A 144,179-nucleotide genomic window follows, 5' to 3' on the forward strand; every position below is an offset into this window, starting at 1 on the left:
AGTCAAATATCTAACCTTGACTCTAAGTGCTTAGAGAGTAGGGCCATGCTTGGGTTTGTATAATGACCTCCCACCAAGCTGTAATAGCCCAGCCATGTGTAAGCAGAATAGGAGCAAGGCAACTGTTGGATTTCCTCAACTTCTTTGAAGCTATAGCACGTCCAGCCATTGTGGACACAAGTATCACTAACAGTAACCAGGATATTGCTTTTGCTGTGCTTCATATTCAAACTAATTGTGTAGAAGTATCCCAGCCAGAATCATTAGTCTGACATGCAGAGTGCTGTATCCACCAAACTACAGAGAAAATAAGCTACAATCCTGAAGTTGTGTAGTTTTTATAATCTTTTATGGAGAAGCCCTGAGAGACAAAGGTGCAAGAGAAGGAATGTAGGAAAGCTGTTGCGAGGAGAGTCACGATTGCCTCCCTTCGGTACAACATAGACGCAAGAAAAAACCTTCCCTTTTTGTAACAAAACCCTCCTCCAGCCTTCCCTTGACAAAGTTGGATATGGTGCTGTTTCAGGGACTGCAGCTACCCTGGCAAATAATTGCTCCACAGCCCAAAAGCATGGGCCACTTGTCCCATGGACCCCGTCATTTCTTATCATGCCCCCCAGAGGCAGCTGGAGGGTAGAGCTCTGAAATGCTAATTGGACTGACAGCTGCCTCCACTCTTACTGCTTGCTGCAAAAAGATGAATAATGCATGCAGCACATTTAAATGTAGTGTTACAAAGTGCTTTAAGGGAGAAACCCTTCGATTATTAACCCTGCCTACATGGGAGGAATATCCTTATTCTGTCACTGCAGAGAAAGCCTGAAATGAGGGACTGAACCCTTATCTCCACACCAGAAGGGTCTGGTATGCAGCATGTCTTCACCTCTCTGCATGTGCGGTGCACTCCAGACTGAGGGTCCCTCCTGAGGCTAAGGCAGTCTCAGTGCGGAGTCCTGCTTTTGGCATTTTGGCTGAAGCTGGAAAGCTTCCTTAACTTCTATAACATGTACGGATATTACATGGACTGCCCATTTTAAGTGATTCCTGCCTGATGTCACCTCAGGTGAGTGGATGAGACAGCACTGGAGAGAAGTGGATGCTGTATATCAGATGGAATATTTACACCAGATGTTTCACAACAAATAACTCTTTTTCCCACTTTCTGCACCTGCCTAGTCCCACCCAGGGAGTGTGAGATTCAAACCACTGTAATCCTCCTTCATGCTCCCCTGAAGCTGCAACATGTCTATAACAGAGACCTGAGGTTTCTTCCCTTCCTTCTGTGGCCTTATGTGCGAGGTGAAGCTGTTTGGTCTGACCTCCAGTCCCTTAACCAGCTGCACCTATGTGTGTCTCTGGAAAGTGCTTGCTCGATCCAGAAGAAACACTAATAAATGTACAACCCAAATCCTTCTTCAGACCCTGCTGCAGAGCCACAGGACTGGAGAGACTGACCTCTGAGACACTGATTTCTTGAACAAAATCTTGGAGTGGGCCATTCATGTAGTAGGTTTTCCCCTGCTGCCACGTTGGCTGAGTCCAGAGGCTTTTCTTCCTCACTTGAAGTCCTAAAATACAGCAGTCAGGTTGTTAATCTCACTTGCCATCACATTTAGCTAAGCCTGAACCAGGGTCAGAGCCAGTGTGCGCATCTGAGCTTGGATGTGGCTGCAGAGAAAAGCTCCATAGTGAGGCTGCCGACACCGTCCCATCAGAAAGGGTGACCTACCCATCCACATTGACTCATTTTTCATTACTGGATTTTTTTTTCCCCCGTATCTTCATGCCATGTTGACCTGAAAACTTGCCTGGTGATCTGGGCCCTCCTCTCATTTTACAAGGGTACCCAAAGACTTAGCCCGCAGCCTTCAGCTGGCCTTGGTGTTTGTCTGTAAAACAGAAGCACTTATTTCCTTTACAGTGGTTTTTAAGGTTCCTCAGCCCTTTGATACAGTTACGAGAAGAGCTTATTTCTTCTAAGGCACAATAAGGGTTATTGGAGGTAACTTCAGGGGAAAATAAACACTAGTTTATTTTCAGCAACACTTTGTTGCTGAAACTCCTCAGGTGCTCATTGTACGTTATAGTATAGGAGGATTACATTTAGCAGCTTTTAACAAAAATGAAATTATGATCCATCCCTAGCAATCTATTTTGCTTTCCTGTTGATCTAAACATTTTTATTAATTAAAAGCAATGATTCTTTTCCCTGTAATTATTGCACCATTTTTTTCTAATTTCAAAGACTATTTTGGTTTCAAGGAGAGGAAATTTACCTCCAATACTTATTTTTGCTTGAACTTTTCCTTCATCTATGTAATACTTCTCCTAATTATCCTTTTTAATTGAGATGATAATGCAGAAGGCAGCCAACATTATTTTGTTGACTTGTTTGAACTAGATTCTAAAAATAGATTATTGTATTGGCTCCCTTTTGAAATTCTGATTTCTACATTGTGCATAGCAAAATACTAACATGCATTTTTCTGAAACTTGCAGAAAAAAAAAGCCTCAACTCTTTAGAAACAAATAGGTAACAAGGAGAGATGATGAGTATTTCTAGCTCTGGAGTTGGGTCCCATTTTCAGATCTTACAATCTTTCCCCTAGTATTCATGAAAAATCATGCACAAATTAAATGATAGAGAAGCTAGGACTTGAGCACCTGGGGAAATAGTAAAAAGCTCTCTTTTTTCTCCTTTTCCCTTTTTTATTACGTGATGTCTGAAAGAACATTAACATAATGTCTACAGAGAATCTCCACCAGCTATCTACAGACACCTGATGGTTGGATTAACTGGACACTATGTGGCCTTTGATTTCGGCATCTTTGAATATTCGAGTGCTTTTCCAATGGACTGTAAAGTGTACAGTTAAAAGGCGACTTTTAGAAACATACAGAGGACCCCTTGTGTGAATTCTAGTCATATTTTTCAAAGAACTAAAAAGGCTTTCTTTTTCTTGAAGAACAGATGAATTTAAAAGATTCATTATAAGCCCAGCTTTGAGAGACCATCAGAGTTATCAAGGCCCATTGTCATACAGAATTTGGCATCAGATCTGAGAGATGAAAGTATTTACCTTGTGAGCATTTCCACTCACATGAACTTATTACCTTCTTTACAACCTGATCCTGAGTGCTTGAACCCAGGATGGAAAAACTGTAGGAATAAACTCACTACTCAGGTACTGCATGATGTTGGCATACAGGCATGTGCAGAAAGAAAGGAGGGAAGGGGCGTCCAGGGAAAGAGACCATCCTGGGAGCTACCTTTCCCTCCTGTAGCTTCCACAGGAATCCCTTTCTTCATCATCTTGCCAGGTCTTGCTCTCACGCAATGGCCTGAGATGGCAGGGAACCTGATGGAGTGGTTCATGTGGTCCCTTCCCATCCTATACCCCTATGCTATCTTCTCCAGCCTCCTTTGTCACGGGTATTGTAGCTGAACAATTCTCAGCCGGGAGAGGGACAGAAGGGAGGGAATGGAGAGACGTGGTGAGGGTAGAGAGTTTCGTATCAGAGTTGTATTTCTGTGTGAACCTTTTCAGCATTCCTCCAGCCTCAGTGTAGGCAGCTGCGTCAATGGGTAGCTTTGGGAAGGACCGATGCCATTTTAGGTAACCATTGCATTGAAGCAAACCCTCAGCTCAGGTAACGTGGTGAAGGCAGTGAATCGTACAGAGAACAACACCAAGTCCAGCTGAGGAAGTTCAGCTGAAATGGTTCTCAGGAAAGCTCCTTTAGCCTGGAAGACTCAGAGGTGCGCTCCCTGTTAGAAGTGCTGCTTGGAGCTGCTTGGAACCCCATGTTCACCTACCAGAAACCCTATCAGCTAATAAATCGTGTCACTAATTTCTCACACTGCTACAAATTTTCCTCCACAAAGCTGTTCCCAAAGGCTCCTGCCCAGAAGACTCCTCCCCTGTTTTCCCAAGCTGACCTTCATTTATTGCCACCCTTTGCTGATTAATTGCTAAGACAGCAACACTGAAGAGTGTTATGCAAAACCCTCTCAGCGTACGTTGGAGATGATACCTCATTGCTATGTTTTTAAGACCAGATATCTTCTTTTTTCAAAAATGAAGTGACATTGGAGAAAACTAAACAAAGCCCAAAACAATGTCACAGTCGTATTACTATTTTATTAAGAAAACAGAAACTGTATCTTTTTTTTTGTAGTAAAACTGTTCCCATTTTTGTTTTTTCTAAGACAGCATCTTAAACCCTTTTAGAAGACACTTACAACAAAAAGGAAAAATAAAAGCCCAGTCCCTTTATTAGAAGATTTTACTGATAAAGATTGCCAGACTGCCTCCCCTTCTGAATCTTGTTCAATCCTAAAACACCATTAAAAGTTTGAAGATCTTGAGGTAAGTAATGCAGCCTCCAGTTCCTCCAGGAAAAAAACTCTTTGAACACTGAGGGTGATTCTTAGCAATTTTTTTGTTTCTTTGATTAGGGTTCTCAGTTGTTGCAACTGTGGTCATGATTATCATATTAATCAGCAGACACAGTAATTACCAAAAGACAAACCTGCAGGTTACTACTGGACTGAAGTTAGTAAAGAATCCCATTCTTAATTAAATTCACTAGAATATTTCCTTAGCCTGAAGACTCATAAGTAGATCTTGTTTTTACAATCCCTTTCAGCCAAATAACCACTTAACTAATTTCAAATTAAATATCTTAGGATATTTCTCAGGGAATTACATTTGAATATTATTATAATTTTATCTAGGGAAATGGCTTCTCAGCTATGAAAAGAAAAAAAAGTAAATAAAACATTCTTTTCAATGGGATTTTTATTTATTTTTCTAAGAGTGAATTCAGCACTTGGCCACCTTGGAAACCAGCATCCTTCATTTACCCACAGACTGTAAGCACTAAACCCTGTTCACATCCTTACGTCAACGTACCCAGCTCGTAATTAGCAACACCTATATCTTTACTTTTCACAAATGCTCTGTTACTGCTGGGAGACCAAACTGGTGTTATCTCTTTCAATGAATAGTGTATTTTTCAAAGATGTTTTGGGAGAAAAGAAACCACACTGTACACTCATTTGAGGGAAATTCTGCCAGGTGTTTTCTTCTTTCTCCCCCCCCCCCTCCTCCAGTTTTTAGTTTAGTTTTGAATATGTTGGTTTCACCAGGATGGAATATCTCCATTTCTCCTCACTGAGCTTTTTTATTCACCAGAGCAGAACGACAGTGAAAAATGCATCTATTTCTATTGCTGAGGTTTTCATAGCAGCCAGCAGTGTTTGGTACAGAGGGCCCAGCAGAGCTCACGAGAGTCTGACTGGACCGTTCCTGGCTACTCTGAAGTGCAGCAAAGACAGTTTAGCTCTCAGTCTGAGACCTTTTCCAAAATAATGAACCATAAGAGGAATCTTCTGGAACGCAGTGCTGCAGGCGCTAGGCTTGGAAAGCCCCTCCGGACGAGCCCGTGCAGCCCTGCGGATGCAGTACTCTGCTGCGGGATGCGCTGGGGTCAGGTCTGCATCAATGTGCTGACACAGGCCCGGCGAGTGTCGTGGTTTAACCCCATCCCAGCTGAAACCAGGACAGCGAGGAGCCAAAGTTCCCTTTCCCAGGTAGGTTCCCACAGTTTTGTTTTTCCCTTGTATGGATGCTCCGTTTTCCCCAGTTCTTCCATCTCCTATTGTGGTTATACCACAAGACATCATCCAGAAAGGATGGTCCAGGATTGTTTCAAGAAAGGCCTTTTTGTAAAGATGCTCCTATGGCAAGTGGACTTTGTAGGCAATCTAGGCTCATCCTGATTCAGACTTATCCACCAGGGCAGTCAGGGCATGAGGTAGGAGCTCTTGAAGTTATCCCCTTTCTCAGCCTGCTCCTGCTTCCAGCCAGCAAAAACAGAGTGAATATCGACTGTCTTGAGCACTAAAAAACCACAAACCAGAAAATTTCAGTCCAGTTCCTGCTTTGAGCTTAGTGATGTCTAGCTGACCTGGGAGATTTCCTTTAGAAAGACATCTGTTCTTAATTAAAGCACTCGTGTCTTCTTGGTATAAGATTCACTTTCAGAAGAAAGTGAATTATGCGAGAAAATAAAAAGTATTCTACAGGGTTCTGTGGAGCTTTCTCATGTCAGAAACCTCATTCAGTAACTTGATAATGAACAAGAGCATGGCGCTCCCCTTTTCTCTACCACTGCAGCTATGCAGGAAAGATGAGTCCCCGGAGGAGGTCTGGAAGCCACCAGGACTTGTCTGAGTTTGAACACAAATGGTAATGACATAACATTTTTTTCCATTTAGTCTAATGACAGGGAAGTGGGGGTTGGGGAGTGGAAACCAGTGGAAGAGCAATTTGGAAGCTAAACTTTAGGTATTCACATCCAGAAGGAATCTATCAGTGTGAATTCACCTGCTTCTAGGGTTGGGCTTTTCTTAAATGTCCTGGATTTGTAAAAAATAAAAATAAAAATTAAGATATAGGCTGGAAAAAATGGGCTTTTGCTTATGAAGGCCATTTGCCTGCTTTTTAAGCAATGTCATGTCATCTTTTGTGAGCAGGACATTGGGAAGGAAAAGTCTACAATAATCACTACAAATTCTGCATCCTCAGGCAGACTGCCTACTGATAGGTCGTTCCACAAATTAGCCATAGAAATCCTTCCTTCTGGGAGGTGACAGTGCACTAAGCAGTATGAGAAAAGCACTGCATAAGTAACAGGATCTGAGCACTGATGGTCCTACTTGTATCTCCACAGTGGCTTTTCAACCCTTTTTCATGCCTATACGTCATGCTCACTCTGGCAAGTATCTGCTCATCAGAACAGCATAGTTCAGCTCCCAGCACAAAGCACTTTATTTACCTATCTCTGAACTGCTCTGAGGGCAAAGCACTGCTTTATAGCACTTTTCATGGTATATATTGTGCTCTTCTAGATCAGAATTGCTGTGCTTTTTTTTTTTTTAATTCTTTAATCAAGTCATCTGGAAGAAATTTCAGCAAGCTGAAGAGAGAAAACAGAATGGCTCCATTATGAAATGAGGACAGACCTCACCCTGCCAAATTTTCAGCACACCAGGCCTTTGCCCTTGCTTTGGAGGAAGCTGAGAGGGTTGTGGTGATATGTGCAGGCAAACAAGAAGTCCCTGGGGTGATATTGCTTTAATCACTTCAGCAAGTAAGAAAATCAGGCTGCGGCAAGTTGTCATGAATAAAAACCAGTGAAGCAAAACCTGCTACATGCGGAGATGCTGTTCCTTTCTAGAAGTCCTTTTACACTTAATGCCGGAGGTTTTAGCTGAGTTTGTATATAATTATACTATTTAGTCATGAAACAAGAAGAAAGGTAAAAGAGTCATTGGGCCCAGAACTGCAGAGTCACATACATCCCATAGGAAAGAGATCTTCAGCCGTGACTGGGTGTGTCTGTGGTGGGCTGACCCTGGCTGGACACCAGGTGCCCACCAAAGCTGCTCTATCACTCCACTTCTCAGCTGGACGGGGGAGAGGAAATCTAATGAAAGGCTTGTGGGTCGAGGTAAGGACAGGGAGAGGTCGCTCAACCAATTACCAGGCAGAACAGACTCAACTTGGGGAATATTAATTTAATTTATTACCAATCAAATCAGACCAGGATAATGAGAAATAAAACCAAATCTTAAAACACCTTGCCCCCACCCCTCCCTTCTTCCGAGGCTCAACTCTACTCCCCATTTTCTCTACCTCCTCTCCTCCAGCAGCGCAGGGGCACAGGGAATAGGGGTTGGGGTCAGTTCATCACACCTTGTCTCTGCTGCTCCTTCCTCCTCAGGGAGAGGACTCCTCACTCGTCCCCTGCTCCAGCGTGGGGTCCCTCCCACAGGAGACAGTCCTCCACAAACTTCTCTAATGTGGGTCCTTCCCACAGGCTGCAGTTCTTCACAAACTGCTCCAGCGTGGGTCCCTTCCACGGTGTGCAGTCCTTCAGGAGCACACTGCTCCAGCGTGGGTCCCCCACGGGGTCACAAGTCCTGCCAGAAAACCTGCTCCAGCATGGGCTCCTCTCTCCAGGGGTCCGCAGATCCTGCCAGGAGCCTGCTCCAGTGCGGGCTTCCCACAGGGTCACAGCCTCCTTCGGGCACCCACCTGCTCCGGCATGGGGTCCTCCCCGGGCTGCAGGTGGAGATCTGCTCCCCCGTGGACCTCCCTGGGCTGCAGGGGGACAGCCTGCCTCACCATGGTCTTCCCCACGGGCTGCAGGAGAATCTCTGCTCCAGTGCCTGGAGCATCTCCTCCCCTCCTTCTGCACTGACCTGGGGGTCTGCAGGGCTGTTTCCCTCTCACTCCTCTCTCTGGCTGCAATTGGTGTTATGCAGTAACTTTTTCCCCTTTTAAAATATGTTAGCCCAGAGGCGCTACCTCTATCACTGATGGGCTCAGCCTTGACCAGCAGTGGGTCCATCTTGGAGCCGGCTGGCATTGGCCCTGTCGGACACAGGGGAAGCTTCTAGCAGCTTCTCACAGAAGCCACCCCTGTAGCCCCCCCGTCTACCAAAACCTGGCCGTGCAAACCCAATGTAGTGTCTTACCATCTGAGGGAAGACCAAGCAATTTCTGGTCTTCCAGATAAAGAAACTTTTTTGTAAGACCTCAGTTCAACAAGGTCTTTTCAGTAGGACATGAGTGTCTGCTTGTCACATTCATGTGGTTCCTAATTGCTTCTGCTCCAACAGACAGACCGTGGATAAGCCTCCTCACTCAGGAAAGTGAGAGGATCTGCTAATTATAGCCTGGGTGTTAATGTAACCTTTGGCCTAACTCAGAAGTGCTTTAATTAGGTTGCTTTCAGACCTTCTGCATTTGTATTTTCAGTACGAAGTGCTGATCCTTCTCTGTTGCTGTCTGAAGTGATAGGCTGTGGTGCAGCCACAGGGCCTGGTGAGGTATGGCTACAGCAATGTGCTAATAAGCAAGTGTGTCATGAACAGGAATGGGACCGAGGGCTGGGAAAAAGCGAGGAACAGGCAAAAACCCTGCTTCTGTGGCTGTCATTGGGAGATTGCCAGGATTTTGTTCTCATTCATCACCCATATCATCATTTAGAGGGCATCTAATGACTGCTCAGACAGGATATTTTAGCTGTCCACACATTGCAATTGACCTAGAAAAGGTCAATTGATGTCCTACTGAAATCAGCAGGAACTGATTAAACATGCAGCAATTGTGGTGAATGGTATTGGGTGCGAAAAACCAATGTCATTCCACTGACAACTTCAATAGAAATCTGATGATTTTCACCAGAAATCATCCAAATGCTCTTGAAGTGCACTGGAGTTATGCCATTACCTTCAACAAGCTTCTAATCAGAGCACACATCTGGATAAGGCATAAAATGAGTGTGTTATTCTTTAAACATGGAAAAAAAAATTATATTGGAAATTAATTTTGTTTTACTTAGGCAGATGTGATTCCTCACTACCACTGCCCTTCCCTTCATTTGTCCTCATGCCTTTCATTATCAGAATGCCAATGCAATAAAGTTCACTCTCTTTGTTGTAGTACAAAAATTACAACTGAATCCTTGGAAGCTTAACAAAGGTAGAAATTAAAATAAAACAAAAACTAAATCCCAGAAAATTAAGACAAAGGACTCAGCTTAAGCACACAAAAAATATTGATAGAAGACCTTTAAGCATTACCTTAACAGTTGCAACTAATAATTTCAGCAGCAGCAGCAAAACCAAAATATTAAATCGTGCTTTGCTGTGTGTTTGCAAGGCTGGATGTGAGGTGAAAGGCAAAATAATGCTATGAAATGCCCTAATATTCTTGATTTAGATGAATACACCCAGAATACTTGGAGTGATGAATATAACCAAGAGATGGCAGCAGTTCACGCACTATTCATTTACTTTACTTAGTTTGCAAAATTATTTTCTTCCTATAAGGTACAAGGAAATTAAGTTGTGTTTAGGTTATGATGCAAATTGTTTCCATTATTATTAAAGGAAAAGGAGGGGCTGAGACAAAAGAGAGAGGGAGGAACAGTCAGATGAAGGGATTTGGAAATTTGTTTTAGGCATGCATCCAAGGACTCTCTTTGGAAAGAAATGATAACCGTTTGCTGTATAAAAGAGCTAAAAACCAACTCCAGCTGGAAATCTCTTATGGGTATATGTACTGTACAGCTACACTACTAACTGGTGAAACACATTTTCTGTGATCTTCTATGGTTCTAGGACCATAAATCCACATCCTATTTTCACAGGCAAGGATAACTGCTACCATCTGGAGAACCTTACATTTGCTTTGAAGGCAGGATGCTCTAAATGATGTTCTAGTGAGTAGCTTCAACCTTGCTTCTATGATGAGGGAAACTGCTTCAAGTACAGAAGTGGTGTGCTAATGAGAGAACCACAAGGCTCATGTTTAGTTACAAATGTGCATTTAAAAAGAAACCCTCCTATACACTGAATCACCAATTTTGTCTTACTCATGAATAGTCAAAGACATCTCTTTCTTCAGGGGCTAGACACTTTCCAGTGGCTTCCATCTTTTTTACTGATGAAAATGTGACACCTGTAAAATCTAGCAATTCTTTTGGATAAGCAATAGAATTTAAAAAGACAAGCTGAAACAACCTCATTTGTGAGGGTGGATTATTTCAAAGAGAATGTGGAGTGCATGAGACATTGTTACAACAGTCAAAGGAAAATACTGCAATTATTAGTCATATCTTATAAAGGACTGAACAGAGGGACTAAGACACATTCCAACTCACTGATTATTTCAAGGAGGAGAATTTTGCATTAAGAAACTGAGTTAAAACATCTTGAGGGATTCAGAAAATGTTAGGTGACTTGGGAAAAGGTGATTGCATCAATAGAAAACTTAGATCATAGCTCAGTAGTTCAAACAAATACAGATAATCATAGACTTGCTTATCTGACAGGCAGATAGCTAGATAAATATACAAAACCCCCTAAGTTATCACTGCTAGACTAAATGCCTTTGTATTGTGATCAACCATCACTGTCTTTCACAGCGTCAGCAAATTATACTTTGCTCCCTTCACTGCATCAGAGACAAAGGAATAGTCACGACAAAATCCAGAATGCAGCTATTCTATCTGAAGCGGCTTTAGGTGTGGTTTAACCCCAGTCTGCAGTCCACATGGGAGATTGCTAAGTATTGTCCAAGCACCTCAGAGCTTACAGACTGCTGCCCTGGACAACCTGAAAAAAAAAAAAGAGTTCTTTGTATACGCATATGTTTAAGCACTGCATATATACAGGAGCACATTCATTTGGCCTGTAGATGTTGCCAGCAAGGTCTGGACTGAAGCAGAATGGCTTAGCGCTGCCTAAATGCTGCCAAAGTCCTGGAGAAAGATGCCGATCCAGGAAGACCTGAGAAAGTCTTGCAAATGCTGATCCAAACAAAAACCCAACTTCTCTGAGTACAGTCTACTCTTTGCCTTGATGATTAGTGCATGCATGAAGGATGTGGAGGATCTGTTTTCTAGTTTCCCTCCTTTATGATTTTGTTAGATAGGGATGAAAATATCTGAATTCCTGATGTCCTAGCTGTGCGCATTATGCACTGCCCTTCATAGTCAGGTTTCCTCCTATTTGCCCCCACCACAAATTCTACATTTCAGGATGCAGAGTGGTCCTGTTTCAAAAAGAAGAGGGTAGCGCATACCCCATTTCCAGAGTACTCCAGGCCATAATTCAGGATCAAGATTTTGAATCTTCCTAGGCCAGAGCCCAAATTCCCCATCTTCAGAGTAATCACTTTAAAATCAGAAGTAATTCAAAAGAAAGGATACAGCAATAGTAGATTTCTTTCTAGAAGCCCTGAGTAGTGCCTTGTGATTATTATTGGTTAACTCTAAGTGGCTGTTCTTTCAGCATAGAGAACATTCCTGACTATTTTCAGAAATGACTATTTCTTCCACTCACACCATTCACTGTCAAGGTAAGCTGATGCAAACACTATGGATTTTTGCCCTAAAGATGGCAAGATGATACAGTTAAATAGTTTCAAGGACTTCATCCACATGCTTTTATAAAATGACATAGCATGACATGAAACACTCATCTCTTCACTTGCAACTAACTAAAGTAGTAAAGTATGGTGATTCTAATTATAGTATATTTATATAGAGTACATTTCTCAAACAAATTCCAATGCCTTTTAAACTTTTAAAAATCTGAACATGTCAAAATTTATATCATGAATTAATGTGCATTAAAAAATGGTGCCAAATTAACACTTCAAAATTAATTTAATGAGAAAGGCTCTGCCAGATCTTTTGAGAAACTTTCGTGCCATCATGAATTTGCTTCATAAGCAATGTGGTATCCATGGATGCTCATTTACAGGCAATAGCTATTGTCAAGCTACAGTTATTTTCAAAATTATCACGGGGCATAAATTCTTAACTTATGATAGAGATCCTATTCTTTTTTTTTTTTTTTCAGTCTTCCACTGCTTTGATTTTATGCTAATGCAATGCTATTGATTCTGTTTGTTAGGGTCAAAAGGATGTAAAACTGTAGTAACTTCTTGTTGGAGGGAGACTGAAAAGGAATTGATAGAACAGGTCAGTCAACTACTGGAATAAGACTCCTAAATGTAGAAGCGGCAGCTTTGCTTGCTGTAGTCCAAAGTCCGTCTGGGGATCCAGTCCTGAAGCCATCAGCTCATCAAGCCAAGGATGGCGTCTTACTGTGTCAGTAGCACCAGGAGCATGGCGGGCCACTGGTCCTGTCTATGGTTTTACTGATATCTCTAGAGCCATGAAAGATCTAGAAAAGACTTAGGACACTAGGACTGACACACTTTCTGTCTACATTGCTGGCTTCAGCTCAGGAAGAGCCTGGCCATAACATTTTCATGCTTGTACAAAGTCCTTACAAAGCTCTTAGTACATATGCAGGAAGTGTCCCATGGACCTTTATTGCAGCAATGAGCCTTCTAGGGACGGCTTCTAAGGTTTCTGCGACATCTGTTGAAGGACTGAGCATTATCACCTTAAAGTCTTCTCAGTCCATCTAGGCAGTGAAAGGATGCTGAGAAATCCTGGACATGAGCAAAGCATTCCTGTGAAGACCTCGGATGAAATTTATGTGAAAAGTGCAAAGCATGACGGTAACAGTAGGGTAAAAATGAAGATAACATGGGAAAAAAAAGTAGGCAGGAAGAGATGAAATTTTTGAGTAGGTCTTTTCATATAGTTAAGTCTGTGTTAGTGTCAGCAATGTAGGAAGTCAGTGGGTGTCTGATTATCATCTCCTGAAGACAGAAAAATTGCCATTGTAACAGTTTTTTTTAAATCAGATGAATTTTTAAATTATAATTGAATGTATATATAGCAGTATTGTTTGCTTTTCTTTTTTTCATTTCTCTCCACCTGGCTTTCCCATACAAAAGCTTCTCCTTCGCATACCATTGGCAGCTTGGAATATGAACAATGTGTTTTGTCTTCAGCTTAAGTTCAGCATGTGCTTCTGAACTACTTGGCGGGGGGGTGGAGGGAATCCCTTTGTAATGGCTTCTAAATAAATTCAGTATCAATTTAAACTATTAGAGGAAGTTAAATCAAAATAATTAGGATATTAAAATACTTTGTGCATTTCCAATCACTGGTTTATTGCAAATCTGGATCTTTTCCAAGGAACAATAATAGAATGAATACATTAGAATGTTTCCTTCCCCTTAATATGAAACCATTTGCTCATGAAAAGATGATTGATAACTTACATTAAACACAAAACCAGATTGATTTGCAGACATGCTTGAGGAGGGGCTGGAAGGAAAGGAGAATAAATGCCACATTAACAAAACATTTACACAGACGCATATTCACACACACTAAGTGTATTGACCAAATAAAAAAGAAAACAACATAAAAGCTTTCATAGCACCTCTTCTCATTAGAAAAATATAGTAACCTTGTGCAATGTAATTGCTAAATACACCTAGGCAGGGAGAAAGAGACATATTTGGAGATTCTGATTGCAAGTGCTCTGAACCAGTTCAGAAAAAAGCTAGAGCAGGGTACAGAGGGAGATAAATGTAAGCTGATCTCAGTGTCAGCTAAGTTTTTGGCTCTGTCTTGTTTCTGATCCTTCTACGATCCTTCTTCACAAAGTGAAGAATTATGTCTTCCAAACTGTGCAGCCTCCTGGGTCTAGGGAGCATGAATAAGCTTGCACTGTGCAAGTCCTTGGTCTGCGGGAGTTGCCATGCTCGTCTTTCTGTCACTGCCACAGAAACTGTCTGTCTCTGATAGTTGCCACATGTAGTCTTAGGGCAGACTCAAGTTTCCAGCCTTACAGATCTTTGTTTCGAGCCCTGGTGTAGTGTCCAGGGTGGGAAGTGTTATGCACAGATACATATACATCCATGGGCAGGCTTCTGCCAGCTGGAGAGAGCAGGGCTGCAATCAAAGCCCAGTCTTGGGCAAAATAAAGGAGAGTGAGCATTATCACTTGCAGAGATCTCTGTGTATTTCTGTGACTCCTCAACATCTTTGTCGGTTGTAGGTTTTTTTTTGTTCTGCTTAAGTCTGTCACAGGATTGTAATTTACCATATCCTATTATCTTTCCTGTTCTTTCTTTTCCTCCCCCCCCCGAAGAAGAAGATAAGAATTGCTGTACTGGATCAGATTAATGCCTGTCTATCTCAGATGGTATCCATTTACAGATTCTTAGGGAAGAATATAAGAAACAACATAAATATTCAGTCATCTGTGGTACATTCCTCCACCTTTTTGAAGAGAAAGCAAACAAAGAGTTTACCTCTTTTCTGTTCACTTGAATGTATTTAGAGTCACTTCTTGGGCCATCAGGCATTCACAAAGTTGCGGAGTCACCCAATGTGTCTGATGTATGTGCTACATAGGAGTCTAGTTCCTGCTGCAAAGGTCCTTGCACCTTAGCCTCCTAAGGAAACCAATCTGGATGTAACTACTGTATCCCAACAGAGACAGAAGGGGAATGAAGAGTGCTAGACATAGCTACAGCCTACAAAAATACAGAAGACAAGGATTCTGCTGTAGTGAATTTGAAACAAGGATAAGCATTCTTGAATCAAGTGAACATGATGCTGCCAACAAAAGACTCTGGTGGAAAATGTGTATTATGGTATAAACGAGCGAATTCTGAGTAGAGATCAAGATGCTGTATTTCCTTGGCATTTGATAATGCTGTAATCGCTGCAGGAATATTATGTTCAGGTCTGGTTTCTGCAGTTCAGGAAGGATATTGCCAATTGTTTTGAAAAGAGGAATGAGTGAAGTACTGAAAAACATCCCCAAAAGACAAATATTTAAAGAATTCAACCTATTAGTTTATAAAAGGGATGGAGTAGCTTCATCCCATTGCATATAGATTTCAGTGGGGAGGACAAGTTTACTATTGAAACTCAAGCCGATAAAGCTACAGTAAACCCAGGGATTAGAATCCAAAGTTGAACAAACAATCTGTGTGATAAGATACATATTTTTTAATAGGGAAGATATTAATCATTAGAATAATGCAACAAGAACTTTCACAGTATCACTGGGCAATTTTAGATTACCATCAAATGCTTATAGATTTTGCTTGATTTTGTTTTCTTTCCTAAAAATATTCTTTAAAAAAAAGCTTAAACAGGATGTAGTTCAAGCATGTTGGAAAATTCACATTATACAAGTAATCCCTTAGAGGTTCACTTCAGGTCCCTTCTGGATTTTATAATGTAGAAGCTCATGATGCCTGAAATACCTAAGGATGTTCAGCTGTACCTAGCAGAGCACAACTCTATCTCTGCAAACATATATCAGTGCCAAGGCAAAGCAAAACCATACCTGATGCAATGGGCCATTGATATTTGAAAGTAAATCCCTTGGTTTTTAATTTGTATGTCCTAAGATCCCTGTTTAAAAATGTGTTTCCTTTCTCATAAGTCACTGCATAACTCCCTGCTAATCCCCCTCATTTACATTGAATATTAGCTTTGTGGAGAATGGTACTAATTAATCCTGCATAACTATAATTTAGTGGCTGGGCCGCACAACAGCATGAGAATTAGCATGGTACTGGGCGCCAGGTTATCAGATTCATTTTCTGGGTAAGTCCTATTATGTTCTGCAGGATGGGCACAGCACACAACAAATTTAATTACACAGGCTTTCAATCAGCTTTCTTGTAAGCCAGAAAACTATCTTCTAGCCTTTTCACTTTACAGACAGCAATGCTTTCTCTGAAGCCACTCTTGCATTGTACTTGACCAGCTAATTGCTCTACCTGGACACTAATTATTAGTAGTAGCTAATGACTAATGACCTTTTCTGCAACGTCATATCCCAAGATGACACCGGAGTCTATAAACATTCTCCTAAATTGGTAATGACCGGTAGTAAAGATTATGATTAACAACAAACAGCTCACTTTCTGAATAAAATATAAATGAACATATCACAATAAAAACAGTATTACACTGATTAAAAGCATAAATAAATAAGTAATTAAATAAATATCATCCCAATTTCATGATGAAGTGTGATGTTGTCATACAACATTCTCTCCAAAGAGGCATCACCCCATAGATGTTGTCCATTAAAAGACCTGGGTTATATTGCTGGGGCTGGCAGTGTCTTGCCTCAATGAATCACTCAGGCTCTCTCTGCCTGAGCCCCCTACAGCTCTTTTTTACTTTTTTCAATGTTGATGATAGTAAAGTAGTTTTGTTCAGTATCCTGACACCAACACCCCCACAGGGACCCGTCCCATGAAGGTGACGCTCAGATTGTTTCTGTGCCGTCTGTAGCTACAGAGAGCATTTTGAGGGGGTACCTCAGATCTACAGTAGAATGAAGCATCCTGTGGAAGTTCTTCTCCAGGTCACAGAGTAAGCAGGCTCCTAGTTCTGGTGATTTGGTTAAGTACTTCCAATTCATTAAAAGATCCTGGCTTATGCATGCTTATTTCTCTTCTCCACCGCCTAAGAAAAAAGGGATGGCAGAGTAAGGGAGACTTTTAGACTTTCTTACTGCTAAAATGTTTGGATTATAGAGGTACATGACTATATTTCACTAAGAAAGGAGAAAGCAAGCCCAACCAAGGGAAAACATTCAGAAGTGAGAAAAGCAGCATGGGACTACAAAGAGGTTGCTGGAGATTCTCCTTGTTTCATTATTTATATTTCCCCACAGTGGCAAAAAACCACATTCCTATATTCCATATAAAATATAATGCACTTAATTGATCTAAGTAATTTCAAGGCTGCTGAATAGCAGAAGCCTCCAGAGTGGAATATTCTGACTTAATGATCACATAAAATTACTCGAAGTGTTTTTAATGTCATTGTAATTTCTGAGTTTATTTAATAGTTGAGGGGGAGAGAGGATAACATTAACAGTCATCTGCGTGGCTTGCATGACTGTATATAACAAATGAGACATGCGTATGCCACAAGAGCCATCATTTTAAAATGGCTGCAGTAAAAATGCAGTTATACTGAGCATTTGCTTTAGGCCATGACACAGTTTAATGAGGATGATATTGCATCAGGATTCAGGACACCACAGATTTGTTTCCAAGTGTTTGACCTTTTAAGGAGTCAGATTACTTCTTGATTCCACTGATTCCTTCCTCTTTCTTTCTCAGCCTCATCCATTCAGTTCATAAAAACTTCAGCCAAGAGATGTCCAGCTCAGATGTCCACCACAGTACAGTTGTAATCCACATTACACCTGCAGAGTATATGCTAAAGAGATCTCTGTATTTATTTTTTTATTTAGTATGTTGTAAACAGCTGCCTTTCATCCCTAATAATCAAAACCTTGGTTATTTTCAGATTTTTTGCTCTCACTGGCCTAAGCCCAGAGTCACTCACAGATGAGGGTCAACACATTCACAGGCCAAAAGTGCAAAGCCACTATGGGCCTATTTTGAAGCACAAATGTGTATTATGTATGCAGTCTGCATGGACGCTTTTTTCAGTGCAGGCGGCCTCACTGATTTCAGAACAGTGATAGGTGAAGTAACAGCATGTGTTGCTCTGTTGTGTACCTTTATTCTTCCCAGCCCGGTGTTTTCCTCCAGTTGAAGTCTTTTCCTAAATTTCTACCACTGCTGTTCAGAATTATTTTGCAATATTAAAGCAAGAATTAAGATTTTAAAGCTAATTCCATATTCTTCTCTACTTTTTCTACCCCTCAGCTCTGTTTGAAGTTATTTTAATCTCCTCTCAACCTTGCCATTTTTTTTCCTATTGGACTTGTCTAATTTGCCTCATTTCTAAGTCATGATGATATCCTCAAGACACCAATTCATAACTTCCTCATGTTGAAATTGTTCATTAAAATCTAATTTTTACCATCTAATTCTGGCTTTTTAGCTAATGAAATCAGAGTAATTATAAATACCCATCTTGCAACATTGCATATTGACATTTGAATATAAAGACTCGGAATGGAAGAAAAGCACCACTGGAGAACTTATTTTCTTTCCTCTAGCTGCAGAGGAAATCAGCTAAATCATAAAAATATAGATTAAAATACTCTCATCTAAGTTCATTTCAATATTAACTTTATATTGCCATTAAGGTTTGCCTGAACATGAACCATAAGGGACCATATCTAATTTCAACATTCTCACATGAGAGATGTTTGGTTTGCTCAGATCCATTATTTAACAAAGAGAACTGAAATGCTCAGAAAGAAAGGTACAGCCCATGCTGTATTTGATCCAGAGTTCAACAAGAGCTTTATCATCTTCCAAAAATATTAGAATATATTGATGGAAGGAAAGAATGACTCAGGAAAAGTTCTAGTACTTTTTTCTAGTCTTATTTTAGCTGATGACTCAACTAGATTCATGGCTGAATTTTATGGGATCACATTGTATTAAGACTCCCTGTGATACCAAATAGCTACCCCAGAATCTTATAAGGTTATAAGAAGAATTTCTTCATATTTTTAAATTTTTGGCAACCCTCTCTAGCAGTTATAGACACTGATGGATATTAATATACTGATGCAGCAGTCTGAAAAATGTATGGATAAGGGAAAGACAATCAGCCTTGTAATAAGTTAATATATTATCACCACAGGATGGGGATCTGATCCTGTTACAGATCCTTTTGAAATAGTGCAGTTTGGAGAGCTGGATGTCAGTTCTGCAGATACACCACTTTAAAAAAGAGTTCAGAAAACCATAGGTAAGGTATTGCAAGGATGATCAAGTAGGTACATTGTTATCAGAAAAAAATGATTTGTTGAAACCAAAATGATTTACCTAGTGGGATCCATTTTTATAAACTTCCTGTAGATCCCTGCCCAGTTTCTTGCCAAACTGCTTTGTGAAATGTGGAGATGCTCATTTATTGTTTGCGCTCCAGTGAGGCAGCCAAACTTCAGATTGCCTTGCAAACGGGCCCTGCTGAGCTTCCAGGTCCTGTGCCACAGAGCCAAGAGTCTGGATGAGCCGAAAGCCCCAGCCCGAGGCAAAGTTCATGTCCTGACTGTAATCTGCCACCTGAGAAGCAAGGAGGTTTCGACTCCTCTGCAACAGGGAACTGACTTAAAGATGGTGATAAGTGGAGAAGTTTAACTGCTTTTTGGGGATCTAAGAGCTTAGACTCCTAGATTTGTCTTTTTTCTAATTTTTCGACATTATATGAAGAAATACCTTGACGTTCTGTACACTTTTTTTTTTTTAAAATGAAGCAGTAAATGAAGTCACTGAAGAGACAACTGCTGGGAAGAGCAGACACTAGACAAAGTTTTCACTGAGTGCCTCAGCCACAACAGAAATGTTCTCTCACTCCGTATTTTACACAACAGCTCAGAAGAGAAGTTTGTCTACTGAAGGCAGATAAAGTCATCATTGCCAGTCTCCACAATGTACGATTACATTGATTCATGCAATCTGCCTCTGTGATGAGATATCTCACAGTAAAGACTTAATAACCACTAAAGTAACTATTTAATTATTATGGCTAGATGATTCTAAGTTTATTTTAATCAAAAGCTTCAGTATCAGCTGGTTAGATATCTGTTGGCAAAAATACTCTTCTTGGCAATGGACCAATGGATTAACAGAGCAGACACAAAGGAGACTTGTTTCAGGCCCAACATCAGTTAAAGGAAAGTATTCTTCATGGGCATTATGTCACTGCAGAGAGAGTGGAGAATGGTGTGATTCAGTGGCAGAGACGAAAGATTCCTGCATGTAAGAGCATGTTCACGCAAGCATTCCCTGGGGATGAGTATAGGTTGATCCTCCAGAAATTTGCTGCTGCAGCTTTTTATGCTGCGGTTGTGAGCAGGGGTCTGCAGCTTTTGAGTAATAGGTTCTGATGAGATAACTGGTGAGCCGCTGACATTGATTGGCATCCAAGAATGCAATGACTCCAGGGTTATCATTCATTAGCTCTTGTCAATACAACTTAAGGATTTAATCTTGTGGCAGTCAAAAAAGAAAGAACCTAACACCTCATACCACACAAATGTTTGTTCTATTTCAAAACAGGGAATGTTGAACCTCTATTGCAGCCTGCTGGCTCTGATTTTACTTGGAATAATGTAGAAGGGTTATTCTGGAAGTCAGCTTTCTTTTGGAAGTAAAAAGGATCTGGCAATTACTGCAATTGAGTATTAACATGAACAGAAAAAGGATCAAACAAAGCAATTTTACAACAGCTATCATTTATTTCTATTGCCAATTTAGTGGCATTAATGCACTGCATACATGCATTGCAGAGGGGTCAGTGGTAGGCGGCACATGACTTTTTCAGAAGATGTAAACAACAGAATAAATATTTTGAAATCATTGATCTTGGAGAATGGCAGTTACTATATCATGGGAATAAAGCTAATAAAGAGAGGATATGGAAAATAACCTGGAGCTTGGAACACCTTTGTTGTCAACCCAGTGGTCAGTGAAGGGGCTTTTGTACCAGCAAGGCCCAAATATAAGGATTACCAGGGCAATTAAGTCAAATCAGGACCACACTGCAACCTAGAGCTAAACAAAGAGCTGGTATAATTGTCTGTTGTCTTCCTTTAGGCACCAAGATGCACAACCAAAACGAGCAAATGTCAGTATGTTGGTTTGTCTGTCCCACTGCAAAACCCTAAAGAAGGGTTAATATTCTTGACAGGATCAAAAAGGCAGCAGAACTAAGGGTGATTGATTCTTTAGGGCACTCAGACCTATTTTCTTGTTTTCCTTTGTATGATTATCTGAGCCACTGTCTTTTCATATCATTGGTGGAGGGCCCAGATATCTATGCCAGTAGCCTGAGTGCTATTGACAGCAAGTTCCATAATTCATCAAGGAACCATGACGGGGTTTATGTATTTCATCCTTCTCTTCCATGACCTGTGATGCAACTATCTATATAATACTATAAATAAACTGTCCCTGCTCACCAGCCTTTTCCCCAGCCTTAGATACCAGATGCATATGAGAAAAAGACCATGAAACAAAAGAATATAAATGCACTTTTTTAGAAGACCTTGGTTTGGTTTAATCCCACCTAGGTGTAGGCACTTAAGCAGAAAGACTGATTAGGGAGTCTGGTCATCTTCAGCACCTTATGTCTTCAGTGAACAAACACACATTGATCTGAAAAGATATTTTGATCTCAGGTGCAGGTCCTCTTGTCATGGCTTTTTTTCTCTGTTTCTTGCAGTGGAAGTGCATGACATCTGGGCACCTGACTTACTTAGAAACCTCAGTTCTTATCTAAAAGCAGGTGGGAACTGATAGTCTGTATTTTTTGCTTAATTCCCATTCTCTAGCATATTATCCCTATTTGTCTCCCTGTGAATCTTCAAATTCTTCTACTTAACTTTTTCCCATCTCCCATTTTCTCTGTATACAGTATTTGTTCCCTTTGATTCTCCCTTTCTTACTCATTACACCCTCAGCGGTTCAGCTCCTTCTTCTCTCCGATTGTGTATTATGTATTTAATTGGACATTGAATCAACAGTCAATTTTCCCAAAACTGGTCTTGAAGAAACTAAAAACTGGTTTGAAACTTGGCTACTAATATCAGATTTGGTTAATACTGCCAACGGAAAAGAAGAAGAAATTTTGAAAATATATATATATATAAGAAAAAATATTACAAATTGTGGCTTTGAAGTGCCATTTTTGTTGAAGAATGAAAAAAGGGGTTTTTAAAGCTAAAAAATATTTTCCCTTGAAAAGAGATTTTTAAATTATTACATGACAATAAAACAAAACAAATCAAAAAAGAGAAAAATTTCAAGACTTTTAATTTCAAGTTAAACAAAATACCTCAGTGAAATTGAAAATCAGTATAGTATTGGGTTTTAGATTTTATGTTTGTGTTTTTAAAAGTTTGTTACCATTGAGCCGTGAACAATTTTTTAAATCTTTTTTAGTCTACCACAGAAATGAAAGATCTGTTATTCACCAAATTCCATCTCGTGTTCCTCCTTTCCCTTCTATTTTTGAATCGTCAATTTTCTCTTTGTCTGGCTGCCATCAATACTGTATTGTCTCTACATGGTCTAGTCCAACCTCTCACACAATAGCACTCGCTGGTCTATAAACACTAACAAATTAATTCTATATTCAATGGAATGAAGCAGTACTGTTGCAAGAGATTGAGGGCTAGCAATAGAGAAATCATAGATGAATTTGCAATGTGATACAGCAGCAAAAGGAAGGGCAATGCAATCTTAGGCTACGGTCAGAGAGACATTACATTATGGAGAAAAAAAAAGCCAATAACTTTCCTCTGTACTGGCTGTGACTGCACCTGGAATATTGTATTCAGTCCGGGCACCAGAGAGATATCGACAAATGAGCATTCAGAGAGAAGTGCTGTAGCAGTTGATTTACTGGAGAAAGTTTAAATGAGCTAAATAAGGCAGCTGTGCTCCTCTGGGCAGCACAGGACAGAGAGCGGCATAGCTGGGAGCAAAGCACGCGCTGCCATGGGGACCTGGGGCTGAAGCTGTCTTCCAAGGAAGGTCAGAGCACCGCCCGCCTGCTTCTACATCCTACCTTTTCCTTCGTCTATTCCCTCAGGATAAACCCTTCTGAAACGAAATTTTCTGACAACCAAGCCACAAAAGCAAATTCCTCCTTGTCTGCAGGCAGAATGTTTACCCTCAGAACAACAAAGATCCAGCCCATCTGCCAGAGGTTAGTAATCTCTGCCCAGCTGCACAGGCTGGACCTTTGGGGACAGTTCAGTCCGCTCCTTTGCCTGTCACAGCTGGGAGAGGCAAACACCACAAATGGGTTACGCAAAAGGGCTATCTTATTTCCATTTCCCACTTTCACATCAGAATTTGGCACAAGATAATCAAAGAATGGCCTACAACAAACAAGATTAATAATGGAATTAAATCAACTGTGCGAGACCCAGCCAAGATCAGGGTCCAGATATTCTTTGGTCATGCAAATATGTACTGTGGAAAGCCCTGAAATATCACGAATTTAAGCAAACATCCTGTGACAGCATTTGATATGTTTGTATCGGATTACACGGAACATTTGCTTTTCATGATGCTTTGAGAACATCTGCTATACATTGTACTTCTGCAAGCAACCTGCCCTCAAAAGACACATCACACTTCATCAGAAAAACAGCAGGCTGCTGCCCTAGCCCCAGGAGTTTCTCTACTGGTTTCTGTGACACATCTTAGGAAGAGCAACTTTTTTTTGAAGGTGGCTGTAAGGAGCTGTGAGTTGAGATGAGGTACAGGAACTGAAATTTCCAAGTTGATGGTGAAGCTAGAGAAGTGTGGTGCAGTGGAAGGCAGGTTCTGGAGGCCAAAGGCTACAACCTCATTACGACATCTCCAGGGAGAGCCCGTCTGAGAGGTCTGAGCGTAGTCCTGTCATCTGCAGGCCCATAGAAGAAACTAGCATTGAGGATTTGCTCAGACCTAACTGACTTGAAAGCAGCCGGCACTCAGCTGATGTCCTCGAAAGAGGTGTGTGGTGACAGCAAGGGGTACTGACTTAAGCGCGGCAGAAAGGAAATAAAATTGTTGTCATTTTATAGGGAGGAGATTTATGCAGGACATTTTATTAAGAGAAATAGGAAAAATCGAAGTCTAATATATACACCCAGGAGTTATTTGAAGCTAAGAATTAGTTGCGCAGTAAGAAGTAGAACTTGCTAACTGGCTCAACTATCATTTAGGAATCTACAGTGAAATGTCTAATTTATTATACAAATTAGACCAAGGCAGAATAAGGCATTCTGTTTAATCATAAAGATTTGGGGTGTGGAAGTCTTCTATTTTTGAGCAAGACTGAATATTCTATAAAGCCAAATCTCCTCACTTAAATGAAGGTATTAAGCTGAAGTGAAGAAAGTGAAAGAGGTCATGCTGTTTCATCAGGATTACTTTCAAGTAGTTAGTCACTAACTCATAGGGGTTTTCATGAGAAAAATGGCTCAAGCTTCTCTTGCAGATAACTTAACTGCTATATGGTGCAAGAATTGGCTAGATAAATGACTTATATAAACCAAGAAAGGTCAGGATTTCTTGTCAATATTTCTGTCTGGGGGATAAGTATGCTTCCTTTTTCTCTGCTCCCAGAATGGATTATCTGTATGTGCTCTTAGTGACATTAGCAATAAGTTGAATAAATGCTTGATTTGCCAATCGGTTCACAAGTGGAGGTAATTCTTATCTCGAGGGAGGAGAAGTGTCTGCTAGAAGGAAAAACTTCATTTCAAGTGTTAATCACAAGAAGCATGTGCGATACTATTCCCCTCAAGGAACCTTATGTGCTAATTATGGTCAGTGGCTGAATTTCTGAGGATTATGTTAGAACTGTAGTCCTCTAGTCAGCAAGATGCCTAAATCTCTCTACATCCTAACCCTTTCTTGTTTTACCTGGCCTGTGATTGCTTTCTCAACTCAATTATGCTGTGGGAAGGATGCAAAGAAATGTGATTCCTTGAACTTCTCAGGTCATCCTGACCTCCATTGCTTCACTAGAAATAGATGGAGTGAGAGAAGTACCAGCCACCTGAGTTTTCTTCCTATTCCAAGCCGTTTGAGAGGAAAAGCTATAGAGCAGACAAAACCAGAAAGATGAACACTCCTTTGCTACTGGTAAGGCAGCCTGTGAAGCTGGCTCCAGACTTTTTTTTCTTTTTTGCCAGTGAAGTTCAGTGTGTGAAGTACTGCACAAGACCTGGTCATGCTTTGTCTTCTAAAGGCCTGGTCCAAAATTCTATGAAGTCAAGGCAAACCGTCCATTGAGTTCATAGGCTTGGGATTAGGCTTTAAAACTTCTGGCTTAAAGCTCTTATTTCAAGATCCAGACTCTCATCCAAAAGTTCCTGAATTTTAGAGATGCCTCTTTGAAGAATACCTTGGGGAAGTGTCATTATTTTTAATCATTTTTGGGGATTCACAGGGTAAGCTGTTGTTGATTACATGATTTATACATGCTCTCTATAGACTTGGAGGGGCTGCATGCATTATTTTACAGTGTTTATTGCTTATTATGGAAACTACATGATAATAGTGGTTTCAATTATAAGCCTATTAGGCAGGTAATTGACAACACAAGTATACTATAAAGTTACACTCTGCTTGCTTTAATACAAGAGCTGTGCTGTGTTTTTAGGCAGGCAGTGCTGGTAATCAGTGCATAAATGATTTCTTAATTAACTGCTTCTGTCAGAATCCCAGTTTCACTCAACAAGCGAGTTGGCCAAGAGTTCATTTATCTCTTCCCTTTCCCCCTCAGCTGTATCATCTCCCGTGATGAGAAACTGTTCATCTCAACAGGAGTCTTGCCCAGACCATGGCAGCAAATACATACTGTCAGTTGTACTGTCAGCGATTACATCTCTTTCAAGTTCACAGCTGCAAAAAGTCACTGAAAACAAGAGGGTGACAATACTTGAAAGTGGATTCCGATTCTTACCCTTGAGAGATGCTTCTAAGGGAGTCATGGGTATTCAGTTCAGCCTAATAACAACTTCTCAGAACAGTTGCAAATGATACCTAAGATCTCAAATGCCTTACAAGTTTTAACTCATATTCCTAATGCATCGAAAAAGTCAGTAGTGCTTTATGGAATTATAGTGAGGAGAGATCAAATCCTGTGTGAAAGGATACACACCAAAAAAAAAAAAAAGTGAGGAAAATACTGGGAACAGAATCCAGGTGTTCTGGATGCTTGTTCTTCTCTTTGAAATAAGACAGGTGATAGTTAAAAAAAATATTGGTCTGGGTGATTTTGCAGGTAATTAGCAAAGGTCTGAAGTATGCCCCCAAAAAACCTGTGGTTAAAGGTTGACCAGTAAGGAGCAACACATTCCTCCTTTTTCCCAACTGAGGTGCCAAGATGTCTGAATGTGGATTCTGCTTATATCAATCAGAAAGACGTACAAGTTTTACAAGCGCTTTCCTCTGTATGGAAGACTGAACACAAAAGAAAAACAAGCATTGTCCTCTTTGAAAACTTTTAACCAGGCACCTGCATACAGCCTATTAAGAAACTGCTCTATGTTATCTCTGAAACTTTCATTATACTCCAGCTATGTTGGAGACAATAAATAAGATTCTCATCTTGCTTATTTATTCTTAAAACTTTAGGCTTTCCTAGAGAGCTACATGAGATAGAAGCTGAACTTGTGTTTCTCAAAGAAATTCTTACAGGTGCTTTCCATCAAATCTCATCTTAATTTACTCATGACCAACTCCGGGTGACCTTATGAGCTCTTGTTTAGAGTTGAATTTCTGATCTCCCATGGTGAGATAGCATAGATATATTTTGCATTCAAATATCTGAATTGTCTGCTGTGCAGTTGGAAATGCTGTCATACCAGTTCAGAGAATTAGCAAATCATAATTTTTGCCTGGCTGCCACTGATCTTGTTGCTTTCATCATCATAGATCACTGCAAATCTCCAACATGTAGCATGTTCTGTGTCATTTCACTCCATTTTACTCACTTAGGTGTGCCCTCCAGCTTTTCTGGAAAGGGGAGATGCATGAAAAGTCTCCTTTCGCAGTCACAATTTCTCTTTAATCTCTGAGCGTAAGCTGATTTATAATTAGCGGTTTGATCCATTCTATTCAGAGAGGTTCTAGTAAGACAAATAAGGAAATGAAATCTGTTTCATCTTTGTCTTCAAAATGTTGCTTTTCTTGTAGCATCTCAAAGGGAGAAGGAAAGAAATACTACTTTGATATTGCCAGGGTCCAGAGAATAGGAGAATTAGTGTTTGTTCAATAACAGGCACAGTAAAGATGACAAAAGGCCCTGTAGTCCTTATTCACCTATTAAAAGAAATAGCATCACTGATGGCAAACATGTTTCCTGACTATATGCAAGTGAATCGCATTGCCTATTTTCCTACCCTCCAACACCACTCTTTTTGGCCTGGAGAAGAGATCGGACCTTCTCACCCAGCATCTGCTGCTCTGTAAGGGACTCCCAAAGGGTGGAAGGGTAAAAGGAGAGAATACTCTAGTTAGCAGCTAATTAAGAGATCTGCTTTTAGTGGCCAGAAAACAGGTCTAACTCACAGGAGGTAATTCTGATGGTCAGATTATTTTCTGCATTAACCACATTTTAAAGTTGTCTGTTTTCACTATTCAACGTTTCTAGGTGCAGTCATCATTACTAGTGAGGCAAAATAATGTGGCATTATAAAATGCAAGTTTACCTGCAATCCCAGCTGTGCTGCTGATCCTAAGGCCACCAATCCTGTTATGGCATTTGATTGACAACCAGAAATCAGCTGAATGTCGGATTTCCTAAAGTTCACTAGAGTGCCAAGAACCTGGTTTCAACTTTTTCATGAAAAAAACCCACCAGTTCCAGTTATGAATCCCTCCTCAAGATTTCAGTCTTTCAGGGGATATGTATGCAACAGTCTGTCTGTAAGCATTTCTGACTGAAAAAGTCCTTGAACAAGGAATTCATTTTCTCAGGTTTTTTAAACATTCCCAGCACACTGGAGATCTTACTGTAAATAATTTTATTATTTATTATTTGTTCTTATTCTTAGTATATGCAGGTGATGGAGGGACAGCATACGCCTGCTCTCCCTGAGTTGTTTATTTAAGCTTAAATTTCAAGCCTCAAGCTTCAGGTTTATAATTCAGTTTAATATTTAATTCTCAGATGCTGAAATAATGTTTTTTTTACTTCAGTTCACAAGATTAGGCCTACAGTCCATTTTCAGATATTTCTGTCTGGAAGAAAAAATTTGGCACCAGTGAATGGGGGGAGATGATACTCAGTACTAGACTGATAAATATATATAGCAAAATAGGAGGTTCAGGAAGAAAGGCTTAGGAAATGAAGCCTGGTCGTTTCATGCCATCAATTTAGAATGGCAATGTTACTGTTTATATGAGAACTGAAATTAAAATTTCAATTGCTTCTAAATTAGGAACCGCACATGCACGCGCACACACACAGAAATTAATAAAACCCAGAAATAGGGAGGACAACAACAATGGGATGCAGAGGGGTTTTGATTATTTCAGCATGTGGTCTAAAACGCGGCAGATTCAGCAAGATGCAGATTTGCATAATGTAATGAGACTGGAATCAAAGTATCAGGAAGACAGACCGAGTGCTAATTAACTAGACTCTGCAGTAAAAACACCAGGATGGCAGGACAGTACAATGCTGAAAAACATTCCAGGGACAAATGGATAGCTGTGTTAATTGCATTAGAAAAAAAACTCTTGGCTAGAATACTCTGGAGCCATTGCTGCAAACTTTAGCAGACCATTCAAAAAGATTAATGTCAGCTTGAAGTTGTTTGGAGCTACAGGTTCCTGACAATTGCTAGACTGGCAAAGAACCTGATCAGGCCTTCTCTGAATGGAGCCAGCCCAAATCTATAGCTTAGTGCCGCAGCACTGAGATGGACAGCAAGAAGTACATCCTCTGTTCCCTCTGGAAATGTCTGCTCTTTGTAGCTTGCCTCATTTTTAATCTGTGTATGCAAGCCACTGAAGATACTCTGTAAAGGACCCCATATCCTCTCTGTTTGGTGTTCTGGCAGCATGCCATGGCTGGAAAGGAAGAATTTGGCCCTCTTCCCTTATTCTGAGGATTGAGATTTGAGACTAGGATTATTGTCTCTTGTGTCTAGCATCACTGATCACCCAGAAAATCCTAACAGTTTCGTACTCTTTTTTCCTGCCTACAGGATTCTATAACCAGAGCTAAAGTGATAAAAAGCTTTTTTAATAAAAAAATCATTAATATTTAACAGCTGAAATAAAACTTAAAAATGTATGTGTGTCTATTTTACATAAAGGTCTGCAATCCCCTATCAATAATTTAGGCACATGAGTTTCTTTAGACAACTCCAGCAGTTATATTAAGCCGGTCCTTTCTTTCTTTATAAGGATTGAGTGGGTGGTTGTGGGTGTGTGGGTAGCTGAACAAGGGGAGAGTAAGTTCTGGAGGACCTCTATGCCCCCCATGTACCACGCTCATGGAAAGGAAGAGGAGCAGAAGAACACGTTTCCCAAGTCTGAGGCCAGCTGCAGCAGCTTCTCTTGAACTCAAGCAGCAGTAGTTTATGCTTTTAGCTCTGACACAGTCCTCTACAGCCTGCCAGCTAAAGCGTAACCATCACAGCGGTGTAGTCTTCTTTTCTCTAGGGGAAACCTAGTCCTCCCCTCAACAGCCTGTTCAGAGGGAACAAAGATCACTTAGAAGCTGCAAGATGAGGCCATTTTCTGGGAAGAGCTCCAGGAAAACTTTAAGACACTTTTTGCTTTCATTAGATAAGTGGTTCTTCAATGAGTGTATTAGGTGAGCAGAAGAGGCTTCTGAATCCTGCTTAGCAGCTAGAAATAATGATGAGTTCATTAGCTGTGTTATACTGTTGTTGCAGCTTGTCGTGGTTTACCCCCAGCCAGCAACTAAGCACCACGCAGCCGCTCACTCACTCCCCCCTCATCCAGTGGGATGGGGGAGAAAATCAGGAAAAGAAGTAAAACTCCTGGGTTGAGATAAGAACGATTTAATAGAACAGAAAAGAAGAAACTAATAATGATAATGATAACACTAATAAAATGACAACAGTAGTTATAAAAAGATTGAAATGTACAAATGATGCGCAGGGCAATTGCTCACCACCCGCCGACCGACACCCAGCCAGTCCCCGAGCGGCGATTTCCTGCCCCCCCCTTCCCAGTTCCTAAACTAGATGGGACATCCCATGGTATGGAATACACCGTTGGCCAGTTTGGGTCAGGTGCCCTGGCTGGGCATGAGAAGCTGAAAAATCCTTGACTATAGTCTAAACACTACTGAGCAACAACTGAAAACATCAGTGTTATCAACATTCTTCACACACTGAACTCAAAACATAGCACTGGACCAGCTACTAGGAAGACAGTTAACTCTATCCCAGCTGAAACCAGGACAAGCTACTGCCACTTGACCGCGGAACTATTCAAGCAGTGAAAAAAGGTTATTTACAAATGAAATTCTGAAATCTAAAGATGGAAAATCATAGGTAATAGATGCGATGAAAACATTTTGACCATCTTATTGAATAAAAGGGAAAAATTAGACCCAAATAATTTATGCAGTAGGTGATAGGCATATGAATTGAGCAGGCTAGCCAGAATCTTTTGCTAGCTGTTGTGAATGACCACACTCGACAGACGTTAACTCCATGTGAGGATATTCCTTTTTCATAATTTTCCATGGAATACCTTGCCTTGTTGTGACAGGCTTTTATACATGGAGTTTACACACCCTTTAAATATCATTTAGAGGAGAACTAGAACAGGTGTTTCTCAATCAGATAAGAGAAGAAATTAAGCCCAGTCTGAAAGTTTTAACTAAGTCAAAAGAGAAAGCAAAAAGGATTGTTCTGTTTGATCATTAAAAAACCCCCAAAACTCAACAATGAAAACACTCAGACACTTAACTTTTCAGAAGTTTCTGAAATAGTCTTTTCTGTCCCTTAGCTGTGGTGAGGCAACCAGGACCATGGGAAATAAAAAAATATTAAGCTATCGACTCCCTCCTGGAATACTGTTTGTTAGAGACCCAGGTTCATCTGTAGGCAGACAAATAGGGACACAGATGAAAAAGCCATAAAAGGAAATCATGTTGAGATGGGAAGAGGTAGGGTAAGGGAACCTATTTTTCCTTCCTCTTCTTTCCCTTCCTTTGAAGCTTATTAATATTAATATACCTTGATACATCCCACCAGAATTAAAGCTGCTTGCTTTGTATAATGTGATCCACTGCATCCCTAGTCACTGCCCCTAGGGAAATAGGGAAGGTCAGAAGTATCTGTAGACCTGATAAAAATCAAAGCTGAGAAACTCGTCAGCTCCATTTGCATTTGATATCAGTGACAGGTTGAATCTGGCGTTTCTTCTTCCTATTCTAATTTTACATCTGTATTTGCAATCAGAAGATATATAGCCTTCCCTGTTCCCGTTCTTCCTTAGTACTGCCACATTCCAGGTACATCTTCCTTCTGGAAGCTGACAATGGCTTTTTCAGAGGTGAAAGCTGGTGTGTAGGGAGTTTCTACTCATAAACAGTATCCACCTCCTTTGAGATGGGTTCACCTAGTTAGCCAGAATGAACTGTTCCCCTGAACTATATCAGCAGGCATGGGGGAAAAATAAATGTCTTCTGAGTACACAGATGAATGCATGTAATGCTCTTAAATTATTTTGAAGGTTTCCTCTGGGCTTGGCTTTCTACTTCAACTTACCAGGCCCTTCACTAGCTAGTAGATATCCTTCAGGTAGTGAAGTATTGCCCATAGCCATACATTATCTGCAGTATTTATCATATATACTTGAATTCATCCCTGCAAATCTCAGGACTAATGCAATAGTCAATCATGCAGGCAACACATACAGAAAATAGGAAACAGCATGGGGCTGCCTTCTTAGGAAAAATCTCGATATATCAGTGTATAGTTATTAAATTCATTTGTTAAAGAATATATCATGATCACAGCCACACTGTAAGGCTTGCAGCATCCATTGATCTCCCAAGGAAACTCAGCAAATAATTGATTTTAACTATCAGATGCCAGACCCCCCCCCAACTATATATTTGGATTTAATCCCCAATTATTATTATTTTAATGTTATGCAGTGAGAGAAAAAGGACCTGAAAAATGTCAGTTAAGTGACAGCTTTAACCACCTCTAGAGAAATAGTTGTCTGTTCTCTGCTTTGTGGGGATGTATCTTTAACCCATTTCTTACCCCTCCTTTGAATTACATTCCCGGCAATTTTCAATGTAAGATATAATCTAAAAATTTTTGAAGATTTATTTGTTTGCTTGAAAATGTCTGGCTAAACTGTTTTGATTTTTCAGGTTTTATTATTTTTTTTTTCTCTTATTATCTGAAAGATTTCGCTTGTTATCACTCGGTGTCACCAATTCAACCAGCCTAAACCTGCAGTTTAAAAGGGAATATCTTCTGGAAAAAAACAATAAGAAAAATTTCCACCTCAATGCAACATATTCTCTCTCAGTCAAGGAAACTACATAATGTCAGTTAGTTTGGTCCCATATTTGTACAAAACATATTAGCAATCTTCCTCTCCCACTATCCAAGTAAATTCTACATTCACATGGCAACATATTGTTAGATTATACAGTATATTAGATCAACACCCTAAAAAAGTACAAATCCTAGCAGGGAACTAGCCCTTTCTGCTAGAAGAAGATCATTCCGGTTTGCTCCCAAGCATTTCTCACCTAGCAAGAAATTCTAGCAAAATGTCAGTAAAGTTTGGTATTTTGAAATGTAGCTGACAGGAGAATTCTGGCCTGTCAGGTTGTGGTGGGTTTTAAAATATTTTCTGTATTGCTATTAATTGTTAAAAAAAAAAAAGTAAAAAATAAAAAGTGCCGTCAGTCAAAGTTTTAATATGATAAGAATAATTATGCTCCTGATCCATCAGACTTGTGACATATACTCTATAAATGCTGCAGGGAATAAGATGCAATATTGTGATGGTAAATCCTGTATCTGTTGAAGGGAAGAGTGCCACTAAAATAAAGGGAAGCATTGCAAAGAAATGGAGTTTTTATGAGGTAAGGTATGACAGGTAAGCATGATGAAATGCTAATTTATAGCCTTCACAGTACAGCCCTTGCTGCTACAACAGGAACTAATCTTCCTTCAGTGGAGAAGAGCAAATGTTGGAGACAGACAGCAGCAGGTACCACATCAGTGATGAAGATACCTCTTTTGGAAGTGGTCTGATCAGCCCAGTGCCTCTCCCTCAGGAAGTCCTTAGCTGCTCTCTCCCACAGGACTTATCCTGATGTGGTGCAACGGTCTCCACAGAGCTGACATTTCTTCCTAGTTCCCTGCAAGATCAGACCAGCAGTGAGAGAGAAAAAGTGCAAAAGCATAGAGCAGCAGAATCCTGTTTCGAAGCTGTTGGAGAATGGACGCAAGGAGCTTTGAGAAGTCCTAGGACACTCTGAGGCAGGGCAGGCAAGCTGGGCAGGACAGGGACAGATTCCCTGCAAGGGGAAGGGGACTGCGGGGTCCCTTCCTCCAGCTCTCCTTCATCAGCATCGTGGTTGCACCCGGCCCTGCTGGAGCTGGGTGATGGTTTTATTTTTAATTTTTAGGCAGCTGGTTGATTCACTAACCCTACCGTGATTTTGTGTTGAGGACCAGCCCATATACTTTGTGTATATTCACACCCAGACATTCAGATTTGGTAAAGCTAGGCCATCTCGTACCAGTGCTTTCTAAATGAAGCATTCGGACTCTTTCTTTCAAAATGGCATGTTTAATTTCAGCATATGTCTCTTCTGAGAAAGGAGACTTTTCCTTCATAGCAGTAGTTTTTCAGTCTGGCAATGAACCAACTCCCCTCATTATTCACCCAACTCCAGCCTTTTGCAAACACACTGGAATCACACAGAATAGAATCTAGGACATATTCTTTCTACCCACACTGATATGGTTTCTGGGCATTTTCAATCTCTATTATTTCTTCTTCGGTCTAGTAAGAACTTTTCTACCCTTCACGCTTGAGCAAAGTGAGAGGGCAGTTGTTTCCAGTGTGTGGTTAACAAGAGGAAAAAAATGGGAGCTTGGCTGCATTATGGAACAACAGGATTCTGTCTTTCCTCACTTCCTTCTTTTTATTAATTCTGTTGGCAACTTAAAATCCATGAGGTACAAAACCTGGGCAGTTTGGAACAAGATGAGAGTGACAAGATTAAAAATAGAGCCTTAAATGCTGTTCAGCAGTTTGGGAGCATGCTTCATTATAACCTGTGGAGGAATTCAAATAGAAAAGCACAGCTGCTTTGGATTCCTGTCCAGAGAAACCACACAAGCACAGCTTGCATAAAAATAAATGCTTTGCATATTAAGGAAATGGTCGGTTATTTGCCATAGAAACATTCTAATCTTATTCTTCCTTTTTTAAAATCACCTATTATAAAGCCTCAGAGTTGTCCATTCACATTCTTGTTGGAATAATTTTCATGCCTTTGACCAATGAATGACTGTAATTACTAGCCGGGACACAGATATAAGCACATCAGCCACATGGGTTATTGCTTCTTGTCATCCACTAACTAATCCCAGAGGGCCAATAACACATCAGTTTCTCCTCCCATGAGCCCAGAGCAACCCCTGACTCCTCCTATTCCTAATGCTATAAAATGATAGATTGCTATTATAAAAAAAAGAAAAAGACAACCTCCACCAGTATTGGGCATCACATGAGATCTCAAAGGCACAACCAATGCTTTAGGCCTGCAGGATGAAGACATTTGTTAGGAGCAAATATCCAGATGTAGATGCAAAATGCAGTATTTTCCACATTAAAAATACAAGGTAAAACCTCCAATGGCCTCTGCTAATCTGCCTAAGGAATTAATTTCTTCCTGACTGTAGCTCTGGAGCTTGTTTTCATCATGCCAGTGTGAGCAAATCACATCAGTCTGGCCAGGAAAAAGCTACTTCTTTCCATAAGTGGTTGTGAGAGCATCTTCCCTCCTGTGTTCATGTCAGAGAAAGGACAGTCCAGCCAATGGAGGAATGGCATATTGAGCAAGCGTTCTGGCATGAGCAGGTGTACAGTCCTGTATTATCTGTAAAAGTGTGTAAGAGCTGTAAAAAGTGTGCTAGAGAACATATAAATGACCCCAAGTGGATCCTAGACTGAGGAAAGAGAAACCATCAACATAAGCAACATATTCCACCCTGCAAAGGTCTCCAGGTGCTGACGAATCTCCACAACATCCCACCAGCACCAATGCCAGAATGAAACCACTGATCCTGGCACCCTGAGGAGCAGGGGAAGGGGAAGCATAACACCAGGAAAAGGGTAGAAACTGGCAAGTGTGTGTATAATAATTCTGACTATATTGTTATTCTTTCTTTTTTGGTAATAGTTAGATCTAGACTACTAATGATAAGACTGTTAACCTTCTATTATATTAATAATAAACTCTGGGCTTTATATATATATAAGGTGTGCTTTGTCTTTGCCCATAAAACAAGATTTTTGAGTGCAACACTTCTTGTAATGCAGATCCTTTGTACTTAAAAGTCCTCTTTGCAAGTAGAAGAAAAGGTCTCAAAGTTCCCAAGCACGGACATTCGTATGGTATTCTCAGTCCAAGCATAAGAAACATATAAAAATCCCTTGAAAAAGACTATTCCCTTAGTAACAATTAATCTAAGTGTTTCTCTACCAATTTCACTATCTACTATATCACAAGAAAACTTTGTTGGATGTGCACCAAGAATATCTTGTGTCAGTCTGGGGTGTTTAAAATTTATCATACTACATGATGCTTAACAGTATATGTTGTATTTTTAAGGAGGTTGTATGAAGCATAACATTTTCAAAGTGAAATGAGACGTTTAATAAGATGCTGTTAAGTGTTACCACTTTTGGTCAAAACCTGAATATTGGGGAAAATATTACAATTCTTCAGCAATTCAGATCTTTACATCACAATGACACATTCTTGACATGTATTGTTCTAGGCCAAGTGTAAGGTTTGATGCAAGAATTATCAGGTGACGTTCTTCTGGTTGTGCAACTTAAGAGATCAACAAGAACAGACTTAAAATCTGTGCTTCTACAGATCACATACTGAACTAGCAACATCTACAGAGGGTGAACAATTCTTGTGTTTCAGTGAAAGAAAATTGCTTGAAACTTGAGAAACACTTGACAGGCTTAAAAAACTGGGCAGTATGTCGATGCAAACAAACGCTAATGAATACGAAACCCAGTAGTGACATATTACAAATTCTGCCTCCACAACATTGAACCCTAGAGGACCCTAGCTGTTCCTTGCTGCGAACACCACGTTCCTCAGCACAAACCTTAGCATCTCTATTTCAATCTCCTGTCTCAGCCAAAAAGGCAAACATCACAATTGCAGAGTACAAGGAATTACTTCTACACATTACTGAGTTTTAATTTCACTGCAAAGAAAAGTGAAACAAAATAATGATTTAGCACCACATGGATACAGAATACTAGATGTGCTCCTAAAATTCTGGGATCCAGATGCATGCTGTATTAATTTATGTAGATGAAAGCATGAAAATTAGCAAGGTGCCCCTGCAGACTGTGGGATGTGACACAAGCTCTCTTCATAAAACCTTCCCAAGATTTTCTTTCCTGGGCCTTTTTCCTCCTTTCCAGGCATATTCTATGTGTGCTACTCTTATTCCCCCACATCTCCCCACTTGGGAAACTGCTCTTGGAGACTTTTAGGAGGGGAGAACATGTGTGGATGAAGCTGGGAAGGGATGGCATCACAGGCTGAATCAAAACTGGACTGCCCACACTTAATATTTTCAGGGCTGCTCTGTGCTCAGACCAGTGGCTTGCAGCCACTGACTGACATCCTCTGCTCCACTCTCAGTGGCTCTGAAGCCAGGACTGTTGGATATGATATACCCTCCAGTTGAATAACTACTTCTGATATCTCCATTTTGGTGTTGATGGAGCCAAAAGGACAAAGCAGAGAACAAGTGGGGCACTTGAAGAACACCTCATCTTGGGGAGACAGAAGGTACAACTTTCAGAAATTCATGTAATATCTCCTTCTTTGTCAGGAGTGGAGAGTTACAGAGAGTGGCAGGAGAAAGAAGTTAGACAGCATGTTGAATCTAAATTTGATTGTTCTCTAGACATAAATTAAGTTGTAAACTCACCAGCCAGATAAATTACTTGAGGGAAATGTTGGCATTTCCACACTGGAAAAGAAAACTGACATCCCCTCGCATATGCATGTCATGTTTCAGTTAAGCAGCTCCCCATTAATTGTCAAAGCTGTGAGGAAGTAGGTATCCAGCTTGCCAGTAAAAAATGACAAATGTGTTTGCTTCACACTGGGATGTGATTTCAGCTGGGGTTTGCATTCAAAATTTCAAATACTATTTCCACCTTCATTGAATCCCAGAGCCACCAGAAACATGTATTTCTTCAGCTGCATATGTAAAACCTAAGCAGTGGTACAATGAAAGGCAAACCCTTAAGCACTGCATACTGGTGGCCTGTTGATGATTCCTTGAGCTCTTTCCTCTCAGAAACCAGCACCTGCCTCAGACACAAATAAATCATCTGCATGGATGGTGATCACCCTTTGTGGGAAGGAAAAAGTCTTCAGACTTTGTCTTTGTCTTGGTCACAGTTATAGACTCAAAAACTCTGCTGGTTTTAAAGTACTGTTGGAGAAACAGGAACATCTCCTACATATGTTGATTGGTTGTATTTTATCCACCTAAACCCTTGCTTTTCAGATTGAGAAATTCTCACACAAATCCCAGGAGTTTTCAAGTGCTGGAGCATCCCATCCTGGAGGACACTAACATAATCAATTAGCAAAGCTCCAAACAAACACAGGTCCCCAAAGAGGGGGAGAGACAGGGACAGAGACTCAAGACACCTTGCAGAAAACTGCAGATGACTAATAACTTCAAAACAGGGGAAATGAGATTATATTTAAAAGCTCCCTGAACAGCAAATATAGTTCAGAGGAAGATACAGTTCCAAGATCATTTGTGATCAGCCCCTTCCACAAACAAATATCATATCAGCACATATAAACACGAAGTCCACCATTTATGAAGGCATTCTCCTTCATTCAACACAGCAGGAATGCTTCTCAGCAGGAATACTTTGAGCAATTTTCAGCTATGAATGAAAAAAACGTTTATCATCTGACAAGGACCCATATAAAAACCACAAGGCACAACCCTAAAACATGGTTCTAAAGGAAAAAGCACGTTTGAGAATTCTGAGGAGGAAATAGAGTAGTAGTCTCTACAAGGCTGTTGGAAAAAAAAGGAAGAGTATATTCTCCATGTTGAAGGTTAACATGGGTAAACTGAGTGAGATTCATGTTACCTCTAGTGAGGAACTTTCTAACAGAAAGGAAGATGAAGGATTGGGATGGACATCCTGGGAAGGTGACAACGGTGAAAGTCTTTTAGGGCAGACTGGACAACTCTTCATTAGGATTAACACTAGGACAGATGGATGAATTAAATTACCACTTGAAATTTTTCCCAACCACGTGACTTTATGAAATAAAATGTATTTGTGGGAACTGAGCATTTCACTTTGGCATGTGCCTGACTAGTAACGGATATAAGATGAATTAAAGGCTGATATTGTGACGAAGGAAAGAGAGACATGTTTAATTCCTAGCTTCCTAGAAAAATAGCCATTCACCTTTCAAACTTGGGTAATTTAGGCAGACACAAGATGTATGATACAATGCTCTGGAACAGGTAAATGGCAGAGGAGCTTTAAAACACATTTATTTCTAAAAGTCATCCTTTCAGCTCTTCTGTAAAGAACAGACTGTTTGCAGATCAATCTTTAAGTAGTCATTGATGTGAGCAACACTTTCTTACCTTCACAACACTGCCACTGAGAGTACCTCAACAGAAGATGTTTATTTTCCTCTGTATCTACCTCCGCCACAAGCCCTCTTAGTATCACACATCTCTCCATCACACTGAGTGTAGTACTGACGCCTCAAAAATGATGCATCTCTAGCACGGGGCACGACAGAACATAGCTGATGTAGCTGGGCTGAAACTGCTCCAACGGAGGTTTTAGCTTTGGGGTCACAGAGAAACTGAACCTCCCCTGTGTGCACAGTAGCCTTTCTTACCTCTCTGTTTAAATGATAAAGTTAATTGAGACAATCAAAACTTGTAATTATGACTGTTTACTCAAAAGAACTTTTGCCATTTCCTAAAGTCTTCCAATCACACTTCAGAAACAGGACCTAGCACCCTCAGTATTTTCACTACTTTGTTGTCCTTGCTCCAGAGAGTTAAGCAGATCATTATGCTGGCAGGGCCTCTGAAGACCTCATGGACATATACAACATGCCAGGCATATGTGATGTGCAAATGCTAGAACTAGAAATAACCCACACCATACAACAACCTAACATTGCTCAGAGATACAGACTTCATCCTAAAGTAGTACAGGGGCACTTGCATGATGCCGTCTCCAAAATACTCTGTTCTGTTTCTGCAGAAGGCTAATTAGTCCTGCTTTCCTAACCCGACTGTATGATCTCCTGTGTCACTGTTACCCTAGATCATGTCTCATTGCCTGGAGCATACATGGCCTAATTCAGGTAAGACAATGTCATCTCAAAGGAGAAAGGGCTAATGCAAAGCCTTTTAATGTCTGTTCACTTCAATGAACCTTGTGTCCTAATAACTAACAGAAATCCAGCTGAGGGAAGATCTGAAAAAGAAATGGAGTGATTCAAACAGAAAAGGATGCATTTTTTATAAGAGTTATTTGGAATGTATGTGAATATTACTCCAAGCCTTTAGGAGAAAGACTTGTGAAGTATGTGTGAAAGCAGAATATCTCTGAAAACATCTCCAGGAGGTTGGTGGAGGAGGGGATTCATTAGATGGGGTTTCATTGTAGGAAAATAATTAAAAACTTGAAAACAGTTCAACACCAAGTCTGGCAACATACCTGTAACTTTTTGCCACTCAGCCATAAGCTGGTCACAGAGCATCATAATTTACTGGAGAGATTTTTCAAAGCAGGAATTACTACTACATGATTTGGAGGAGCAAGATTGAACGGTGTGACAGACACTTACCATTGTACAAGTCTGACAGTGCAGTCTTATCTCAGCTTAAATGCAGTCTTTATGGGCTATTTAAGAATACCATAGCATTTTAAAATATACTGTATCTACCCAGTAAAATGTGTGAAAAAACCACAATTGTTTGTTTATACACTTTTGTATTATTAAAGCCTATGAACTACCATAACCACCCTGCATTGCAGACAAAGTCTGAGGGAAGCAATTGATCAAGAGCACTAAAAATATGTTGATGCCTGTAGTTACCAATTTATCATATCTACCCCCTGCACTCTTTTGTAGTGAAATGAATGATGAACCTATTCCAAATCATCAATTCCCATAAAATGCATACCTCCAAGTAAGAACATGCTAAAGGATTTATAAAGATCACAGTGGGCCTGGATACATTGTCTTGTTTGACATTGCTTATACAAGAAACCTTAAATACACAAATTGATTCATTTGTGTATTTCATCAAAGCTTGATTTAATTTATCAAGGGGACAATGCCAATTTGCATCCATCAGCAGATAAAGTCAGGTTAGAGTCGAGCTGCTGGCTCAAACCCTGTTTTCATATTGCCTTGATTGTACTCCCTATTCTATTTGGTGAGTTTTAAAGGCACTGGTGTGAGACCCTTCTCTTCCTTTTTAAATGTTTTCTGAAATACTTAAGTGAAAAAGACAGTAATGCCACTTACTCTGTGTCTGTACAGGACTTGCACAACTGGTGAAGTTGCAGGTTGGTTAGTTTTTCAGTCTCACTACTATAGTAGTGATCTTTTCACAGCCCTGGAGAAGTCTGCCTAATCTCTCTGCAAGATGAATTAAGGTAGAATTGGAGGATTTTTTTACAGCAGATGTGAGACCTAATGCCTGTGCCATCTCCCAGTCATGCATATAGCCTAAGATATGCAGCCCATGACACAAACAAGAGTTGTGCATCTAAATTCCATAGTAAGCTTTAAAAGTTTGTGTCATTTTTATTCCTGTCCCTTCTTTCGGCTGACATTTCTTTCCTCCATTTGACCTCTAAATCCCTCTGTTCTTTAGGGCAGTAACTCTTCCTACCAGCAGCCATGAAATCCTTCCTAATTCTGCCCTTACTCCCCTGAATTGAGCCTGAGCCTTTGTCAGCTCCGGATCAGTTCAGGAAATCCTTCCTAGGGGAAGGGACCCAGTCCTTAATCATCTCCCTAACTATCAGATATCGGTGATATTTCAACAGGCATCTCTCAGATGAAAGCCTCATGCAGCTCATGAGGCTTCTTCTCTGAGCTGGCTTCTACTCGCTGCACAGAGACAGGTCAGCAGTCATCTTACTTGTATGCCTGCAAAATAAGATGTCCAAACTCAAATACAAGTCTCCAAGTCAACCTAGTTTTCAGCACCTGTGTTTTCCACTGATTTTAATGAAATTTCATAAGAGCTATGCTCTTATGAACTTCATTCCACTTGCCATGAAGTGTCTCCATAAGTGAGAAGTTGCATAATTCTGAGCCTAATTTCAGACTGATTTAAAAATGCAGTTCTGCTCTTTTTTGCAGCTTTATTGGCAAAACACCTTTCTGAGCTGTGTTTTTCTTCCTTTTTCATATACAATTAATTACAAGGGAGGCTTGTTATTTAGAGGATAAGATACTCTAATGTAAAGATGTCACATCTGTTAGATAAGGGGACAGTGAAATCAGAAGCATTACCTTTAAGTGAGCTGAATGCCAATATTCAGTGGCTCTGATGTAATGAAACAGTACATTACTCAATCTAGTCAGGAACATAGGAATAGAGAAACACTATTTAGAAGAGACTGGATTGTTATTACAGAGCCTGATTCAACAAAGCACTTGAGCGTGAGCTTCAGATTAAGCACACATTTAATTCTTCCTTCTACTGCACATGTTACAGTGAGCATATGCATACTTGTCTTGCATAATATGTTAATTATATTCAGGGAAGAAACTTGCAGGGCCCACTTCAGAGAGCATCTGATAATCTTTAATGTATCTACCTTCACAGTCCTTCTGTGACAGAAAAACCTGCTATTATCTTCATTTTTAAAAATCCAAACAGTGAGTTGAGGAACAGGATCAAAAAGACTAAGCTTATGAAATTATTTAGCCCTTCAGTACCCAACTGATTTTGATAATGTGAAGACACCTAATATGCTTGAACAATTTTGTGAGTGTCATTAGGAGCAAGGCACACTGAATTATTTTAGCAGATATGGACCAAAGGTCCTAATCCTGAAATGTGCTTTGTAATGCCTTGGGATCCCAGTGATCCCAATAGTAGACGCATGGCAGAGCAACTGAGCTTTCCTCTTCAAACAAAGCTGAAGTGAAACTTAAATTCACATTTCCTGACGCAGAGCAGGACACCTTAACCATGCATCTAATGTATCCATGTTTACCAAGGTTATGGTAAACAAAATACTTAACATCTGAACTTTCAGTTTTGACTGTCGCGAAGGTGTCCTTCACAGACTGTCAGGTGCTTAGATGTCACTCTGAATTCGGTCCAGAAAAATACACCAGGTAAAATTATACACAGATTAAGTCACGACATCATTGCCAAAGTATTTCAAACTCCACTTAAATTGATATAATAAGATGCAGTTGGCTTGTGTCATTGAAAGAAAAAAAAGAGATTAAAAAAATCTAGAAACTTTGGGGAGAAAAATGTGTATCATTTGTTTTAAAACGCAGTATTACAACTGATGATCCAACATTTTTTTCTTTAGAGCTGAAGAAATTTAAGAAGATAAAAATAAGTCAGGGAAAGTTTCAAAAGTACTCTGATACCACAGTGGAAATGGATAGGATAAAAAAATGGAGGGAAAATGTTGATTTGATTAATACGATAAACTCCTAAATTAGATGAGTTCTGTTAATGAATTAATTCCAAAATTCCACTTGCTTAAATCTTGGTAAAAATCCCTTATATGAATCACTCTTCCAGAGTAGTCGAAATCAATCAGAGTTTCAGAGATGAGAGTATAGTCCTTTGGCTGAAAATTCTTAGGAATTTACTTTAAATGTCCAGCATCACAACATGGTGCCCTTTCCAATTTTTTTCTTAATTCCAAGAAACCTGCCAGAGGGCAGGAAAATGCATGTGACTTCCATTAGCCTTTTCAGTAGGACTGTCATAAATTTCTTCCCTATCCTCAGGATACATCAACAGGAAGACAGACCACTGTATGCACAAAGTAAAACTAATCTGTTACACAGAAGAAAGGTAATTTTGTTCCAGTTCATTTGTCTGTGTGCATAATTTATTATGTTACAGACCAATGAGTTTGGCATGGAAGAAGAAGAAAAGGGTTGACTAAAAATAATATAAACTGTGTTCTAAAAGCAGCTAAAAGTTTTAATTTCCTAATGAGCTCATTTAATCCAGGTAGATGACTGTGTTCTTTGAGAAACCAACTGAAAAATAAATTGCATTTGAAAAGCCTGCTTGCACAAATCCACATAGAAGAGGATTATATTCCAAGGAAAATATGTGAAGCATATTGGAATAAGAACTGAGATGACAAGAGCACAATCAAGCAAAATAATATTGGGAGTAAATACAAAAAGCTTTGTGATGTAACACCAATTATAGAGCCCTGAAGAATGACCTGAATATCTATCTCCAGGGTTACTGTTTCATTTCATGAAGTTTATTTTAGGGCTGGGAAATATTTAGTTGCAGATGCTGCCTTCTAGTACTGTTAAGAATTAACACAGGAGCAAAAGATTTAAAACATGTTACAAGAATTGTATGGCTAAACAAGCAGAGACATTTGATGCAGTCCTTCTAGTTACTATTATGACAATACTTACAGATCCTGTCAATCTAAGTGCTGTGATTAGATTAGTTCTGCTCAAGAAAGACATAGGTAAAATAAAGTTTTATTGGAAAATGTGGTTTTGTGGGAATAGAATTTCTATCCGCACAGAAATACCCCATGCCCTGTTCAGCTGAGATTTCACTGGGAAAGAGGGTCTGGGGAGGGTTTGGTAACATGTAATGGAAATGTGTAACAAAGTGTCTTTGATTTTTCATTTCAAATTGAATTCTAGGCATATATTCTGCAGATTTTAAATGTAACATTGAATGCTGAAACGCCTTGTGTTTTTTCTCTGCATTTTTAAATCCATCCAAGCATAACATAATTTCCCCCGTTTCTCTCCAGGCTTTTCTAGTTTTAGTCTTGATCAGAAGAAAAGTAAATGTCATTACCTCAAAACCCTTCCTCTTTACACATTTGTAACAGTGCTGCTCAGTCCTTCCCTGTGGAAAGTTAGGAAGATTAAACAGAGGAAGGATGTGGGTGAGGCCGGGTGACATGTACACACTATGGGTCAACGGCAGAAACAGGACCAGGACTCGAAAACCTGAATCAAGGTCCAGTGTTACAATACTGCACCAGAGCTGACATGAACAGGGAAATAACTCACTCTCACCAGGGGATGGCTGAAAGATTTAAAATGCCTGTCATATTTGGGAACAGTGTTACTGTGATACTTAGTGCCTAAGGTCCACATCTTTCTGCTACTCCCTCTCCTGTGCTTCAACTACAACGTGTTCAGAAAAGGGACACCCTCTTTCAAACTTTCTCTTAGAGCAATTCTCACACTGACCTCCATCAAATGTTTCCAAGCAAGTCAGTTGTATTGGGTCCAGACTCATTTTGTTTTCAAACACACAAGGACACACTCTTAATCTAAATACATGGTGAAAACAATGCCTTACTGCATCTAAACAAAAGAAAGCATCTATCTTTTATGGAAATATATTGATATACATGACAAAAAGTAGAGCAATACCTATTTTTTAATGTCAACCTAAGTGTCAACCTTGGCTATGTAAAGCACCTAAACCCCCATAAAAAAATATTATGTGTATTCTCAGTTTTAAAAAATAAAGAGAATCCAAAAATTCAGTATTCAGCAACAGCCTCACACTATTTACTGCAGTTGCTTAATGGTCTTCCACTGAAAAGAAAAAACAAAAAAACCCCAACAAAACCCCCTTCAAACTAAAAATAAGCCCAAATTTATTAGAATAGCTCAAAAAAGTAAATTCCTGCCAGCTAAGAGATGGTCAGTGGAGTGGAACAGAACATAATTTCAAGGACAGGCTCTTAATCTGTTTCTTAACATATCAAAACTGCTGCCAGTTCTCCTGGACACCTTAGCACCAAGAAACACTAGTACGACTATGCTCCTATCTGAATCCCTGCCAAAAAGACCATCAGCTTCGGCAAGACAGAATGCAGCTGGGAAGAGGTAATAGAGTGAAAGGCTCTTTGCAGGCAGACATAAGCTCTCCCTGTGTTCGCTCTGATGCTGAATAGTTGCTGTATGCTTAAGCTAATAAGCCTTCTCAAAAGGCAGGATGCCTTACTTCAGGCTCACCTGTGTGCCATTTCCCTAAAGCTGATTTGCACTGCTTTTTCAGGTATTTAGAGCATAGACAAAGAACCTAGCATCTCTCTGGAAAAAAACAGGTAGAGGATCCTAAGAAGCAATCATAACCTCAGTCGCTTGAGTGGGCACCACTGGAATGGGAAAAGAAACCTGTCCTTTCGCTCTTCCATGGATCAGTAAATGACTAGGGTTTTGCATTCACTACAGTTTAAACAAAGAGAAAGAATCTCACTGGAAATTAAACCAGAGTCAGACTAAATCCTAACTGATATCAGCAGGGGAAGCTAAAGAAAAGCAAGGCAACAGTTCTGTTATTTAAAGGCTGTAGGGATGCAAAAGGAAATCCATTTGTCCCAGGGTAGGTCGAGAATTTTCAAAGAATATTTGCACTTTTCCTTTGTGTGTAGGGTTTGGCATGGCTTTGTGTAATTACTGCAGCGTGTAGAAGAAAGAAACTTTCAAAGAACTCTTTGTCACCAACATTTTTGAACCAGTTCAAAGCACTAAAGCTGGTATTTATTATACAGATACGCGTTAGCTACATTTCCCAAAGCTTAGCGGGCTGGGCAGCAGAGGCAGTTGCCTTCTATTTCTACACCTAGCCTGGACAGTAGTGATGGTTTTGTAGTGTAGAGCTACCCAGCCTCGTGCTGGAGCTGCAAGTTCCACGTGCAACACAGCAACTCAGCTGTCACACTGTGGATCTCAGGGTAAGGCAGAAGGTCCACCCTCTCAGGATGTTGCTGGGACCTGTGCAACTGCAAGTAGTTTGTTAGTGTTTTGTGACCAAAATAATTTCAAATAACTGTGGCTGTGCTGATGCTACCTGTCTATAGCGCTGGCACTAAACCCAGTGTTGTTCACTCTAATAAATTATGAAGGTGTGATGGGTTTATTATCACCTTCTTGCCCTCCATACTGTTCAGGAAAAAAAGGTAGAGTAGGGTTCTTAGCGCAAGAGAGTTTTGAGACAAGTCTGTGTCTTGGGAAGTGCAATCACAAATGAAGATTTGAATGCAAGACCAAGGACTGAAATATCTGTTAAACCTTCACTGACTGCAAACACATGTTCTCAGCAGGAAGGTGAGCGCATCCATGGCCAGATGGAGCATCCACTGCCATCTAAAATGTAACGTTAATTGTCTCCCTCAAACCACATGTATGCAGCTTAACCCAGACCTGATTACTGCCTTCTCTGTTTCAGACTTTACTTTCTTCCCAGAGGTTTCCTGATGCCTGTGACATCCCATCCAAACTGCCTGCCCGATGCCAAAGGACACCATGCTGCAAAGGGAGTGCCACGGCAGAGGATCGCTGTCACTTTGATTTACTCATGGGCCCTTTCTGGAGCCAGATGTCAGCAGGGTGTGAGGCTCCTCTCCTCATTGCTGCCCGAGGTAAGGATTTGGGGCGGGGGGGGGGGGCAGAAACAGCACAGTGTATTTGCCAGTTGTGGCTGTGCTTGCCAGTGACTGGAATTACCCTCCTGCTGATAGCAAGGGAAGGGGGAAGTCACCCCCTGAGAAAAGAAAAATTCACCCCTTCTTAGTGACTGGAGACATATTGTACCCACGTAGGGGAAGGAAATTTCACAGATTCTCTGATTGCTTTCATCCCTTGGGCAGCAACATGCAGAAGTGGAAATCAGAAGGAATTAATATGAGAAGATAAAAACTAGAAGGGAACTTGAGGAAGGAAAAAGAAAGTAAGGGACCCTCTCAATCAATACATAGATGTTTTTCTATCAAACAATGCTGAACATCTACAATAATCCTCCAGGTGCCCTAAAGAACTTTTACGTGGCATGGCAATAGACCATTAATCATGGGTTAAGAAATACCAGTTACATCAGGGTGTTGACAGAGGCAATTTGATAAGAGAAACAGCACCTATATACTACAGGCGGAGGGTAGAGCAGCCATTTCTCTCTGGCTGGGTCACGAGCAATTCCCCTTTCCCTATTCAGAGAATAAGCACTTTTCAGTTGCCAAGTGGTCCAATTTGGTGGTCTTTCCTGTCAGAAAAGAATCAATCTTTAACGGCTAGATAAAATCAACAGATTGACTTGGTCACCATAGTTACAAAGACACAAATACCACTGAATGTCTCAAGTTTTGGATGTCCAAGATGAGACTGGTCATTGAATAATAGATCATGAGGCAAATCCTTCTGAAAAGGAGCCTCCAACTCATATTTCCAGAGTTGGGAACAGAAAAAATCTAGAAAATTCTTTGACTCAGAAGTTTTGTACAAATACGAGTTGCTTATCTATACGTCTTAATTCTGTTCTTTCATAAAGTCATGCTGTACTCACAAGATCCTGTTAAAATATTCAGTGCCTTCCACTCCAGAGATGGCTGCATTTCACAGGTGAGTGAAACGATCGCCGCATGCAATATCTGTAGAGCACTTGCTGAACTTCTGTAAGCTTTATTATTACTGATTCAATCTGTGTAAGAGGAAAAAGGGCATCCAAATGGCACTTAAGATGGAATAAGGAGCCCTTCATAAAGCTATTAAGAAATTAATAATTACAGGAAGACAGATGTAATTACATCCAGAAGATCAATGCAGCTTTTAATGAAGAAGAATTTCAAGACCATAAATACAAATTGAGATAAGAAAATTCTGAGGCTTTCCCACATACCCCCTGCTAGATAAATGTAGCCAGGGAACAAAAGAATTCTGATATTACACCAAACAAAGCGATTTTGGGATCCTACTGAAAACATTGAAGAAGTTGGTTTGACCTGCAAAACCGTGTCTTCTTTGATATGTGATTATGCTTGATGTTTACAAATGGTCCTAGTAAGAAAACCTTTAGTGTGCTCACTGCAAATGGGGCAAATGATATGAAAAGTTGCCTCCCATTCAAAACAGTTTCTGTTTTTCAGCAGAGGTGAGGAATCTTAAAGGCTCCCCAAGACTTAAGGAGTTGTAAAAAAAATCCTTCCTTCCCACCCTGCAGAAATCTCTGCATAATGGCATGATAGAGAAGGCAAGTCATCATCATCCTTTGCCTGTGGTTGGAGCTAGGAGACAACAAAGGACACTTGCATGTTGAGTGTCTGTTTCAGGGTTGTAGCTTGGTCAAGGAAGAGGAGGGAGAATGTCATCTCTCCTTTGCTCTCCTTCATTCAAATCTCCTGGGTTTAGCATGGGCAAGCAATACATGATTGAAAGAGCAATTCCATTGGGCAGGAACTTTTCTTTACCTCCTGTCTGCTGTGGAGAAAGTATACAAAAGGGAACAATAATAGCTGACTCTTCTATATCCTCAGGAATTATACGGGAACATAAGCACAGAGGAAACAGAACTGAATTAGCAAGTTCACACATCATTTAAAATAAGCCTACAAAACCCAACCACTCCACTTACGTCCAGCGATGAAACAGATGCCTTTCACATAGGCAAATATTACAGCAAATTGAGTGTTTTGTCAAAATACCGAAGAAGGAAAAAAAAGTCCCCAACCAAACCAAACAAACCCAGAGAATCATAAAACAGAGCAAGGGGGAACAAGCTATTGCTGAAATCCTAGGGCCTTAAGAAACAGCTGAAAATGGTGATACATGGAAGGAATGTAAGTATCAGGTACAGAAAAAGGCAAACACAAAAAGAAAATGTTTTTGCCAAAGAACTCTGGAAAGGAAATTCTTTCTTGACCTTTTCTCTTTCTGCCCCTTCAGCATTCCAGTACATCTCTGCGTTGTCCTTTACTTACGACTGCCTCCAAATCCCATACGTTTGCACCTTATCAGGAGAAATAACAAATAATGCTATACTTGCAACATATCTCTAGTAGGTACAAAACTTAATTAAAAGCAACATTTTGTCTGATCAATGGGGGAGTTGGAGGAAAAAAAAATCAAACTGGTCTTAGCACAAAACAGACATTGAAGAATAGCTGCAGCTAAAACATTGCACAACACACTGTGGAGAACAATTCTTCACTCACGAAGAAGGGTGGGAGCTAGCTCTGCTCCAGATTCACAGCTATTACAGCTCTGCAAGCTTTGCAGGAAGCATGTCAATTTGTAAGAGCCAAAGATCTAGCTTACAGTGGAGCACATTTGAAGGAATTTCCTGGTCAATATCTAACTGAAGTTTGTTTCCAGCACTTACGAAAGAAGTTCACTTGTTGTGATGGCAAAATTAAAACCCTCGTCCAAAGAGAAATAAAATCCTCAATTATCAAATTACTGGCTTCAGCAGTACTTTCTGAGAGAGTAGGGAAAAGGACAACCTCTCAAGAGATTTTGAGGATTAGTGGGTATTTAATAGGAAAGGCACTGTAGACAGCAATTTGTGTCAGTAATTTGAAGACCTGGGTGGTCTGATTCAACAGGATGGAAGAGCTGAGAATCTGACACTTAAAAATATTTACCAACAACAGAATAGAATCATAGAATCATTTAGGTTGGAAAAGACCCTTAAGATCATCGAGTGCAACCATAAATCTAACACTGCCAAGTCCGCCGCTAAACCATGTCCCTAAGTGCCACACCTACACACCTTTTGAGTTATGAAACAGCAAGCCTCAACTCCCTTTCATAAGGTCAATACACATCATCTTTTTTGATCTGCTCTGAATCACTGTTACAATACTAGTTCTGGGCGTACATTTGCCAAACAGTAAACATGACAGAAAATATCTTGACTTAGTTGTAATATACTGTATATCTGGCTATGGGGTTCAGCTTGGAAAAACTCCCCCTCCTTAAAGTGGAAATACCCTCGAAAACAGAAAACTTTCGCTTGAAAAGAAGAGGAGGATTGCTTAGCACCACATCACATGCAGCCACAAGGTGTGTAGAAAGAGGTGCAGAATGCCTAGCTGGGAAAAAGGATGTCTGGGACCTTGCCTGGTCCCACAGAAGGTCTTACACAGTATAGGTCTAGCCCTCAATAGCTAAGATATGCGACATGATTATTGATAAGAATTAGAAATGTAAAGTTGCAAAGATAAGAGATGTAGAAGACATAGCAATTTAAGGACAAGGTTTTCAACCCACCCATATTAGTTTCCCCTTAGTGGTGAGTTCTTTCCATTTTATTTTGGGAGAAGCCTTTGCCTGGCCATGGGTTTTCAAATAGGACTCAAAAGTAGGTTGTCTACCATAAAAAAAAAGTTACCAGATTTGATAGCCTCCTGTCTATAGTGTTCCCAGAAGGGGATGGGGATGGATTAAACCCAGGAATAGAGTTTACAATGTGGCTGTACTATGCACTGTGTTACCAGGTCAGAGAACTCCAATGGATTATTAATATACCCCATAATTTCCTATGCTTTCCTTATGAGCATAGAATAAGAAAAAGATATTTCAGATTGAACAGAACATTTTGTATGATACAGAAGAAATGCTTTTGTCTTTGTTTCAGTAATAACACCCCCCCAATTAAATGTTATCAGAGCTGATTTTTCCTTTGATTTGCTGGTGTGGGTATTGGACGAAAAATCAATTATTCATTTCAGCACACAAATAAGTGTCCTCGGCACTTTTTGTAGGATAATGAATGTACTTAGCAGGATATGAACTTCAATGACAAGATCTCTGTGGTAGTTTGGGGGTTTTGTTGGGTTTTTTGGTTTTGGTTTTGTTTTAAAAACATGTATGATGTATGAGACTTAAAATAAATGTGAGCATCTCAGCCTGCTGCTATACTTTGCTATCAGAAACTTGCCTGACATGTTTCTGTGAAGCAGATGGAAAAATCCCCATCTGAATTGCTTTGATATCCATTGTTCTGTTCCTTTTTTAGGCCCTCCTCAAAAAAAAAGGACTGGTACTCTTTAGACAGCACTCATGCAAAACTCAGAAGGTTGTTCACCAACAGTGAAACATACTGCCTGTGAGCAGCCTTACCCATATGAACTTCTGAGATAGAGATAGGAAAGAGCTGACCACGCATCTCCAGTGCTCTGTCCTCTGAGTTACTTGGCAAAAAAACGGAAAGGAAACAGGCAAATCCAACTCAGCTTTGGAACTCCTACATGTTGATTTAAGTCTGCAGGGATAGTTTGTGTTATCACGGAAGCCAAAGAAGCTTATCTGTCATATGTGTGTCTAGTACCATTAAATCTACAATCTTCTTTGTCTTCATTAGTTCTCAAATTATTTTACCACAAAGGGATAGCAAAAATGAGGCAACTTCATTTATATTCACTCCACTACCTAGCCATACAGAATTGCAATGAACATTGACTATGTTTTGGGGACCCAATCTCTAACAAAATCCATTACAATCACTAAAGATAAGGTCCTGCAGAGCATCCAGATTTTCTGTGTGTGGGGTCTGGCAGCCTTCCTACTGTGCCAGACTTCACAGGAACTCTATATGAATCCCTACGCTCTTGGCCGGCCAGGACAGTCCAGCGACAGACTTTGGGAGCCTACCATCTTCCTCATTAGAGGTTGGCATTGGCTGGTTTGTCTGCATTAATGCAACTGAAGCTACAAGTCCATCTGTGTGGCATTACTCATAACCTGGGCAAAGTTGGAATGTATTTCAGGCAACTTAACTTTACTCTTATCTGTAGACTTAATAAAGCATTGGCCTGTAGTGGCTGAAACCATTCGGAGAACCATTTGAGCCTGTTAGAGACAGTATCCTAAGAGCTCAGTTTCTCCTCTAATTTATGCAACTGAAACAGGATTTAAACATATGGATCATGACTGGTGGTGGACTGAATGGGCAACTGTGCTCTTCACTTTTACTATTATAAAGATGACTCTTCACTACTCATAACACCTTCAGATACTGGAGAAGGTGTTACCTGAGGTACTACTGACAAGTATTACTAGCTATGCACATACCTAAAAGAGTTATATAGATTAAGCAGCTAGCTGGAGTTTCTTTGCCTATGAAGATTTTTTTTTTCTTTCATTCATATCAGAAATGACTATCATCATCTCTTTGCTTTTTCCCTCCACCAAACCATTCAGGACCTCTTAAGATTTTTCTTACCTCATTTCCAAAGCAGTAACATATTAGTCCATGCAACATAGCTTAAACATGCCCATCATATGCTTGATAAAACAATTTTGATTCCTCATCACCCAAACATCATTTCCCCTCTCCACATCCTTTCTCACTCTTCCTTTAATGCCCCTCTCACTTCCCACTGTACATCCGAAGGAGCACTTTGACAACAACAGAATTCATTAGTCAAGCCAGCTCTTGTGGCTTCATAACTCATTCCCCTTGTTACTACTGAGTCATGGAACAGAAGGTGGGTGTCTTGATCTTGAAGGTAGGACAATGATACAACATATTTCCATCAGGTGCTGGAAGAAAGGTTACAACCTACTTCATACAAATTCAATTAGGAATCACAGGGAGGGGAGGCAAGTTTGTATTAACTCCTATAGATGCCAGAATGCTTTCAATCTATTTCTGTTTCATTTCTTTCCTCTGAAAGATTTTTAACTAATCACAACATTAGATTAGTTCTGTTAAAACAGTAGGTGATCAATTTCGCTTCAATGCCTGGGGAAAGAAATTTAAAGATTCCCAGATGTTTCATGGAAATCACAAAAAATGATTCAATTGAGAAGCAATTCTGACACTAACAAAATTATCTGCCCAAGCATTTCTGTTACATTACTATCTGGACATTTTTATATCATGAGGCATTTCCTACTTGTTCAGTAGGAAATGTGGATAGAGTCAAGTGGACAAAGTTTCACCTGTTTGTGGCTCTAAAGGCAGGGCTGTACCAAATTAATGTTAATGTTTGGTATAATCTATTTGGCTTTTATCTAAAAGTTCTAAATATCTAGGCAAAAGACCTTACCACAAAATTAATTTAACATCTCTGGTCTTAATGCCAGTGAATTTCAGGAGGGCATATGAGGTCGTCTTCTGTTGGAGATTATCAGCTGCCTCCATAGAGAAAGGCCAGATGTTGATCTAATACTATGGTAAAGTAGAAAGTGAATTTTTTTTTTCCTTGAAATGTTCTGAACCATCACCATTTTATCACCTCTAATATTTGGAACAAATAGAAATAAACTTCTTCTTTTCTTATTTATGTGTATGCATATGTGTGGGGGTATAAAAATTGAAGTATCTGTACAAAGCCGATAAAAGCATATGTAGAAAAGATACATTTGGAAATGACAAAACAGTTTTACCAAAAAAGTTAAACATTCTGATATTCCCAAATCTAGACCTATCATTTAAATTTGCTGTTCCAACAAATTGACCTTTTAAGGCAGTTTGACATTTAACTACCTTCTTTTTTAGCAAAACTTTATCAGCTTGGAGTGGTAGCCTGATTTTCTGATGCTACCATTTTTCCTGATGTGTCAGGAACCATCTGGAAGAAAATCCATGTTTCGATGCTTGACGGTGATCATTTCTTGTGCATGGATTTATGTCACGTATTTATGCTAACATTACCAGATTTATCAGTTACTTTCCGTAAAGTTCAGATTCCAGAAGTTCATAGGGGGCATTACTGAATAATTGAACCCATAGCCTCCTTGTGTGAGTCAACAATGTTTTTGCTCTAGCTTCATTTTCACTGTGGCCATAAAGAGAGTTAATGAGAAAATAAAGTTGAAGCTGCATCCTCGGTGCAGATGGCACATATTTGATGGGTCAGATCCTCTTGTATGAGGTACTTATAGCTTTACTCATTTCATCTACTGTCTGCATCATGTCATTAATCTAAAGAGCAAGATCTTCACTTTAGGAGTTATTTGAACTGCTTGGAAAAGGATGGTGTCATGGTAAAGGCACTGAAAAAAGGAGATATTTATTTGCCACCTTCCATTTCACAGATTCTTGACGGAACAGCAATGATTCAAACGCCCTTGTTGGTGGCTGTCTCTAGGAGTTATGTTGTAGACTGTAGACTGAGAAGAGGCTTCTCAGCCAGCAGATTTGATGAAAAGAGTGGTCAGGCTGCCTCCTGAGGATCACTTCATAAACCTGAGGTCAAGACCTGGAGAGCACATTAGATGCATGGTTTAAGAAAGCAGGGAAAGAAATTCCATGCAATAACTTGACCCAAAGTTTTTTGCAAAGTAGCTGACACACAGCTGAATTTAGACTTGCAACTTCTAGCAATTGGCACTGAAACAAAGCGAGAGAGAAGTGCTGACTGCTGCCCACTCTGCTTTTCTACCAGACTTCATCACCCTCTTAGCTGAGGCAGCAGAACAAACGGTGCGTCCACCTCTGAGCCACTGCAGTTCCAAGCTTGATGTATTCACTTCAGGGTCCACCTGGAGAGGTGCCCAGATCTGTGGAGGTTACATCCATCCCTCCAATGGACAGAACAGGGTTCACAGGACCAGCTCAATTTTTCTCAGCAGTGGAAGCAAAAGCAAATGTTACCCCTCTGGGTTAAAAACTAATGCCAGTCCCCTCCTGTCCTGGGTAGCAAAGAGGAAGGAGGAGGAAGGAGGGCTGAGATGGAGGCCCAGAGTTACAGACTCAGAGAGCTGCATTGCCTGTTTTTGCAGGTCTCCTGAGAGTGGGATGAGCGAGGTGGTGAGAATCCACGTTTGGCATAACTTGGGTCTGCACGCCCCATTCCTGCTCAGCAGCGAGCAGGGATTTCTGGAGCTGTGCCTCAGCAGCAAAGCCAGCACCTTCTCCACAGCCCATCCTGATGCCTGAGGAGCCTCTGCCTGCTGTGCCGCAACCTGGTCCTGCATGCTATGTTTATAGGGGAGGTCACACCGGAGCTAGCTTTAAAGTAGCTACCAAATACTGCAAGAGTGATAAATGAGGTAGCAAGAGTCCAGCAGAGACCAACTAGCAAAACCTTCATCTAAGCTGTGTGGGGCTGCAGCTGGCCTGGGCACAGCAGCACTCCCCCACTGAGGCTGCAGAGCAGGCAGAGGAAGAGAAGGAATTTAGCCCCTTTGGTTACAAGATGTAAATGAACATAATCCTTCTGCTTGTCCAAGGTAGAGGTATATATGTTCCTAGGCAACCAATGCTTTTGGGGGAATTTTGAAACTCTTTTGATTCTCTCTATTAAGGCATAGACTGAGACTTGACCATTTCAGTTTCCTACAGAAAATTTATTACTTTTTTCTATATGGTGCTGTCTAGTGCTTGGTACAACTGGTCCTAAGTTCAGCGAGGAGTTTTATGCACCACCACTAATGCAAACTATGTCTTCGCAATACTAATGATGAATTCACAGTGCTAGAAAGCAGAGATTTCCAGCTAAATCATAATAAATTCAGTAAACCTAAACCTGGAAAACCTACTGCGCATTCATTTACAATGCGTGCCTGCCATGAAAAGCAAATACAAACCCCTGTTTACTAAACCCCCCCCCCCCCCAAAAAGAAAAGAATGGAAGGTGCCGTCCGGGGGAGGTTGCCCGTCGTTTCTGCTTCCTCCACCCGCCACTGTTAGCTTAACAGCAGAGAGAATACATAAGAATTCAAACTAGGTCTTCCTCGGAGGGATGCAAAGGACAATCCAATGAATAATGCTGTGGGAGTGATTTGTAGTTTCTCCCAAAGCGTGAGTTGATTTGTTATGAATAGAACTCAGCCTGCTGCTCTGTTGAAAGCCAAATCTATGTGACTGATTTTCTTTTAATGCATTTATGGTAAAGAATGATCCTGCATTTGATTGTGTGACTGATCACTCTGACACATACAGCTGATATTCTACCTGTGCAATCATAATTCTACACGTACCGACAAAAGAAAAGCAAAAAAAAAGAGCTATGTCTTAGATGACTGCCTTACTTTCTCATTTCACTAGTGCAAAGGCCATCTGATTCAAATTCTTTAAAGACACATCAGTTGAAAAGAAGCATCTTGGGTAATCATTTTAATATTGTATTTACAGTGTGGTTTAAAAGGATAGGATATGTGGATTTTGACTAGAGAGACCACTTATTGGAAAGGTAAGACTTGATAAAAATGTCTGGGATTACATAATTGATTTTTTGACGTTCTTGTTAATTAATGAAGTTTAAAAAGCTTGTAATTTTCCTTGAGTAACCAGATATAAACAAGATTGAGTTTTATGTTTCAGGGCAGAAACTTACTGTCCCTGTAGGACTGGGGGAATTAAATCCTGATATAAGAAGTCATTTATATTCAGAGTGCTTAAATACAGTCTTATATCTCAGGATCTGAATGGAAATTATTTGTCACAATACAGTGAAAATAAACCTTCTGTTGTCGCTACCTCTGCTGGCCTGCTTCTGTAGATGACTGTTTTACAACTGAAACAGCCTTTCTATACAGTGACTTCTGTGTCCAGGGACAAGACCCAGAAGAAGGTGGTTCAAGGCACAGGTAGAGTTTTCCTGCCATGGATCTGGCCCACAAAGGAAGAATGTTGGTGAGCTCCCATGCTGCAGGGGACATCAAAGTTATTTCATAATGGTGTGTCCTATGCAGAATGGAAGAAAACCCACTGGAAATAGCTTGTGGTTTTAGACAGCTGGGAGAAAGGACATCAGATAACTCACCTAGGGGCTGATCCATGGCTGGAAGAGGGATGAGGTCTTTCAACATTTACAAGAAGGGTTGGAGGGAAGATCCAGGGAACTACAGGCCTGTCAGCTTGACCTCAGTACCAGGGAAGATTATGGAACAGTTTCTCTTGAGTGCACTCACATGGAATGTGCAGGACAAGCAGGGGATGAGGCCCAGTCAGCATGGGTTCAGGAAAGACAGGTCCTGCTTGACCAACCTGATCTCCTTCTATGACCAGGTGACCCACCTAGTGGATGTTGTCTACCTGCATTTCAGTAAGGCTTTTGACACTGTCTCTCATGGCATACTCCTTGAGAAGCTGGCATCTCATGGCTTAGACAAGCATACTCTTCACTGGGTAAGAAGCTGGATGGGTGGACGAGCCCAGAGGGTTGTGGTGAATGGGGTTAAGTCCAGTTGGGAGCGGGTCACAAATGGTGTTCCCCAGGGCTCAGTATTGGGGCTGGTTCTGTTTAATATCTTTATCAATGATCTGGTCAAGGGGATCGAGTACACCTTCAGTAAGTTTGCAGATGACACCAAGTTGGGCGGGAGTGTTGATCTGCTCGAGGGTAGGAAGGCTCCACAGAGGGATCTGGACAGGCTGGATCGATGGGCCGAGGCCAGCTGTATGACTTCCAGCAAGGCCTAAGTCCTGCACTTGGGTCATAACAACCCCACGCAGTGCTACAGGCTTGGGGAAGAGTGGCTGGAAAGCTGCCCAGCAGAAAAAAGACCTGGGGGTGCTGGTTGACAGCTGGCTGAATATAAGCCAGCAGTGTGCCCAGGTGGCCAAGAAGGCCAACGGCATCCTGGCCTGTATCAGAAATAGTGTGGCCAGCAGGAGCAAGGAGGTGATTGTTCCCCTGTACTCGGCACTGATGAGGCTGCACCTTGAGTACTGTGTTCAGTTTTGGGCCCCTCACTATGAGAAAGACACTGAGGTGCTGGAGCATGTTCAGAGAACGGTAATGAAGCTGGTGAAGGGTCTAAAGCACAAGTCCTATGAGGAGTGACTGGAGGAGCTGGGGTTGTTTAGTCTGGAGAAAAGGAGGCTGAGGGGAGACCTTATCGCTCTCTATAACTGCCTGAAGGGGGGTTGTAGTGAGGTGGGTGCTGGTCTCTTCTGTCAGGTGGCTGGAGATAGGATGAGAGGAAATGGCCTCAAGTTGCGGCAAGGGAGATTTAGGTTGGATATTAGGAAAAATTTCTTTACTGAAAGGATTGTCAGGCATTGGAACAGGCTGCCTAAGGAAGTGGTTGAGTCACTGTCCCTGGAGGCATTTAAAAAGCATGTAGACAAGGCACTTCAGGACATGGTTTAGTGGGCATGGCTGATGATTGGACTCAATGATCCTGAAGGTCTTTCCAACCCAAATGATTCTATGAAACAGATGAAAATGGCAATGGATAGCGAATACAGCATAATATCTTTCCCTCGTATTTTCTATTAATTAAACAGATTATATCTTGCTTTTTTTCTGAGAAATATAATTCACCTGATTCTCTGCCATCACTTTCCCAAATCAGAGATAAAACTGGGAAAAATGTAACCACTAAAACTGGCCAGAAGTCACCAGTGACCAAATCTTAGCAACGTTGGGTCAACATTGGGTTCAGATAGTCATGCTCAGAGAAAAGACAAAGTCAGCCACCATTTTATCTCAGGAAGCACTTTGTACATCTGTTTTGGTCCTGTTTGCTGCATCACTACTGCCTGAATGAACTACCCAGCACATTCAAAAGCTACTCCTCCCCACTCACAGTCATTTGTACGGACTACTCCAGTATCAGTTATTTGAGAGATAGAGCCAGTCTCATCTGACAGTGTTATTTTAACTATGTTGTTTCTGACTTTTAAGGAAGGATGACAACATTGCTGTTATGAGCATGACATGAGCCTCACACACAAACAGCCAGTGATGGCTTAACTGTGCTTTTACAACAAATCTAGAAGGAGTAGCAGCATGAAGTTATACTGATCTGTGAACAAAGATCTGAATTGTAATTTTCCAGGGATACGTTTATACTGACACAAAGGTGTGAGCAAAGCATGTAAATTACCTCTTAGTTAGCTAATAATGATTTCCACTGCTACAACTACTGCTAAAAATATTGCTGGGATTTGATTTTATGCAGCACATCACATTGCCTCTGGCTATGAACTCAGATTGTTCACCCACACCAAAGTCTGCTACCACATTCATAATTCAGGCAAATATCTCCTATTAATTTGAAAGGCATTTAGACATCCAAACAATTTTTGAGGTTCTGACCCATAGATAATTTTGTAGGAGATGAGGCTAGAATTGGATGCGACTGTTTCTCACATCAGGCAGCCATTTGTCTGTGAAGCAGTGAAATGGTTAATTGGTGATAAGTGGGTCAGGTGTAACAAGAAAGATGCAATCAACACTTGCTAATTTTTTTAAAGGGGAAAAAATCCTTTGGCATTAATCCCCATGATTCATAAGAAATAGAGGCAGGCTGGCAAAGTTTAAATGATTGAAAATGATGCCTGTGGCCTTCTGCAAAATCTGATTACAGCTCCAGTGATCAATGGGTTGCCATTAGCAGAAGGAAAAAAAAGTTCAGAAATTGAGCCAAGTAAATCAAGAAAGACCTTTTGAGTTTACAATGAACACTTCAACATGATTCAAAAAGTGTTTTAACCAAGATTTCATTTTCTGTAAATATATGTTGCCTTCAGAATATGAACTATTCATTTCCACGAGTCCCTTTTGAGCCAGGCTTTCATTTGGCATGAAAAGATGCCCAACTTTCCCTGCCAGCTTTTCAAGGCTTCCTTTGATTTACTTCAATGACATTGGGGGACTTCAGTTTCTGCATCTGAGGTCTGGCAGAAACTCTCCTCTTTTCAACTATAGGTGGGTCAGATGCATGAAACTTCGAAGCTCTCATTGTGCATTTGCTGAATTATTTATTATTTTTTTTTTTAATACCTAAAACCATTTTATTTTTCTAAACAAGGAAACTAGTTTCAGGTTCATAAAAATATGCTATGACTGGCAAACTCACTCCACTACAAAATAAAAAGCAAAGTGAAAAATAACTCAAAATCTGAAAATAAAATTGTTCCAACATTATAAGCAGTGGAGTAACATGTGTGACTTGTTCAATGACTCAGTTGAGAGAGAAAGCTGTTTTCATGTTAGAACAATATTTAAAAAAATTTTAAAATCAGAAAATTAAAAAGTATGGGTTTTTATTTTATACCAAGTAAAATATTTCCTTTTGGTTTTGAGCTTTCAAGTATGTAACTTTTTTTTTTAAGAATGGAACATGTCTCAAAAAAAAAAAAGTATTTTGATTCAAAATGTACTCATTTTTTTTGACAAGAAAAATACTATTTTTGTTTACCAAGAGAAGAGGGACATCCTGCCAGTCACACTACCCAAGAGAGAAATGGTTTCAGGCAAAATTACGGCTCATCTATGAATGTTGGTCCTAGCCTCAAATCAAGACCAGAGCTGTACCATTTTGTAATTTTCCTGTAACATCAATATCTCATGCCTTTTCTCTCAAGAGCTCTGAACTGACATCTCAGCTCTGGCATAGACTACCTATGCAAACTGGGACCAGTCCTGGTCTTGTTTTTAATTCAGAAGAAATTATCTGCAATTTGCAAACAATATTCTCAGAGTTATACTGAAGGCCACCTCCTTGGAATTTTTCACCTGAGATCAGGAAACTTTCTACAACTTTTGCTTTTTGCTGATGACCAGAACTCCTTTAAAGTGTCACAGAGAAGATCAGAACAGCTCTCAAGTGAATTTTTAGCACACTTGAGTCTACTGCTAAAGCCTAGACAATGTTGTTGCCATTTTTACCCCAGAATATGTTGGCCATACATGAAAAATCTTGAAAGTACATGTATCACCAAGGCAGCATTTGAGAATTTTTAAAGTAAACCAAACCATGTAAACAAAACAGAAGAGCAACAGACAACCTTTTTGTTTACTAGGCCTCCTAGAGAGCTCTATGACATAAATAAATGAGTTATGGGTAAGTTGATTTCAGTTTGGTTTTACTCATACAGTATAATGTAGCTTTCTGTTAATTAAGAAATAGAGCATAACCTGACACTATTTGGGGAATAGGATTACAAGGATGTGATTTTTATGTTAGACTGCTGTGTAAATAGACTCATTCCCAGATTGTTAGAGCAGTGAGCATTTTGATAAGATACCTGGAAAGCCTGACTATAACAACTGTATAACCTTCATAATTATGTTAGTGTTGAAAAGATGGCAACATAAATGAATACACGATAGATCAAAAGGAGTGGCAGTATACAGAAGTGCACATAAGCATAAAGGTTTAAGACTGATGCAGAAAGTAGATGAATAAAATTGAGCATTTAAGTAGCTTTCTTTGGAACCCTATGTGTAAATCCTTGTGGTATTCTTGTCCAGAAAAAACAACATGGGTTTATGGGCAGAAAAAGAACAGCCCATTTCAGAGAGTCAAAGGGCTGTGATGAGCTCCCTTCTCTTTGCATGTTCACAGCACATTGTAAATCCCCCTCTCTTTCCCAAAGTGTATGATCCCAAGCTGATACTTTTAAATAGCTCCTCCTCATGAAGATCCAGGCCTGAAAAAGCACAAAACCCAAATTCCATGTGAGACCCCTTCCCTCTCTTCCTCCCTGTCTGTACTTCATTGGTGGACCATCCTTTGCTGCATGTCTGGTGGGGGTCCAAAATGGTGTCTTGTAGGCTCAGAAGCAATTTGTTCCGCCACTCTTGGAGAAGGGCCTCTGGGAAAGGGAACTATCCTCACCATGAGATGCAAGTTGGATCCTCCTGCAAGAAAGCCACCAGAGGGAGCAATGCCTTCAAAGCTGCCCTTTAAATAAATCCATTTAGGATTGCTGGAGCAGCTTGGTGTCAGCTCACTGGAAGATAAGTACTGCTTGTTGAGTGCTATTTTTAATTAAGCAAAGATAGCACTCCAGCAATCATGGGACTGATGATGCAGCAACTTGCCAGCTTCATTATAAGTGAAAACATATTCCTAGGTCTGTCCTGGATTGCTCTTCAAGCACCTGTGTAACAGCATCATTCCCCCTCATTTCCAAGGAGGCTGAGATTCAGTTTGGTTTGGAACCACAGAAGCATTTAAGCAAGAAGTTGTAGCACAGTCAGGACCATTATTAGCTAAATGTGCAGGACTCTGAAGTTTTCTGGCTTGTCACCATAGTCTTTGTGACAATTTACAGGGCATAACAGAGTGCCCCAAAATGACTCACTGAGGCTTGCCTGTTCCTGGCTATGCTGGACTAGTACAGCGCACAGAGCTTGTACGTAGAAAGCTAACCAGTAGTTGCCTATGAGATTCCTTAGTCAAGATGACACCATTGCCAGGCTATTATTTCCCTGCCTCTGAAACATTTGATTGGAAAACCCCACAGTCTTGAAATGCTGGATCAGTACAGTTCCTTTCAGGTTTATCCCCACTGGCTCACAAGGGCAGCCCCAGAAAGGCACTCTGGACCAGCCTCACAGGAAAGTCAGCCAGCCTAAAAATCCAGCCCCCAGAGCACATGCTTAGAGCAGCACCTGGGTCCCACATACCCACAAAGTGAGTTAACATCTTAGGAATTTCTCTCCACAGGGGCTATATTAGCTGGGCAGCCATGGGAATAGAGATGAGGCATGTCACCCTCATGGATAGTCTGGACATGTCTTCTTCAGCACCGTATATATGTTGGCTGCAATTGTTCAATTAAGTTCAGAGAAAAGATCACCTCATGGCACACCTAGCCTAGTTCCTGCAGTTACAGGTAACATCTGTGGACCAACTTAATCTTTAATTTAAAGATGAGTTTTCCTGCATTATGGGATGTATACTCTGGTCCAATATTTAGAAAAAAAAAATCTCTCATTATGGATAGTTTAGATTTGCTTGTTCTTAGGCCAACATCCTCTTTCCAAAATGTTTCTCTTTCCTATAAAACCTACCCAGTGTAGGACATCATCATCCCTTGAAGTAGCCATTTTTCTTTGATTAAAAAATGGTCTTTTTTCAGTCTCTTAGTAAGACTGTATCATAGTGTTCTTTATTGCTTACATGATTGTTTGAGTTTAGCTCTTTGGACCAGGTATGGGATCCTAACTGTACTTACTGTGCAATGACACCCCACCACCACCTCCCTGGCACGCACTAACATCACAAAGCAGAGTGTGCAACAGGCAGCGGAGCTGGCTTTTCACAGCAGTAAGAGCTGAGTACTGTTCCTGGTGCTGCTACTACTCTCCAACATGAGCTTTGCAGACCCCTGCATTTCTCCTTTTCTTTCAGTTAAACAGGTGTAGCAGCTACACTTGCCTCCTTCATGGACTATTTTGAAAGATGCTGAAAAAAATTGTACTACAGCCAAGTATGATATTTTTCCACACTATCTTTGCTTAAACTTGCCTTCTGTATACTACATGTAAGTAAGTACAACTGCAATTTGCATTTAATGCAAATGTTTTCTCCTTTCCTGGCATAAGGGATTCCATCAATTTGAAGAAAAATTCAGGACATTTGGGATTAGGGCTATAACCTCCACACTTGAAATAACCCATCCCCCCATCTGTTTTAATTTAAAACCTGCTTAAAACCCATTTTCAAGTTTCCAGAGCAGTTATAAGGTGCTTTAACACACATGAAGCAAATGAAATTTTGTAATGAAAGTTTTGTCATACATCATTAGGATCTTCCTCCTACCTATAGGGCCATTTAGGAAGCTGAATAAATCTATCCAGCTTTATAGCTGTAAGAGATGGTACATTAAGTTCGCTGGTCCCAGAGTGCCTGAAGAAATCCAAACACCAGTATTCTTCAAGTCCAGCAGATTTTATTTTCTAACTTCCAAATGTTGATGGGTAGAGATTTTCAAGGCAAATCCTCACTTGGCAACCATGAACAGAGGTCTACAAGCTTTAAAGAGACATATTTATCACAAAGCACACCAAAAGATGCAAGCACTGAATTTATAGTGAACTCAAATCTATCGCTTCCTCACATCCACATTGTCTGTCTTTCCAAGGCACAGAAGCCTGATATTCTGGACCCTTATTTAGTCAGTCTCCTACAGTACTGGAGCTCACTATAAACTGCAGGCAGCTGTAGTCAGCTCTCGGATCTCACAGCCTGCAATATTGGACCCCCCATCACCCTGACCAACAGGGCAACTCTCCCAATGTTTATTGCCTCCTCAGTTGTGAGAGCACAGCTACTTCTGGGGCTGCAGCACCAGCTGGGCCACAGAACTGCTCAGTATTAAGAAGCTGGTGATGGTATCCATGGAAGCACATATAAAAAGAAATACTAGAACTTCGGGGCACTTAGATTTTAAATGAAAAATCACGGAAAATAGACACAATAAAAATATGCATGATCAAAATCCCTTTCTTTTTTCTGAAGACACACCTATTGGATTTACTTTCTATCATCCCCAGTTGTATCCGTCTTTGAATCAGACCTAAATTATTTTAATTCCTGTTACGCTAGCATCATTTTCCTTTATCCCAGTAGAAAGGATGTAATCAAACTAATGCATTTATCGGGTTTGATGCTGGTTCTGTGACATTTTGCTTTTTTGCTCTGCTAGAAAACTGACAGTTGCTTGGTTTCATTTGTGTTTCTACTGTAGCTAGTTGAATAATACATTTTTCAAAGCCATCTGACTCCCTGTGTAGGAGGGGAAAAAAATAAGGGAGGTTTCAAATAGAGTAAGTTTTGTTTCCTTTTTGCAGCTGGTTTGCTGCAGTTAAGCAAAAAACCCAAACAAGTGACCCACTTTTTGCAGTCAATTCAATTTGATGGGTTGCCTTCTCTGGTATCTGGGGTCTGTGTAGGGGCCAAACATATAAGTTTAAAAGTACTGTGGGACATGGATGAAAGACCACCACTTTTACAGACATCAGCAACAGAAACATTATTAACTGCCTTTTCATTTATGACTTCCATCTAGAATTGGTTGCACCTTTTGCTCACGCTTACATTTAGTGTCTGTTGACCAGCACGAATGCAGGCTGAGAAAAACATCATGACAGAACCCAAACCATTGTATTTCCCTTCTTTCAGAAAGTCTTTGGCTGACATCTAAGCTAGGTGTTATGATTAGCTTCCTACATGGTTCCCATTTTGTGACAAACACAACTGCACTCCCAAACCAGGGTATGAGGCACAGCAGACTGTGCAGCTCACAAAATCAGGAAAGGAAGACCACAGAGACCTTTGCAGAGTTCACTCACAGGATGATTTAGGTGCACAGTTTCATATGTCTGGCTTTCCATATAGTGAGTATGATGTTCATTGATGGGAATTAAAAAAATGCCTTCTTAGCCTTCATCCATCTAGTTAAGATATCTCCTCATATCTTAAAAGCCAAGCCTTCTGAAACTGCCTTGCATTATTCCTCTTTTTTCTTTTCCCCCAGGGCAAAATTAATCAGTTCCTATGTGCTGGAAGAATTACCTTAATGTTTATATGAACACTAAGATTAAATCTGTTCTGAAAAGAGGAACTGAGTGTAATGTATCCCATCAACTGTCCATCTGCTTCTCATGCTATTAGCTCTGTCCTGCTTGAAAAACAGGCTCAAAATGTCCATACAGTGCAGTGGAAGAGCTGACCGCTGCTAAACGGGCTGAGCTGCGGTATAGTCAGCTCTCCCTGGGCTTGATGTTATCATTTTTCCAGATACTATGCCAAGATACTGAGCATCCTCCAGATCTAGCCCTCAGGGATCTCAGTCCACCTAACACCTCCTGAGAGGGTGAAGGGATTTAGGGCTTGTCTTTGACAGTAGCTGTTTGTGTCAGTGGCTGACCTGTTGCTCTACTTATACTCTCATTCTGAGAAATGCTGCACTCTCTAGGCAATTTAAAAATCCTAAATCCATTTTCTCAAAAGAGTTTCTAACTAATGTGCATCTTAGGGATGATCAAAACAAAACAAATCTTTCCTGCTTTTTGGAGGCTGGATTGGTGAAAAAGGTTATTTGATTGTCTGTAGGCAGAATGGTCTTCTGCTCATTCTTCTGTTCTGGTCTTTAGCAGAGGAGGACTTGGGCCTGTCTAATAAACATCGGAACCAGAAAAAAAAAATCTCATTTCAAATGTATTGACCTGTACAAAGTGGGAGTTTCAGAGACTGAGAATGCCTATTAGTTGATCCTTTTCCAACCTAACCAATTTTTTGGTGTCCTAAACCACTCCATACCTGGTTTTGTGTGTGTTCCATAGGGCTTACTCCAATATCTTTGTCAAGCCACTAACATCCAAAAGATATTAATTTAAATGAGGTTTTTAGCTTTCTTTTGCTCCCCACAGTTAAGGGAGATTGGAGAAGCCACTCATCAGCCCCACATAGACTGCACCACTATGGATTAGTGCCTGATAACCTTCTAACACCCCACAAGTAACCCTGTAACCACAGTAATCTGTCATCCCAGTGGTAACAAAAGAATGCAGCACACACCCAGTTTAAAGTCTCCCTTTGCTCTCAACAGTTCCTTGTAAATTGTCTTAGACTTAACATTAAGCTCAGGTTTTAGCTGTCTTTTTACCTCCACTCTGGAGGCAAAACCAGATTCAAACACCTCTGATGATAAACAGCTAAAAAGATATGGTCATTAAACTCTGAGGGTCCTCTGTTCCAAATCCTTCCTGGATGAAGGTCTGGATACTGCCGCAGGAAGAGATTTCCTTTTCCAAAGTCAGCTTCACATGACAAGATGGGGAGGCTGATCAAGGAGTCACCTGACAAAAGAGGGGGTAGAAGCTTCCCCCCTGCCCCCCCTTTTTCCAAGGGAAATATCCTTCATTTGTCACTATGTCATCTACCTTCACTGCATTTCATGTTTGTTTTCCATTAGCAAACACTATATAAGTAAGCCTCCCCAAAGATCACATGGTACAGAAATAATTAGAGTGCTGTCACATGAGAGACCAATAAAAAAGCCAAATTTGCCCTTAAAATATGGAACTAGTACTGTTCTCCCCTTTCCTGCCTGTTAACTATGTATTAAATTGGCCAGCAGCTACTTCAGAAATGGCTACTAGATATTTATTGCATGTTACACACTGTTGCTCAATTTTATGTGCTCTAGTAGGGGGGAAGCACACGCTCAAGCTGCACTTAATGTGCAAAGGGGGCAGAGTGAAAGGCCCAGGGCTGCAGTTATCTAATGAAGTGTTGTATGCTCTGGTGGAATAGAGAAGTGCAAATGTTCTCTCTGACCAGCCTTGCAAATTTTTCTGGACCATCCTAGCAGCTTGACTCCTGGTTTAAAAATCTCCTTCATTTTTAAAGCATCAGATACCTGCCCCACCCCACAACAAACCTCCAGAAAACCTTACAAATTAAAGCAGTCTGCATAACTACCAAGCCACATAGATGAAAATCCAGGGAAAGCATAAGCTTTGAAAGTATAGTGGCACATAAAGTACAAGCTTTTGTTATTATCTGAACCTCAACGACACCGCTGCTAAACGGTTTGTAAGATTCAGTGCCAACAGACAGCATCTGCCCCAAAGTCAAACCAATATAAATAATGAAGAAAGGAATACAGGACAAGTATTAAGAAACATTTTATCATAATAAATACCTGAATTTCTAGAAGGCCTGAAGAAATGCTTGTGCACCTAAATGTTTGTACGTTATTTCAACTATACCAGGTAGTCCAACAGCAGAATTCCTTCTACTGACAGACTTTGTTTGCCTATACCATCACATGATCGTGGCTACAGTAACACTATTATTTAAGCTCCTAGAATATTTACATTTACTTAAATTTTATGCTAAGTTAAGCAAATCTTGAGAGGGAAAATACTCTTGAGATGGAAAAGACCATCTTATCACAACACACAGTCTCTGTGCCAGGTATTAGTACAGGATTCTTACTAACTTGAAAGCTGGTCAAAGCAAGGACAAAGAACAGGTCAAAACCCATTCTAAAATAACATTGGAAATTTACATAGGTATTTCTGAGTCTTTGTATTTTAGTAGTTGAATGCAAGGCATCTATCACCACCCTGCTCTCCAGAGAGGAAATGTGCTTCCCTTTGAAATCTTGTCATCTACTGTGTTAATAAAAACCCAGCATTTTAAATATTAAACCATAGAAGACTCCAGTTCACAGATTTGTAACAACTACACAAGGCAAGAGGCTTCTTTTCAGGCCAAACTTAAAGAGATAGAAGCAAGGGAAGGTGAGAACATACCTTTCTTGTCACACCCAAACATCACGTCTGGGTAAAGCAATTGAAGTTCTCACCTGAAAATATAACAAAACCAAACCCAAACACCACTCCCCCAACCACCAAAATATAGCATAGTAGCCAGGAGAGGAATAAAATAAACAGCAAAGTCTCAGTCCCATAAGGGCTAGGGGTACAACAGGAACTCAATCACAGAGCATCAGAGCAAGTCAGGGAAGACAGTGCTCTTTTTCCCAGGCTTTATAAATCCCTCTTACAACAGGTGCTTGTAGCCAAGCTAATAAAAGGAGAGAGAGGAAAAGGAGAGAGGCAGAAGGAGCAGGTGGAGAGGGATAAATGTTGCTATCATTGCCCAAATGTTTTATTACAGCTCTGGCAATAAACATTAGATGTAAATCAAGATTCACTGTGATGTACTAAAACAGGCTGCTTATGAAAATCTAGGAACTAAATCTTTTATATTTTTGTTGTTTAAAGCCCAAGAAGAAAGGATTAGGAAAGAGCCTGAGGAAGGTTAACAAGGCAGTTTTGCAAATGTTTATAAGGAACTCCTCCTGAGCAAGATGAAAGGATGACTGTATCTGTTTGATTATCAAACAAATTACAGCCTCCAGCTGCAGCACATTATGCTTTTAGCCAGGCTGGTCCACAGTAATAGATGAGAAACCTTCCAAAATGAGGACTACACAATAGCTTATTGCTTACTTGGTGGCCTAAAATGTCCCTCTTCTCTAAAACACTTGCTCCATTTTACTTTGGCTGTAAGTGTCCATCCTTACCAAGCCCTTTGCTAGTGGCCGAGGCTCCCTCTTATACATCAGTCTGGAATGAAAGTTCATTGCCTTAGGAGTTGTTTCTCCTAAGACTTTCACTTCTCATATAACACACACCTATAGAACAGGTTAATGGAGATGCAAAACAGTTATGTCTGGTCAGTTTGTAGCCCACTTCTTACAATATTGTTGTATCATGGTCAGCATTCAAAGTGAAGAGTTGATGTGGCAAATCTATGAAAACAGATAATAATTAAGGTTTATTTTCTGTGGTACCAGAGAAATGACTCGGAAAAGCAGGCCACAGTGTTACGGGGAATTCTGAGCCTTAAAAAAAAGCTATTGGCTAGTAGTTATATCAGCAACATAATGTTGGAAATTAGTCAACGTTTACTCAACTCCCCCCACTATGTTTGAACCTAAGTGAAGCCTGCTTCCTCTAAGCTACCTAAAGGCTTCAAGACGACATGAAAAGGTTCTGTTACTGGGCAAGGGTCCCTGGGGTTGGGAGGAGGAAAGGGTATAAAGACAAACCAGCTGGTCCCATGTCTACTCTTTTAAGAAGTTAGCAATGTTACTTTATGGTATCAGTCAACACAGAGAAGGTAAGAGTCTTAGCCTTCACCCTGATGACTGGTATCCTCTGATGGTCCTCTCTGCAGGGCTGCAGAGAATGACATGCTGCCGAAGCCCAGACATAACCTTGCCAAGTAATAGCAGGAAGCCTAGAGCCACTGGCAGGTGCATGAAAGACAAATGAGCCTAATAAACTACTAAGAGAATTAGTGCTAGACTATTAAGCCCAGGTCCCTGGTGATATGTAGGTATTTAAAAATCAGAGGGAATTAGGAGTCTAAATGTATATGCAGCTTTGGTCCTGCAGATTAAATTGTTGTACTAGAAGTTTCAGAGCCATCAGATGGGCTCTGGAGTCCCCTTGGAAAAACAAATGAGAAAATAAAAACTGGAGCTCCTTAGAGCTTTTCTTGCTGCAGAAAATTCCCTTTGCTTTGGCAACATAGTTTTCACAACAATTGGCTTTCGTCTCTGAGATTCCAGCCATCCCCTATAGTATCCACAGAAATTCCAGGCTGCATCCTTTTCTGGCAAAACTGTACCAGTTTTTCTGGCCTGATACTTTACTTTCTAGCCAGATTTTGGCTATTCAGAGGAACAGTAAGAAAAAAATATTACTATCATCTCATGAAGAATTTAGAATTTTGGCTATGCATCTCAACAAATGTTCCAGAAAATGCATGTGGATGTTTGTGTGGAATTTCCAGAGGAATGGTTGGGGAAAAGATTATGTAAATAACAAAAAATAATAATAAAAACTAAGTTATGTGACCCAGGTCAAGCCTATTTCCTTATTTATTTCCCTGTATTATTCTAGTGTTTATTCCAGGAGAGAGAAAAATAAAGGGAGAGGGGGAGGAAAAGAATAAACAGAGGTAGTTTATAGAATGTTGTAAGAATAATGCTGTTCCCATTATCACAGAGCACATCTGTCAACTCTATCCATTTCTTCTAGATGAGGTGGAGAGACCTCTGACATTTCAAATGCATCACCCTAATCAAATCTCTATCCTCCTGAAATGCTTTCTGAGACTGCATTATAGCTCTATAGAAAGCCATGAATGAATAATACCTTGGAGAACAATAAGTAAAGTAGCAGGAACAGAGCTGAAATAACTGGGTTCACCAGCATTAAAAAGTGAGGGAACCATTAATCCCCCAAGATAAAGTATTTTCAGCTCTACACCATTGAGATCTGCGGGGCTGTAGGGAGAAGCCACTCAAAGTGTTCCCGCTTACCACCGCAGAGCAGTGAAATTATCAGCACTTCTTACTGCTGCACTGCCTGGATGGAGAGTCAAACATCGAGTTTCATGAAGGGCTGAGGGGTCTTAAAAGGCAGTTGTCAGACTCATTTTTTTGGCCAGAGTATTTATCTGACTTTCTTCTCTCACAGTCCTCAGTAGCCACTTTTCAACCTCTCTCTGAGTCACAAAGTTTCCCTTGTCCTTAGAGTCAGCATTGGAGAAAAAAAAAAGTATTAGGCAATGTAAGTCATGGTCCAGTACCTACAACCATTTAAGAGTTACATTTCTTGGCTCAATTACAAGCACTGTAATTGGCTTGTTGTGTGGTTTTGTATTTCTCTTCAGACACAATTCACCTCATTTGAGCTCAGCCACAAAAACAGGGAGTAGCTAGTCTGAACCAGAGACCTGGGCTTCTACAATCAATGAGGAGAGCACATACAGAAAGCAATTATTCCTGTCTCAGAACTCACTTAAGACTGAGTCATTTGACATATATTCCCTTCCTTTTCCCCCTCCATTAGCTACAGAGAAAGTGCAGAGGATAAGTTTAGGTGAGGATTTGTTTCATCTAACCATAGGTATCTAGGAGTTAAACACCTATACTCCCTAAATAGTCAGTGAGGGTACTAGGAATCCCTACAGGGTCATTTGTTCCTTCTGTCTTAAACAAGGACCTTAGGGTGGAAGTCCTTGTTTTGGTCTGTTGGCTGTTGAGGGAGTCTGAGGATGAGTTTCGTAACACTTCTTTTTGGGTGTTTACCACAAAGGAACAGCATAAAAGTATTTAAATTTCTGTTACAGTTAATATCATTTATATAGAAGAGTGGCAAGTAATTAAAGAAATATGGTAGCAAAGGAGAGAAATGGATGAATATAAAGTCAAAAGGAAGCAGAAAGTAGTCTAGAATCACAAAAGACCACTAACAAACAGGACTCTCAGAGGTCATTTAGCCCATCACCATGCTCAAGTCTTGTTCAACAAAAAGCAGTCATGTAGCAATGAGGAGTTTGCTTTGACTGGGTACAAATGTTGCAATGCTATTACCCCAGCTGCTTAGATTCTCAGCACATATTTTTTCTTCTGCATCTGGGAACAAAGTACTCCAGAATTCAAATACAAGCAAAAGGGATAAGAGGGAGCATCCCAGCAAATGACTTCATGATCTGTGGACACATTGCTTACATCTGTAGTACTATCAGGAGACTAAGGATTTAGGATAAATGCACTGAAATGTTCTGGTCAAGGCAATTAGATGATGCTATTGCTTCTGCAAAAAAGAAACAAGTGAAAACAGCTTTCTGCGAAGAATTTAAAGCAAGAAGCGTAGTGTATGACAGCAGGCCCAAGTTCACGTCATTAGTAGGATCCCAACTGGAGTTACACTGATTTACGCCACTTACTTAGCATTCTGGTTCAAAATACCTTCCTAACAAAGTACTGTCAGAGTAAAACTACTAATGGGACTTTCTCCAAGAGGAACTCACAGTTAATTTACAACCTTACAACTGCTGAGAAAGGCTTAGGTAAAAGTCTAAATCATGATCTTGAGCAATAGAACTTGCTGGAAAATTTGAGACAAAATAAATTTTGATGGAAAAAGTTCTATAAGTTAGTATTTTCCTACAGAAAAGGGTTTTTTTTTCTTTTTTTAAACTTAATGTACTAAAAAAAAGAATGTATTTTCAAACTTCTCAGAGGGTAATATTTTGATTAGCTGAACTGTACTAACACATTTAGTACAGTTTCCAATGAGGAAAAGGCAGTCTAGGATATCTCAAAGCCCCACAAGAGTCATAGTGGACCTGTTTTGAATTAAATTCTTTCCAAGAGGGAGGTTTCACTGCCTGGCCTATATCTACAACGATATAATGCAACTTCTCCTCTGACAGTGTTGCAGTGTGGGAGTCACATGATTACTACTCCATGTTAAGAGCAGTTTAAATTGCTTGATATACCACTGCAGTTATTGCTATTTTCAAGACAAATTTCATGACAGCAGGTGGAGTTAGATGGACACAATCTCAATATCAGAGGCCCTGTATTCATGAAAAGAAAGTGGCACTCCCTGCACTCACCTTCATGCAGATAATTCTACAACATGGATTACATAGGAAAAGATGAGGCTGGTTTGCCTTCCATTAGGCGATCCAACAACACATCCTCCTCTCATACTGTTAGGGTGAGTACCTAAATCTTACAAAATGACCTAAAGAACTGTAGAAAGTGCTGCTTTCCCTTTCTCTTCTTCTGAACATTTGATCAAGACAGTGAAAAGAACAAACTCAGGATATTTATCAGGAGGTATGGCCACTGACTAATGCCAAAGACAGCCAAATAAATAATCCCAGCCAATGGCACTGAACCAGCCATGAAAGAAGAGTCTTCCTAGTGTCTGAGCAGAGGGTAGGGTGAAGACAGTTCCATGTTAATTTCCTTTTATGAGCAGTGGCAGCAAGAGGTCACTTGGGGTGTTTTAAATGGGGATTATGGGAATATTTGTAGTTACTGGTCTTAGCTGCTATGGTTTAGGAAATTCCATTTATTTGGTGGTATAATGAAGTAAAGACATTCATGTCTCAACTGTGTGAGCAGTGCTTGGCCCTAAACACTACTTTAATCACAGCTTTAATCTCTGGAAGGACAGAGGTGCAAGGAAAAAGTGGTTACAATGCAAGACACTCCTTGCCTCAGGCAAATGCAGCATAGTAAAAGCAGTTTGTCACAGGACTTCTGTCATCATCATGTATGAACATGTTCACCCTCAGCACTGTACATGCACAAATGGGAAATAGGAATCCTCTACCCTAGGGCTGGATCTAGTCCCATGCAAAACTCATATCACTGCCAATTTTAAACAGATTCTCATCCTGGTTCCCACTAGTTTTCATAATAATATCATTCTGGAAGTCTTTTGACTACTTTATTTATAAAGAAAAGAAATAATTTAATCACATTACCTCAGCAGTTGACAGATGAGGGAAAACACCATTTGATCTCAGCCCAGCACATATCTGATAGCAGAATCTCTTATCTGGAATAGCAGCAAAATGGGAAGGTTAAAAAAAATCATAAAAGAAGAAAGCTAGAGGAAAAGATAAAGAATTTGGAACTTCTCCAGTGTGTCCCTGAGTCCCCTGAGATACAGAGATCGGATGGATTCATCTGCCTTTTCTGAGAGATGATATTGATTGTTCTCTGTGAGCTTCCTAATTCTAAAATAGGCTATGGAAGACCTGGTGGGATCACGATTAAATAACATCATGTAATCATAACAAAACTAACAAAGTGTCCACCTTACTCTTTAGGTCCAGGGTAAAATGAACCACCAACCCACTGAGGAAAATATAGCCACAAATGTTAAGGTCTTGGCTATACAACTTCTTCTCATCTATCTGCCACCAATGCAAAGAATCTCCATGGTCTGGGCTTCCTAGATGGCCTAAAAATCATCCAGCAAGTGGGACAGCAGCCTGAGTAAATGCAAACCATCATATTCCTGTTTAACCAAAAGAGTTCACTCCTGAGATCAAATGTACAGAGTGTGGTCCTGTGGTTACAGGGACTCAGAGGCAGTCTAGGTTCACTTCAAATCTTGTGCACTCCCTGGGTGGTACAGGCAGACCATTGCTTCTCCTTCAGATATCTGTTAGACAGGCATGGTAGTCCTTTTTTTTGTCCTGTCTGTTTAGAAATCTATAAGACAAAGACTTCTAGGCATATGCAGCACTCCCAGGTTTGAGACTTATTTTTAGTGGGTGCTCTAGATACTTATGGAACAGGTCAGAACAAGGAGGGTACCTCCACCCTTTGCTGCAGGAATGTTTCCCGAATTTCCCTGCAATTTCTCAGCTGATGTTGCTGCTCTTTATCACTACCAAGATGCTTCTAGTAAAGCTATTTTGGCAGAATTTGGACAGTGTTACGTATCAGATTGTATAGAATATGACAAAATAGGCCCTTTTGACTGTTCTCCTGCTAAGCCTTTGCACCAGAAGGATGTTCTACAGGCAACATGCCATCTGTGGGGCAATTTAAACTGGCTCACTGTTATATTATTTTAGTTATGACCTAACACAAAGCTGGAAGCTCAGGATAAGGGAATGTCTTATCTCTCTACTTGCAGCCACTTAGCCTCTAGATCTACCTCCACATCCTCATGGAAGAAAGAAGTTGCTTGCTGGAATTAAAGACAGAGGCCTGAATGGTTACTGGAAAATTTTATTTCATGATTTGGAGAATCCTAGTAAGGTGACTAACTAGATTGTGTTTACAAACTTCTCTCATGAGTTGGCTCATTTTGAGTAAATAAAGCTGCTAGGAAGATGGGGAGATGGATCAGTCTTGTCTAGTCTTTTTCATTTCATTCTGCTAGATGTACCCAAGAACGATTTCTGTTTTCATTAAGCATTATAAATTAAAAAAAAAAGTAATCTGGGGAAGGAATTTTTAAGGGGAAGAGATTTTTTGCAGAAAACTGACAATTTTTGCAGTAATTTTCTGCAAATCGTGAGAAAAATCAACTTCACATTAAAACCAACATTGGAGGAAGTATTTGAAAACTCCACATTAGAGAAGATTTTCTTATATTCATTCTTTGTTGTGACTTCCCTCATATCTTTCCATATGCCATATACCCAATCTTAGAGAGTTTTCTATGTACATTTCTTGCAGACTGAATTCCTCATTACAGCTAGGGAGGCAGGGAAGGGCTAATACTCTTTATTTTAGGAAGCTGCTCAAATACTAATAAAAAGTAAGCTTATAGACCTACAACTGTCTCCATGGGAAAAGGAAATCTGGTTCTCTTACCCCTTGCCATCTAATCCGTTCTCAGCTATTCTATGTTCATTATGGTAAATGTACTTTTTCAAGACTAGAGTGGTGAAAGGAGCCTCATCGAACTCTCAATGTGAGTCCCCGGCTGTGACATTTCTTTTGCTAATTCTCTGGAAGAACAACCCTGCAGCTCCTGACAATAATTAAACAAAGCCCTGCACAAATTCCTGCTGTGAAAACAGGATCAGACTCTACTCTTCACACTGCTAAGAAGAGTATTACAAGCTCTTGTCTTTATTTTTTAGATGCATTTGTTTAAAGCTTGCCAGTAAGCTGTGATGTGAATGTTGTCTCCCACGAATTTTCACTATGCATTGAGCAAAATGGTGTCTGTCCTAATTATAAGATATTACTTTGCACACAGAGAAGTAATAGTTTTAGGAGTGGCCCAGTCCCTCACCTTTCTCGTTCTCCTAGCAAAAATTGCTCTTGGCTTTTCTCCTTTCTTTGGACCTTGAGTGAGGCAGAGGAAAGCAGTTCCTGTGGACTTTAGTCTGTGGGTGCTGTGCTCTGCAAAAGCACTTGGTCTTTGGCTTCCAGGGATCCTGCTCCAGTAGTCCAGGCCAGGGAAAGATTAAGTTAGAGAGAGCTGAAGATAAAGGGAATTTCTGAGCTGTGAACACCCACCCCTTAGCTCCACTCTCTGCCAAACTCAGACTCTCCCACCCTCAGTCCTGCGAGAAAGCATAAGATGAACTCCATCCCCTGGAAGATCCGTTTTCTTCCAGATCCGGCTGTTGAATGTTGCCTCACGCACAGCCTGCTGGCAATCCTGCTGCCTAATATCCTCATTTGAAAACTCTTCACAGGGATGAATAGCTTTGCTTTCATTTCTTCTTATAGTCAGTGCCACCAAAAGGGGAAGAAAATGCTGTCAGAATGTAAATTTTTTTCATGTCTCAAATGTTTTTGACTCAGAGAGAAAGAAGCAAACCAAAAATCCACCAATAGCAAAGCAAAAATCATTAAACCTCAGAAGTCAGAAAAAGAACAAGAGACATCATGGAGAGGAATGTCCCAGCAGCGCAGCTGAGCTGGAAGACCTCAGTGCTCTTGGGTTACCTACCTCTGTCACAGTATGTCAGATTTCCTCACAATCAAAATTCAGGTTTCTGAGGTGGACCCGGTTTGCTGCTATCAAAAAGAGCCTGCAAACTAAGTACTGTGTGACCTGATGAGGTGTAATGAGAGAGGAATATTGCCTTTGCCATCCCTTTCTGACCTATCTGAAAGGTGAGTTCAGCATTGCCATCATCTCTTATGATGCTATTTTCACTACAGGAGCCTGGAGTTCATGTGACATTTTATGCTGCACTGCTGCTGTCATCTGTTGGGCAAGAGGAAAACAAAAGGGCTTCCACAGAAATTTAAAGATTTTCCAATGAAGCAGCGAAGTGATTATTTGTAACAGGATAAGTCAGACCACTCTCAGTAATAACTAACCCAAGACCTCTAGTTCAGATTCAGACTAAAGCTGAACCTCTTTTAGACATTGTGGAAAGTCAGTTTAGTTCACTGTGGAAAATCAGATTATTTAACTTGATTAGTGCTTGCTGATTTCTGTACTGGACAGTTGAACTGGGACCATGGTCTTTTCTCATGATACTCCTGGCCAGGCTGAAATCCACGGGATAGGAAGAAAATCAGATTTCTCAAGATCTAAAGGCCAATTTGAAAATGAAGAGATAATGGGTGGCTTCCAGGAACTTTTACAGAAGTACCGGAGTGAGTTTTGTAATGTAGAGAAGAAAATGGAACAAATATCTCCTTCCAACCCCAATTTAAAGACCCTTACTTGCATACAATTGCCAGCCATCCTCCTAGTCCTCTAATATGTGCCACGAGTTTGCTGCCTAGGGACTATTGCACTGTTGCCGAGATGTGCAACAGCTGGCAACATGTATTCACCTGGGAGGCATGTCACATCCTTGAAGATCAGCAAGGATGCCTCTCATGCTCTGTAATTCTCACCAGTCTTCATGGTATGCTGCAACTGTGGCCTATTTTTGGTTTTCTCCTACACACAGCAGTAAACCTGCTTTTCCCACTACTCTGGTCAGATCTTTCCATAGGTAGTAAATAGTGCACAGTTTATAGGACAGATTCAGAAATTATATCTAAGGTCAACTCTAGGTTTGTTGTTTGTACATTAGAAGACACCACATTTCACCTAGTTACTCTGTGTATTTCATTAATTTTAACTCTGCCTTCACGAGCAGCTTTGCTCTTGTCATCTTCTGCTGATAATTGGTTTAGAAAACCTGAAAAGGACAGACTGTGTGAATGCTTTAATGTGATGGTGTTTAAAGTCATGCAGGATAGCATAAATAACCTTCAGGCATGGCTAATCTAAATTGTTTCACTTGCCTTATAAGAGCTGAGGAAGATTGACACAGGCAACCCAAGAAACCTAGTGGGCAGTTCTCTCAAAGGCAGTACCTCATTCCTGAAGAGGAGGTATAATTTCTGTTTGCTAACAAATCAAGGAATCAAATGCAAATGCTAAATTTTTATTGTACCCATCTTAGCCCATTTGAGCTTTTGTTTGAATGTGCCTTTATTATTTTGTGGTTACCCATAGATTTTTTTCCAGTCTAGTACAATACACAAGAATTATTCAGATACTGAGATGCAGGAAGGAAGAAGAAGAAGAGAGAGAGAAGGTGTACCTCAAGTTAAAACACCGTTGCAGAAGTTATTCAATTAGACTTCCCCATCTAATAGAAGAGTGGATATCTGCAGGACTAAGGGTGGTAGTGAGGGAAGGGCAGATACACATAAGTGTTTTGAAGAAGAAGAATCAAACTGAAGAAAGTCTCTGCCCTCCAATAGATTTTTTAAATTTATAAGATATTTACAGAAATAGGGAAAATATAGAAGTGCTTTCTGAAGGCAAGAAACTACTCTTATGGTTAAAGTTAAGTGCATAGACCCAAGCTTATGACTGCATCACAAGAACGAGTCGTGTTTGAACACAGTGGTTGAAAGGCTCTGAAGCCTGTTGCTGAGGTTAACTAGTGGTGGAAAACAGATTTGAACTGTATGTATGCCTATAGGGAAGGTGGAAATAGTTCCCAAGAGTTAAGCCCATAAACATGACTCCAGACACTGGGTAAAATAACCCTACACTGTAGTGGCACTTCTTTAATGGAATTGCATGAAACCACCTGTTGTTGGTAATGTTTATTTTACAATTTTATATATATATATATATGTATATATGTATGGGTATAAGCATTTTATTGCATGAAAAAATGTTCTTTTGCTTCATGTAACTGGCATTTCATCAAGCAGTGCCAGACAGCTGCACTGAGAATACTGAATAAATAATATACATGGTATTTCTAATTAATTGCCCAGACACCAACAATAGAAGCATGAACTCAGAGAAGCAGGAGCCACATGGCAGGAGAATATGGTGACTAGATCCATAAACTTCAATTAAAGTCCCTGTCAGAAAATAGTAAAAATTATAATGACATCATTCAGTGAATGAGTTTCTCATGGGCATTAACAATTCCTGATGACAGCTTCTGGGAGAAGGAAGGAAATGATGGAATCAAAAGGAGATAGGGAGCACACAATAAATTCAAAATGCCACCCAGTCATGCTGCATGGATAAGACCTTCAGTAATGCCACCAAGCCCCCCATGCTGATCAGAGCAGAGAAGGTGGCTCCAGCTTCCTGTGGCTATTGGCAGTTTGTCCTGAGTGTGAGAACAGAATTACATATCATGCCCCCCTTTACACTTCGCACTGCCCCTCACATACACTTGACCATGCCATTGCTTCCCAGGCCCAAAACCTGGTTCTGATTTGCATTCCTTGCTTTGACAGCATACAGTAAATCCTATGATGCTTTGCTCTTACTTCGTATGGCCTGTACTGGGCATGCCAGTTATTTGTGCTCCAGTACAGAAGGATTCAGTGTCATACAGTGCAAAGCACTGCAGGAAAGGTGTGTCACCAGGATGCAAGTGCCCTAGCATCAGTAAGGTGGAGAGAAAGCATCTCTGAAGGGAACATATGGGACTAATCCCATTTGGCCCATGGTCTTATAAAAGGTTTTGGCACATCACAAGACCACAGAAAAAACAGTAGGACAGAGAGGAATTACTCCAAGGATCCTCAGCTCCTGAGCTATTTCTCTCAGTAGTGTTCCTTAGTTTCCCTCCTTAAAGTGGGTATAAACTAATGTAAGGCTTCATTCAGGACCTGAACAAAAATGAGATTGCAGGAATGCAGGCACTTCTACTTCTAGGCTGAAGCTGTGATTTCATTTTCTACCTTTGCTCCTAGAACTTTTTATTACAAATTTAAGGAAAGATTATACTGTAATAAAGAGGTTATTCAATGGAATTAATGGCTGGGAAATTTAGGAGAGGTTAACAGGAGAGACTTGCTGTGCCGTGTGTCATTGGCTCCTGTAATAATTCGCTGTTGTCTCACAGGAGGTCAGCTAGTCAAACACAGTAGCTCAAATCTGGGAAGGGACTAATAATATATGACCCCTACCATAGCTTACAGTTATGCAGGCTTTAAGCATGAGCAATCAATTTTCATACTTTGGAGAAAAAAGCTTCCATTGTAAAGAGAAGGCATTTAAAACTGCCTCCTCCATGCTACTGATGCTGAGGGTGGAACGGAGTCACCCTCCGATTTGGTAAGCAGTACCACAGCCATGAGCCAGTCCTTCATGAAGTCACCAAAGGTTTTCTTTTGATTTTCCTCAAGCAGAAAGTCCTCTCACACATGCGCATGTTTCTTTCAGGCTCTTGAAGCACAAGGGTGGTGTTGAACAGGAGGACAGAGAGAGAGAAGAAAAGGGCAACCTTTATTGTTCTGCTACCTTAGGCAAAGGCATCTGTAAATGGCAAGAAATCTGACTTGATAAGCAGCTATTGCTGGTCCAATTTCCACAATTTCCATGGAAACCTGACCAATTGCCAGACTGTACATGCCAGTGTACATGAAAATGTTGTGTATGGGAAAAGGATATTGGAGCAATCTGTTTTTCTAAGCTCCTCAGGGGCTTGCTAACCCCCTTACTAGCCACTAATACCTTCATCCTAATTACACTCCCATCCAGTCAACTAACTCTAATGAAAATGGAAGGTGGACAGAGGTAAAGACTGCACAAAAATCACAGTGTGTAGAAGTACATACGAGCCCAGCTAGTTATTTGTAAGGAGTGCTACATACATTAAATGTATCTGGGGCTCAGCCAGCACTGTATGCCATACAAATACCTTTGTGTGAACTGATGTACCTCCTTCTGCTCAAGTGACAAAGCACTAGAGGAAAGGTCAGATTTATGAATTTCTAAGCCAGAAGGCTGCTTGTTGATGGTTTAACAGCCATTTTTAGAATTACAAACCTTTGTGTACAAGTTTTGGACATTGAAGCCTGTAGAGAAGGCACAAATCTAACCTACACAGGGAACTATTATTATTTTTTAATAGAAATGCATTTGCAAGGAGGTTCTACATTTTGGCTAACTTGTGGCCCCCCCCGAAAAAAAAAAAGAAAAAGCAATAAGATAAGGAACAACAGTTATTGGAACAGAACAGATCAAACCTGGCAAGGAAAATCAGCCAGTTTGCAAGGCTGGCAGCTAGTCAGCCAATGAATGGGCTCTCATGGCAATGAATCCCAAGCAGTGACTGAATTCAGCACGGGATTTCTTTCTCACTTTTGAATCCTAGTTTATAGACCTCAGGACAAGGTTTTTAAAATTAGGCTGTAATTCCTCCATTATAAAATGACATCTTAATGGTTCTGATCTTTTGGAAGACTTTTAGCAGATTAGGAGGTGATGGGATAGGCGAAAAGATTTATTGCATGCTCAAAGCCATGTGGTAATCCAAAGGGATTTATAGACAGTGCTCTCCACTACTTGTGCTGAACAAGGATGTGAATTATTCGATTCTGATAACATGAGAATCCTCTTACAATACAGTATGAGCTTGACAAAATGTGAATATTTCTAAAAAAAAAACCAGTCAGAAGTAGATTTTTCTCCTTTTCCCATTAGTTACCTTTAAAGGAGTAGAAACTTGGGTTTGTGTAATTTTTAAGTCTCTAGGTAGTTTTTGTTCAGACCTTCCCTCTGAGTTGTATGTCTATGGATACAGCTAATTGGGACTTTCCATTAGAAACATTTTTCTAGCTGTTGGAGTGTGCAAAGCCACTGAAGTTAAAACTTTGTGCAAGGATATTCATTTCAGTTTGGACAGAAAGGTTTCTAGGATTTGGGAGAGAATTTCAGGGAGAGGTCACGGTAGGAGAACCCCAAATTCGTGACCTTGTTCAGCCTAGTTCGGACAAGACACTGGGCTTAAAGGTGTCCTTAGACATGCTGTTCTGCTGCATCTGAGCTACATTAATTTGTAGCTCTCCAGTTGCTTTCCACTGCTAATCCATTGCAAGAAGCAAAAAAACCTCTCCAAGACTTGCCAGTGGACTGAATGTGTAGCCAATAGTTATTCCATTTTCATCAGAATTACCTAGGCTATGAAAAAACTACAGTTTAAAGAGTTTGTACACAATACAATGTATACAATAATAACTACTTATTTGTTTGAATCTGAAATATTCCTTAATGCATCTCTGATTAGATTCCCTTATAAGCCTCATTAATATATAGCTCTGGATTAATTATAGAAATGTTTTCATAACAACTTTAGGAGGTAGTGAAAAATTATTATCTTCATACTCCAGAGGAGACCAAGGAATTATATGATCAATCCAAGGTTATAGATGATATTTGTGGGAGATCCAGTAACAGAAGAGACAAACCCTAATGCTTCATCCTTGTTTTGCTCTCCAGGCTTTGGAGATTTGCTTTCAAGAGTTTTAAAAGAATTGACAGAAGAATTGATATTCTTAGCTGGAACAATTGATATTCTTAGCTGGAACAGTAGGGAAATCCTAGAGCAGAAATACGAGCTTGAGGAGAAGTTCAATTGGGAAAGAAACAGTTGTTAGTTCAATAATAATTTCATAGGAGAAAAACAAAACCCAGTTAATGCTTGATTGATATACTTTTTTTTTTCTTTTTATTAAATAAAATCACAAGTTTAGTTCCAAAGGGGTCTGCTCTTTAGACTGATCTGAACTGCAAGACAAGCTAGACTCCCTTAAAAGTTTGTGTGGTTTTGGTATAGCTGTGTGCTAGGTCACATAGTAAGTACCCAAGAATTTGGGCCACATACAGAGATGACATTTCTCATACCTGAGAGAGTTCTAAGATATCCTAGAAGAGGCAGAGCAAAAGCTGGAGATCAGCAGTGGAAGCCAGACAAATTCACTCTCATAACAGGCCTTGATTTTTTGTTAACAGTCATGATAACTAATCATTTGCACAATTTACCATGGAACAAAGCAGCTACTCCATCACTTGAAAATTTTAAATCAAGTCTGAGTGTTTTTACAATGACACGTATTTACTAAGCTGGCAGCACCATGCTTCAGCGGCATGGGAGAGGGGAGAAATTACCTGATGAAATTTGTTACTCTGCATCATGAAGGAAAATCACACAGGAGATTCCTTCTGCCTATCAGACCCAATGTCTTTCTTTAATGGTATGCAGTGACAGGATTTCACTGTTGTTAAAATCTTCTTTAACCCATTACATGTTTCTGCAGAGAGGAAGGAAAGGACCCCAAAGAACTAAATATGGAAAGTCTGATATAATCACGCAGGTTAATGTTTTGCTACCCACAGACAGAAGAGTGCTCGTGCATGCTTCTTTCTGCTTTTGCTCAGAGCTAAATCTTTGCAAAGATTTATGTTTCCATCACAACTGACAGCTGCTGCATCTTTTGTGATTTTGCATACTTCTATACCAAAGGACTCCATTTGATTTCTTTATTTTATTTTATTTTGCCCCTCTGTGTTTTTCTTATTGGAATCCAATTTGTAATGCTACTTAAAAACCAGTGCCACTTCAGCTGGGGAAGATTCCTGTCCTTCTAAAATATATGTATTTATTTCCTTTAGATGTGGAATTACTGTTCTCACACAACAGTTGCCACAGAGCATAAAATTACTTCAGTGCTAAGTTAGCAATTGGAATTACACCCTTATCGTAATGCTTTTAATTAGTCATTACTCATTGGAATGGAATCTTTTTTAATAGTTCTTTCACTTGATGAGACTGATTTTCACTGGAAGAAAAAGCAGCCGTCCCCAGCCATGCTAGATTTGAGATTATGACAAGCCATAGGGCTGTATCCAGGAGGTACAGTATGCTTTCTCTCACTCTGCTTGGCAATAGCTCAGTGCTACAGTCAGCACTGTGTGGATTGCCCTGTAATATGTCCACAGAGTACCTAATAATCTTCAGTGAGTCATAACAAGAGGCTCCTTATCATGCTAGTTTTAAGATCAAATTTGGAAATTCAACAGGGTTAATAAATAAGAGGGAGACATTCACCTCCATGTAATAATAGTGTCAACTCTATTTAGAGCTCCATCTTATGGGCTGAATTGAATTGTTATGAAAGAGTGAAGTGTAACACATTGTCACTCTTGAGTGAGGAACTGAGCTCTGCATAGCAATTGAGCAAGCTGCTAGTTGTTACTTGACTCGCTCACGCCAAATGCATGCCAGGCAGCAAACCTGGGAACAGTAGGTGCTCCCCTGTGGTTTCAGACCTTGTATTTGGGCTCATGTCAATGAGCTTTACAGACCCCAAGCGGGATTGATGGCAGAGGGGCAATTCCATCAGTCTCTGGACTCAAGGGATCCCTGTGTTGCAGTTGCCATACTAAGCAATCCTTCCCAGGCACAGCTCTGCCTCGCCTCTCTCCCACCTTGCAAGAGACATTGCAATGCCCACAGATTCCCTGGTTAGTGTCAGACATCGTGTTTGGCTATTTGTTCCAAGCTTCCCTTCTACTCCCTGCTTCCCTTGCTCCCAGATCCCCCTTCCTGCTGAGGCAAACCCACCTCACTGACTACTCCACTACCTTGGGCATTTTCCCGATCTGGGCCAGCCCAGGATGTTTAGGTAGACGTGTTGGGGTTGTTGGCATTAAGCCACCACCAGCTACGTTCCCTCTCATCCAAAGACGTTAACGGTAGCCCCTGGCACCACTTTACCACTATGAGAGGAATTTACTGATTTTTCTCGTTTTCTGCTTCTGCAGAGATGCAGAAGTAACATCCTTAGGCTGATTCAAGTCCAACCCCACTTTATAAAGGGGAATAACACACTGGAAGTGGAAGTAAATTTGAAGAGTTTGCTTGTGTCACATTGACTGTCCACAGTCAAATACACAAGACTGGACTGTAAAGGCAAAATATGCTTCTGTCACTTTATTTCTTCTCTCGCATGTGTTCACACAACACTGGGCTACTTGTTGGCTTCCTGAAATATGATGTTTGTACCTGGTGGTGGGTAATAAACTTCCCCAACCCTATAAAATAAGAGTGGTCCTTGTCTCACTCCTACTCCAAGCACTTTACAAAAGCAATGCATTAGGCAATGGTAGTTCAACAACTGTCTAGTTAAACAAAATGACCATCAGTCTCTCTGCAATTTGAGCTCATGCAGTTTCCAGCCCATTCTGCCGAGGAAGGATTCCTGTTTAAGACAATGATATTTGTTTCAGCATTATTTTGAGTTACAGTACTGCTCTTCACTTCAGTATTTCCTGAAGAGTAATGTGTACATTCTGCAAGTCAGTGGATAGCAGTTGATAATACTGTCTTGTTGGATTAGGAATTTTTCACCAAAATCTGTTTTTCACTTCAGTACCCCAAACCTGATAAGGGTTAAGGGATTAGGAAGACTATATGACTGAGCGTCTGCTTCTGCTGTTCCTACCTAAGTTTTGATCAGCTGGCCAACTTCAACTTAATTTGATGAGACACAGGGCTCTTACACTCAGCACTCCTACAGGGCACGGGGTCAAGAATACTCTCAAGGGACAGTTATGTGGGCCCTGAACGTCCATACAAATCTGTTTAGTACAGGTAGTTTTTTCATATCAAGTAAGGAAACCAAGGGCATTCAAATAGTCTAAAGGGAGATAAAGCTGCTGGCTTGGGGAGGATGTGGGGTTGTAGAAAATGTAGTAGGAAATCCAATGTAATACGATCAAATACAAAGCTCAGAAAAACAGACCTTGTTAAGTCTATTGCTTATAGGAACAGCTAGTTCATTACAAATTTTGGCTTCTGCAAAACTGTTGTTTCATTTTGGACAATGTTATTAGTTACAACTATTTTCAATTTTCCCCTTGGGCAGGAAAGCCAAATGGAAACAAAACATTTTTTTAATTTGGGTTAAATTTGCCTAAGCTAATGGAAAGTGTATTTCACATAAATGCTCCTCACATTCTCCTCCATGGAGCTAATTTTATGGCCATGCTACCTGTCTCATGAATAGTCACTGCTCCTGAGATGTCCCCACATATTGCACTGTTATAGCTAAGACAATTTATTTTTGGACCTACTCCAAACAAAAATTAAACATTCCTAAATGGAATTATGTAAAAAAATTTTGTTCCAGGAAAGAGGTTCCGTGCTTTGTAATTTCTTCCCAATTAAGATAAAAACGTGAATCAAAATATTAGAATTTTATATGGAAGGAGATATCCAGTTTCTGAATTAGTCTAGCTGTGATTATATAGTTACTTAAAAATCACATCTGTGTATCTGCCTATTTATAATTTCATAACCTACATCATCCTCTTCAAAAAAATCTCTTTATAACAATTAATGAATGATGGCATCTTACAAGTGAGGAAATATCATGAAATGTGTTTCTGATGCAAACTCATTGAAATCTTTGGAAATTCTCTTTGACTTCAGTGGCCTTTGGATGGGGTCCCTGGTGTGTTTATCTAGCTTGAAAATGTTCCCAAGGTTGTGCTGCCCTGAATGAGAAATAAAGTAATTCAATTCCAGATATTATGTAGCTTAGCAGAAGGGGAAAAAAAAATGAGGTCATGCTGTGGTTATGAATTTTTTGTTCTTTTTTGCTGCTTTTTCTCAGTGTGGAAGCAGGTAAAGCTTTCATCTCTTCTGGGCTAACAGTTATGTGGATTAGATAATAGGAAGAATTTCATTTAATAAGCTCAATGAATTTTGCCTCATTAGAAATTCATGCAAATTGTCAAGTTCTAAATCCTCCCAAGATTGCCCTGTTTTTCTGAGAAGTGCATAGAGAGGTTTTATCCATAGACTGTTGGGTTCAGCTAATTACATTAAGAGCTAATACGATTTCCTTGTTTATGCTGTTTGTACAGGAAGATGATTGTCTAATCCTTTAAGCAGTACATTTAATTTTGGTTTCTATTTCAAGTCTTTAAATTGTGTTAACTACTTCTAATTCTCAAGGTAAATGTAGTTTAAATCTTAAATGTTTACTTCTGAGTAGCTTCCAGGATGAAGCTGCTCTGGTTTCATTTCAGACAAGGAACATCATTTCATGCCCGCTGGTTCTAAACTGGAGGGCAATGGTGGAAGCAGGGGAGAGGGAACAAGAAAACTACTTTTCTAAAGCAAGTTCAGGACTTCATCTGCAATATTGTCACACAGCGGCTGGCTAAATTGTTCATTGCTACACTGCAGTCATTATCAGTAATTATCTGTCTGTCTGTCACATATGTCTAATCGGGCCATCCATCTCTATCTAAGTATTTTAAATTTGCATTTGGAAGTACATAATGAAATTATACTTGGCCTAGCAAATCTGTGTACATTAATTAAATTTCCTCTCTTTGGAAGTTATGTTTCTGTTGTATCTTTGAAATAATATTGGAGGGAAAAAAGAGACTAAAAAGTCTTGGGAAGCAGATAAACAAATGTCACTGCCTAAAATTTCATGCAGATAGCATTGTCAGGCTAGACTTCCTTCTGTTTTTCTAGTTTTCATTAAACAATAAAAATGAAACAAAATTAGGGATGCTGACAATTGTCAGTATTGAAGCCCTGAAGCTTTGGTGGGAGTTAAACATCCCTTTTTGTTCTCAACCTCTTGTAGTTCACCACTGACCCTTATTCAGATTCTATGCATATATTATAAAGATTTGTGTTGCAATACAGTAATGTGGTGTCTCAAGGTATCATGACCCAAGAGGCAGTAATACTCCATTCTCTATGACGTTTCCCATAGGTCTTGTCTAGAAGAACTTTCAGCCCATGATCCATTATTTCTAGGCAATTCATGAAAGGTGACATTAAAAAGAAGTTGTTGTAAATTCTCCAGAAATTTACCTAATCCAGAAATCTGAATGTCCCCTGGAAAATTTGTAGGAAGAGTCTAAAAAAACCATCCTGAAATCCATTAGTTTCTGCTATTGCCTAGTACATAGCATGAGTCTCAAGTGCAGATATACCTACCACACACTATATAACATACTATCTCCAGATACTGATAACAGAGACATCTATACCTGAGCTAGCTGAGGATGTACTTTTAGGACATGCTGTAAGGAGAGAGACATCTAAACAGAGAGATTAGACTTCAGGTATTGATCATGTCTTAGATAATGTCCTAGTTTCAGCTGGGATAGAGTTAATTGTCTTCCTAGTAACAGGTATAGTGCTATGTTTTTGGGTTCAGCATGAGAAGAATGTTGATAACACACTGATGTTTTAGGTTGTTGCTAAGGAATGTTTGGACTAAGTCAAGGATTTTTCAGCTTCTCATGCCAAGCCAGCAAGATGGCTGGAGGGGCGCAAGAAGTTGGGAGGGGACACAGCCAGGACAGCTGACCCAAACTGGCCAAAGGGGTATTCCATACTGTGTGACGTCACATCTAGTGTGTAAACTGGGGGGAGTGGGGCTGGCGGGAGTCACTGCTTGGGAACTAACTGGGTGTTGGTTGGCAGGTGGTGAGCAATTGCGTTGTGCCTCACTTGTATATTCCCATCCTTTTATTATTACTATTGTTATTTTATTAGTGTTATTATTATCATCATTTTTTTTTTCCTTTCCATTCTATTAAACTGTTCTTATCCCAACCCACTAGCTTTACCTTTTTTTGCCGATTCTCTCCCCCATCCCACTGAGTGGGGGGGAAGTGAGTGAGCGGCTGCGTGGTGCTTAGTTGCTGGCTGGGGTTAAACCACGACAGATGAATTTCATTAAATCACTTCCTTTATTTCCATTTCTACAGAAGAAAACTGGTGATGACTCTTCTCTTTCCTTTATCTTGCATGCCTATTTAGGTGATAGACTCTTCATATCAAAGACATATTCTAGGTTGGACATTAATCCTTTAACTTAGTTAAACTTAGAATCATACAATATCTTGAGTTAGAAGGGACACATAAGGATCATTGAGTCCATGATCCATCGAGTCCACCTATATACTCTTTCTTCATTATGGCTACAGGAAGCACCCGGAAGGTCATACCCTTGGTGGCTTAAACCAAGCTTTTCAGTCCTCTACAAATCATTGAATACTCATGGGATAAGAAAGGGAATTCTTCTGTATTAATCAAGAGAAGATTCAAGTGAATAAATATGATGCTAATTTTTGAAGGAGAGTGCAGAAGTTACTTTGGGATTCCCATCAGAATCTGTGCTGGGACTTCCACTATTTAACAACTTCATAAGTGATCTGGAAAAGTGAGTGAATAATGTTGGGGCAAAGTTTGCTGACAATGAAAAATTTGGACAGACAAAATTAAGGTAGCTAAAACTGGAGCAGAACAGGAGGAACTATAGAGTATATCATGATAGTGAGCGAGACGATAAAACAGACAGCGAAAATAATGCACCTAGGAACACTAATACTAGCTATATATATTTAGCGACGGGCTCAGCAGGAAGCTTCTGACAAATTATCTTGGCTGTGGCAAATCTGAGTGCCTTAAGCCTGCACCCAGCTAATCATATCCACCTCCTCATTTCTGTCAGTCTAAAAACCTATGTTTTCTTGTTTAATGGCAGAGTTTTTGTGACTTTTTTTAACTTGCAAGTATTTCATAGACCTGGGTACAGAGCACAGAAAGAAAAATATTTAAGGCAGCAAAATCAACAAGAGGTAACTTCTAGTACGGGTGAATGAAAATGCATGGAAAGGGGTCGTGAAGGGAGTAACAAAATAGATCTGCTGAAATGAAAATTTTTCATAACTCAGCAAAAAAATTATGGAGTATGTGAACATTTCCCTGAAAATATCAGATTGGTGATGAAAACAATGGAGTAATTATTAAGAAAACCATGGAGAACTAAACAGAAAACCCTATTAAACGACTTCATACATCTCTGGTGCACCATCATCCTGACTCCTGAGAGGACCTCTTCTCATTCTATGCCAAAAAAGGGGCACACTCAAAGGGGCACAAAACAGAATGACAACTTGATCAGGAAAGTTAGAATGACAACCATGCAACGAGACAATAAAGGACATGGAAATTTTCAGCTTCCGAGACAGATAACAGGGTCCATGGGTACACAGTCAATTCTCAAGAATCACATATTATGTAAAGACAGTGAAAAAGAGATGATGAGTTGCTGTTTTCCACAGTCTAAGAGCAGAGGACACACAGAACTATTATTGGGTGTCCGAGCTTATAAAACTCGGAACAGAAGAACATTTCCCAACAACACACAACTAAATCATGGACCTTGTTGACACAGCATTGTGTAGATGGTCAAAGTATTGATGGATTAAAGTAGAAGTTAAATAAGATATAGCTGCACTGGTACCCGTCAAATTCTTTTATTGGGATATAACCTCTAGTTGAGTGTTGTCAGAAACTAGAGGGGTATATCGCAAATATTTTCAAAAGCATCCAGCATCATCTGCTGTTAGCAACCAAGGAAGAGACTGGCTGGGACTTTGCCTGACCTAATGCAGCTATTCTTATGTTGTGTTCTTTTTCTTATACCACTACTGGGACTATCTTAGTCCTTACTGCACTATATTCACAGAAAGTTGAGCCCTGTATCAGGGTCACAGTGGTAAGATGGGTCATTATTTATCCATATCATGCCATGTAAACTAAAGACACTGCATTATAATTATTGACATGTGTTTTATAGAATTGTCACTGTCACCATCATCAGAACATGCCACGGAAGTTTTTTGTCTGTTGAAAGAAAGAATGATATCTATATTTTATATTTTAGCCAGTGAGGAGTTTTCGTATTATCACTTTTTCAGAGGGGAAAACAGATACAGGAAAACAAAAATTTCTCATTAACTCAATTTCTCATCAGTAAAAACAGATGAAACGCTTGCAAGCTAGTATTAAGAAATACTATTCAGAGCTTGTTTAGACTGTTGCACCTTAGCTAATGATTTCCTGGCTGAGATAATGAATCACACCTTGATATTCTTACATCCTTTTCTTACACAAACACAAAGCTGCAAGAAACTAGGATGATGCCAACCCACTCATCTCACTTGTAAGTCATTTTTCACCTGCCATTGAAAAAACAGTAGCTATAGCAGACTTTTTTCTCTGCCAGTCCTCTGAGGGAACTCAGCCTTACAGGTGCAAAAACTACTGGATGTGATCCTCTTCTCCACCCAGTCCAAGAATGAATGAAAACAATATTAGTTTGATGGTTTTTTAACCTGATCATTTCCATTACAGTGATGGACAGCAGAAAACAGAGTAAACAGAAATGTGCTCATCTTTACAGAGGATCAGGCTGCCAGAGCTCAGGCCCTGAGTTGTCCTGCTAGACTACAGAGGAGGCAAAGGAGGCCTTTGGCTCGTTCTTGCTAGTGACAGCCCACTAGCAAGGGAGAGCTGACTTTCAAGCTCCTGCCTCTGCCTCTGCTAATCATATTATAAAATCAGCATTTTGATGAGCCACAGTTTGTTGCAAAAGATAACGTAGACCACTTATGTCTTTGTAATCTCTTCAGGACACAGCGTAACATAGCTGAAATGCACTAGTCAATATTAAAAAAGCAGGATAACTGATACGGTAATTCAAGAGGTTACCTGGGTGTATTACAGGTGTAATGTGTCTTATCAAGGACACTGCACATTTACCTTTATTTCCAAACTCTTTTGTACATGTGGTTAAAAAATATCTTGGACTGGTCTTGAAACTCAGACTAAACAGTTCAGCTGGACTTTATCAACACTCTTTTTTCATATTTTTTTTTAAATGGGCAAAAAATTTCCCTCATTTACACTCAAGGATTGTCTCGTAACCTCTTGCTACAGAATTTTCACTTTGGTATTTAAATTACAAAAAATTGCATTGCATTTGTATGTAAATCATGATTTTGTAGCTGAAAAATATGGCGCCTAGTTTGCAAATTCAGCTCAGTAACTGTTTGAATTCAGGTTGTACTTTAAGTTGACTGCTTTCTCCTTACTGCCTACATCACTAGCATGAATATTGATGCAGAAAGGGAATTCCTTAGAACTACTTGAGCGATTGTTGTGATTTTTCATCATTAAAATTATATCCAATGATAGTTTTCATTATCAACAGTTTCTGAAGACATTTCCTTTCACATAAAGATTGGTTTCGGCATGAAGGGAAGAAGAGGAATTGTTGTGAGGGTTTTGATTGAAACTAGAAAATTCCTAGCTAAAAAGTTGATTTACTGGAAAAGCAATAATCTGTTTTGTTAAAAAGGCATTTTTCTTCAAAATCACTATGTTTTTATTGATCTGCTTCAGTGGTTATATACCATATTTCAATCCAGGGAAATGGACTCTATAACACATCATTACTTCAGGCGTATGATATCTCTTCTGAACACAAGAAACAGACTGATAAGGTTAGCTCCTCACATTCCAATGATTAACAAAGTTTTTGGCAACCCTTCCTCACTATCTAAAGGGCAAAATAAATAAATAAAAGAAAAATTAAGAAGCAGGCAGAATTCGTGTCTGGATTGAAGATTGCTGATGAAAAAATACTTGTGCTTCATTTGAACACATTTTCCTTGCAGACTTGTCCCTCAGTGACAGTTCTGTCTTAGTGTAAAGATAGCAGGTTATAATTTTCAAGTGAAATTAGACTGGATATGTACCCTAAATTTTAGTATCTTGCACATGTGCCTAGATAAAATATATTATATATGTCATCTTGAAAAAGCTGTAGAACTGTAATAGTCAAGAAGTTATCTATCTACCTGTATTGCTAATAAAAATTAAAATTCATCTGGTCATAGAAAATCATTGGTATCTCAACAGGTTGCACCAACAATATAAGCCATTTTACCTTTATTTGCAGGAACATTTCTGTGATTTCAGAAGGACTCATTGCCACAGCTAGTAAGTACTACTACACACGTGTTCTGATTAAGTCCTCATGCTCAGGATAAAATGTTGCCCAGAACCAGATACAGTGATGCTCTTAAGGCTAAAAGGAGTTCTCTAATCTGTGTAATAACAGTCCTCATGTCGGAATCAAGTCCGAGGGACTGACTGTGATTTAGCCGCCCACAGACAGCAGCTTTTTGCAACACCAGGAGGAATTTCTCTGCCAGAAAGAATTTCTCTTCTGCAGAAGTCAGCTGAAAAGGGTAAATTTATCCTTGTCAGACTTGATGCCTATCTGAAAGCCCAATTATTTGCAAATGTCTGTATTTGCTGGTGGATAACGCTCAGGCAGAGAGGGCCATGGGGATGAGCACTCCACAGCTGTAGCAAGCATCTCACCTCTGGCCTTTATCCTCAGGAGCCAGAAAACCTGTGTGGTCCCATCCACTAAGGACATAGGAATGCACTTTTATTCTGGGAAGTGGCAAAGTCTGAAGTTTTCTCTCAAAGAAGTGAATGACCTGCTAAAATCAACGTTAACCTTAAAAGAAATTTTACTTGCCCTGTTAGGGCTCTGGTCTGCATAACCTGTTCACTCCCAGGAAGACCCATGACTGAATTCAGCAGATTAGTGCTTCTCTGACTACAGAGATCATGACAGTGCCACAACCCTACTTAAGGGAAAAGCAACTGTGTAAAAGCAGGATCAGCCAGCACAAATTCTGGCTCAGACCTGGGCTGGGCATGCAGGATAGATGTGCCTTTGCCATAAAACTCTTCAGGCATCCTCTGGCCTCAGTCCCAGGGCTGAGTTACTGCCTTGTTCATCCTCATAAAACTGTGGATGAACACAGTCCCAGACAAAGCTAAGATTCAGGTAATTGGGAGATCCAAATTCTCCAGATGCTTCACAATTGCAATCAAAGTTACCTGTTGAACAGTGCTGGACACTCAAGTCCTCCTTCCAGCCACTGAGCATACCATCTGCAGACACCATTGCTACTAGCCGCTACTTGACACAGCATATTCAAGAACCAGTTTTACTGAAACCATTTCAAAACAGTCATTCGTGTTTCAGAAGGGGGTTTAAAGCTGCACAGACTTTCAAAGGACCTTGTAGAAAACACTGGATTAAAAATACTGTTGGTAATTCACAGTAGGCAATAGTCTGTATCCCAGAAGTCTAAATAAAGATGGGAATACACATGTACATGCATATACACACACATATATATACATACACGTAATTGTATACATAGCAGCATGCACAGGTGTACACACATTACTTCTGCTTGATACTAGAGAAACCAGCTAGCTGAGGGACCACAAGGTTTAACCTAATCTAAATCAGCAGAGACAGGCAAGGAACCATGCTTTTCTCCTGGGTCCTGAGTCGATGAACCATAAAATGATTCAGAGAGGTCACTCCCCCAGGTATGTTCTGTCCCCAGGGAGCTGACGCTAGATGGGCTGCAATTCCAAGTGAGACCTTGCCATACACTTATCCAGCCTGCCCCCCTACCCCTTTAGGCATTGCCATCCCACAGAGTAGCTGAACAGCCTTCCCTGACTGTCAGTTTTGTGGCCTGGATCACAGAGATCCAGGCATTTCTTTTTCTAGTCACCACAGCTGATATTACATTAAATCAGCATCAGCTATAGAGTTTCATATTCTGGCACATCCTGGTGTGCCAATAGTTACAATCTGAGACCACGGCCTCAGCATGTCTTTCAGTAAGACTAAATCATTCCTGACAAATAGATGCCTGAAGTAGCTGATGAAAAATGGATGGGCTTGCCTGACATAAACAGGGTTTCAGAGAAGGAACTTATTGACTGGCTTGCAGAATTTCTTTCTTGGTTGAGGATTCTGGGGTTCAGTGCATTAACACTGAGTGCTTCACTCATCACCTTACTAGTTTTCTTATTCAACTTTATTCATTTTCCCCTCTCTCTCCTTCCTTCTCTTTCCTCCTACCCCCAATTTCTGGTATCAGAATGTCTGAGTCAAAATTCAATTTTTTTCTTCCATCTCTCAAGTCTTCTGGAGGCTGAGACCTGCTTAGCCAGAATATTTTCAAAACACACTGGTGCCAACAAGTTTCAACCAAATGTATTCCTATCTGGCTATGCTGCAAGTAACTTCCCCTCTCCCCCCATTTTGTGTGAATTTCATGAAAGTCATCAACAGGAGCTATTTGAGAAGGTTGTTTTCCACATGGAATGAGGAAAATATTAGGTGATAGGAGAGAAGCAATGTAATGTTTCATGAATGCAAATTTCCCCTTCTGTCTGAAAATGACCACCCCCAAATAGACATACTAGACTCTCCACCATTTCCCTCCCCTTGTGAAGGCATCATGATGTTTGTTGATTTGCTTTGAATGCCAGTCAAATAAAACATGTGTTCTGCAGAGCTAAAATGAAAAAAAAAAAAAAAATCATCTTCCCCTAGAAAAAACACCAGCAAAGCCTGACATGAAGTGAGCATAAATTCTTTGTTCTGTAATTGCTCTGACTTTAGTTTCCACAGGATATGTCATTATCACATGCTGCCCATTGATGAATATGGTGGGAGCTGAATCCTTGGGGAAAATGTCCCTTTTAGGAAGGGTAGTGCCCAGTTTCATTATTTCCACACCTGCAGAGAACAGTTACAATTCTCTCTGTAGTGCGTTTTTTATGATATAGATGACAAGAAAGAACACTGATTTTGAGTAGTGCTTGCAGGCAGTCAATACTAGTGATGAAGCCTTTGAAAATCAGGTTCACTGCTTGAGCCACTGAGCTACAGTCCATGGGGAAATTAATGGCCTTTCTACACTCTTAAATCTGAGTAAAACAGGGCTCCATTTCTGCCCACTGCAAATGAAAAAAAGAGAAAAATAAAACCCAGTCCACAAAAACATGATTTCTGTAGAAAAGGAGACTCATAAGAGGAAGAACAGTCCTGTGGTTTGAGCAGTAGCCTGAGTTTGTGAGACAAGCACAAGCTTTCCAAACTGATCCTATGACTGGGACTGTCAGATATCTTTAGATACTTTATACCACTGTTTTAAGGACACCAAAGTATCTAGTGCCTCTGGACATGATTCTTCAGGTACGTTTACATTGTCAAATTAGAGTACTTTTTTGATTTAGCCCCAAGTCCTCTTCCCCCAGTGCTCACCATGCACAAGGGTTGGATCATCTCTTTCAAAGACAGTACCCAAAACACCATGTGGTTCTCAGTTTACTTGCTGCTCAGAAGATTTACAGCAGGGAGGCAGTAACACCAAAAAGACTTTCCCTACAGCAGATGCATGTGGAAGCCTCCCCAAGGCTTGCAGACATGCTTTGTCCCAACCAGAGCCATCCTTCAAGGAGTCCTCCTGCAAGAGGGCCTTCAAAAGAATTTGTCTTGCTAAAGCACCCATATACAAATGTCACAAAGGTAAAGCTTGAAGTGAACATACATCAAGGGGACATCACCAGTAGACAGGCTGTATCTTTGTGAGGGAAAGCTTCCTACCAAATATGCTTTAAATCCAGGTCTTGGAAGATTATGTTCCCCAGCCTGCAGTATTTTACAGGCACTATGGGCTGGAAAAGGAAAGGCAACAGATGTGTTTTGCTCAGGCATGAAAAATAAGTGTTTTAAGGGTGTAAAAGAAGGAACAGCTGCTGGTGTCCATGGGAAGGGTATGGTGGTCCTGATTCCACTGAGGTGGATTCCGTTGTGGCAGGAAATGTCAGCATGGCTGTGCAGAGTGGCAAAGAAAGGCAGAAAGATGCCATAGGCTGTCAAAATGGGATAGGTCTGACACCACAGTAGCCCTGTGACTTTGCAAGTGTACAACCAGAGCCTCACAAACAATGCCTTGGGTGTGTTCCTTCTGTCTGTCTCAAAGCAGTCATGTGGAAATGTACACATTTTAAGGGTGCCAAGATACACTCACAGTTACACAAGTTGTTTCCTTATTTGAAAGGAGTGTGTAATTCTCGAGAGGGGGGCATTTTTTCAAGAGGTCTTTCCAAGTGGTAAGGGAGAAGAGGCTGTTACTGCATGATAAGGAAGTTTCTGAATGATAATTTAAAGATAATCTTTTCAGATTTGGAGCAACCTCATTATGCACACTTCTAAGTGACTTAACTACAAGTTTTAATTATTCCTATCTCTATCTTGCAGTTTCCTCAAGAAGCCTTTCAAAAAACCCACACAGCTCATAGCTGAACTGGGGCCTTGCAACTCATAAACTGTACTTCAACTTTGGTTGACTGGAAATAAGTCTAATCCAATTGCTTGCCAACCTTCACTGGAATAATAATACTGAACAAATAACCCCACAGGCAGTATCACATTGCTTTTCCTGCCAATCTCAATTTTAACTTGATTGTTTCTTAATGCCATAGGTGTTCTCAGGGACACTCAGGACAATATGTTGCCAAGAGGCATGAGTTGAAGAATGGTCTGAACTATTATTCTTAGTCCTAGTTTATATGTACCTGTAAATATTAGTCATAAACCATAGCCAGATACTTGTGCGGAGATTTAATGAGATTCGTATTTCCCTACCCCAAGCAGTTAATGTGCAAGGAAGGAGAAAGACAGACAGGCAGACAGACAAAGACAAAAAGAGAAAAAGATCATGAAAAATTAAATGTTGTCTAATGTTTTGGGCCTTTTTCACCTCTGTTCTTATTATCTAAATGAATAGATTTTGCCTGACATTTATCTTATGGTCTTAAATCTTTCTTGATCCTGAGAAACACTTAGCACACTTCAAAGGGCCAAGTGAACTGTTTGCCAAGCCAAAACCAAAGACCGATAGGGCATTATAGCCAGAGGACAAAATATGGTGGCTGAGACCTTTTTCTTCCTCCTCAGAGGATTTCTCACTTCTAGTAGTGAAGTGTATTGTACAAGGAAGGAAAGTTTGGTTTAACACCAAAAACCTCACACAATCCTTTCCCTTCATGGGGTCAGCAGTTGTGAATTCAGCTGCAAAGGAGCATCAGTGAAACAGCTTGTTTCACTTGTTGAGTCTTGAATGAAAGGAGAAAGAAAAAAACCCAGTCTTTTTTCTATATTGCATATGCAAAAAAGGAAAACATTGTGAACTACTTTTATATCCTGGACTAGATAGCAATCTCTATATAACATCATTGATACCTAGCTCGATACTTCCTAGGATTGTGTTTGACTTCTTAATGTGCAGCACCACTTTGGCTAACAGTCGTACTTGACTCGAGTGTATTCATATCCTCCTTGTGTTGTTTCCAGCTGACAATCTTGATTTTTTTCCATTCTTCGTTTCTAAACACATACATTTCATATGTATTTTTTAATAGATTTCACATTCTTGATTCCATCCCAACATTAAGACTCTAGTCCTTGAATTCTTTCTGTAGGATAACCTGACCATCTGTGTTAACAGTACTTTCCATCTTCATTTCATCAGCATATTGGCCTAAGAAGTGGGAGTGTGTTAATACAAGGTTATTATCGAAAATATTAGGTACAATCAATTCCAAAATGTGTCCTTTATGAACTGTATTAGTTACTTTTTTCAAGTTTCATATACCTCCCTCCAACACTGCTTGTTATTTTCTAATTTCTTACTCCTCCATCATAATACTCTTTTTTAATCTTCCCCTTTTCTTTTCTTTCTCTATTTTTTTTTCCTGTTTGGAACATAGACTATGCTTTTTTTTTTTTAAGACAAGAACACCTGTCTTTCCTAGAAGGGAAATTCCCTTATCAAATACAGTTATTGAGTTAGTCTTGTGTGATCTACCTTTGCGAAACCCATATTTTACTTGAGCCCATTTTTCAGTTACTCTGACATCTTCAATTACTCTTTCTGCCGAAGTGTTTTAAACATTTGAAGGCTACAAAGAACTGACAAATGGGCCTGCATCATCATTTCCCACTTCTTAAATAAATATGCACTGTTTGTTCTTCTCCAGTCTTACACTACCACCTCCTAGCACAATAGACTAATGAAAATAACTTTCTATAAATTAAAATTCCTTGGAAAAACTAGTCTTATTCATGGCCACTTCCATAGTGATGTTTCTCCATTTTGAACACAATCAAATGGAACTTATCCCAAGAAAGAATGATCAAATCTGTCAACACAAGAAACTTTGCATCTAAATTACTGAATTTTCATATCTTGTTTTTAACTGATGGATTAGAGTTGAAATAAATCTTTAAAGTACTAGAGAGCTTGAGGGTTTATTAGATTAATCTGAGAAAAGGAACAAGTACGATGTGCACTATGCAATGTCTTTCAACCTCATTGCCTGCCTACTAGGCTGCAAGAAAAGAATATTTAAGTGTCTGTTTATTAACTGATTGTCAAAGAAGCCTGATTATTTCAAGGAGATAGCTTTGTACAAGAAAAAGTAAGATGAACTGAAGAGTAACAAAATGATTGATTCATTTCCTTTGGGGGAGGGGAGGGAATAAAATAAAAATGAAACATAAATGTGTCAGATCCATTTATACAGGATTGATATTTAAAGTAGCTCCTTTTGAAGTTGAAATTAAATTTTCTTAAGAGGTATTATTAAAAGGGAGATGGGATGTAACCTTCCATCAAGATACCATTATTTTAATACATCTTAAAAAAAAATTAACTTTTTTTCCTGAAGTGTGCTAGTAAATTGATTTATGCAGATCTAAGCAGTAATTATGAAATGTGCTTATCTAGACACCTTCTGTTTCTATTGATCCTACATGTTATTCTGATGAAAAGCTCATCATTCATAGCATTCTTGATGTTTAGAATTGTTGGAATTATTTATAACTTGCAGTCCAAGGGTGCTGCTAACGAAATGAAGTTTGAAACTGATTTGCAATGCACCAAATTGTCTGTTTTCAGGCCCTGAGCACAGATAGTTACAGCACTCTGCTTTGCAACCCACCAATGGTGAATGCAGCACCACTGTGGAAAAAACAAGACCAGTCTGAGAAAGGGAGGTGCCAGTCTTTCTAAGGGTTTCAGGTCAGGAAAATGGATAAAGCCAGGAGATTAAGAAACTTCTAGAACTGTTGCAATAGACTAAACAAGTGTTGTGTGGAATGCTAGGAAAAGACACTTGATTAAGTCTCCTAATGCTCATCTGCTAGTGACAGTTACCTCCTTCAACAACCTGCGATGTTTTAATTTCTTCAGAGATTTTCTATGAGCTAAACCATCTGTTGAAGTTGTAACTGCTACTACAATTAGAAATTGCTGGGGGAAAAAAATAATAGCCATTCCTTCTCTGAGCAGTGAGGACTGAACTGAAGTCTTCCTGTCCTTATCACTATACTTGCTCCAAAAATACCTTCTCACAGGGTCATTGTGGGGGAAGATGCCATGTGTCAGTCCTGAGAGCTCTTTCCTACTGCTCTGCTGTCACCTGAAACCCACACAGGAGGCTGTGCAGAGGATGCAGCTTCCCCTGTGTGGGTTTGCTGGGAGGGAGAAGTGTGGGGGCAAGGAAAAGAAAATAGACAAAAGTGAGAGGGCAAGTGATTTCGCGAAAAGCTGATATTGCTCTGACCACAGCCTGGTCTGGGGGTATGTGAAACGGGGGTAAAGTGTCACAGCATTTGACTGTTCCTTGTGGTGTTACTGGTATTTGACTGTTCCTACATGTGCTTTTCATGGGGATTAACACTGGTATTCATGGCCCTGCTCTCCCAATATTGACTTAAGGAGCTAATTGGCATTTCTTTATCCTTTCACCCCATCAGGGACAAATCTTACTGTAGACTCTCTGGGCACCTTTTATATCTGCAGGAAGTTCATGTGCTATGACAATTAGAAAAGAGAGGGGCATTTATGCTAAACACATTGCTCCCTTACCGGATAGCAGTGACAGCAGATCTAGTCCACAGAAGGGACATTCCCAGAGACACAGCTATGGCAACACAACCCGAGAGCCATCAGAGTCATTATCATTTGTCATTATGATACCAGCTAATAGCTTCAAGGACATCTCAAAACTCCCTTTAATGGCAGATTTCTAGTCCCATAGCAGAAAGAAAGCTGGACTAAATTACCATGGAGATTGTACTTGGAAATTCCTGGTCCACATCTAAACACAGTGATGCACGAAACAATTTTTTTATTTTCCTGTCATTATTACCCCTTTGAATGCTACATTGGATTAGGATGAGGACATTTTTCCTCATCCAGACGGGCCTCTCAAATGTCTTTGGTAGACCTTCCATTAATATGCATCTTGGTGTTATCCAGAATAAAATGATCATCTGCCACAGGCTCTGTGAAACAAAATTGCAAGCCACAGATGACCCAGAGGCTATAAATTACCCACCTCTCGATTAAGTAGAACAAAACAGGGCATATCCAGGGAGCTGTCAGAAATACATGATGCCACAATGAGCTACAGCACTCTGTCCATAACCAAACACGGCACAAGGATATTCTAAAACAACTCCATAAAGAAGTGCATGTACAGGAGCACAACTAATTATAAATACTAAACAGACTCATAGCATTTTTAAAAATCCAATAGAACTTCTTACACTGAAGCCAAATGACATCCCTATTGGCACTGATCTTCACATTTGAAGATTATGCTAGATCTTAATAGAATTAGGAAATTGCAACTGCTCAGCAAAAACAAAAGGAATGAAACCCACTAATAGGCATGAATCCCAAAAGTCACTCGCATTTCTGTTCAGTGTATTGTCACACACTCCATCCAAACAGGTGTTAGGCATGGTATTTACAACAGGAATTTAAATTCTAAAGTAGTCAAAATTGCCTTTATTTAAGTTCAGTTATTCTTTGTTGGAGAGAACTGACCAGCAACATCAGAATTTTCCTTAGATGTGAATAGGTAACTGAAATTTCATTTAGGAAAAAATATGGAACAAAAGGGATTATACTGTTCTTTGTCTCATAATGACTTCTTCTAACTCTATTTTTAGAAAACAGACATTCAAATAAAGAGAACAAAAGAAACAAAATATGTTCAAATAATTCTAAAAACTTAAGCTGAGACTGCCTTTCACTATCAATCTCCTGCGGCTTTCAGATTCATTTTACAGAATAATTCAATGTTACACTGACTTTATCCCTGAAATTGTTTTGTGGAGCTCCTGCTTCTTACATTGACCAGTTATTTCTAATCCTGTGTTTGATCTGCCTGTTTTGCAAGCCCCAATGTAGAAACCTACTCTTATCCGATGCTAATCCCCAAATAATACACTCAACCACACAAATTAGTACACCCAGGGGCTGACTAACTCAAGCCCAGCACTGAAGGGAGTAGCCAGACATTGACTTGGAACATGGCTTGCACCCAGAGGGGATGGAACAAGATGGTCATGGGCTGTGAAAAGCCTATATTTTACCATTAATATGTTTTGTGCTTCTGTCCTGTCCCTAATTTCTAATCAGATGTCAAAGCAGAATGCTTTTCTACTGAATTTAGGTGCAGTCTGTATTTGTCACACCTTTAGCCAAACAGGACTTCATTCTGTAAGACACAAGGAAGTTGGAAGCAAGAATACAAATAAAAGGCATCAGGCCCTGACCTCAATGACCAAGAGACTCAAGGTGTTGGGTGGGCAAGAAACATTGACTATGTCATAAAGCCAATTATGTTAGTAAGTTACTGCATTAGGATTAATTTACTTATCCAATATCACTTTTTTTTTTCCTATCCTTGTCTCCCAAAGACACCATAATAGGAGCCTTTGGAACTTGGCAATCAATTTAAATGAACTCAGGTTCCCTCAACAACTTAACCAGAAATGTGCTCTCAACTTTGAATAACACTTTTCTCATCATGTTTCAGAGCTGACTTATTTCATTTCCAGATACAACCTTTCTGTAGCACTTCTGTTCCTGGTCATAGTGCCTGCAAATTCCTGGAAAATGAAATGGACAGTGAGCTCTTCTCTGACATTGAGCCAGTCAGCTGTGCTACCAGCTGTCCTTGTTTATTTGGGCTTTTTTTTTGGGGGGGGGGAGGGGGGAGGGGATGGTTTTGAGCAACATGATTCTACAAAAGCTCACCCAGGAACATGGAAAGTGGAAGATTCACTCTGACAACAAGGAAGCAGATTAGAGGGTGAGCACTGCAGACTGAGCCAGAGGCTGGGAAAGCTGATGAGAACTGCTCTTCCATGGCCTACTGCTTCCTGCATTTTGTATTAGGTCACTAATGATCTTCAGTTGATGTTGGTTGAATGGTAAAATAAAATATCCACTGAGCTTTAGAGCCAAACTACATGGAACTGATTATTTTAACAGATTCTGTACCTTATGTATCGTGGGAAATCAGCAAAGAAAGAAAGGAAATCCCCAACGTAGTGAAAAGAAAACCCTACCTTAGTGAAGTTCAGGAAACCTCTCTCACAAGGACAGCCGTAAACGGGCTTGAGGTTGCAGGTGTATGGCCAGTGTGCCCTTACAAACTTGGACATAACACCCCAAAGAAGTGTTTTGTAAAATGTCATTTAAGGAGAGGGAAAATTCTCACAGAACTTCGAAAGTTTTCATTAGAACTCAGCCCTTAGGACAATTAGATCTCAGGGCACCTCAGGGGACTGCTGCCAATAGAGGCTTGATTTGCTGTCCATCATCAGGTTGCTGTATTTTCTTGGAAACTGTTCCTTCCAGGCTAACTCATTATTTTACAATATATCCTGAGGTGACATGTATCATGAGGGCAACAAGGAAAGGGTATTGTGACTGAAGAGATTTGGTACAGAGTTTTGGTAAAGTATCTTTCTGAGTTTTGGAATAAATCGCTTTTATGTCAGGGGCAGAATCAGATTGGTTTAAGACCATCCTTCTTCCTATTTAATTTCTTTGGCCAGAGGGGAATGGCCAGCTTTGAGGGATCTGTTTCAGTTTGGCCATTACAACCTGGCTACTGCATAACCACCAACACAGTGGTGTATAATGACATGCCCACCTTCATCTTTCCTTATCTTCCAAGGACAGTGCATCTGGTAAAAAGAAATGGACCTGAACAGGAATACGAACACCCTGACATTTTCGGAGGCCGGGATCTTAAACCAACTTTTGCTCCTCTTTCCACACCCTGTCTGCCGCCATGTTGTGTGGAAATTATAAGGCCATTGTCTTTTAAGCAAGGCTGTATTGAACTCAAACACATGATGCTAAACTATTATGGCTGCTGGGAACTAGAAAAAACTTGTTTCTCACTCAGTGCTGATAACAACCACAGTACAGTGTTCTCACAGAGTACACCAGATACCCATCACAGATGTAGACGTAATCTAGAGTTAGGGAAAAATCAAATAAACCAACAAATGACACCTGAAAAAAAAAAAAAAATGCACTACTTCCAGGCAGAAACTTAACATTAGATTTCAAAGGTAGTCTAAAGCAGAGAAGTGGCAAGAAGTCTTCCAGAGTACTCTGAGTGGACATTCCCATATATATATATAGGAAATATATTCCCTTATATTTTGAAAGCTATCAATGCACAAAGTGATGAAACTGAGGTTTGCCTTCTGCTTGGGTTCAGAAGCAAATGTATCCCAATTTAGTTCCTTGTTCTGTTCATGGTGTTTTCCATCCCTATGTCTTCTTCCTCTCTTCTTTCCCTTTGCGTATTCTGTCTCCTGTCTTTGTTTCTATTGTTCTTGCTTTTCCTTTCTCCTTCCTAGTGATACCTGTGCTGTAAATAGCACCTGGAAAATCACATGAAAACAACTTCTTAATACCACAGGAGATATGGAAAGGAATGCTTTCACTGTAGGCAAACTGGTTTTGCCATCTCTATAATAGCCAGAAATACAGACAATCCTTCTTGTAGAATATGCAACATGACTTGCTAAATATGTGTTTGATTCACACTTCATTAAAATATGCATGTGTAACAATGAGGGAATCCTACATTCTACAGTCTATATTTACACGTTTTAAATTAATTTCATTCAACTACAGTTTATTATTATTAAAAGGTTGTGGGCTTTTTCTGTTGGTTACGCAGCTGGCTGGATTTTTTGTTGTTTGGTAAAGGGTTTACAGCAAAACCCCTCTTACAGCATTTGAGCTAAGTTACAGAAAGATCTCACAGAAAATAAACATCAGTCTGGCAAACATAAGTATTCATATGAACTTTGTCTGAAAAATCCCCTTAGTCTAGCCAGGGAGCAAAAATAGGACCATTTTACCAGGGGTGGTGTTAGTTTCAGAACAAAAGTTGTTGGACAATGTTATTGGCTGAATAGAATGACTAAATTAATACTACCTGCTTGAGGCATTTGTCAGGCTATGAGATTTTCCAGTAGGCCAGAAAGAAAGGGGGTTTACAAATTATTCGTTACAAGTTTTTTATTCAACTCTATAGTAGCCTGGCACTTAGTGTTAACCTTGACACACAATGCCCTTTGTGACAAGGTAATTTAGTACTAAATCCAGCCCCACAGTGAGTTTGCCCAGCACCCAAAAATTTATTCTACTTTACTTTATTAAGGGAAGGGTCTTTGTCTTTCTCAGCATGCAGAGAGCACCATGGATACCTCTGCTGCTCCTGCATGCTAATGTTAAACAACAGCATTTATTCAGGATAAGGTCAATGCATAGAGACCATTCCAGAAACATTCACAGACTCTTCTCTCCTGACCTGAAACCAGTGCATTTTCCTGCAGATACTGTGTCACTGAATGTCAGCCTGTGCAAGCTAAGGCAGCACTCTCCCATTTCCTTATTAGTCACTTGCTGAAGAACTTCATTAAGGAGTCACTTAAAAAACTGCCCCTTATCAGACTCCTGATGGTGTGAATTCACTGGGAATGAGCAGAATTGATTAATTTAGGCCAAGACGTATTTTCTAAAGCCTTCTGGCTGCCTTTTAGCAATTTTGCCTGTATGCAGCCTGCTGCAGAACTTCTCTTCTAGGTACTTTATTTTTCTCTTTTTCTAATTTAAATTAAAAGCTTGGCATTGATAACTGAAGTATAATTAATCTAAACTAGGTAGTTGATTTAAACTTGATTCACTGTAGGACATGGATCCAAGTCCGGAAGGAAGTAAGGAAACACTGAAAATGGAAAAAGCACACATGTAAATGTATACATTGGAAATTTCCAGGAAACTAGTCTATTTTTTGACTAACACTAAACTGGCTTTTAAAACATGAGGAAGAAACCCTGTTTATTCAGAGAAAGCTGAGAGAGCACCTTGATTTCTGTGGCCATAAGGCATATATAAGAAGGGGACAATATAAGAGAGAATGTGTGCATTGTGCTCGTGGCAGCCGTTGCAGTGGGGGATGTCACTTCAGGACTATGCTGTGCCTCTTTCCATAGATCCCATTCTCTCTATAGAGCAAGGCCAATTTGCATTGTATGAGCATCTCCCCTTTCTGTTTTGTTCAGGATTTTCCTTACTCAAACAGCCTGTGCCAGCATATGCTCCATTGTAAAAAAATCACTAGTTCCAGCTTATGCTTATCTTACAGAAGTTGAAATTACCTCAGCTTTCTTTAAGATGCAAGTTCAGCTGTGCCCCTGGCTTTGGATATTTTATTGCTATATATGATTTCCCCTGATTCCCAGCATGTTCTGAATGCCTTTCCTTGCAACTCTAGTATGGTTATTTTGCCTGCCTCTTCTCTCAAGAATGTTTCTTTTTCAGGCAGAGCAACAGTTTCCCCCCATTTCTGCATCTCTCTGAGCCATAGGGCTCCCCAAACTATGCTCTCTCGCCCATTCTGGTTGTCTGGTGAGAAGATTGGTAGCTTTATACTAATTCAGCTAAGATGCTCCTTCAGTGAAATCTGTCTGATATATTCTATGTTTAACATTAAGCTTTATGTGAGTAGAAGGGAGAGACATCAGCAGATCCCCAGTGACAGTGTTCACCAGGCAGTACAGCTTTATCCTGTTATCCGTCATGAGGAAAAAAAATCCATTGTGTTTTGTAACGTTAAATAAGACTGTTTGAAAGCACCATAATAAAAGAAAGAAGGATATAAAGCAAAGAGTAATGAGAGAAGCAATAAACAGCTTTCCAGGGAAGCTGGGGAAAAAAAAAAATTAAAAAGGGAAAGAAGAGTTGATGAAGCAGAGATGGAAGCAAGGCTGCTCCAGATGCTAGGCATGCTACAAGAGAAGAGGGCTGCAATAACGTGCAGACTTCTTGAAAGGGCAAAAACTTTTTCTTAAGCTAAAGTACTCTTCAGCTAGATGAAAAGAGAAGGAGGATATTAGCTAACAGTAACTGAGGCTAACTTAGAAGGCAGTTTGCCCATCATATATTTACAGGAAGCAGATAAGAGAGGCCAGAAGACAGTAAATATTCAAGACCATTTTAGCTAACTGGCAGTCACGCATGTCATCAAGGTCTTCAAAAAATAACCTTAAACTATCTGGGGCACTCACTGAATGAATCTTCAGCAATTAGCCTGAGAGACCATGGATAGCAGAGGAGATCTCCCAAGACTGATTAAGGTCAACTGAGTAACTTTTTCAGGGAAAAGGGTTACAAACTGGTTATGATATTTTTGATAGAATCTGGAAAAATTTTGGAACAAAATATTACACAATCTATTTGCAAGTACCTGGAAGATAATAAAATAAACCCTGTTGTCCTAATGGCTCTATCAAAACTGGACCATATCAGACCAGTTTAATTTCTTTGTTTGTCAGGGATATTCTTGTTAGCGAAAAAGTAGCAGGCAGTATATTTAATATACATGGACCTTAATGAAGTTTCTTTTCTCAGTATCATATGACATTCTCATCGGGGACCTAAGGAAATATGGTCAGACTAAAATTATAAAGAGACAGATGCACAAAGAGTTAAAAAATACTTCTCAGAAAGCAGTTATGACAGGTTTGCAAACAAAACAGAAAGTGATCTGTCCTACCAGTGCCACATGACACTCTTCTAAATGCCTTGAGCAGAAGATAGACTAAACTTTCATGGATGCATCCAGGCTCAGGAAGACTGAAATCCAAAATGACTTCAACCACCGGGCAAATTAGGCTGAAATTAGTATAATGAAATGCAGCAAAGTCCCCCTTGTTGCAAAAAGGGCTGGTAGCTGAGCTACTAGATGCTAAATCAGCTTCTGCATTTTTGGTTCCGAGTGGTGTGTACTGGTGTGTGCACCCACGTTCTGAGTGAAGGTAACACTCACCAGTTTGGTCCTGGTCTCTGCAAAAAATACTGGCTTGGAAACTGCTGTAGGCACTACTCCTTGACAGTAGGTCTCACAGCTAAGACATATACCCCCACTGCAATATCATGTTTCTCTTTACTATCCAAACTTCCTACATATCTCTGTAGCTTCCCTGTCCCATGCAGTTCAAATGTGAATCCCAATCCCTCTGTGATTTTGAAAGTTAACATCAGTTCTTGGTTTCTTACTTCTACATTTGAGCATCTTCACTTTAGTTTAATCCCATTACAGAGATGCTGGAGCAATGGACCTCTTCTAGCAAACTCATTACCCTAAGGTGCTTCTGCTTGAACTTGGTATTTATGAGAAAAGAAGGCTGCAGAACAGATGACTCCAGCCATAGCTTCTACCTACCCTGAGGTATACCAGGATGCCTCCATTTTCAAACCAGGATTTATAAGTGGTTTCTAGTGAGGTGCACAAACAAACTAGATGCTGCAGTATTTCAATCAAATTGAAACGATCAAACTGAAGTAGAACAATTTCTGAATTTAAAATCTGAAGAGCCATTTTGATTCAGTACTATCTTTCTATATCTTCCAATGATAAGGCCAAAACCTAAAGTCTTTCCTTATTGTTTAATCTGTCTATATTCAGCTCCAGCGGAAGCTCACAAGAATTTAGCTCTTCAAAGAATAAGTGCAGATTATATCCTTGTTAAGAAAGATTATATAAAATACACCATGGGTGTATGATGTGCTAAATATGAAAGTTCAATAGCATAGCACACAGAGAGAAGAATATTTCTTTTTTAATTATGCAAAAAGGAGAAAATTAGCATCCAATTGCTTTGCCAGCTTCCTTAGATTCCAATTAGATCTGGTATGCTAACAAGAAACTTGTACTAAGAACATGTCTTCTTTTTAGCATGCACAATGTGACTTCACATCAAAAAGCAGCAGGATCTGGCAGTCAGCAGCACATTCCTACAGGGAAATATCACACATAGTTGTTTTCTACGGTGAAACACAGGCTGGAGGGACTCAATTGTCATACCAGTTGTTACCACCTATAATTACTTTTAAAGATTCATGTCCTGTAATGATCCAAGACACTCCTGTTATCTCTTTCCAGTGATTGATCTGAAACATCTGTCATCGACACCCGCATGGCTAAGAAAGCTATTTTACTCAGGAATGATATGGAGAGCAGACATTGTCATTGAGTTACAGTACGTTATGCATGCAAAATCAAAAGTGTCACAAAGCAGTCTCCAGCTGAAGATTTAATGGCATCTAAATTGAAGCCAGTAGCATTTTGTTTTGCAAGGTGACAATGTAAACATGTTTGTTTACAAGCCTGCTGCTCTGCAGGTCTGATGTGGCAAAGCATCAGCAGAGGATGACAAAGTGGAACCGGTTTCTGATGCCTCCAGACCCTGCCAAATCACTCCTGGTCTGATAGAAAAGGACAGACTCAGAACCTGCTCCCATTTTGCTAGTTTAGGTAATCTGTTAATTACTCTTCCTGCTTATTGCTTCACAGAGTCCAAGCTCAAGAAATTTGATTGCATGGAGAAACTTCCCATTGACCTAGAAGCATTTGTGGGACAAGCTTTTGAACAGATCCAAAAGTCATTAACCTATATGTATTGAACTTCTTACTTTGCTTTAATGAACAAAGCATGGCAAGGTATTTGTAATGTGTAATTAGTAAGGACAAGCTGGCTTCTCCAGATTAAATAATAACTGAAGGCCAGATCGTAAACTGAACTCATTAAAGCTATTTGGATTTGCATTACCTCAGAAGCTAGCTCTGGTACAAATTTTGGCTTCATATTCAAACCAGGCTGACACAGCTTAGGGGAAACTGGCATTTGTTTCATTATTTCCCCATTCGCCTTTTCACATTATGGAAAAAACAGGACAGAAGAATCTGGAGTTGATTGTTTCTGGCCTGTTTGAAAGCCTGGAGCAGGGAAGCTTTGCCTCACACGTGATTCACTGTCTGGCTTGCAATGGACAGGTATGAATTTGATGAGTTTTTCAGTTACACAGAGATAGTTGGAAGTTGCTAACTATTTGCTGCTGAGCATCAAGATTATTTTTAAAAATTGATTGATAAAAAAAGAGAAAATTAAAAAAAACCCAACCCTCCGGAAATGTGCCATTTTTGTACATATGTGTGTGTTAGCGTCTGTTTGTGTGCTCATGTGCATGCATTTGAAATTTTATTTCGCAAAGCAAGAAATCATGAAATGATGAATAAGAAGGTTTCTTTCTGGTTCTGCTTTCTTCCTGTTAGTGTGTAAGGAAAAACCAAAACAAACCCAACCCACAAAAAGATAGAAGACATAGGTTAAAAGTGGAAATACTTTGGATTTTATTTTAAATTTTTGGTTGAAAAGTATCAGTTTTACTGGGGAAAAAAAGAAAGAAAAAAAATAAATCATCAGACTTTTCTCTGACACTGTTCCTCTCTCCCCATCTCCACTTCTAATATATCAAGTAACTTTCTTTAGAACTCTACACATCTGAAGACATGGGGAAATATTAGCTTTGATCTTTGGGGCTCCTCATAGGAGCCCTGAATGACAGGGAACAGCCACACTGAAGTCCACACTTGCTTTATCCATCATTCTAGGCTGCTGGAAGCAAAGAAATCCAGTTCATATAAAACTTATGTAAATGAACACTATAAGACACTTTCCATCAAAGTTAAAATATTGAGAAAATGTGGGACTTTAAGGTAAGGAGCTCTTAAGTAATTGTTACACTAAGAAAAGTATACATTTCATATACGAATTGCAGTATTGCATATTAAAAAGAAAGTAAATATCAATAAAATAGACTTCTGAAATGTATATATTTTTATCAAAATTCAAGGAGTCCTGCTGCAGCGATGTTTCCATTTTAAGCAAGTCTTCCCCAAAGCCTTGCCCAAAAAGCATGACGTCCCTCCAAGTGCCCAGCTCGCCTTGCTGTTCCAGATCATTAGCGTGATCCCCACTGACACACCGTATGGCGGTGAACGGCTCCACTCGGAGCCACAAGCAATACCAAGCTGTTAATGATGCCCTCAGCCCAAAACATGTATTTTAATGAATGCGGTGGGAACTTTCAGTTCTCAGCACGCAGGCATCACTGGCAAACAAACACTCAAGGCTGTGTGTTGCTGCTATACCCCAGAGAGGCACAGACACGTTCACACATACATATTCAAAGACCAACCCATGTTGAAGCGGGAATATGTTTTGCTTTATTCTGCAAACACCAAGTGGCTGTGGAAAGCCGCCTGAAGGGGTCAGGGTAGCTTAGGAGAGAGACTACAAACAGGTCTGACAACATGTAGCAGAGAGAGGGAGAACTCATTTTTTTTGCTGTACTCTGCCTTTAATGTTTTAATATTTAATATTATTGTAAGGAAGCCTGAAATGCAAGGGCAGCCTTTTGTAAATATTTTTAGGCCATTGAGTCACCTCAATTCCCTACTGCTAGGTCAAATGGTGTGGAAACCTTGTAGCAGCACAAACTTCCAGCACGTTAAGCGAAAGCAAGATAAGCACATCCTTTCTTTTCCCCTACTTGCTCTCTTTTTTTTTCATTTTAATTTTTCATTTCAATTTCAACTATGAACGGACCACAGATCAATAGCCAGCAGTTAAACACCTAATGAAGGAACACAGACAGATCAAATGAACTATTAATGGACATATGCACAGAGGGCTGACCTCTCTGAAAACTTGAGGGTCAGCTTTCCACATTATGAAGTCCCACTGTTGAGGCCAGATATTCAAAACACATATGACTTTATTGAAGCAACCAGCTACACAGCAAATTTTCAAGAGTGATCATCACCCCAAAGCGACAGAAAAAGAAGAACTGCAAATTCACTTTACTGTGCATTTCACCCCATGGGCAAGGAAAACATGGGCTAGCTAGGCACCAAAACACGCTACAATCTTACTCCTCTTAACTGAACTGGAGGGTTTACACGTTGGGTACATGGAGGAGTCTCTAGCCCTGTCTACATATCCGAGACTTCCTTCCCTCACCTTCACCACTTTTTTCCCCACTTCTTGCAAAGGCCAGTCCAGGAGTAACACTGTCCCTTCCCTTCAGTGCCATTCGGGGCATTTCTGGGCAGGGTGGAAGGTTGTCCAGCGGGCTGAAGGCAGCAGCTCTGCGGTGCCAGGGGTGAGCTCCAGAACAGAGTCTGCATGGACCTGTCCACAGTAACACTCTGGATCATCAGCAGAAATGGGGAGACAATCAAAAAGTATGAATTACCTTTCTCCACCATCTTTCCCGTGTCTGCTGTAAATATGAGGTAAAAATCCTTCCTCCATAGCAGTGATCACAAACAGTTTATTGCTGCAAGGGGAACCCGGCTTTGTATTCCCCACTGCCACATTCTCCTGCAGCCAGGAGGAACAAATAATTCTGAGGATTAAAATGATCACAAAGCTGCTATTCCTTCAAAGCAAAACAAGCCCAGTAAAATGGATGCACCTCATGGTATCCGAGCTGTTGTGCCCTATAGGCAGAAGTTTCAGTTAAAGTCATCTGGATGAAAATAACACAGATAACACGTTTCCCTTCACTGATGCCGAGATATGAGGTGCACATGAGAAGACAGAACTTCAGAGGAATCACATTGCTTATGGGCAGTGTTGAGTGCTTTTAAAACAGGAGATTAGGGGACTTCTTATCAACTGCTGAAAGCAACTCAGGAAACAAAGGCAGTTAAAGGAGTTTATCCTCCAAGCAGGCAAAAGCAAATGAAAAACAGTTTCAAGACGAGTATGTAGATGGGACCTGTCCTTCCTGACTGAGCTGAGCAGGAGAAGGAAAAAAGCTATTTTATTTGTATCAGGAATATTTATTTTCTCAGATGTTGCTGAAATACACATCTGCTCTCTTCAATAGGAACAATATCAGTAACTGTTTGGTTTTTATCATTTTCCTGTTTCTCATAGAATAATCCCCAGGGATCACAATGTTTTTCAGGATGCAGACCCACAGAAAAAACTACTTTTGGTGGTATACCTTGAACAGACAAAACCACTTTTTTTTTCCTGGCTCCTTCAAACAACACTGTCACATTGACTGTTCATCAGGCACAATAGAAATCCCGTGTTTTATGGCTGGATCCACACTAACCAAAACTGACATACAAGAGAAGCTACTCTCCAGTTGTGAAACTACCACATGCAGCTTGATAAGAAAGCTTTGCTTCCAAAAGCATGTGATGCTAGTAGGGAACAGTACTTGTCTTTGCCAAAAAATGCTTTGTATTTTACACAAAATACAGTGGGAAGCTTCTGGTGAGACAGCGTGCTAATAGTTGTCTTTGGACTGTTTTACTTTTTAATGCTTTTCAGGTTGTCTAAAATGCTGAAGAAAGATGTAGTCAGAAGCTACGCTTCACATGAACATTCAAGCCTCTTTAAAAATCAAATATTCCTGAGATTTCTCAACTGACGATAAAAGACTGGAAAGCAAAAGGGCAAGGAAAAAAAAATCCTGATAAGACATAGACAGATTGCCATGTCTTCCTGCCATTTGGGGTCAAACTGTGTTGTCAATGTTTGTCATTTATTTGTATTAGAGGCTTATTTAGAGATTATCTCAGCTCAGTTTCTGAACAACCAGCAGCCTGTCAGACATTAAGAAGTTGCTCACAGGATGATTGCATGATTAATACATCAGGCTGTCACAGGAACCATATGTCCATGTATAGTAGGCCTACAGACATAAAGAGAAGAAACAGAAGGAAGAATCAAATGTTCAAAAATTAAGTTAACTATAAGTGAAAATTTCTAGGGAAGTGTTTCACAAGATGCTCCATGCAGGATGACTATTATTTTCCAGGAAAGGTTTAGGTGGTCACTAGGTTAAAAATAATAACAATAATGGAGATAGATAGTGGGATTTAAGAAACCATGGACACATCTTTTCACTGACTGTTTGACAGTGCATGAGAAAGGCCAGTAGCTGTGAAGAGCCTATAGTTGGAGAAAGCAGACAGCAGATTTGTGATGAGAAGCAGCCCTGTTTCTTTTCATTGTTGATTTCTTGCCTGAGGGACAACAGCCTTTCAGTCTGACTAACCTTGAGTTTTGCTCCCTCTTCCCATGCCCTTCAGCCCCCAACCCAAACACCTCCATTTTTCAGCCATATCTCTCGCCTCCTCTTGGCACCTCTCCCATAACGTGCTTTGCAGCGGTCACCAGCAGGATATGCTCAGCTCTCTCGGACAAACCAAGAGGACGTGACTTGCCCCAGGTCATTCAACAGACCTCAGCACCATAGAGGGTTTATCACTATGGCCTCCAGATCTCTACGCGACAGCTGCCAGGGCAGGTAAGGGCAGTCTGTGGCCAACAGGGACCATCCGGCAGGATCCCACTTATTCAGCAACACCACTGGCACTAGGAAAAACCGCATGCTACTTTTCTTAGTCTTCTCAAACACCAGGTAACTTTTCAGCAGGGGAGAAGGTGCTGTTCTGTGTTGGTAATTGAGTCAGGCTTATAAACAACATGGAGAAGAAGGCTTATTGGGATTTCCACACAACGGTCACAAAACTCAGTGAAAGACAGGTTGGTTTTGTTCAGTGTACCTCATGTTAGGGTCTCACTGGAAATAGGGAATAACCTTCAAAATTCTGTTAAGCAGAAGTGGGATTAATGTCACCCAACATCAGAGGTTGATATGTAGACATTTGCCTGAGCGTTTCCAAGATCCATTTATAGTTAATAGACAAATGAATTTCCTAAGGCACAACTCTTTGGAAAAAAAAAAACAAAACAACAGCACAGATGTTTCCAAGAGGCCAGATGAAGCTGTGCAAGAGTCCAGAGAATCCATTATTTTATTTCATTGACTACCAGTGAGTCTGGGGAGACTAGCTCAGTTGGAGATACCTGTACTGCAAATAAACCAAATTAAGAGAGAGAACTCATCTGAGACTTCCTCCCACACATGCTTTTTTTAAAAACAGGTCCTGGGATCACATCTTGGAATTTTGATTTTCAGAATTTTCAACCAACTGAACTTAAAAAGCAAACCACAGAATCAAGTTCTCCCCCCAAAACCAGCTCTGGATAGTTCAGGAACACGGTGCTTTGACTTCTTCCTCTGTTCCAGTCACAGAAAGTGAGCAGAGAGAGACTTCTGTGCTTCTTACGTTGTGACCCTCCAACAGTTATGTGTGGATGTGGAAAAAAAGAGCTATGGATACTATTTTTACAGGGGTTTTTTTATAGTCTACTAACATTTGGTTGTATTTCTCACACACAATCATGTGTTGTTTGTATCTTTCATACACACACACGCACGCATATATACACACACACAAAAGTTTTCCACAGAGCAAGGAAGTTGAAATGCTAATCTCTTTAGAATTAAACTGAGTGTGGCTTCAAGTTCTACAAATCAAAGCTGTGGCAACTTGTAATCATTGTCCCATTTAATGAGTTAATGTCTGTACAGAGTTTTGAATATCTGAGACATTGTATAAATTGTGTGTATTATTATTAATTTATCTGATTTCATGACAAGCTGTACATTTCACAGTTTCCAGTTTTGATGCATCTCTAAGGTCTTATCTCAATTTAAAAGGTTTGCAAAGAAAGTGATGCTAAAAAACTCTCTTAGTATGGATGAAATTTATCCTAAGAAAGAAAACAAGAAGAGAAAGACAATCCAAGTCAGCAGTTCTGTTCTGTTACAGAAACAGCTAATAGCACCTCTCTGAGCTGTGCTGGTAAAAAGCTTTTCTTGTCATTACACGTGCAACATATATGCAATTTTTTTGCATACATAATTGCAAGAAATTTATTTTATTTACCAGTGTAGATATAACCAAGTATTTCAAGTATATTCCTTTTCAATATGTCAGAGAGTGCCCCAAAGAAAACTTCCAGATCCTGCAGCAAGCCAGCAGCTGTAACATCAGGTTACAGGATGACGGCTGGACTGACCTTTGCAGGTGATGTTTTCATCAGATGAGCACCCCAGGCGTCTCGCCATCACTCTTATCCACACTTTCCCTCAACAGAGCTGGTCACCAGATCACAGGTCAGACTGACCAGTTGTGTTTCTTGCTCCCAGAGAAACAAACTGGACTACAAACACACACAGTAGTATGAGGTGAGAGTTCATTATGCAAGTCCCAATCTGAAGCAAGATGTGACTGGTCAACATGCTGGCAAAAATAGCATTCATATCCCTAATGAAAAAAAAAAATTGAGCCAACAAAACTGGAATGTTGAGGACTACAGATTCCATTTACTGCATGATTCTTGCAGTTTCTCATTGAAGCACTCTCTTGCACACAGGGAAGAAATGTTTTGATACAGAGAGAAAATATCTTCGTGTTCAACATTCCACATGTCTTGGGATTCCTGTATTAGCATTTCATAATGAGGTACCCAAACTCCAAACACCAACCAAAAAAGTATACTCAAATCACTTTTATAGCCATTTTTTAAGCAACCTTTCATTTTCTGCTGATCCCTGTAAGTAAATAAATGAATAAAATGTTGATGGCCCTTGCTAATCTGGCAGTATATTCCAGCCTTTGATCTCCGTAGAGGAAAGATGATCAGAAAAGCATATAATGTATGTCAAAGTCTGACACTGATCGTCTTTGCCTTGGTTCCTTCATTTACAAGATTATGTTCATGTGGCAACCTTGATGGAGCAGCATTAAATAAGATAAGCCACTAGAGTCTCTTAGAATGCCATGATGGTACCTTTTCATGAAGATGTGATTCAGAATATAAAGAAGCAAAAAACATATTGAAACTTATTCCGAAAATATGTTCTGGAGTTATTTATTTCCTAGTTAAGGCTAAGGATGGAGGGAAAGATATGGAAAGATTTTCTTAATCTTCCAGTCTTGGAATGTAGTTTGTTAAATATTAATCAGTGGTTGCACATTCGTATTGCATCTCCTCACTGAGCTAGGGGAATCTATTTCTAAAGAAGTGGCAGAGCTCATACATGTTCTCAGCCCCAGGCTAGCTGTCTCTGATTTTGGGGAGATAGGAATACAGACTAGTCTCATGCTTCAAGAATCCCACCTCAATCCACTGTGTCCCAAGACTAGGACGGCACCAGCAAGGAACAAAGAAATATCCCTGTTTTTCCTTTTCATTCTTCCTTACCCCTTTGAAGAAACAAAAAAATTGAACAGAAGGGCCAGGAAGTCCACTGACTCTGAGAGCACTACAACTTTAAAATACGGAAACTGAACAAAATGCATTTTCTCAAAGATAAAATGAGGCTTTGGCTATGTTTTAGCAGAAAGGAAGCTGCCACAGAACCTTCTATCTCTTCTGTGACAGGGACCTCCAGCTCCAGTCTTCTCCAGCCCATAGAAGACCAGTATCCAATTCAGACCTCTTCCCCAGGTACACTACCACCTTTCAGTCTTCCTTCCTTCTCATTTCCCAGAGCAAAATCAAATGAATATACCTGAATCATTAAGACCTCCTGTTTCCAGGGAAGAAATCTACAAAGACAAACACTTCTCCAGATTTCCCACTCATTACTGTGGTCCCTGTTATTAAAGTTACTGAAGCTTTGCTGCCATGTCCTAGTCTATTCTTTGATACTGCAAGTTTAACTTATACTACAGACACAGTAGAATTGCAACTCCAAATAAATATCTTTCCAACTTGGCTTTCTCCTGGCACCTGGAAAATCAGGTAGCTGTTCCTATATTTTGATCCTCTGAAGTCACAATTCAGTCCACCACTTTAGCTCCAAGAGAGAGAAACAGCTAATAGATGTCACACACAAACAGTTATAGCAGCATTTCCTCTAGTGCAATGACTCTTTCAAAAGGGCAAATGTTGTTGTTGCTAGAACCTAATTATTTTAGGTCCTGTCCCAAGACTGCATAATGAACTATACTAGAAACTGAAGACTGCCAGAAACAATCCCCACTTCTCCTCCAGTTTCACACTGTCTCACACCATCATTCTCTAACACAAATTGAGAGCCACATGGATGTTTTTCATTAAAAAAAAAAAAAAAAAGAAAGTTTTCCTTTTCCTTCAAATCACTATCAGAATAGGACAATAAGACATAAACCCAGTAGGAGGCTGAAGAAACAACACAGAACCAATGAGTCACATTATTCACTGGGATACTGATAGATACACAGTCTTTACTGGAAAAATCATGATACAAAGCCCTAACTGAAACAGAAATGCAGCTATTGCTGGGGAGGAACTAAGTAGCAAAGTATATGTAAAAAGTAGCAGGAATGAAGACATATCACTGAAACTGAATGGGAAAGAAAAATTAGTTCTGCCATTACCCCAAATGCAGAAGTCTAGTTTGGGAAGAAGATAGTGGAGGGAGATTATCATAGTTGGAGGTAGGCAGGGGTGCAGTATTACATCTGTCTGTCAGATAAACACCATTTCCTGCAGAGGCCTCCAGTTCTGCAGGCTAATATCTTAGTTCAGCAATCAGCTTGAGAGAAGAGAAATGACCTCTGAATCACATAGATTTTCCCTTCAGTTTCTCCATTACAAGGAACAGACTCTTTCTGACTCAACTTAAACATGTGAGACGGGGTGAGAATGCAGCAGGAGCAATTAGAGCTACAGAATCTAAACTTTTATGGTCTGCATCTTTGCTATAGCAAAGATAAGATTTAAAGCCTCAGAGGGTAACTTAGTCTTTTTGTTGAGGAAGAAAATAATTTTCTTGCCTGACATAATTCTTCACACAAGGCCAATCTAAATACGTAGTTTTATTACCAAACCATTTACAGTTCTGAAAGAATCAGAAAGCTTACCTACCTGGAAAAGATCGATATCTCCCAGTTTCAGAGTTGGAACTGATAAAACTTAAGGGTGAAAAAACCGATACAAAAAACCAACCAAACAAGAAACTCTGAGAAGAATCTCACAAATTTGCCACCAGCTGCTGTATTTATTTACCCCCCCCCATCGTCTCTGCAGTGCACAGGCCTCTAACACAGGCACAGGAGACACAAATTGCAGATTACTCTTTCACCCTTGTGGACTTCAATCAATAGAATCACCTGTGATCTGAAAATTAAATCTCTGAGGTTTTCATGCATGTGAATGAGAGTGCAAATTCCAGTTCTATTGACAAGGCTATAATCCTTTTGCATAACTGTATCACTTCAGCTGAAACAATATTAATATTGACATTTGACAATGGATGCATCACTGGGAGGCGGAATAGGACACGAGTTAAAATGGAGCAAATCTAATAATCAAACCAATAATGCCATAGCACTGGGTTTCATTCTGTTATAAGCTCTGTACATTATGCTTTGTTTTTCATGCTACTGAAATATTTTAGAGCATTTTTCTTGCAACACTGATGTGTAAAGAAATTTTACATAGCATGAAAGGGTACAAACCTAATCAAACATAGTTTATGCTGTAAATGTACCCAGTCATACTCTTAGGGCAACACTGAGCATCAGTCAAAGTTATATTATTCGTTCATGACTTGCCGTATCCAATTCTTGAAGGCATGTTGTGTCTCTGTTCCAGAGAGCTGCTTTCATATGGAAAGAACTGCATGTAGCATCAACTAGGTAGGTTCACCTAAGGACAGACTTTGCCTATGGCTTTCAGTGGTCTATACAGGAGTCTCAACTTCACTGGAGTATGAAGACAACAAAAATTGCTTGGCTGTTCTATAGGGATCATTTCTAAAGCCCAATAACAAAGAAAAAAGAAAAATAAATCAAGCTGCAGTAGCCTATCATGAGCACAGAGCTTGATGATGTTGAGAAAGTGCAAAGTATCTTCTGCTGTTACTTAAATCATTATCATGATCAGATAGAAACTTCAGAGAGAAGAGTTCCACAGTGTGGGCTGAGCAGTCATAAGAAGCACTTAAAGCAAGGCATAATGTTTGAATCAATCTTCATCTTTCTCTGGCTGCTACTGACACCTCTAACAAGCCTGGATTGATCTTTTCACTTCTTCCTCATCACATAAAACTAGTGGCACCTGGGTGAGAACAAACCCTAGGTCAGTTCATGTAACCAGGCCTGCAATATACAGGGCTGGAGTCAGGGAATAAAACCCAGGAACTTTGCATTCTGAGGGCAATGCACCTGTAACTTCCAACATTCAGATTCAGCCCTGTGAAAAGGGCCCAGCAACATGAAAGGTGAAATGATATGATGACCAAGCAGATCCAGCCAACTCATTAGGCAATGCTCCACAGACCCTTTTATAAAAAAAAAAACACACACACACAACCAACCTTAATTTTCCACATTAAAAATGAATTAACACATCACAGGAGCACATCCTCTAAAGCCCTGACATTACTATGCATTTTAATAGCTGATTAAAACACTTTCACCTCTTACAATTGCCAGTAAATCCCAGACAGGACCATCTTCTTAAGGTCCAAGCCAAGAGAGAAGAGAAAAGAAGGAAATGAAAGTGTACCACTATTGTAACTGTGGATTAGAGGCAGAAGTACAGATTTTCATGTTACCTTTTACTAAGGATTCACTATGGGAATCTGACATTAATTTCAGTCCAGCAGTCTTTCAGAAGAGCTATTTCTCTTTCTGCTCTGGATTTTTGGGTATCGCACTCAGTCATGCTAACTTTTTATTTGATTATTATTTTCAGAAGTGCAAAGGCGGAAATTCAGATATGCACAGTTTTCACAGCTCCCATTGTCTTTAACTGCACTGCAACCAGACAGGGCATTCAGAATAAGATTAGGGGGAAAAAAAAACCCAAACAACAAAAAACCAAAAACCCCACAACATTTCTGCTTCTTCTCACAGCACTGTCTGGCAGATTTTATGATGTTATTGGGTAATAGTGACAGTTACTTATATTCCAAGAAGACCAGAAGATCTGTACAGGTGCCCACCTGCATCAGCTTTGTGGAAACTCCTCTGGAAATTCTGTATGCATATATTTCAAATCCCAAGGCAGAGGAGCAAAGAATATGATGTTTATAGAGTTTACAATGAGAGTTTATATTTATTTTAATCACAAAATCTCTGAGTTAGGGTAAAACCTATTTCCCCCATGCAAAGAAACATAGACCAAATATAACTCCAAAGGTTTTACAGAGGAGTTCCTGTGATTTGGCAGAACTACTGCAGCTGGGTGGCCTGTGGATTCACATCTTGAAAGGAATTTCTTGTGTTCTTTGTGGCTGCTTGTACAGGTAAAAAAAAGATGTATTTAAGATATCCCCTTGTCATGGTTTAATCCCAGTCGGCAACTGAGCACCACACAGCTGCTCACTCACTCCCCCCCAGTGGTATGGGGGAGAGAATCAGAAGAGTAAAAGTGAGAAAACTCATGGGTTGAGGTAAAGACAGTTTAATAGGTAAAGCAAAAGCTGCGCATGCAAGCAAAGCAAAACAAGGAATTCATTCACCACTTCCCATCGGCAAGCAGGTGTTCAGCCATCTCCAAGAAAGCAGGGCTCCATCATGCCTAACGGTGACTTAAGAAGACAAACACCATCACTCCAAACATCCCCACCTTCCTTCTTCCCCAAGTTTTATATGCTGAGTATGATGTCATATGTATGGAATATCTGTTTGATCAGTTGGGGTCAGCTATCCCGGCTGTGTCCCCTCCCAACTCCTTGTGCCCCCCCAGCCTACTCACTGGTGGGATGGGGTGAGAAGCAGAAAAGGCCTTGACTCTGGGCAAGCACTGCTCAGCAATAACAAAAACATCTCAGCATTATCAACACTGTTTTCAGCACAAATCCAAAACATAGCCCCATAGCAGCTACTGTGAAGAAAATTAATTCAATCCCAGACAAAACCAGCACATTCTCCACCCTGCTTCCATCATCATCTGATCAAAATTAGCCCATGAGTTCAAAGGTAAGCAGGAACACACATGTCCTGTACTAACAAGTCTAGTTTCCTTAGCTGGAAAGGAGCGGATGCTATACCAAAGGCTGTATATAGGGTACTGGTGTGTTCTGGATTTTTCACATGTGGACCTTAGCCCAAGGCACCTGCATACATCAGGCTTGGAACTGCTGCACTGAACTGTTTGTTTGGTTTTTTTGTTGTTTTGTTTTGGAAGCAAATGGATTCACAGGCCAACACCTGCAGCAAAGAAAAGCAGATTTCCTAAGAATCAGGGTTGTACATGTCCATGAAGAGAGGGCATAGGACACAACACATAGTGAGGGAAAAGCACATGTGGAGCACTGGTTCATAACTGGCAAAAGCCATCATTGAGCTGGCACCATTTAGTTTTATACCAGGCTCAGACAAAAACAGATTTCGGGTGGGAAAGACAGGGTTTGAATTTTCATCAAACTAATTAGCCTTGACTGCCTCTCCCTTAGACTCAGATAAACACTTTTTTCAAGAGTGATTAAATAGAAAAAGGAGCCAGTACTAGAATCTGTTCATACCTTACGCTACAGAGAAAATTTAAGTGGTAAATCAGTGCTGTGGTGCTGCAGGAAAGGATATGGTTGACGGAGAAGATGGAGGACTTCAGATACTCTGGGCAAGAGTTTGGAGAGAGATCCTGAAGTCCTGGTACAGACGCTTTGTTACTGTCTGGAGCCAGTGTTGAGCTTTCTGCAGCTCCTTCTGTTTCCAACCAGGTAAAAGACTGAAGAAGGCATCAAACCTTCCATGAATGGGAGAAATCTGCTCTTTGTGTCCTACTTCCAAACCAGCAGGATTAAAGATCCAATCTTGAGGCAGGTGCAGTGATGGGAAATGCTGGAAATTCTGCCTGTACTGTAAAATGCAAACCTGCTTGCTCTAAGATGCTCCCTTTGAAATTTCATTGTCGTCAGAAACTAAAAAAAAAGATCCAGGTTTGGGTGAGAGAGCAAAAATTAAATTCCCCTTCACAACACATTTCTGCAGGTGGTTTTTTTTATGATGAATCTAGAAAAAAACCCCAGCGATGCCCCACCCACAGGGTCACATTGCAGAATTCCCGCGGGGACTGCTCTCTCCCCAGGGAGAAAGCCTTTTCCCCTTTCACTAAGCTCATGGAGGAATTAACACCGCTAAACCTCACCACATAAAAACCATCCAGGCGGCAGTTCCTTCTCCTGGTGTAAGCTGCATCTCCACGAGGGGTCTCCGCAGCCGCCGTTACGGCCACCAGGCGCGGCGCCGTGCGAGCCTCCGGCGCGGGTGGGCGATGCTGCCGCGGGTGGTTTGGCAGCTCCTCCAGGTTTGATGGAGGCAAACTAAGGCAGAGGCCAGAAGGACACGGGCACGTTACATCCTCTTGTACCCCACCCGGGAGAGCGCCACGGAGGACCCGCTCCCTCCCCGTGCCAGTGCAGGCCAGGGCTGAGCTCTAAACCCAACCTGTTGGGGAGGCGACTTCAGCGGTAGCACAGCTTGTGGCAGATTGAGTTTTTTCTGCCCTCTTCCTCACCGCATTCATTTGCAATGCGGCAGAGCAGAAGTAGGAGCTTTCCAAGGCTTTTAAACTCTTTTAAGTAGCCCCGGAGTTCCCGTGGTTCCTTTATCAATACTTACTCCTACCAGTGGTTTGCTGATGCAGGACACCAAGCTGCTGTTTTGATGAGACAGCCGAATTTGATCATCATCTTGAAGGATGTTTTGCTTTTTCTTCCATTCTAGATTTCAAACAATTAACACTACAGGCATTGTGTTCACAGTCTTCATGTTTGTCTGCCTGTGCGTGTGTACACACAGAAGGACTCACATTTAACTGTCAGAAAATAAGTCATTTTCTACAACATAATTACAAAAAATATAGAAAATAGAGTCAAAAGAGACCTCAGGATGACTATCTCACCCACTGAGCTTCAGGAAATAAGAAACAATTCTGTATAACACATTTTGGGTAGTTATCAGTGCAAATAGTTCTTTAATGCTTGCAATGAAGGAGATTTCCAACCTTCCTAGGGAACTGATTTCCATCTTTCCCACTAGTAGAAGATCTCCTGGTTTCTCACCTGTGGCTACTCTGATACCTTTTAAACCCCCATGTCCTTGTACACTTGACCATAGCCATCAAAAAAAGCTCAATCCCTTCTTTGGCCACATGGCTAAGGACATGCTTTGCTCTTCCCTTCTAACCACTGAACTGCTCTCACACTAAAAGGACCTTGGTTGAATCAAAGCCCAGTCTAGCCTGTGCCTATTGACTTACTGTGATGGACAACTTCTCAATTTAAAATGTGAGATATTTTGTGTATATATACAATATGTATATTTTGAATGTATTCACTTTAATAAAAGACTTGTGGCTTCAGTATGAAACTGGCATATAAGCAGTACAGGCACTTAGACCTCTCTTGCCTGACTAAATTTTCCACTTAATTTCAGTTTATTTTGTACCTTGAAAAACTACACTGAAACATGTCAAACTGAGTACCTTTTCCATTATTTTGGTTTAAACATTGCTGCGTTTAGGGAAAAATTTGAGTTTTTCTCCTCATCCGAATCAGAAAATCAGATCTCTGTACACTGAGAGAAGCAAAAAAAATCTGTCCTGGATTCAAATATTCCCAAAAGATGCCTAATCCCAGGCCTCAAACACAGCTGCTTTCTGTGATACAGATTGCCTCTTTAGTGCATGCATGGAAAGGCTCAGAGTTTAATGCTCTTATTTTCATGTTCACATTTTGATACAGAAAGCTGATCAGATAGAGGTGAAAGGTTATTTGACGCTTTCTTAATCTAATCAATATTACAGGTCTCCATATCTCTTTAGTGAGTTACTGGTCTGGAAAAATATCTTGAGGTGCAAGACTCGTCCCACCTGCTCAGCTAAAGTAAAAGGCATCCCAAACCCTGGCCGCACTGAACCTGAACGTTCAAGGTCTTAGACCGGTTCCTGTTCAGCAAACTCTGGTTTCCTTAGTTCCCAGAAGCAATGAGCCTCCAGAGCCTCACAGGAAAAAAAATTAAAAAAAAAGAAATCCCAAACCAAAAAACCTACAAAAAGTAATCAAACTTTTTCCTGCTTCACTAAGTTTCTATCCTATGAAACATTAACCATTTATAATGTATACAGCCTTCCCCTTAAAGACTACTGGAACCTTTAGCATTTTAAGCAAGACTCAGATGTAACACTGTTGAATTCCATGTTTACAAAGCTTGACAACAACTTACTCCAGATTTTAAAATGAACTCTGTGTGTATGAGTACAAGGAGTTTGAGGTACATATTTTCCCATGTTGCCTTCTACTGGCTTTTCCTTACAGGGCGGGAGAGGCAATGTATTCATATTAACTGTGAAAAGGTCTCATCTCAAACAGTGTGGGCTTTCATACCAGGCAAGGCATCCACCTCCTGCCTCTTTGTTTGAATATGACATTCTAGGTGTTATTTCTTGGCTTTTGTAAGCAAAGAAGATAAACACCAACTAGTGGAACCAATACATGGACATCAAGCTCTAAAAATATCCCAGAAAAAAAATAAAAGCAGACATGTCCCTATTGTCTTTTTCCATCAAATTTTGTGTGTTTCTTCTGCACATCATACTAGTGTGCATTCTGTTTTGGCTTAGCTTTGGTTGATGTGGTTGCAAACCAACACTGCTCCAGCACACTGCATGAGTGAGTAGGAGCCACCTCTCTCAGGAAACTTAAGGTAGCTGCATGGGTACATTAAACTGCAATTCCCTAAAGCAAGGAGTGAAAACAGGGAAACTGTTACCAAGAGAAATCTGGCATGTGATGGGTATCACGTAGCACCACTGAAGGTCTGGCAAGTAGTGAAGTTATGGTCAAGTTGACATAGCATAACAAACAACTACCCAAGGTAACTTGTATTATTCATATTTTTTACTTCTGAGGATAAAAGCATGTTTAACGACTCAGTTTAAAACCACCTTTTTAGAAACTTACAGCCACTTCTGAGTAATGGATCTATATTAGACCCCTTTGGGGCCTTGCGGAAAAAGCTGTTTTCTGGTAAATTTCTATCCTTTAAAGAAGGTTGCAGGAAGATTTGTAGAAACTAACATCGGAAAGAAAGTACATAAACCCAATCAAAGCACACAGACCCATTAATTCAGTGAGATAGGTATTGAAGCATTTTCTGGTCCAAAGTATGCCTCACTGGGGACTTTTGGGCTCTTTCTCTTCTAGTTTGCAGGTGAGCAAATGTTGCTGAACTAGTCCTCATGGATTTTAGTTCTATCTATATAATCCAAGGGGATGAGAATTAGTAGTGACAGGGGCTAATTATGGTACTTGAACAGAAGAATCCTAATTGAAATAAATCAATGGTGGTAAGGATGTAGGAAGAAAGAGCTGATTGAAGAGATTTAAAATGGAAAAGAAGAGGCTGAATTACCCTTTTAAAGTTTCCAGAGAGTCTGTGACTGGTTGAGGGCAGAAAGTTTTTTCACAGGGGAAAAACAGAACAAACCAAACCAACCAACCAACCAAAAAAAACCCAAGCCCACCACCACTTGCAACTGCTTTGTTTTCTGTCACTCAGAGTTATTGCATTGCCATAAGCACTTTGCAGATGCGAAACTGAGATGGGTTGCAGTTGTTATGACTGTCTGGCTCAAAAATTCAAGGAGGTATCTAAATCCTGAGAGAACTGGAATACAGAAGACAAAGGCCAATTAAGAATATGATGGGTCGTACTGTAGCTCTCTTCTCCCTGAGCAGTGTGATCTCTGGACAGATGGTCATCTGAGCTTTCGTGGGTCTCTAGTGTTCCAGGATTTAGAAATGTCTCAGTAAACAATGCTCTTCAATCCTTTTTTCCATTTCATCTATCAAGAGCCTAGTAGAAGTGTTCAAAATATTTCCAACTACATTATCTCTCATCAAAACTGAAATGTGGTCGTAAGAACTGCTTGATCTTAATTTCTTTCCCACCTCATAAAAGTTTGGGTGGAAAAGTTCTGGAATAGATTACAACTGATAGCAGAACATTTTCTTAAGTTTCATCCTTGTTTCTGCTGCACCAAATGAGGTACAGCGTAGTTTCCAGTATTTTCATTGGCCAGCTTTGACACTCACTGCTACACAGGTACAGTGTCTTGGATGGTTGAATCTATAAAGATTTACAATGGCTTCATGCGGACAGCAGTGGTAGAAAGTAAGTAGATGCCATCAAGTGTTGTTGCCATAGAAGGGTCAGAGCTGAAGACCAGAGCAACTCATCACCAGAAGCTCATCATCAGCTATCCATCCTTCCACCCTGGAAACTCACTTATCCTCCAGAATTGGAAATGACTGAATCAAATTAGGGAAGATCACTTGGCAACACAAAATTTGTCTCTCCTGCTTAGACTCCATTTAATCTCAGTCCGTGGTTTGCCTTGTTTTCTTTCTTGTTTTACTCATTTCCCTCCCATCTTGTCTGTCTCTCTCTGAAACAACACTGCCTGTTACTCTGACAGATGTTTTTATTGTCATGTATCCTCCTTGTTTATTGACACATGGCTAGACAGCTATTAGAAATGAATTAGAGGATTAATTACACCAAAGTCTGCTCCTGCACACAGCATTAAAGACTATTGCCAGAGCTGAGGTCAGAAAAACAGCAGAAGGAAAATCAAGGGGGTTTCATCTTTCTCCACAAGATTAGAATTAGCCGTGTGAAGCAGTATATTCCTCTGTTTAGGAGGGATGATAGTGAGGGTTGATCACTGCTGAGGGTCAGACTTAAAGGTTTCCCTCAAGGAAGGCATCAATGAAGTTTACCACCACCCTTCCACTTATCATTAATGGTTTTGTTGTGCACAGTGTGACAAGGTCAACCGGCCATAGAGGACAGAGATCGTTCCCAGCATTGCTCCCATGTTCATTTTCTGTTTGTATTTATTTTTCAAGATTACTTTTGCCTTAAGAGATTGTCCAAATCCAGAAGTAATAGCTAGAATCACCTAATATTCAGGAGGTCCATTTAGAAAGCAAATTCAGAACTACATCTATTGGCTTGGAAAGTTAAAAAACCTGATCTGGGAAACTACAAAACTGAACTTTATTCTATTTTCTCTTGTCTTCCTCTAAAATATTGAATGTTCTTTTAGCACAAGAAGGACATTCTGCCATTAAACTCTCAGCCAGCATACAGTATTTTAGAAAAACATGTTATCAATATGTTAGCAGCTAGACTGAGGTTTTATTTTGCATGACCCAAATTTGACCATGACATTTTTTCCAATATGTATCTGCAAAATATTTCCCCACAAAAATATCTCAGTTATCTTTCACTTTTAATACCACTTCTTGGAAATACAGAGGTCAACAATTAATAAGCTCATTAAAACTTACAAGCTGCTTTGATTAATATTCCTTGTCTAGTTCCTTGAGAAATGTACTGTATCGCCCAGGCTAATGAAGACAAGGCAGAGTTATTTAGGTGTTTGTTAACAAAGCTGATTTGCATATAATTAACTGAAAAGATCCCTGTATTTACAACGCAAACTCTGCCAATCTCTTTTGCTAGAGTGTTTTATGTAAACAGACTAACTCCATGCTGAATTAACAAAACAAGTTATGTTCTTTCAAAACTAAATTAACTCAAAAGGATACAATTTGGGGGGCCATAACTGATAAAAACTAAAGCACACATTAGAAAACAAACTGCCTTCTTTCAAATGCTGTTTATTCCATCACGTGGAATTTTTTTGATGTATGCTGTCATTCTTTTAATCAGTTAGATTTTTTTTAGACATTTAAACAAACAAAGACTGTCACATTGGATCGCTCTTTACTCTGACCTACTTGTGGGAAAAATGAGTATCATTTCATGCTTTTGCACAGATGTCTTCTATAAAATTACCTATCTGTCACACACCCTGAAGCTCTGAATATGAAAGGCTATATAAAATAACTAGTACACGCAACCTACAGGGTGACCAGACCTTCATTTAAAATATATCCCAATTCAGAAAAAATAAAGGCATGGGCCTTTTGTCATTCACTTCCCAGTTTGTAGGCTTTTCAGCACATGGGTCATCATGATTCAGAGGGACACTTGAGGGAGCATTTTAAGACTCAAGATGATGCAAACAAGATCACCCTAAACTAAAAACTAACTATCTTTCTAATGAGAACTTAAAAATTAGGATCGTAAGGGGTTGCATAATAGCATAACACAGTTGAAGGCAGGCGAATTTGTAGATCAAAGACTGGAGAGGGACACAAGAGCTCCTTGTTCATGACCCAGCTATGATACAGGATCCTGTGTGACCTTGGTCATGGTATTTTTCTAAGCCTAAGAGGTAATAGTTTAAAACAAATTTAAAAACTATAATCCTATTGAAACATTACCTACATCAGATTACATAAAAACTGTCTGATCTTGATGATTATATTCAACTTCCAATCTGCCTCTTCTACAATTACTCCACCTATTATTTCACCTTCCCACTTTATAACTATTTCTGCAATTTATTTATTTATAAAACAATTAATAAAAGAAAACAAAAGACAGTACATCGCAAGCCAATTCCTGCAGGGGACAGGAAGTTTTAGGAAAATTTCCTGAAGAACTTTATCTATACCAAGGAAAACTCAAGGAACTCGGCAAGGCATATATGTCCTTAAATAAATAAAACTCCATATTAAAGCAGAGACAGACAGCAGTGAGCAACAGAGCTTCCAGATGTTCAAACCTTTCTCTGCTGTAGTTGCTACTGTAGCAGCAGTATGCAGCATGAAGAAGAAAAATAACTTATCAAAGACAAGCTCATGGACACTCTAGCACTTCCAGTTATGGCCTTGTTATGTGAGATGTTAAGTTGTTAAAAGAGTCTGCACTTTGTGGGGAAAAAACAAACAATGAACAAACAAAAAAACCAAACCACACCTCCCAAATCATCAGTAACAACAAAAACAGTGCATCCAATGTTGTTTGATCAGAACTGGAGACAAAAAAAACCAGAACAAAACACAAAGGAGCTGGAGGAGGCCAAAGAGGGGAGTGGGAGCAAGGTGGAAACAGTATGCTGAGTTGGAGGATCTTCCACTCTGCTATGCTCATTTAATCTCTTCATTTCAGAGAGGTTGGTTTCTCAACAGTCTCCGTAGTTTACTGTGAGATGCTCAACACAGCCCTTTGCTACTGCTGACAGCCTGCTGGTGCATGACTGAGAAGTGACCTCTTTGCAAAGAAGAGACCAGTAAACTGCAAACAAGCAATAGTTGAGGAATGGTGTCTCTGCTACTGGTCTAAATCATACCCAATTACCCAATGAAGATAGCAGAGAAGGCAAACTATTCAACAAAAAGCCTGATTCTATCCAAGTGCAAAGGCTCCACACCAAATTAAATCACTTGAAGTAAAAAAATTAGTAGCATTAGTTTTGACTTTGGAATGCCGTGAGGAAGTCAAAAGCTTCCTAGTCTAAGAGATCTGCTATGAAATAGGGTATCCTATACAATAATTTATTATTGCTTCATTTTAAGTGAATTACAGCTGAAGCACTGCTGGTCAGGATCATTCTAAGCTAGTGTGTGAGAAAATACCTTGGTAACTAGTCCTACTGAGTTGAGTACAAAAGTTGGTGGTGTAAAAGGTACTGACCAAAATAAGAAGCGGTCTTCAGTTATAAGCATAATTAGCAGCCAGAACATTGATTATTCAATGATGCTAAGCATAATCCCATCGGAAAGAAACCTGAGGGAGAGACTAGAGAAAGGTATTAAAAGATAATTCACCATTTTCTCCTGACCTAGATAATTCTTATTTTCCCTCCTACAACATTTGTATAACTTTATCACCTCATAAATACTGCTCAAAAAAAAAAAAAAAAGAGGCGCCACTAAAGAAAGTATTTCTCCCACTACTACTGGATAATTCAAGTCACACACAGATGAATGGACATACATGAGTTTTATGCCAACTCTCTTTTTGTTGCTTCATTATTAATAGTAGGATACTTACTCTAATCACAATCACTACTCTCTAGACAGAGTCTACAAAATACAATAAATATGAATCAAGCCATTTGCAAAAATTTACTGCTGGAGGTGGATGAATATTCCTAGAGAAAAAATGTCTGGCACAGAAATGCATAGACCAAGGGAGACTGATCTCAGCCTCCGCATCTCAAGTCTGAAAGAGCAAGACTGCTGTCACCAGGCTTGTTCCAGGTAAAGCTGTGATAACGATCCATTCTCTAGAATTCTTCCACACACATAGTTTGTTTCTAAAGCTACCGTTAATATGAGAAAACTTGTGCCACCTTAGAAAACTGCAGCAGTTTGTTCAATGCTGTAAGGACAGAGCTGTGGAAAGGGCCCCAGATGTAAAAGGATCAGGCCCCCAAAACCTATCTCACAACTTCCTTTGCATCGACCTGAAACATCAATGCTGTGTTTACTGGTGTGGGTAGGGAGTCCACACTAAATCTAATTAAACTGATGAACAAAAGGACCCTGGAGTGTGCAGAACCATGAATGGAGCCTGCCTTCTAGGCCATTTGCTCCGCATGATTGTGTTTTCCCAAGGCTTTCAGAGAGTTTCTCTTTGGAAACAACGAAAGAGTGAGAAAAGGACTTTTTTTCCTACTGCAAGGTGAGGGAGTTAGATAATGCACCTCATTAATTACAGGGAAATCACCATCACAGCACATGAAGCCAAAGAAGAGGCCAGACTGACTTTTTTTTTTTGGTATTATTGTTCAGCCACAGTGACAGGAAAATAAGTAATAAATCAGAATCAGAGTGCACTTGATGGTTTTATTTTGCAACTCATCTTGCTATTGTGACAGGCTGACACTAATTAGCACTCGATGCACAGGGGATGGATTGCCGTGGCCAATGGATCTCATTAACCGCTGTGAAATTTTCATGCCGAGACTAAGCACGGCAAAGAACAGCCACCCCAGCAAATCGCCTGTCAGCAGCTGTAAGCATCACCACGGAGCCATGGGTGCATAGATCAAAGGGCACAACCAGAGTCCACATAGCCAGCTGCCTAGATTTTAATGAATTTATTAATTTATTTTCTCGTGAAGGTGGAGAACCTGCTGAAGTGAAAAGCCCAGTGTCCACAGTTTCTCACCACCGTTTGAGTTGAGCCAGCCCACGGAAAGGGAAACTGAGGGCACATCAAAGCCTGTGGCACCGCTTTTTCTTGAAGCCATGTATCAGCAGATGTGCCACTCCAGGGGTGACCCAGTTTGTGATCACCTTGGGGGCAGGGGATGGAAAGACACATTGTGGACTTTCTTCTTTGCCCAGCTGCCTATTTGCATTAAACTTATAAGAAATTGATTCTCTGAGACATGTCAAGCATGGTTGGAACTGCCCAGCAGCTTCATCAATAAAAAATGAAGGGCAGGAGGGAAGAAGAGTCGAGAGAGATATCAAAACAACAGTACCCACAAGCACTGAGTGACTGCATGAGCCTCCTTCTTTAGGAAACGGGGCTATCAGCCTGATCTCTCTGGTAAATCCCTTCAGCTGAGCCCGTCTCCTGTCCCCATATGCCCACTTACCACGGGCACTGTCAGAACGGTCCTGGGCACACCACGGGCACACCACTGAGGACAGAGGACTCCATGGCCAAAACCCTAAAAGTCAAGTGGATCACCGCAATAGTAGAGACTCCTTTGATCTAGACCCTTTTTAGGTCAACTGAGACCCAGCAGCCACAAAGTTTCCCCCAACAGCCTGTGCTTTACCTAAAACATCAAATAGCAAAAGAGCCAACAACACAGGCCCTCAGGTGATCTCCTATGAATGGTGGGGTGTGACTGACTCCCATGTCTGAAATAACAGGGAACCCATGGCGAGGGGCTTTCCTCACTTCAAATTGTACTGCCTCCTGGATGCAGGCACAGCGAGCAGCTCTACCACAGCCATTTAGGTGACAATTTATTCCCCTGCTAACTGCACCGGGTGAGCGTGTGCCCCCATTACATAGTGTCAGCAGGAGTTGCAGGGCCGTGCTGACTGTACCAGACCTCCCCCAAGCCCCTCGCTATGGCAGGGGTTCCCCAGGCCAGGCACGGTGTGCTTGACGAAACAGCATCTCCCTTCTCCTACAGCTCTTCTAAGAAGCATGGAGCCAACTCTGCTTAAAAACATGTTTTAGGGGGAAGGAAAAAGCGTCAGCATACTTTGTTACACCTTGCCATGAGCTGGTTTAGAGGCAGGCAGGTCCTTCTGCTTATGGCCGCTTGCAGGACGTAAAAATTCAATCCAATAATAAAACACCAGGGCTATGAGTGGATCCATTTTCTTAACATCCCTTCAAGGAATAAAGAACTTAACCTAAATGGTTGTGCTGAGTGTATAATTAGTCTTTTTTTTTTTGTTAGAAAGGCTGACTTCTGAACTGAAAATAGGAATAAACCTTTTTCTTAAGAGAGGATCATTTAATGTAAAAAGACTGTATGTAAAAAGGTTGCTTTTTAACTAAGATTTTATTTTCCTTTCTGTTTTCAATTTCAGAAAGTAATAACAGATCAGAATTGGGTATTCGAGTAGCCTCAGTGATCTAATTGCTTTTAGATTTCTCTTTCCCCAAAGATGTGAGTCAAGACACAGCAGTTAGACTGGAGGCAGTAAGAAAAGGTCATTAGTACTTTTTCATTTTTGGGTTTTGAGATGAAAACCAGGTATGTTTATTCCTATTCCCTTCCAGAGATTCCTTGGGTTATTTTAACCAAGAAGCAAGACAAATGTCTTCTTACGTTTATGGTACAGCAGCCAAGAAGGAAGAAGGTAGAGGTCTGCTGTGTACCCACAACCTTCCAGGCTCAGCTGAATACTTCATCAAACAGAAGACAGTTTCTGGTGTACAGAACTGGAGTATCTTGGACCATGCTGTTTCTGGTCTGGCCTGTGTACATAGCTTATTTATTTATGGCATTTTTAATAGACAGAACATCAATATTTGATGATGTCCTATGAATGATTAAAAATCAAGAAAATCAAGAACATGAAATACAAACATCCACTTTTAAGTGACGATGGGGTTGTGATATCCATAAATAAATCATGTGGTGGCCAGTTCCACCTGTCTGAGACTGAGTTAAACGAACAGGAACTTCAGTAGATTTACAGCATGTTTACAGCCATGTCTGTGGGAGCAGAATCTGACCAAGGGATTTCAAAGTGGAGTCTAATGAAGTTATCCCAGAGCAGTATGTGAATTTTTAGCTCCTTAGAAAATGTATTATTTAAATAAATATATATAAAATCTTTGGTTAGAAAGGGACAAGCAAATTAAATTTAGATAGATGTGGCTCTATTTTCGCTTTTTGCCTTCTTTATGATAAACAACAAAGGCCTAGGTTTACCTCAAAGAAATTTGCTCTAAAAACAGAAAAAAAGCTTTGAAAACATGTGAAATAGTACACCTGAAAATAATTTTCTGCAGCTGAAGACTTCTTTATGGTTTATGCTCTCATAATTTAATTGACAGGTAAAATTCATAAGATTTGCTGTTGTTGTTTAGCTGTTTATTAAACAAAAAGTGTTAGCTGGTAGGAAATACTCATTTTCTTTGCAGCAGTGAACTGAGATAAAGGCCATAATAGCTACGTATCTTATCTGTATATAATAATAGCCTAGAAGAGTTTATTGCCTAGAATGACAAAAGAGAAAATATGGGGGTAACCCTAACATCATAGTTTCACAGATGTGGACTGATTCCCAGAGAAATAAAGTAATTAAGTCAGCCTGGTAGTGCAATGACTGAATATAGTTCTCACGTATCCTCTGTCTCTAGCAATAAGAAAATTCCTTTGTTCCAGCATAGTTTGAAGAGTATGAAACTTTGTAAAAACCCACCTTCTTTTCTTTGGGGATAACTGGACACCAAGGAGGTAAACTTGTGAGAGCACAGAGACAGCAGACAGAGAACTAGAGTTTAGGGCAGCTAAAGTTAAAACTTCTGCAAGATTTTATGTCAAACCCCACCAAACTACCGAGGACAACTCAAGAGAGGCTGCAGTCACCTCTAAGGGAAGATACCATGAGCCAAAATTTAAATTTATCCTGACGTGGTTTGAATCAGCACAGTCATATTAACAAATTGAGTATCTCTTTTCTAAATCCCAAATTAACTTTTTCCAAATATATTTGTGTGTGTTTGTGTATGTTTGTAGTTTAAGAAACAAAACCAACTGTATTAGTACAAGTAAGTATATACGTATGTGCATGACAGTGAATTTAACAAGTGAATTTTGTCATTTTTCTGTTTCTTGGCACTAAGTAGTTGTCATCTCTTTCTTGCTTGGTTGCACTTTGTTACTGCTTTGTGAATATCTTTCTGAAAAGTACCTTAGTCATCTCTGACTTTTCTAGACCCTATAAATTGTTCAAGAACTATTTGTTTCTCCAGTGAATTTACCTGATTACCTCACATTGTGTGTGTGTGCATGTGCCAGCAGGACATTGCAGATGTGCCAGTTTTACCAATACAATAGTTTTATGTGTAGATCTCAAACACCACTATAAGGTTGTATGGATCATTATTTCACAGCAGATAATACAGGGATGTGGATAAGATAAGAGAGATGACCAAGAGCTGACAGCTAATTAATAGATCAACCATGACAGAGTTGAGGTCTCGACTCCCAGATGACTGCCAAAAGCTTTCCAATAGCTCTATGAGCATCAGTATCAGAACAAAGTACAAACTAAAGTGCTGGTCCTCAAATGAAGGGACACAGAGCTTGCTTAACTAGCAGCATTTCTTTTGTCCCATCTATAGATTGAACATTCTTGAGAGATATAGTCAGCTGCAGTATCATTATTCTTAAGTGCAGTATCACCCACAGTGAGGGATGGGCACCTCACATGACAGATCCGGCATGGACCCTGACATAAAGATGTCCCCTGACACATAGATTTCTATTAAGGACATGAAGCCACTGAGGAATCGTGCTGGCAATATTATAAGAGTGATAGCAATTAACCAGAATCCATCTGACACAGGGCTATCTTAAAGAACTGCAATTTTAATTAAAAGCTGGAGCACTTCACAGGTTTGCACAATACTCTCCTATCTGTTTCCTCTCTGTGGTGGTTGCAAATTACAGCTACCGTTTCCCTCAATTTTAATTAAATGTTGTTAACCTGACATAATCAACTGCTTATTTTTTAATTTTTTTTTTTAACAGTCATTAAAGAAACAGAACTCAAGTGCTATTTAGTATTTGCCAGATTCGCTGGTGGTTAAACACAATAATGCTCATTAGACGTCTCAGGGTTAACTTGATTAATTAATTTACCTCCTTTAGAAAATTTCCTTCCATGCTGACAAAAGATCAAATCACAGTAGAAAGGGTCTCTGCTCGACAGGGACAAGCGCATTGTCGATGTGTCAAATGCAGTTGGTGGTGGTTTCATCTAACACATAGCAGCGGCTGGATGAATAGCCTGTTCTGGGGACACGGAGTCCGTGGCATTGCGGTCCATTCTGCTCAGTTGCTGTGAACTACGTAGCTTCACTCACAGCAATGTTGGAGAGCTATAGGTCTGCAGCGGAAGATTTCTCCTCTCCTGTGCAATTGCTGACCCCCTTTCTTTCCCAGGGCATGTCCAGAAGGGGGAATTTCCCCCAGAGACGTGACTTCAGCAGAGTTTAGCTCACACTTTTGCTGAACCTGATGTCTCTACTTAGAATACCTTTCACTTTCCAGAGTAACATCTCAGGCTAATGTTCAGAATAGACACAGCCCGTTCTTTACAAAAGAAAACAGATTTTATTTGATAAATTCAATGCAGTATTTTGGGGTGGACCCTAAGGCTAGAACAGGAAAGAGGAAAAAGCAGCCCTCAAGTGCAAGGGTCCGTGCAGACTGCTCTCCTGTCTCTGGCACTGGCCAGAAACCTAGAGAAGAGCAAAAGAGCAAGGTAAGGATACAGAAGCTTTCCCAAAATAATCTCCAGTCTCTAACCACTGGAGGGCTGGAGTCTTCTTGAGCCAGAGATAGTTTCTGTGTATTTAATAACAATCAGTGGATTTATTTTTCATGAATTTGCCCAGCACAGCATGAACCTGTGTAGTCCTTTGCCTCCCATAGCATCCTTTAACCAGGAGCCGGGTTACACATCAGAAAGCCTCATTGCCCTCAAGGATGCTGCGCAGAGAGGGGGGCTGTCAGCAATGGTCTGACTCTCTTTTTTTGCTCCACTGTGCAACTGAGACTTTAATGCCTCAAGTTCAAATACTACCTCATTTTGGCATTGCTGAACTTAAAGCGTATAGTTTGGGAAGGTAGGTTAGGAAACCAGATTCAAGCAGAATGGGAGAGAGAAGCAGAAGCTGCTCCAGAAAGCCATACAAAGAATTTAAACTATGATTTAAACTAAAAGATCCATTCTATTTTTCCAAAAGCAGTTTTACCACCAGGGAGTGTGGCAAGTTTGATAGGGGCTCAAGGAGGAGCTCAGCTTCTCCTCCTAACAGGAGCCATATGAATTGGTCCCTCTGTTTCAAGCCCTCATTGCTCTTGCTTTCACATAAATTTGACTGGTCCACCCACGCCATATCCTGCCTTCAGCCATGGCCAGCAGCAGATATTGTGAGCTGCCTCATTTAATTTCCGTAAGGAGAGTCAGTCACAGCATCCAGCTAGACTAAGAAGCAATTTATGAACCTCCCAGGGCTTGGCTTAGTGAAACTCCTCCCAGGCTCCTGTTTACAATGCCCATGAAATAGGACCCATGAATGAGATACTTTCCCAAAGCAAACTTCTCCCTTTAATTTCGACCTCGTCTTCCTAAAGCTTCTCTGATGTTGCCTGGCATCCTGCCAAACATTCACTCCTGTGCCTCTTTGTCACACACCAGTGAGCTTAATGTTTTTTTTTTTAAAGAGGTTAATTAAATACTGATTCTAAGGTTTGGTGCATACAGTCACTTGTCCAGAGGAGAGCTAATTTATGTGTCCATATCCTTAAAAATCTCTGTTGTTTTTTATTCTCCCTCTTTTGCTTCCAGATTTTTTCTTCTGTGGATTTGTGTAAATCACTCTCCAGGGCCAGGAATACCATCTTTGGTTGACTTGATTTGATCGATCTGTTTTAGAGCTCAGAACACTATCATGGTAAAGCAATATTTTCTGCAGTAAGTTAATAGGAAAATGGAAATAACTAATAATAAGAGAGAGGAGGTTTTCATTTTTGAAACAGCTCTTTGCCAACATTACTAGACCCTGGGCTGAATTACTCTTCCTGCCTAGCTAGTAAATCCAGCTTGATTGCATTTACTGAGGTTGGAAGTTTTGTAACAGAAGGTAGGATTTAGCCAGGCAAAAAGAGAAGCTTAAATATACAACCTCACCTTTTCATATCTCCTCCTGTCCCTGATGCTCTGTACTTACAGCTCCTACATCCCTTTGAAAGTGCAGAAGCCTATGTAAATGTTCATTATTGTTATTACCCACTTCACATCCCAATTCCACATGCCTTTAACAGCATACGGTCCCCTATTCAGCAAGTTACATAAGCATATGCTTAACATTAGGCTTCTTAAGTGCTTTTCTAAATGGAGATAGCTGTTAAAGCTGGCTGATGCTTTTATCTAAAATATTTGCTTTAGCGTACACAGAGGTAAAACGACCTCTGTTCAGCTGCTGTAGTGCTCTAGGTTGAAAATTAAGGCTGGGCATCTACCTCAAACTGATCTTTTGGGGGAAAGAGTCAGGAAAATTGATTAATTATTTGATTAAAAAAAGAACATGAAAAAATGCCTCCCCCTTAACAGACACATGCACATACACACAATCGCTCACTCTTTTAGTATAAAAATAAAATACAGTAACTCTGGCAACCACTTAGGTAGGAAACTGTGGTGACCCCAACTTCTGGAAAAGCACTTGTATTTTTGCACAGTTACCTTAATTCCTGCCCAGAAGAGCCGGGGATTCCCCTGGGATAGACGGAGGATGATTTAGTTCATGGCAAAACCAGTCATCCTCTTGGAGCACTTTCCTGGTGAACACAGAGCCTCAGCGCTCAGACCAGGGCCTCAGAAGCAAGTTACAGGTAGGCAGGCTGAATCCAGCTCTGAATGCATAAGCACTCAAAATTGGTAGCTTCATTTATTTAAAAAATGAGATTATGAACAATTTCCCCATGCCTCAATTTCTTTTCAGTAAAGTGGAGGTTACAGCATCTCTTACTCCAGAAATGTGACACGGAAATAAGCACTTTATAATTTTAACTGGCTCCAATACTAAATAATAAGAAAAACCCCTACCTTCATGTTGGTCTGAAAGAAGTGAAATTATACTTGTTTGTGCAACCTTCAGCCAGTGGTTCCTGATTTACAGTCAAGCACTCCAACTTTTCATATAGGATTTTTTTGTCTGTATATGTTTGCACAAGTAAGCTTGTATATCCACACACACACACAGACACACATACATGCATAACACAGAGCAAAATCTGCCCAAGGAAATAAACAACCTCCTTCATCAGGAAGCAAGAGACAAACACAATGTCCAATTAAGGGTAGAGCCATTTTTCTCTTTATCTCAATCCTTGATGTGCTTAAATTTTAATCATCTCAGATGCTAGCTGTAACAAAGGTCTGGTTTTACTGAAGGTGTATGATTTTTATTTTGACACACATCAGTGTCCCAAGGAGACTGTAGACACTGAATTTCTTGGCAGCAAGTTCATTAACTGGAGGCTGTGTATTATCAGCCTTCCTCCAGCTCCTCTCCACTCTGTTTCGCTAGGCTCCAGGTACCAAAGTTGTTCCTTTTTTCCATGCTTTTTCAAAACCTCTCAAATTGAAATCCGTTTGGTGATCACGTGCAGTTTGCAAGTGATTGAGTGGGTCAGGCTTTCAGCAGACTAAAAAAATGGGGGTCACATCGGCTGGGGACTTAACAAATAAGAATAACAAGGAAAGTCTGTGGCAAACTATATTAATAATTCACCTGTCCGTCACTCCAACTAACAATTGGAGGAAGATCCTCACTCCTCTTGATAGATAGGCAGGAGGAAAAGCCCTGTCTGAAATGATTAAAGGAGGCAGTATATAACAAGCTTTCCCCATGCTGACAGTGCCAAGAAAGAGGCTGGTCACTGATATTTAAACACACATTATCCTTCCATCTTCCTGTCATTTTGTTCTGCAAGCTGTTCAGGTTTGTCTGTGCCAGTAAGGCGGCTGTGAAAAGCAGCTGAGCAAACAAAGAGAAAAATCAGTCTGAGAACAGGATTTGGATTTCAAAATCTGTCCCTGGATTTTTTTGCCCTATTTCCTTTCTTCTTTTTCCTCCCTCTCCTCTCTTTCAGACCCAACATCCCATTAACTTTCAAATACACCAACACCCAAGCAGAAGAGAAGCAATGCAGGCGAATGGAGAAAATGCTGTTATGTGGAAGAGTGCAGAGATTTTTAACATGAGGAGGAAAACATAGCCTCAAACTTTTCTAATCCCCTCTCAAGGCAGTATTTTAAGCGTGGCTGTGGGATTAGTTATGTCTCTCTGTATGCCCTCCCTGCTTCACCCCTTCCTCAGCAGGACCAGCCCATCGAGAACTTCAGGGCTATTGCCTGGTGCTCAAGGACCACGGATTCCAGCTGTCTGGTGGTACAGCACATCTCAGATATGTAAAGTTAAAGTTCCCTAGGTTCTCGTTAGATGTCGCTTCCTTCTCTGCAGAAGGGACACTGGGACTGGTGGCCACCGTAGCGATGCAGGACCTGTGTCCCTGGAGGGACCTGCCCCAGCCCTGCCTGCAGTCCTGCTCTCGTCAAAGGCTCATCGGAGGAGCAGCGTTCCCTCTGAAGACATGGGGAGGGAGGGAATCAGGAGACAGAGGCCTTAGCTAAACAGGAGGCACTTCAGGATTTATACCAATCTGGAATGATGCCTAGATTTCGTTTGCAATGTGTGTGATTACAAGGGCACTTGAAAACAACGTGTAATGTATTAGAAATGGCCGAACTTAGCCTCCTCTCACTTGGACATAAACTGAGATCCACAGAAGGCAAAGAAGGTATTTATTCAGCCTTTCTCTAGAATAGATTTCCTTTAAAGCTTTAACATCAGGCTGGCTATGGAAGCAAAGGTGGAGTTTACCCACCGGGTACACCTGGATGGCAAAGCAAACCTGGTTGTTAATAAAATTGATCTGCATGACTCATCACAGTTCTCATGGAGTTTGGCTAATCTTTTAATTTCTAACCTTTATTACTCTTGCCCAGCCACTTCAGGTCTTAAAAAGGCCAACCCTCTGCTTGTCCCCAGGATGAGCTGATGCAGGTAGGAGAAACCAAAGGTAGCAAAGAACTTAGTTCCTGGTGGATTTTTATTTATTTATTTATTCTAACCCTTTGTAGATTTTGAAAGTGTTAACCCATAATATTTGGCAGCTCACAGCACCTTTTATTTAATATGCTCCAAATCTCAGGCATATATGAATTAAGTCATATTTATTTAATCACTAGGAGATAGGGATGTAATCTTGTTTGTAGAGGAAAATGCTTCTGGAAGAACAGAAATGCTAATGGACTTTTTGGACCCCAAATCCGCCATGCTATGGGAAAGCAACTGTATGCTTATAAACCCATCCGTAATAAAAAAAGTGCTTATGACTCCCTTGATTTACAGGGAAGTATGTACTTAAAAACTTTTCTAAGGTGAAATGAAAGTGAATGAGGCAGTCAGAGCTTCCTTCTACGACTTCTTTCAGGACCCCGTATTCTATATGTACGTATGGAAGCTCTTGACGTTTGTAACAGCTGCCAACCATATCAGCCCCAGTTTAGACAGATCAGTGATAAGATACCTTGGTAATAACAACCAGCAGCCCAAATTAGATCTGCAAGAATAAAATGATCTTTCAATTTCACAGTCAGACTAAATGCATTAGTTTGGAAAAAATTAATTCTTTTGGAAACAGATTCAAAATTCTGGAGTTCAGGAAGTTGCTTTGTTTAATGTGAATGCTCTGATCAGAGGAAAAGCAGCTACTCAAAATAAATCCAAGAAGAGAAGCAAAAATTACCCGTGTGTATTGGATTGCCATCAAAATGTGATTTCTACCACACTGAGCCAGGTTAAAGTCTCTTTTACTTTATTAATAGCCAGGTGTAATTCTCTTTAAAATCAGAGATTAGGGGGTGTCCTATTAGTTGAGCTTTATGTTCAAACTACACTGTAACCATTAAGCTGTCTCTTTATTTTACATTTCAAAGATTGAAATAAGATACACAAACACAATCTATGTTATTTACTTTAATGGAGTAGCTTAATTGCTCCCCAAGCTTTTCCTTATGCGTTATAAATTATCACAAGACGCAGAGAGTAAAAGGAGCAGCCCCACAGATGACACCATAACCTTCCAGGGACACACACTGCCACTCCTCTGCATTGAGCACTTAACAGCATGCATTAAATACATAGCACCTCAGAAATAAAATTGTTTAAGTCCAGGGCAGGTTAAAGACTTATTTTTAAAAGGAAGAAAAGAAGATGGTCATCCCAATCATGCAGCTGAGACCAAAAAGCTGTAAAATGAAACACTTAGTAGTCATGTTTTAATTGTTGTTACTCCCAGCCCATGGAGCTGGCAAGAAAGCCATGGCACGTAATCATTCTTGGATGCATTAGAAAAGATGCTACAGACCACAGCTAGCTATACGTGTATGGTGGTGGAAATGCATCTCGTTACTCCCTGCCACGAAGAAATAAATCTCTGCCACTGGAGCTGAGGAGAGTATGCACATTGGAGGCTTTCTGAGAAAAATTTGTAGGGAGTGAATGTTTGCTGCACTGGGAGATAGAAGGTGGAGGGATTCACATGTTACTGCTCATTCTGGAGCCCTTGTGCCCCAGAGGACAAGCATGAATGTCCCTTGGTTGCTGGGCAAGGAGATACACCTCCGAGGTCAGACCTTTCATGCATGCCAGTGAATGAAATATTAATGCCTTTTGCCTATACTTCTCATGAGTTCCCTCAGATCTCCCTTTGCTTTGTTTCTCTAAGGAAATGACACAGCTCCATGCTGAGGTCTAAAACTGATGATAAATGTTAGGTCTTCAGAAATGTTGGGCTTGATCTCATGGAACAACCTGAATTACTCAAGGGAAAGTGAAGACAAGTTTTTCCTGCACAGTCTGAGTAGAGCTAGTTAGAAGAGGAGAAAAAAAATCCACAAACCAACCCACTTTCCTTAAAGGAATTATCTACTATTGCCAAATACAACAATGGTTTGCAAAATCAACTAGATTTTTTCCAGAACTGCATTTTGGATAAGGATGTGCATGCATGTTTGTGTGTGTGTGTTGCAGAGGATAGTCTAACAATCTCAAGGTGTCCTGCTTCAGCAGTTTTGACATTAAATTATTTGATTGCTTTATCAAAAGAACATTCTGCTGAATTTAATTTTCATCATTACATTTTACTTTATATGATTAAAAAAGAGAAGGGAGGGTAGAAGCAGGTCAGTGAAGCTTGTTTGGATATATAGTGAGGAGTTTCTTATGTTTTGGGGTTTTTTTGCAATTTTATTTTATAAAGGATTTTTTAAAAATTCCTTTTTTATCCACTAAGGATAGGAAAATAGGAAATATGGAAACCTCAACATCGTCACACAAACAGTGAGCTCACCTGAGATCTGCAGAGCTTGGTGGTTTTTAACAATCTTTCCCATGCTTGAATTTGACAACCTGACTGACATTGAGCTTTGTGGGACTCTGGGTGGATCTATTTCCCTGGCTCTGCTCTAATTACAGGAATCAGGACTTTGCAGTCCTCAGAGCTCGCTGCAGGAGCTGATCAGGAAGGCTTTGAGCCAAGGGAAAGATCTTTTAATATCAGGGAGCTTTTGAATCAGATCCTATAATCAAATATTACTGTGATGAGAGTCAGAAAATGTAGGTAGGCAGATGAAAAGATAGATCACCAGAACTACTTCAATACCTTTTTGAAATAACTAAAACAAAGGGACACAGAAAACTTAGATATTACATAAAGAAAGAATCAATTTTGTATCTGTTATGCGAGATACTGTGTTCAGTCATGTGCCTGCTCTTTAACCATGTTATTTCCACATGTGCATTAAGCAGATAGTGTAAACCTCTTGGTGCACCAAATCAAATCTTTGTCACTTAAAATAACAAAGATTTGCTAGCATGAAGGTCCTGGTAGAAGACTATCTGCAAGGTGGAAAACTGTGACCCACTAAACCCTCTTCAATTTACTTTACTATAATTTGTTAGCATTCACTCACACACAAAAAAAGAATAAAAAATAAAGAAATAAAAGTCAGAGTGACTTTGGATTTGCTTGCTTC

This window comes from Haliaeetus leucocephalus, unplaced genomic scaffold (genome assembly GCF_000737465.1).
Source record: "Haliaeetus leucocephalus isolate CR32 unplaced genomic scaffold, Haliaeetus_leucocephalus-4.0 Scaffold184, whole genome shotgun sequence".
Lineage (NCBI taxonomy): Eukaryota > Metazoa > Chordata > Aves > Accipitriformes > Accipitridae > Haliaeetus > Haliaeetus leucocephalus.